A 144,179-nucleotide genomic window follows, 5' to 3' on the forward strand; every position below is an offset into this window, starting at 1 on the left:
TGCAACCCAATGTTCATGCAGCACTATTTACAACAGCCAAGGCATGGAAGCAACCTAAACGTCCACTGGCAGATGAATAGATAAAGAAGACGTGGTATATAGACATATACAATGGAATATTACTCAGCCATTAAAAAGAATGAAATAATGCCATTTGCAGCAACATGGATGGACCTAGAGATTATCATACTAAGTGATGTAAGTCAGACAGAGAAAGATAAATATCACATGATACCACTTATATATGGAATCTAAAAAAATGCTACAGGGAGGAGCTTCAAGATGGCAGAAGAGTAAGACATAGAGATCACCTTCCTCCCCACAAATACATCAGAAATACATCTACATGTGGAAAACCTCCTATATAACACCTACCAAAGGCTGGCAGAAGACCTCAGACCTCCCAAAAGGCAAGAAACTCCCCTTGTACCTGGGTAGGGCAAAAGAAAAAGAAAAAACAGAGACAAAAGAATAGGGATGGGACCCGCACCAGTGGGAGGGAGCTGTGAAGGAGGAAAGGTTTCCACACACTAGGAAGCCCCTTCATGGGCGGAGACTGTGGGTGGCGGAGGGGGGAAGCTTCGGAGCCGCAGAGGAGAGCGCAGCCACAGGGGTGCGGAGGGCAAAGTGGAAAGATTCCCGCACAGAGGATCAGTGCCGACCAGCACTCACCAGCCCGAGAGGCTTGTCTGCTCACCCACCGGTGTGGGCGGGGCCTGGGAGCTGAGGCTCAGACTTCGGTCAGATGCCGGGAGAGGACTGGGGTTGGCGGCATGAACACAGCCTAAAGGGGGCTAGTGCACCGCAGCTAGCCGGGAGGGAGTCCGGGAAAAGGTCTGGAGCTGCCGAAAAGGCAAGAGACTTTTTCTTGTCTCTTTGTTTCCTCGTGTGCGAGGAGAGGGGATTAAGAGCGCTGCTTAAAGGAGCTCCAGAGACGGGCGCGAGCCGCAGCTATCAGAGCGGACCCCAGAGATGGGCATGAGATGCTAAGGCTGTTGCTGCCACCACCAAGAAGCCTGTGTGCAAGCACAGGTCACTATCCACACCTCCCCTCCCAGGATCCTGTGCAGTCCCCCACTGCCAGGGTCCCGTGATCCAGGGACAACTCCCACGGGAGAACACACAGCGCGTCTCAGGCTGCTGCAATATCATGCCGGCCTCTGCCGCCGCAGGCTCACCCCACACTCTGTACCCCTCCCTCCCCCCGACCTGAGTGAGCCAGAGCCCCCGAATCAGCTACTGCTTTAACCTGTCTGAGGGAAGAAAAGACGTCCTCAGGGGACCTGCACGCAGAGGCGGGTCCAAATCCAAAGCTGAACCCCAGGAGATATACAACAAAGAAAAGAAGGGGAAACTTCTCCCAGCAGCCTCAGGAGCAGCGGATTAAATCTCCACAATCAACTTGATGTACCTGCATCTGTGGAATACCTGAATAGACAATGAATCATCCCAAATTGAGGAGGTGGACTTTGGGAGCAATGATATACATATATTCTTCCCTCTTTCTCTTTTTGTGAGTGTGTATGGGTATGATTTTGTGTGTGATTTTGTCTGTATAGCTTTGCTTTTACCATTTGTCCTAGGGTTCTGTCTGTCCGTTTTTTTTTTGTATAACTTTTAGCACTTGTTATCATTGGTGGATTTGTTTTTTCGTTTGGTTGCTCTCTTCTTTCTTTCTTTTTTTTCCCTATTACTTAAAACTTTTTAATACTTATTTTTTATTTTAATAACTTTATTTTATATTATATTATTCTTTCTCTCTCTCTTTCTTTTTTTCCTCCCTTTTATTCTGAGCCGTGTGGATGACAGGCTCTTGGTGCTCCAGCCAGGCGTCAGGGCTATGCCTCTAAGGTGGGAGAGCTGAGTTCAGGACACTGGTCCTCAAGAGACTTCCCAACTCCACGTAACATCAAACGGTGAAAATTTCCCAGAGAACACCATCTCAACACCAAGACCCAGCTCCACTCAACGACCAGCAAGCTACAGTGCTGGACACCCTATGCCAAACAACTCGCAAGGCAGGAACACACCACCACCCATTAGCAGAGAGTCTGCCTAAAATCATAAAAAGGCCACAGACACCCCAAAACACACTACCAGTTGTGGACCTGCCCACCAGAAAGACAAGATCCAGCCTCATCCACCAGAACACAAGCACTAGTCCCCTCCACCAGCAAGCATACACAACCCACTGAACCAACCTTAGCCACTGGGGGCAGACACCAAAAACAACGGGAACTACGAACATGCAGCCTGCGAAAAGGAGACCCCAAACACAGTAAGTTAAGCAAAATAAGAAGACAGAGAAACACACAGCAGATGAAGGAGCAAGGTGAAAACCCACCAGACTTTACAAATGAAGAGGAAATAGGCAGTCTACCTGAAAAAGAATTCAGAATAATCATAGTAAAGATGATCCAAAATCTTGGAAATAGAATGGTGAAAATGCAAGAAACATTTAACAAGAACCTAGAGAACTAAAGAGTAAACAAACAGTGATGAACAACACAATAAATGAAATTAAAAATTCTTTAGAAGGGATCAATAGCAGAATAACTGAGGCAGAAGAACGGATAAGTGACCTGGAAGATAAAATAGTAGAAATAACTACTGCAGAGCAGAATAAAGAAAAAAGAATGAAAAGAATTGAGGACAGTTTCAGAGACCTCTGAGACAACATTAAACGCACCAACATTCAAATTATACGCGTCCCAGAAGAAGAAGAGAAAAAGACAGGAACTGAGAAAATATTTTAAGAGATTATAGTTTAAAACTTCCTAAATATGGGAAAGGAAACAGTTAATCAAGTCCAGGAAACACAGAGAGTCCCATACAGGATAAATCCAAGGAGAAACACGCCAAGACACATATTAATCAAACTATAAAAATTAAATACAAAGAAAAAATATTAAAAGCAGCAAGGGAAAAACAACAAATAACATACAGGGGAATCCCCATAAGGTTAACACCTGATTTTTCAGCAGAAACTCTGCAAGCCAGAAGGGAGTGGCAGGACATATTTAAGGTGATGAGGGGGAAAACCTACAACCAAGATTACTCTACCCAGCAAGGATCTCATACAGATTTGACGGAGAAATTAAAACCTTTACAGACAAGCAAAAGCTAAAAGAATTCAGCACCACCAAACCAGCTTTACAACAAATGCTAAAGGAACTTTTCTAGGCAGGAGACACAAGAGAAGGAAAAGAATTACAATAACAAACCCAAAACAATTAAGAAAATGGGAATAGGAACATACATATTGATAATTACCTTAAATGTAAATGGATTAAATGCTCCCACCAAAAGACACAGACTGGCTGAATGGATACAAAAACAAGACCTGTACTTATGCTGTCTACAAGACACCCACTTCAGACGTAGGGACGCATACTGACTGAAAGTGAAGGGATGGAAAAAGATATTCCATGCAAATGGAAATCAAAAGAAAGCTGGAGTAGCAATTCTCATATCAGACAAAATAGACTTTAAAATAAAGACTATTACAGGAGACACAGAAGGACACTACATAATGATCAAGGGATCAATACAAGAAGAAGATATAACAACTGTAAATATTTATGCACCCAACATAGGAGCACCTCAATACATAAGGCAAATACTAACAGCCATAAAAGGGGAAATCGACAGTAATACAATCATAGTAGGGGACTTTAACACCGCACTTTCACCAATGGACAGATCATCCAAAATGAAAATAAATAAGAAAACACAAGCTTTAAGTGATACAATAAACAAGATAGACTTAATTGACATTTATAGGACATTCCATCCAAAAACAACAGAATACACTTTCTTCTCAAGTGCTCATGGAACATTCTCCAGCATAGTTCACATCTTGGATCACAAATCAAGCCTTGGTAAATTTAAGAAAATTGAAATCGTATCAAGTATCTTTTCTGACCACAATGCTATGAGACTAGATATCAATTACAGGAAAAAATCTGTAAAAAATACAAACACATGGAGGCTAAGCAATACACTACTTAATAGCCAAGAGGTCACTGAAGAAATCAAAGAAGAAATCAAAAAATTCCTAGAAACAAATGACAATGAAAACAGAATGACCCAAAACCTATGGGATACAGCAAAAGCAGTTCTAAGAGGGAAGTTTATAGCAATACAATCCTATCTGAAGAAACAAGAAACATCTCAAATAAATAACCTAACCTTACACATAAAGCAATTAGAGAAAGAAGAACAAAAAACCCCAAAGTTAGCAAAAGAAAAGAAATCATAAAGATCAGATCAGAAATAAATGAAAAAGAAATGAAGGAAATGATAGCAAAGATCAATAAAACTAAAAGCTGGTTCTTTGAGAAGATAAACAAAATGGATAAACCATTAGCCAGACTCATCAAGAAGAAAAGGGAGAAGACTCAAATCAACAGAATTAGAATTGAAAAAGGAGAAGTAACAACTGACACTGCAGAAATACAAAGGATCATGAGAGATTACTACAAGCAACTCTATGCCAATAAAATGCGCAACCTGGAAGAAATGGAGAAATTCGTAGAAAAGCACAACCTTCCCAGACTGAACCAGGAAGAAATAGAAAATACAAACAGACCAATCACAAGCACTGAAGTTGAAACTGTGATTAAAAATCTTCCAACAAACAAAAGTCCAGGACGAGATAGCTTCACAGGCGAATTCCATCAAACATTTAGAGAAGAGCTAACACCTATCCTTCTCAAACTCTTCCAAAATATAGCAGAGGGATGAACACTCCCAAACTCATTCTACGAGGCCACCATCACCCTGACACCAAAACCAGACAGATGTCACAAAGAAAGAAAACTGCAGGCCAATATCACTGATGAACACAGATGGAAAAATTCTCAACAAAATACTAGCAAACAGAATCCAACAGCAGATTAAAAGGATCATACACCATGATCAAGTGGAGTTTATCCCAGGAATGAAAGTATTCTTCATATTGATGCAAATCAATCAATGTGATACACCATTTTAACACACTGAAGGAGAAAAACCATAGGATCATCTCAATAGATGCAGAGAAAGCTTTTGACAAAATTCAACACCCGTTTATGATAAAAACCCTCCAGAAAGCAGGCATAGAGGGAACTTACCTCAAGATAATAAAGGCCATATATGACCAACCCACAGCCAACATCATCCTCAATGGTGGAAAACTGAAACCGTTTCCACGAAGATTAGGAAAAAGACAAGCTTGTCCACTCTCACCACTATTATTCAACAGAGTTTTGGAAGTTTTAGCCACAGCAATCAGAGAAGAAAAAGAAATAAAGGAATCCAAATCAGAAAGGAAGAAGTAAAGCTGTCACTGTTTGCAGATGACACGATACTATATAAAGAGAATCCTAAAGTTGCTACCAGAAACTACTAGAGCTAATCAATGAATTTGTTAAAGTAGCAGGATACAAAATTAATGCACAGAAATCTCTGGCATTCCTATACACTAATGATGAAAAATCTGAAAGTGAAATTAAGAAAACACTACCGCTTACCATTGCAACAGAAACAATAAAATATCTAGGAATAAACCTACCTAAGGAGACAAAAGACCTGAATGCAGAAAACTATAAGACACTGATGAAAGAAATTAAAGATGATACAAACAGATGGAGAGATATACCATGTTCTTGGATTGGAAGAATCAACATTGTGAAAATGACTCTACTACCCAAAGCAATCTACAGATTCAATGCAATCCCTATCAAACAAATTCAATGCAACCCCTATCAAACTACCACTGGCATTTTTCACAGAACTAGAACAAAAAATTTCACAATTTGTATGGAAACACAAAAGACCCCGAATAGCCAAAGCAATCTTGAGAAAGAAAAACGGAGTTGGAGGAATCAGGCTCCCTGACTTCAGACTATACTACAAAGCTACAGTAATCAATACAGTATGGTACTGGCACAAAAACAGAAGTATAGATCAATGGAACAGGATAGAAAGCCCAGAGATAAACCCACACACATACGGTCAACTTTTCTTTGATAAAGGAGGCAAGAATATACAATGGAGAAAAGACAGCCTCTTCAATAAGTGGTGCTGGGAAAACTGGACAGCTACATGTAAAAGAATGAAATTCAAACACTCCCTAACACCATACACAAAAATAAACTCAAAATGGATTAAAGGTCTAAATATAAGTCCAGACACTATCAAGCTCTTAGAGGAAAAAATAGGCAGATCACTCAACGACATAAATCACAGCAAGATCCTTTTTGACCCAACTCCTAGAGAAATGGAAATAAAAACAAAAATAAACATATGGGACCTAATGAAACTTAAGAGCTTTTGCACAGCAAAGGAAACCATAAACAAGACCAACAGACAACCGTCAGAATTGGAGAAAATATTTGCAAATGAAGCAACGGACAAAGGATTAATCTCCCAAGTTTACAAGCAGCTCATGTAGCTCAATATCAAAAAAACAAACAACCCAATCCAAAAATGGGCAGAAGACCTAAATAGACATTTCTCCAAAGAAGATATACAGATTGCCAACAAACACATGAAAGAATGCTCAACATCATTAATCATTAGAGAAATGCAAATCAAAACTACAATGATGTATCATCTCACAGCGGTCAGAATGGCCATCATCAAAAAATCTACAAACAATAAATGCTGGAGAGGGTGTGGAGAAAAGGGAACCCTCTTGCACTGTTGGTGGGAATGTAAATTGATAAAGACACTATGGAGAACAGTATGGAGGATCCTTAAAACACTAAAAATAGAACTACCATATGACCCAGCAATCCCACTACTGGGCATATACCCTGAGAAAACCATAATTCAAAAGGAGTCATGTACTACAATGTTCACTGCAGCTCTATTTACAATAGCCATGACATGGAAGCAAACTTAGTGTCATTCAGCACATGAATGGATAAAGAAGATGTGGCACATATATACAATGGAATATTACTCTGCCATAAAAAGAAACAAAATTGAGTTATTTGTAGTGAGGTGGATGGACCTAGAGTCTGTCATACAGAGTGAAGTAAGTCAGAAAGAGAAAAACAAATACTGTATGCTAACACATATATATGGAATCTAAAAACACACACACAAAAAATGGTCATGAGGAACCTAGGACCAAGACAGGAATTAAGACGCAGACCTACTAGAGAATGGACTTGAAGATGCGGGGAGGGGGAAGGGTAAGCTGGGACAAAGTGAGAGAGTGGCATGGACATATATACACTACCAAATGTAAAACAGATAGCTAGTGGGAAGCAGCCGCATAGCACAGGGAGATCAGCTCGATGCTTTGTGACCACCTAGAGGGGTGGGATAGGGAGGGTGGGAGGGAGGGAGATGCAAGAGGGAGGAGATATGGGAACATATGTATACGTATAGCTGGTTCACTTTGTTATACAGTGGAAACTAACACACCATTGTCAAACAATTATACTCCAATAAAGATGTAAAAAAATGAAAAAAATAAAATGCTTTTAGTGAAAAATAAGTAAATAAATAAAAATTTAAAAATGATACAAATGAACTTATTTACCAAACAGAAACAGACTCACAGACATAGAAAACAAACTTACAGTTACCAAAAGGGAAAGGTGGGGTACAAATTAGGAGTTGGGGATTAACAGATACAAACTACTATATATAAAATAGACAAAAAACAAGGTTCTACTGTATAGCACAGGGAAATATATTCAATGTATTGCAATAAACTATAATGGAAAAGTATCTGAAAAAGTATATATATATGTATTTTATATATATATACATACACACATATATATATATATAAAACAATCATTTTGCTGTACACCAGAAACTAACACAACACTGTAAATCAACTATATTTCAATAAAAAACAATTTGAAAAATAATGAAGAGGGACCTCCCTGGTGGCACAGTTGTTTAAGAATCTGCCTGCCAATGCAAGGGACATGGGTTTGAGCCCTGGTCCGGGAAGATCCCACATGCCACAGAGCAACTAAGCCTGTGTGCCACAACTGCTGAGCCTGTGCTCTAAAGCCTCTGAGCCGCAACTACTGAGCCCATATGCCACAACTTCTGAAGCCCATGCACCTGAACCTCGTTCTCCGCAACAAGAGAAGCCACCGCAATGAGAGGCCCATGCACCGCAGTGAAGAGTAGCCCCCACTCGCTGCGACTAGAGAAAGCCAGTGTGCAGCAGTGAAGACCCAATGCAGCCATAAATAAATAAATAAATAGTGAATGAACTGATCAATTGTGAAAATTATAAAGTTTCTTCTCTCTACCATCTCCCCTTTCCCCCCTGAATTTCTCCTTTCCTTTCTCTAGTACTATTAATGGGTTAGGGAGAAGTGAGGGGAGTTGGAGCAGAAAAGGGAAAAAAAAAAAGAAATTAATCATTTTTAATGATAGTTATTTAGAAAATTTTATTTTTATATTTTAATATGGGGGCTATTACATGAATTAACTCTGGCATCAGTAAGTGAACTATATCCCCCAAATGGAATAAATGTAAGTAAATAAATCCGTATATTTGATGAAGCAGATACTAGTGAAGACCTGAATCAAAGGAGGCAGAACCAGCATGTCAAACCAGACTAACGAATATGGAGGAAAAACAATTCCTTTAAATAAAGGGAATAAAACATGAATACACACACACACACACACACACACACACACACACACATTCATACACATTAATTCAAGGTTATTTGATGAATCTGAATATATTTCTCTGATGAGATATTTAGATAAGGATGGATTTACTCTTTTTTAATGGAACCCATATAAGAATCTCGTTAATTCAGAAATAAAAATAGAGACTGTAAAAACATTTTTCATTCAGGGAGAAAAGGAGGTATGGTGTAATGCAAATACCTTTGGATCTAGAGTCAGACAATCTGAGTTCAAATCCTGACTTTATCATTTACAAACCATATGACAGCGCTCAGCCTACCTTCAAGGACTATTCTGAAAATTGATACTAATACATGATAACACTAAACTTGTTTTGTTCCATATTGAAGTTTTCCCTGTGGGAAACTTTTCTTCTAGGAAATTCAATTCTATTTTGAATCTGTGTGTGTGTGTGTGTGTGTATGTGTGCGCGTATGTGTGCGCGTGTGACAGAGACAGAGAGAGAGATATCTGGGGATGGATTTCTCTTGGTTTTCTTGCTGGCTAAGATGGGAAGTAAAGAGGAGAAAACAGAGATAAAGAAAACTTCCAACACCCACAAGATGCCTTGCTAGTAAGTGCAAGTTTTAAGTGTACAGATGGAGCACCTGCTGACAAATGTGATCTTTCCAATATTTATTTTGAAACTAAACATCGCAGTACATAAAAATCCTGAAAAATTTATTTTTTGAAAACATAAGCATTTAAAACAAATATGTCTCTTGCTTCAGTGACGACTCAATAGCCTAAATGTTATAGTTGCTTTTAAGTGCCAAGAAAGTTGGAGAAATAAAAGATAAAATTATAGTGACTGCTTCCCTCATGAAAAGTCATTCTTTTAGTAATTCAGTAAACAAAGACACTTATATAATCCCGTTCATGTGCAAAAAATACTTTAGGACAAAAATGTCTTTGTGATAAGAATTAATTAAGATCAGCCATCTGGTTTGAGGAGTATTTCTCTAAAATTAAAAAGGAAATAAGTATTCTTTAATTGTTTTTAAAAAGCAACAATCATTAGAGATAGAAAATTAAATAATATTATTTTGAGTAATTTAGGCAGAAACGTGTATGTTTAGGAAAGACAGGAGTAACCTGGCTTGGACAAAAACTAAATCTCTATATCTAACTATCTATATGTCACATGTGGCTTATATTATCATTGTTGTAACTTTTAACTTAGCCTATCAGATGGAATATTTGTGGCTTTGAAAACTTTCGTGTTTAGAATTAATCTTGTATCCCTCTCCTCTCCAAACCCCCCACGAAAGTAACCTTACAGAGCCTTCTGTGTTTTCTATCATTTTAATCATATATTTCTTGAATTCTATTGATAGTTTCAGAGAAGAATCATTGAAGAACCTCCATTGTAATGAAGTTCTTCTGTGCCTTAATTTTAAGCCTTCATAACACTGCCACATTATTCTAATTCTATTAGTAAAGATAAATATGTCTTTCAGAATGATGGTGATGTTGGTCTGGTGTTGCACACATACTACACTTGAATATATTTTTGGAGTATGTTTATTGTTACAAACAGGTAAGAGTATAGTATCAATAGCTGGTTCCAAAAACCTATATTCTTTCCAATCCATCAAATAGACCTGGGCATTTGTCAGGTCTCTATATGTCATTTACTAGCCATGTGGCCTTGGACTGTTTCATAGGACAGTTAAAAATGAATTCCTGGGGCTTCCCTGGTGGCGCAGTGGTTGAGAGTCCGCCTGCCGATGCAGGGGACACGGGTTCGTGCCCTGGTCCGGGAAGATCCCACATGCCGCGGAGCGGCTGGGCCCGTGAGCCATGGCCGCTGAGCCTGCACATCCGGAGCCTGTGCTCCGCAACGGGAGAGGCCACAACAGTGAGAGCGTACCGCAAAAAAAAGAAAAAAAAAATGAATTCCTGTATTATTTCTTATGGTAATCTTGCTAGATGTTTATAAAACGTTTACCACAGGGAATAGCAAGGAGCTACTCAATCAACAGTAGTCCTACAATAGGTTCTTAAATAGACCTTTGAAGGAAATTCACAGTCGTATTTCAGGTCTAAGTTGGTTAATCGTTCATAAAACATGATTGTGATGAGAAGCACATACACATTTATGCAGGCTCTCTAATTCAGAGGAAGACAGCCATAACTTCATTCACACTATTTTAATTACACATAAGGTTTTAATGCTTATGATACTATTAAGAAAATCCAAATTCAATACCTACTTCTACAAAGTCTAGCCAAGATTTGGAGGTAAATGAGTTGGCTATTCTGGAGACGTGATTTTTTTTTTTTTTTTTTTTTTTTTGGTTTTTAAAGAGAATTACTCTTCCTCCATTTTATTAAGAAATAGGGAGATGTGATTTTTATTTATAAGTTTGTATTCCAAATAATGATTACCTGGCAAATTTAACAGTTCTCAGCGTCATTAATAGAATATATGATTTACTGAATAGATGTGTTCTGTGACTTTAGAGGTTTTTTTCTAATCTACAGAATTTTCTTTTTAAGAATATTGAGCTGGTGAATGTTTGTTCAGTGGAATCAGGTTATGAGATTTCTGGCATTGTGCCAGATACATGGATATTCCAGGTACAATTGACAAATAAATATTCACTGGAAGTGTTTGATGTGTGAGTAACTGAAGTGGTATGATGGGAACTGAAAGCTCTGGAATACATTATTTTCATTGCATCAGGTAGGAACCAGTCAGGAAACAGAGATTATATCATTTATTTTAACAAAGATTTATTTTTTACTATAAACTATTGTTAACCATCTGTTGACAAACTGAAAAGGAAGAAAAGAACACTAAGGCTTCACTTTAGGAAGCAGCTACCTTCCCTAGGGATGAGGGGTCCAATGGAGGAAGCTGGAATTATTAAAACTTAGAAGCTTAAGACTGGGGTCCTGAGGAACTGAGACTCAGGCCTCTGAGCGAGGACACTGGCCAGATGGTACTATGTCTGTGAGCTCAGAGGAAGGAGCATGTGGTTTGGATCCAGGTAGGTATCAATTTGTTGGTCTCTTGCCTCTGAAGAGGGGGTGATGAGGCTGATTCTGCAAGTATTAGAAAATCTTGCAGAACTCGCGTGCCACAAAAAAAAAACCAAAACCAAAACCAAAAAAAGTACTTATCTTCTCTCTTAATTTATGTCGCAACCTATAAAGTACCTCAGAATTTGGCAGAGAAGATTAAATGAGATAATAAATGAATATTAGCACTCTGGCTCTTAGTAGGTCTTTAATAACTAAAAAGAATTATTATTAAATTTTATTTTAGTACTTTGGCCAAGGACTATATTTTTCATTTTCTTTTATTTAGATCCTCTGATTTTTGATTCTCAATATTTAGCATGGTTATTAGTTGACCTTCTGCAGTAGAATAGTTCAAACATTATAAAAGAGGTTAACCTGGAGGTTTTCCCTTTCCTGAAATGAATACACTGTCTCCCGAGAATCTTTAATTGAATTTCAATTGGTTAGTATCCTTTTTCAATTTAACATATATTGTAAGATTTGGGTATAGAATAAAAGTCAATTCAAAACTAAAAATGAACCTATCATTTTTAGTTTACTATCTCATTTTTCAAATATATTTACTTTCATAAAAGTATTTTAATGCTGAAAAACACGGGCCTCTCACTGTTGTGGCCTCTCTCGTTGCGGAGCATGGGCTCCGGACGCGCAGGCTCAGCGGCAATGGCTCACGGGCCCAGCTGCTCCGCGGCATGTGGGGCCTTCCCGGACCGGGGCACGAACCTGTGTCCCCTGCATCGGCAGGTGGACTCTCAACCACTGCGCCACCAGGAAAGCCCAGAACCTTTATTCTCAATCTGTGTTTTTCACTTTGTAAGAAGCAAAGGTATCTGCTCTTTAAAAGAAACGCAGGCCCTCTAGTTGTCTAAAGAGATTTTGCTGCATTGAGATTATTTTTCATCGCACACTTTTCTTCCAAATTCAATCCTGCTCTATGACACTGAAACTTTTTTAACGGCTTTACTGAGACATAATTGATAAACAAAGAACTGCACATATTTAGTTTGCACAATTTGATGAGTTTGGACATATGAAACACCTCTGATACCATCACCACAACCAAGGTAATAGATATATCCAATACTCCCACAAGTTTCCCTATGTCCCTTTGTTTGTTTTTTAAGCTTAATTTAGGTTTAACTGATATACTAAAAAACCCTGCACAATTTGATGAGTTTGGATACATTGCATACACCCATGAAATTATCACCACAGTCAACTTAGTGGGCAGATCCATCACCAACAAAAGTTTCGTTGTGCCCCTTTTGTGTGTGTGTGCTAAGAATACTTAACATGAGATCAGCTCTCTTAACAAATGTTTAAGTGCACAATACAGTTTTGTTAACTATAGTCACTGTGTTGTAAAGCACATCTCTAGAAGTTACTCATCTTGCAAAACTGAAACTTTATACCAATTGAATGACTCCCCATTTTCCCCTCCTTCCAGTCCATAGTAACCACTGTTCTATTCTTAGCTTCTATGAGTTTGGCAATATAAGTGGAATCATGTAGTACCCGTCCTTCTGTGATTGGCTTATTTCACTTAGCATCATGTCCTCCAAGTTCAGCCATGTAGTCACAAATGACAGGATTTCCTTATTTTTAAAGGCTGAATAAAATTCTATTGTACATATATACCACATTTTCTTTATTCATTCATCCATCCATGCACATTTAGGTTGTTTTCATATCTTGCCAATTGTGAATAATTCTGCAATGCACATGGGAATGCAGATATCTCTTTGAGATTCCTGATTTCAGTTCTTTTGGGTATATAATCAGAGGTGGGATGGATCACATGGTAATTCTTTTCTTAATTTATTTGAGGAAGCTCCACACTGTTTTCCATAGTGGCTATAGCAAGTTGCATTCCTACCAATAGCGTATAGGGTTCAAATTTCTCCACTTCCTCACAAACACTTTTTATCTTTTGTTTTTCTGACAGTAATCACTCTAACAGATGTGAGGTGATATCTCATTGTGGTTTTGCTTTGCATTTTCCTGATGATTAGTGATGTGGAACACTTATTTTCATATACCTATTGGCCATTTGTTGTATGTCTTTGCAGAAATGTCTATTCAAGTCCTTTGCCCGTTTGTAATTGGGTTATTTACTTTTTGCTATTAATTTATATGAGTTCTCTTTATATTTTCAATATTAATCCCTTATCAGATATATGGTATATGAATATTTTCTCTCATTCTGTAGGTTGTCTTTTAGCTCTGTGGATTGTTTTCTTTACTGTGCAGATGCTTTTTAGTTTAATGTAGTCCCACTTGCCTAATTTTGCTTTTATTGCTGGTGCTTTTGGTGTCACGTCCAAGAAATCATTGCCAAGTCCAATGTCTTCCAGTTTTTCCCTTATTGTTCCTTCAAAGAGTTTTATAGTTTCAGGCCTTATGTTTAAGTCTTTAATCAATTTTAGTTGATTTTCTGTGAATAGTGTAAGTTAAGGGTCTAATTATATTCTTTTGCCTGTTGATATCCAATTTTCCCAATACCGTTTGTTATCATAATCTTGTCATCCTTGTCAAAAATCAGTTGACTGTATATGTGAAGGTTTATTTCTGGGCCCTCCAATCTGTTTCATTGGTGTATAAGTCTGTTTTTATGCCAGTACTATGCTGTTTTGTTTGCAATAGTTTTGAAATATAATTTCAAACCAGGAATTATAATGCTTCTAGATTTGTTCTTCTTCCTCAAGGTTTGTTTGGCTGTTCGAAGTCTTTTGTCATTCCACATGAATTTTAGGATTGTTTTTTCTATTTTGGTAAAAACTATCATTGGTATCATAATAGATATTGCACTGAAACTGTACATTGCTTTTGGTAGTATGAACATTTTAACAATATTATTGTATATCCCAATCCATGAACATGGGATGTCTTTCCAGTTATCTATGTCTTCTAAATGTCCTTCATCAGTTAGTTGTAATTTTTAGTGTGCAAGTTCTTCACCCCTTTGGTTAAATTTATTCCTAAGTGTTTTATTCTTTTTGATGCTGTTGTAAATGGGATTGTTTTATTTCCATTTTGGATAGTTTCTTTGTGTTGTACAGAAGAACAACTGATTTCTGTATGTTGATTTTGTATCCTGCAACTTTGATTATTAGATATAAGGATTTTTTGGTGGAGTCTTTAGGATTTTCTTCATGTAAGATCATATCATCTGCAAAGAGAGATAATTTTACATCTATCTTCCCAATTTGGGTGACTTTTGCTTCTTTTTTCTCGCCTGATTGCTCTGGTTAGGATTCTCAGGACTATGTTGACTAGAAATGATGATATTGGCCATCTTTGTCTTGTTCCTGATCTTAAAGGAAAAGTTTTCAGTTTTTTATTGTTGAGTATGATGTTAGCTGTAAGCTTGTTATATATGGTCTTTATTATGTTGAAATAAATTCCTTTTTTTATTTTTTGCGGTATGTCGGCCCCTCACTGTTGTGGCCTCTCCCGTTGCGGAGCACAGGCTCCGGATGCACAGGCTCAGTGGCCATGGCTCATGGGCCTAGCCAATCCGTGGCATGTGGGATCCTCCCGGACCGGGGCACGAGCCCGCGTCCCCTGCCTCGGCAGGTGGACTCTCAACCACTGTGCCACCAGGGAAGCCCTAAATTCCTTTTATACCTAGTTTATTGAGGGTTTTTATAATAACATTGTGTTGAAAATTGTCAAATGCTTTTTCTGAATCTACTAAGATGATCATGTGAATTTTATTCTTTGCTCTGTTAATGTGTATCACGTTAATTGATCTGCATATATTGCACCAGCCTTTCAGCCATAGGACACATCTCACTTGGACATGGTGTTGGATCCTTTTAATGTGCTGTTGAATTTAGTTTCTGAATATTTTGCTGAGGATTTTTGTATCTATGTTTATCAGAGATATTGGCTTATAGTTTTCTTGTAGTTTCTTTGGTTTCAGTATCAGGGTAATTCATCTCCACATTTTCTATTTAGCCTTTTATTATTTTTATCTTTTTGTTTAACTTATTTATGTATTGTTTTCCTAATTTTATTTAGTTGTCTATCTGCATTCTCTTGTAACTCATTCAGCTTCTTCAAGATGATTACTTTTATTTTCTTTGTCATTTTATAGATCTCTATTTAGATTAAGTTATTGGAGATTTTGTTCTTTTGATTATACCATGTTTTCCTGATTCTTCATGTTTCTTGTAACTTTACACTGATGTCCACACATTTAAAGAAAGAGCCACCTCTCCCAGTTTTTTAGGTATTGGTTTTGACTGAGAGACCTTCACCAGTCAGTCTGCCTGTAGATTCTGGGCCTTTGTTACTAGTTGCCCCAGGAGTCCAGTCTGTTGTTCTTGTTTTCTGGAACCCATAAACTTCTGCCCCATCTGATGCCTCACTGTGTCAGTTTCTTCAGAGCTGCGTGTTGCTAGCCCCTCAAGCAACAAACTGAAAGTCTGGGGCTACTGAAACTACACTCCACTCCTCCCTCGCTTTTGGATAAGAAGTCTCAGTTTTGCACTGCCTCCAATACTCACAGAGCTAAGTCAGCTGAGGAAGTGCCCTTCCTCCAGCTGCTGCAGGCAACCAAACTATGGTGGTTCTTTCAGTTCTCTGTGTGCAATGAGACAGAAGCCTGCCCTCTGGGAGTCCTCTGAAATCCCTAGGACACTGGACATTCACTCCATTCTCTCTCTTCACCCTCCCTTGGGAGTAGTCGAGCTCTTTCTTGGTGCTGAGTCTTAATGGCTTGGAGGAGGGCCTGACATAGGTAATGATAATTTGCTTTCTTACTCATTTCAGCGCAGCTTGATTTTGTTCTTGTGCTCATCTGGGATACTACAACTTCTTAACTGGAATATGGACTGCTTGTAAGGTATTTTATTCCTTACATTATTACATCAGTGTTTCTGTGGGAGAACAAGGGCTGGGACTTCCTATTCCGCCATCTTGCTTAAGTCCCTCTGTATGACAATGAAATTTACAGTCTGTGCCTAACCACTCTTTTGGGAAAGGTGAATCAACTCCAAAGAAGAGGAAAAGTGTTTGGAAGCATTGAGAACCATCTTTATGAGGCATATTTGTATTTTATATTGCATGCAAATAGCCCAACTTTTAAATTGTATGTCATTTCTTGGTTTGTGCAATTGCCAGGTGCCTTTCCTAAGATACAGGATCACCAAATCTTCCTTTAGGCAGATTTGTTACTGAAGAGATTTAGGTTACTTGAGGTACAACAAAAGAAGACTCTAAGTAAAATATCTGTTATGAGGTTGAGCCATCATATATCATGACATTTGCATGTAGAATAATGCATAAGACCTCAAAAATAGAATGTTACTATAGCCTTCATCAACTCTGTTTTTCTCTTCTCTTAGTCCACAAAAATTGCCTGCTGGCTAGTCTACTTGCCTCTAGCTTTGACCTAGTTACATGAACATTGCCTATAGGACATCTAGCCTGTAATTTCTGAAAAACAACTATAACCATGTCCTTTTTTTTTTTTTTTTTTTAAATATATGATTCAGTGCTATGTGATTCCCAATGGGAGACAGTCTGTCCTGCAACATGGGTCTACAATGTTTCCCCAGTGTCTGGTCTCTACTAATGTATCCATCTCCCTAGTTTTATCTCCTACCACTTCAATATTACTCTAAAAATATAAAAAAGTTAGAGCTCCAGAATCGTCCTGCTGCTCACTCTGCCTGGAAGTTCTATCCCCTACATATCTGTTACCTTACTTTTCCACTTTTTGCATCTTAACTCCTGCTGTTGCAGTAAAAATCATTTAGGCCTCACTTCTTCCAGAGAGTCTTCTCTGAATCTCCCAAGATGAACTGAGTGTCTACCATTGATGTTTGACATAACATGGAAACTTCTAACTATGGTAAATATTGTGAATTTGTCTGTTTTTGTTTGTTTGTTTACTCTGGACAATATGCTTCTTGAAAAAATTAATTGTTTTACATTTACGTTTGTTTTCCTGCCCCCCGCACAATGCTTATATCCTAAAAGTCATTTAATAAATGCTTGCTTAAGGATTGTATCTGGTAGGAAAATGATTAAGACTCAAAAATCAGCTTTCAAGTCCTGTTTATTCTATCTGACAAATAGGCTACCCCAGTATTACTTTTACCTGTTTATTAGATTAATAACATAGCCTCCTAATTGACCTACCTATTTCTCTCCACTTGTCTCTGGCTCATTACGGCTATCACTGCAGATCAACCTCTAAAATCACAAGTAAAAAGGCACTAAGTGTTCAAGGTTCTCTACGTTGGGCTAAAGCTGTAGAGAATCACTTTCAGATATTCTAAATGAAATAAAATAAAGCACTGATTCCTTACTTGATTTTCAAGATACTCCATGGTATTATCTCAACTTTTCTGAACATATTCCCTCAGTCTCCAACTTTTATGCTTTCATGTGCATTTTCCCTTGACCTGAAATCTCTGTCTGTTATCTGTTAGGCGCAATGGGACAAATTTTGAAATGGAAATTCTAAATGAAGATATCAGTATTTGTGTAGCTAGAAAAATGAGATTTCATTTGTCAGCAGAGAGAATTCTCAACTGAGAGTACGTCTGGTGACATAGAGTGTGTTACCTGATTGCCTAGGACAACTCTCCTGATTTGCCTAGGACTTTCCTGCTTTTAGCTTTGGAAGGCCCATGTCCTAGGAACCTCCTCAGTTCCAGGAAAACTTATGGTTGCTCCCTCTACAGCTAGCTGATATAGACATTCTTATAGATCATTGAGTGGCCTTAATACAGAATTTGAAGATGTGTCAGATAGTGAAGAGTAGAATGACTTAACTAGGGAAAGACTGACGTTATAATGATCACGTAGTAAGGTATTGTACAAATACAGTCCCAAACAGTGAAGCCATTCCACAGGTAGAATATGAATAGGGACTTCTGTTCAATAGTCAACAGAATTTGATGACTCACTAAATAAAGGGATTGAAGAGGAGGAACTACAACCCTGGTAAGTTAGCTAAGAATCTCATTAAGAAATAAGAACTGTCATCAAATTCTTGTTTCTTGCTGAAGTTGAGCAGTCTAATATCCCCAGGACATTGAGGCAATAAATATTATTCAAAAGAAAATTGTGGAAAAATGACATTTAAATGGGTTACTGAAATTAACATATCAGATTATATCTTGAGGTAAAATCAGACTGTATCAATTTTAGAGCTGTAGTAGAGAACACGCCACAAACACATCTGAAGAATGTGCCAGCATAAAATGCTGAGCCAGATAGGAGCCAGAAGAGAAGTGGCATAGCTAGAGAAAAAGTACTCTGAATCCTACCTTTCTGTCCCAACAAATAATTACAGTAATAAAATAATAATAAATGTTCAATAAAAACAGTTGTTAAGCAGGTCAAGCAGTGCGCTGAGCACACATAAGTTATTTTACTTAAACCTCAAAAATCTCTTGGAGTTAAGTATCTACTTGAGATTTTATTTGGGATATTTCCATTTGGGAAGATGGGAAAGGAACAAAAGGGACAGGGATCTTGGGAGAGTATGAGATGCAAGACTTCCTTGCTTCAAGGTGCACAGGTCTTACCTCAACCACAGTAGAATCAGAGATGCAAGCCAGTTACTAAGAAAAAACCCCGAGATTAGGAGGCGGCCATGCCAGAGACAGATGGGCTATTATCTCCTTAAGTTTAAACTATGGAAAGTGACTTAGAGAAATCAAGTGTATCAGCAGTGATGTCTGGGAATAACTTAACAGACAAAATAATAATTTTTGAATACTGAATTGGATTTCAAAATGTTACACTTTAAACAATATCTCAAGGAATTTTGTTCTTATACATTAATTTTGAATGTATTTGTATTGTCCTACCTCACCTAAATTTTGCATTAAAGGGCTGGAACAGTAAAGACTTATAGTCAAACCAGTAACAGTTTAATAGTCAATAACGTAGTTTGATTTTTCATCAAAAGACTATACAGTTTTTTTGAGGAAACTCTGATAAGGAGTTGGGCTGAAATATTACTACTGAAATATAACTATAGAGACAAAGACATTTTCCTTTGAGTAAGTGCATACTGGATGTGTAGAGAAAGGTTAAGAAAGAATACAGCACTGTGTATTTAGGACTTCATGCCTTGAGAAGGTTAATAAGATGTAGCTCATTTATACATTTCCTTTTTTTTCAACTAAGGGAAAATCACTTATCAACATGGTTTCTAAGTCACTTCCAATATCTGTCACTAGGGGTACATCCTTCCATCATTTATGTGTAACTTTTTCATCTCATACAATACAACTGAGGCTGAGAAGTAGTTTTCACAGAAGACCTAAAAATAATTTGACATTTTAAGTCTTGAGAATAAAAAAAAATATGCTTATTCTATGAATGAGAAGACTAAAGCTAAAATCAGAGGACACTTCTCAATCAGAGGACACTTCTCAAGACTAAAGCTAAAATCAGAGGACACTTCTCAATTTTCCTACAAATCATTTTTAACAAATATTTATAGAGTAACTCTTATGTTCCAGGCATCGGATATATAGCAGTGAGCAGTGTAGATGTCGCAGTAGACCTCAAGATGCTTATTGCCTGTATCACTTAATTATGGTCACAATAATGCTGCATAACATACAAATCCAACCATGAAATCTCAGCAGCACATGACGGTATGCCTTTATTTAGCACACCTATTTGGGGATTGGCTGGAAGTTTGCTGATGTAAGTGAGGTTCAGCTGAGAGGCTCTGCTAGTCTTGAATGGATTATCTCACACATCTCAACTGACTGATTTTAAAGTCTGCTGATTCTTTTTTTTCTTTGCTTACTCAAATAGGCTGAGCTCCTCCAGTGAAGTTTTCATTACAGTTGTGCTTATCAACTCCATAATTTCTTTTCAGTTCCTTTTTAAAATAGTATCTTTCTTTTTATTGATCTATTTGTCGATACATTGTTCTAAAACTTTCTTTTACTTCTTTAGATATGATTTCCTCTAGTGCTTTGAACATATTTAGAATAAGTGATTTAAAAGTCTTGGTGCTGACGATAGTCTGCTATCGAGGAGGAATGATATGATGGAAATAGAACTGCACTTGAAGGGATCAAAGCCCAAATCAAACATTTCACCGCTATCTCCTTTTGGGTAAGTTGTTTCACTTCCTGGTGAACTTTATTTCCTTACCCATAGAATGGAGACAATTATACAGGGTTATTGTGAAGCACAAACAAATTACTCTATTTGTAAAACTTTTATAAATGGTTAAAGCATTATGTAAGAACAAAAGACTCTTATTATGCTGTAAACCTGAGTGTGATATTGTCCTGCTGGCTTTATTGACCAAAAATTTTGTGGCTTGACTGTACGTAAAGAGAACTAGGGAAAGATTTTACTAACGGTTTTTAGCACCAACACACCAAGTTCAGAATCATAGCCTAGACAGACTGCTACAATCTCATAAAAAGATACAGGATTGCAGGGATGTGAGGCTGGTGCTTTTTGATGCAGTAATTCGCAAGGGTATGCTGACCACGCACGTAGGATTTAGGGATATAGCAATTTACTTCTGGATTATTGCATAACCTGGACAGTGTCTTTGATTTATCATCATTATTACATTATAATCATTTTCTATCTTTAAAATAATGATGAATAATAAATGTTAAAACACTATGCGTAATTACTATTTAATATTATTTATAATTATAATTTATAGGTACTATTTATTACATATACACATTTCTTTATAGTTTTTTACTATTAAAACATAATATTATAATCAGTTAGTATTTACTTTTTGTGATTACTATAACAATTAATATTATCATTTATTAAGTATTATGTATCTGCCAGATCCTCTAATAAACAGATAATCCTTATAACAACCCAGTTAGATATCAATTAATACCTGCAATAAACAGATTTTTAAAATGGAGATGCCAAGAAGCTTAAGGAGTATATACAGTAAATGACCAAGCTAAAACTGAACGTGGGTTGTCTGACTGCTAAGTACATGCTCTTGAAACAGCAAGACAAGAGCTGTTTCTCTCGCTCTGATTATATTTAAACCAAATCCCCTTGAAGTGATATAACACTACTTTTAACAGAATATTATTTTCAATAGTTAACATTTGAAGCTGATCCCTATAATTTATGGGACACTTTGACATATAGCCCCGGGGAAATACTGATATAGTGAAATAAAATCAACTGGGAATATATCTGAATATTCCTGATGATGTTTCCACTTAAGCTCTCTATTAGTTGGTAAAGAATTTCTCAAGGGATCCCTGACCCTACTTAGTGTTCTTCAGATTGCACAGGAAAAAAAAAACCAAAGAGCATCTCCCTTCCCCGACACATAGAGCCAAAATATATAGCCCCATTTCTCTGTGGGTTTAAAGGAAACAAAGAAATTCAGGTGTTGAAATGTTGGTTTCACAGGGATCAGTTTCAGCATACAGTGTATTTTGTCACTTTCATTTCACTCCACCAACACACAGACAGGCATGCCTGTGTACACATCATATTTGGAATCAATCAACCTCTTGATAGCACTCAGGGATTCAGGTCTTTTCCCTGACTTTTATTTTTAACTTTAGTAAAAAACACGCAACATAAAATTTACCATCTTAACCACCTTAAGTCTACAATTCAGTATATTAAATACATTCACAGTAGTGTGCAAAAGATCTCCAGAGCATTTTCATCTTGCAAAATTGAAACCCTGTATTTATCAAACAACTACTCCCCATTTCCCACCCCCCCAGCCCTTGGTAACCATCATTCTACTTTCTGTTTCTACAATTTTGACCACTTCAAATACCTCATGTAAGTGGAGTCATACAGTATTTTTCTTTTTGTGACTGACATTTCACTTAGCATAATGTGCTTAAAGTTCATCCATGTTATGTCATATGACAGAATTTCCTTCTTTTTTTAAGGCTAATGCTACATTGTATGAATATATCATATTCTGTTTACCCATCCATCCATCAATGGACAACTCAGTTGCTGTCAATTTTTGGCTATTGTGAATAATACTGCTAAGAACATGGGTGTGCAAATATCTCTGACACACTGCCTTCAATTATTTTGAATATATACAGAAGTGGGATTGCTGGATCATATGGTAGTGCTATTTTTAATTTTTTGAGGAATCTCCATACTTTTTCCCACAGTGGCTGTACAAATTTATATTCCCACCCATAGTGTACAAGGGTTCCCCTGTGTGTGCTTGTAAAGAATGTGTATGCTGCTGCTGTTGGATTAAGTGTCCCATAACGTCTGTTAGACCCATTTGGTCTGAAGTATGTTCAAGTACAATGTTTCCTGTTGGTTTTCTGTTTGGATGGTCTATCCATTGCTGAAAGTGAGGTACTGAAGTCCACTACTATTATTGCATTGTTGTCTATTTCTCCCTTCAGAACCTATTAGAATTTGCTTAACATATTTAGGTGCTCTGATGTTGGGTAGGTATATATTTACAATTGTTATATCTACTTGATGAATTGATTCTTTTTATCATTATATAATGAACTTCTTTGTCTCTTGTTACTGATTTTGGCCTAAAGTCTATTTTGTCTGATATAATTATAGCTACCCCAATTTCTTTGGGATTCCACTTGCATAAAATATCACTTACCATCCCTTCATGTAAATTTATTTACAATTTCTTGATAGTTCAGGTTTTCTTATATCTCACTACCTTTGAACCTCATTTACCTTTTTTCCTGAATGCTCACTCTCTTCCTATATTCTCCTGTGATTATATTTGAGTCAGATTTAATGTATGCCAAAGGTAGGCTTAGTGCTTCCATAGCTTCTTTTTCTTTTCTTTTTTTTTTTTTTTTTTTGATTAAGGATGAAGCCTCAAAACATGCTAGGTTCTAGTGACAGTAGCATCTTTTCTCACATTCTGGCCTAGGATTTATCACTGAACGCTCTTATTATTTCTTTAGACATTAATTTCCAGACCTCTGACTGATTAAGGTGAGGAAAAAATCCAAGCTTACTTTTATAACTCCATTGTCTATGAGAATGTGAGCTGACTGATAGAGAATCATACACTAACACAGCATTAAATCTTGCTTTCTAGAGTTGAGAAGTTCCTCGAGCCAGATGGATGTCACCTGTTTAAGCTAAGCTGAGATTGTGAGTAAATATTGCCCAACGTTTTGCCAATTTAAGATTATTAAATTGCTGTGGATTTCCACAGTCAAGACTATACCAGTTACGATTTCATACATAACAAAAAGCTATCTGGTTATTATTCCTCCTAGCTACTCTGATAATGGGATATATTTGCCATGTATAATGCACATTTCTTTTTATTGTGGGTGGGAAAGGAATATTTATTAAGGAAAACTAATAAGAATTATAAGAATTCAGGTTTATAAACATCAGTGTTCCCTAAGTTCTGTTAGTTTGAGTGAGCCTCCCTAGGTCTGATGAACTCTCAATTGTCTGACCAAGCCCTTGTCAAGCTGAATTTGGGGTGCAGAACAGAGCCTGGATCATAGACTACCAATCAAGGTAGTTTGTCTTCTGGGATGGGCTTAACTGTGTGGTCAGCTAGCATCATTTCTGTGCCACGAGGGAGAATTCCTGCCTTTCCACACCAAATCAAATCAACTATTGGTGACTACTTGTAATAAAAATAAAATCTTAACTTCTTTAGTTTAAACTTAATTAATTCTCCTGTTATCTTTATAAAACACTGGGATAGACCAAAAAATTTTTTTCTTTTATATACAGAAATACATAATATTCCCCTTTCTCTCTATAGATATATAGAGAGACATATATTACACATGTCACACAGCACCATTCTGATATTAACTTTCAAGATCTCTTTTCTAAAGAAAACCCTAGAAAAGTTGTGGCTGAGTCAATGGGCTCTATCAACATGACATCTTTGACCAATGATTTCTAGAACAGTTCTGATTCCTGTTTCACATTTCATTTTGTGTCTAAGTCATTTGTTTTCTCTACAATATACAACTTATACACTTACTGTAGGGCTATTTCAATCTCTGCAACTACAGACATTCAATGTTTATAAATTTAAATGAGAAGTTTTTTAATTGAGGTATAGTTGATTTAAAATGTTGTGTTAGTTTCAGGTGTACAGCAAAGTGATTCAGATATATATATATATATATATTCAGATTATTTTCGCTGAAAGGTTATTACAAAACACTGAGTATAGTTCTCTGTGCTATACAATAGGTCCTTGTTGGTTATCTATTTTATGTATAGTACATGTTAATCTCAACCTCCTAATTTACTCCCCTACCGCTTTCCCCTTTGGTAAGCATAAATTTGTTTTCTATGCCTGTGTGTCTATTTCTGTTCTGTATATAAGTTCATTTGTATCATTTTTTTTTAGATTCCACATATTACGAAGTTTTCAATGGCACTCACTCAGCCTGTTGCAAACTGGTTACCACAAATAGCTATGCTGAGCTGACTTCCCCATGTTGGTCTAGAAAATGCCTGTTGCAATTTATGTTGCCCTGTGCTTGAGTTCACAGTGTTCTGAGAACCCTCTGACGGTGAAGTGGCTGCTGACTGGAACAAGAATGACTGGAACAAGAATGACTTGTTCTGACTGGATTCTGACTGGAACAAGAATGACTTCCAAGTTGCGTGAGACCTAAAAAATGCTCCCCAACTGAACAGAAGATACTGACATTTACGTTCTTCCTGCACTGCAATATCAAGCATGCTGTGTGGTGGTAGCTCCCTGTGGCTTTGTTGGACAGTCATTTTGTGCTTTCCTCTCTGTAGCAGACCCATTCTAGAGTGATGTTTAACTTTTCTTTGGCTTATAAATGCCCAACCAAATGGAAGGATGGATGGATGAATTATTCCAGACATGAGCTGACAATATTTGCTTATATGTTCATCCACTGCTTTATTATTGAGCTTAATCATGATCATATGTGTAATCTTTCAGATTTCAAATAAGCCCCCCTTTTCCTCCAAATTACATATTATGGGAAAGGGTTTCATCATCTTCAAATAAGATATGCCAATCACCAGACAATAACTGTAAGTAGAAATTCACATAAAAATGACAAATATCTGTATTTAATAAAAGAGAACTAGAATCTTAGAAAAACAGAGCACCAAGGACATTAAAGATTAATCTCCAGGAATTTAGTGCTGAAATAACTGAAGGATAATATCACTATTGACTGAACTATATAATGTCCTTAGCAAAAAGCTTGTCAGGACCAACATAATCAAATACAAAATTGATACAGGGAATCCTGACCCTACATCTCAAACACCACACTGAGCCTTTCCCATCCAGAGGAAGGTAATTAATTAATTTCAGCTGGAGAATGTCTGCCTGTCTGTAATTAACAACATGTGTACCTACCACACTCTCATCCTCCACTGTGTTAAGGATGTGCAGAGTGATTAGTGAAGCCAGGTTGTCAACATGCCTCCTGGTTGTTCCTTCTTCCACCTCAAACTCACTCAGCCTCCCACCCTCACCCCACATTCCGTATCATGTTCTCAGTGGGATTGTCTTTTTAATCAACTAAAGCATAAATGACCTATTTTCTTCATTTTCTTAAAAAGACAGTTTTATTCTAAGTTCACATGTTGAGTTCTAAACTAAACCTCAGAGTAAGTTTTATTTTGGTTTATTACTACAGAACCTGTCAAAATGCTCGTAAAATGCATATTCCATGTATTTTGTCATGGTTAACTTTTTTAAACTTGTGAAGTACTTGAGAAATGATATTTATAGGTACATAGTACAGATGCTACATGCTTGCTTTCTTCAAGATTTTTGGCCTGGCATCTCTACAATGTAGACAGCTCAATAAAATAATCAAGTAAGTAGAAAAATCAAAGTGTGGCACATACGAAAGGGCATAAGATTGGCATTAAATCAGAACTTTTAACTGGCTTTGCTACTTCTCAGCAGTGTGCCCTTGGGAATATTAGTTAGCTTTTCCTTAATTTCCTTGTTTCTTCCATGAAGAGAAGATATAGATTGCTAACAATATGGTGAACACATCATTATAGACGTATTTAAGTATGTCTCTTAAATATAAATGTTTATGAATGGACACTTCACCAAAGAGGATACACACATGGCAAGTAAGCACACAAAAATATGTTCAATATCACGAGTCATGAGGAAAATGCAAATTAAACCCATGATGGGACAGCACGACATACTTATTAGGACAGCTGAAATGAAAAATCAGTGACAATACCAAATGCTAGAAAAGATGCAGAGAAAATGGCTCTCTCACACATTGTGGATGGAAATGTAAAATGGTACAGCCATTCTGAAAAACAGTTTCACATTAAAAAAAAAAAGGAACAAACACGTACTTAATTTATAGCCTAGCAATTGCACTCCTGGGCATCTATCCAGAGAAATAAACTTTTGTCAACACAAAAACATGCACATCCATGTTCAGGGCAGCTTTTCTATAATAGCCAAACACTGGAAACAACCCACATGTCCTTCAATGGGTGAACAGCTTGATGACCTGGGCCATATCCATTCCATGGACTACTATTCAGGAATAAAAAGGAACAAACTCTCAATACACACAGCATGGATGTATCGCAAGGGAGTGATGCTGAGTGAAGGTGGCCAACACCAAAAAGTTACATACTATATGATTCCATAGAATATTCGTGAAATGGGAAAATTATAGAAATAGGCAGATTAGTAGTTTTCAGAGATTAAGGATAAGAGAAGGTAAAGGGGATGGGAGTGGATATAAAGGTGTACCATGGGGGATCTTTGTAGTGATAGTATCTGGATTGTGATGGTGGTTACATAAATAAATGTATGTGTGTCATAAAATCGTATAGAAGGACTTCCCTGGTGCCGCAGTGGTTAAGTTCTGCGTGCCAATGCAGGGTACATGGATTCAATCCCTGGTCCACGAAGATCCCACATGCCGAGGAGCAACTAAGCCCATGTGCCACAACTACTGAGCTTGCGCTCTAGAGCCATGAGCCACAACTACTGAGCCCACATGCCACAACTACTGAAGTCCACGTAACTAGAGCCCGTGCTCTGTAACAAGAGAAGCCACCACATCGGGGCTTCCCTGGTGGCGCAGTGGTTGAGAGTCCACCTGCCGATGCAGGGGACACGGGTTCGTGCTCTGGTCCGGGAAGATCCCACATGCCGCAGAGCGGCTGGGCCCGTGAGCCATGGCCGCTGAGCCTGCGCCAAAAAGTAATTTAATAGGTAGGGTTCAGAATGTCCACAAATGCTTTGACACTCGTCCCATTATGAGGTGGAGTCCCTTTATCTTCCCACTGAATATAGGTTAGCCTGTGACTGCTTTGAGAAATGGAGTATAGTGAAGCCAGTTTTGTTCTTAGCCTTTAGATGACTAGCCACTTTCCTTTGCTGGCTGGGAGCCCTGAGCTGCCATATAAGAAGTCTACGTACTGGGCTGAACAGACCATATGAAAGGACTTTGAGATTATATGGAGAAGGTGAGTGGCCTGGCAGAAGCCAGCCTTCAAATCACCTCTGCCAAGCACTAGCCTGCTTATACCCTCCAAATCGGACCATTCACCAGCTGACTGTCACTGAGTTCTCTCTCTACGGCATGTGGAGCAGAAATATCACCCTGCTGAACCCTGTAGGAAATCAGGAAGCACAAAATCAGGAGATATCTTTAAATGTTTATTATTTAGAGCTGTTACATCTTGAGGCAGTTTTTTTTAAGGCAGCAATAGATATCTGGAACAGAAATAATGGCTGAGAATTTTCCAAAATGAACAAAATATGGAATCTTTAGATTGAAGAATCACAACAAGTCCCAAACAAGAGAAATAAAATTAATCCCTTCCTAGACTCACTGTTGAAGACAGCAGAACAAGAGCAAAGTGAGGTCTTTAATAAAGCAAAAAGATAGATTATACACAAATAAACAATTCTAAGACTGAAAACAGATTCCTTAATAGAAACAAAAGAGATGAGAATATAATGGAATGACACTGTCCAAGTGATATACCTGTTAACCTAGAATTCTACAATACATTCTGCCAAATAATCATTCAGGATTAAGAGCAGAATCAAGACAATTTCTGCCCTCAAAGATTGAGAATATTTTCACTAAAAAAGCATCTCTGAATGAACTCCTAAAGGATATATTTCAGTGTGAAGGAAACTAAACTCAGAAGGAAATATGGGTACATGAAACAACAAGAGAAAACAAACAGCAATAAATATCCATCTGTGGGAAAAACACAAAAAGTGACAAGTAAAACTAAACATCTATTTATATGTTTCCCAAGGTCACCATTAGCAGGGGAGCATTTACGCATGGTAATTACTAGTATTGTTATTTTTTCCCGACACTTCCTGCTTGACAGAAATCATACTTTATCTCATGTACACTTCTCAGCAATTTAAAGATGAAGTATAAATTAAATTCTTCATATAACACAGAAGAAAATAGGCACTAAATAAATAACTCATCAGAATTTGAACAGCTAGTAAACTGTAGAGATGGAGTTTGACCCAGTGATTGCAGATAGTGAGCAGATTCTCTCAACTATATAACCTCTTGTGTATTCTTTCAGGCCCTTTTTTTTTCATTGAGTGTGTTTCTTTTAAGCAACTTACATGCCTTATCTCTACTGTTTCCCTTTTCTCACTCCCAATAACCCCCCATTTTTCCTTTCCTACCAAACACCACTGATAACATACCAAAAATTGTTCACTCTGAAAAACCAGAATTGCCAGTCACTGAAACTACTTTTCTATGACAATGATTGTGAAAAAGTTAATTATAAATGACCCTGCATATGAATCCTGTATATGGAGCATAACTGTCTCTATCTGAAGGATGGAGATGTTTGTTCTTATGTACCTAGCAAGGGAAGATTGCTACTCTCATTTTAAAGTAGAAAAATGAAGCTTAGACAGACTATGTAACCAAACGAAGATTAGGAAGCTATTAAAAAAAAAAAGAGAGATTCGAAACCATGTCCAATGTCTCTAAAGATACTACATTATTTACCACCCAGGATGACTACCTTAGGTTGGGAGAGCCTATGATGTCTGACATTGGAATTTGCTACTATAAATGATTTTTTAAATTTTATTTTATTTATTTATTTTTGGCTGTGTCGGGTCTTCATTACTAAGCACGGGCTTTCTGTAATTGCGGCAAACGGGGGCTACTCTTCGTTGTGGTGCACGGGCTTCTTATCGTGGTGGTTCTCTTGATGCAGAGCATGGGCTCTAGGCACGCGGGCTTCAGTAGGTGCAGCACGCGAGCTCAGTAGTTGTGGCTCATCGGCTCTAGAGCACAGACTCAGTAGGTGTAGCGCATGGGGCTTAGGTGCTCTGTGGCATGTGGGATCTTCCCAGACCAGGGATTGAACCCGTGTCCCCTGCATTGGCAGGCAGATTCTCAACCACTGCCCCACAAGGGAAGCCCTATAAAGGATTCCTGATGTCTTGTTAGGAAGACATGATGTACCCAAGTGAAAACAATTCCAAATGGCAGTAGCCAATATTGATTCACTGATCACTTAAAATTTTCTACTCCATGAAGTATTACTTCATACAGATGCAATAATTGGGCACATCTCTGGAATGTGGAGAAGATGTGACTCATGTTAAAGTCAAAATCAATACACGATTGGGTTGGGATTCAGGCTACACACATCCTTCCATTAATTTTTCCAAAAAGAACAGTGGAACTTCTGACTAAACTAATAAAAGTTAATTACAGTGGTGATGTTGTTAGAGGGAAAGTGGAGCAGGGGAAGGAACCCTAAACCTGGAGGAAGGAGAAAGGGATGTAAATCTAATAAGACTCTTCTACTTGCTACTTCATTGTTCATTCTGAGCTTTATTTCCTTGGCTTATATTGTACAAAATGGCTCCTATACTTATAATTTGTGTGAATGTTGAAGGACAAGGTAAAAAGTGAGAGAATGAAGATGAAAACACATAGCATAGATCCTAGTACACTGTAGTTATTTAAAACATCACATGAATTGTTTATTGACTGAATATTAATTATACTGTTTGAGAAAGAAAGCTAGTAAAGAAAACAAATGTGGGCATAACGAATATGGGCATTAAAACAGTCTATTTTAAGAATTGGGCATTTACCGCCATAAAGGAAGAGAAAAATGTACTTATTAAATTTTGTCATACTGTTTTTCCTATTAATTTTAATTAGATCCTATTAAATATTTTAGGATTCCTTTTAATGGTTACCACACTTACTATTTAGATGTATTATTAATTGTAGATGGAACTTCCCTCTTGTTAGATTTGTTGTCTTTTGAGGAATTTTGTTTCACTTAAGTGTTTTTTCTAATGTAGATCCCATGGCATGTCCCCAGAGAATACACCAAAATGCTGTAAATATGGTGTACAGAGTACAGGTATTTCTCTCAATGGAGGCTTTGCTCTGGATACTGTAACTCTGGTAAGAATAACTCTGAATGAGTCAGACATCTAACACCATTTTATAGCGATCAACAGAAGCTGGAGATTTAACACTGGTCATTGAAATAAAAATTATCTCCCTAGAGAACTAAGGAATGTTCTTCTCCAATGATGGTTTGTGCATTGCTTCTTTATGACCTCTTCAAAAATAATCCATCCAAATAGGAAACTAGTCCATAAAAGAGAAGTACTTAAGTGTAAAAATGATTTATGGAGGCTGAGGTCTAAATTCCCATCCCATATATAGAGATGGTGACAAAAAATACACCTTAAGACTGTGGGAAATAGTTGAATTAACAAGTGATCTGCTTATTGAATTTTTTATTCACTTCTTTTTCTTTCATTTGTGCATTTTTCACAGTGGACTGGGGTATCAGAAAAGGATTCCTGAAGGAAATGACAAGCAGGCTTTAATGAGGGCAAAAAGGAAGGAAGGGAGGGAGGGAGGGAGGGAAAGACATTCCTAATTCCTACACCAAGAAGCAGTTTGAAGTGGCCTATTAACTTGAAATTCCAGAAGTGGAGAGTAATTTAGACCTGGTGGAAAAAGTATCTTTGATGAGTGGATAGAAATAAGGTCAGAGAGTTGTACAGTGATACATCATGGAGGGAGTTCTGTGTTAAATTACAAAGTTTGAAATTTATTCTGAAAATTACAAAGAGCCATTGAAAGTTGATGCATAAGTGTTCTAATTCTGCTGTAATAAATTACCACAAATTTGGTGGCTTTAAACTACACAAATTAATTAATTATTTTTTTTTCCATTTTGTATCAGAATTTGTTTTATTTTTCATTGGAGTATAGTTGATGAACAATGTTGTGATAGTTTCAGGTGTACAACAAAGGGATTCCATTATACATATACATACATCTATCCTTTTTCAAATTCTTTTCCCATTTACATTATTATAGCATATTGAGCAGAATTTGTTTTTCAATTGATTTGTATGACATTCTTTATATATTCTGGATACTAATCCTTGTGGATTTGCAAAGTATCTACACAAATTTATTATCTAACATTTCTGGAGGTCCAAAGTCTGAAATCAGTCTCATTGGCCTAAAGTCAAAGTGTCATCTTGGCTGGTTCCTTATGGAGCCTCTGAGAGGAGAATCCATTTTCATGCCTTTTTCGTGTCCTAAAGCCTGTTTGCATTCATTGATTCATGGTTCCTTCCTCACATCACCCCTACCTCTTGCTTCCATCATCGCGTCTCCTAAGTCTGATCCTCCTGCCTCACTGTTATAAGGACTCCTGAGGTGACTGCACCGGGTCCACCTGCATAATCTAGGATAATCTCCCCATCAACATCCTTAACTTAATCACATATATTTTTTTTAATTTATTTATTTAGTTTTGGCTGTGTTGGGTCTCTGTTTCGTGCGAGGGCTTTCTCTAGTTGCGGCAAGCGGGGGCCCCTCTTCATCGCGGTGCGGGGGACTTTCACTATCACGGTCTCTCTTGTTACGGAGCACAGGCTCCAGACGCACAGGCTCAGTAGTAGTGGCTCACGGGCCCAGTTGCTCCGTGGCAATGTGGGATCCTCCCAGACCAGGGCCCGAACCCACGTACCCCGCATTGGCAGGCAGACTCCCAACCACTACGCCACCAGGGAAGCCCTTAACTTAATCATATTTACAAAACTCCTTTAACCTCGTAATATCCTCGCAGGTTTGGGGAATTAGGACATGACTATTGTCGAGAAGCAATTATTCAGCTTACCACAAATTATAAACAGAGATATGACATGATAAATTTTGTACTTCAGGAGGAACTCTCTGATACAGTAGGAGTTAGTCTGAAGAATAATCAGTCTGGTGGAAGGAGACCAAGGGGCAGTTGTTGAGCTCCTGATGAAAAATGGCTTATTCCATATCTCTTCATGTGCAACATTTGGCTCTAAGACTACTGTGTCCCATGTCCTTCACAGGAGCAAAGGCCCCTGTGATGAAGAGCAAAAACATGTGGAAGGTGCCTTTTAACAGAACACAGAAACTCACTGGATAGGGAGAGAAGTGAGGAGTAGAGGTAAGGAAGTGATTAAAGTCTCCAAATTTGAATCACCATTCATAGAGATGGGAACTTTAGGAAAAGAGAAGAGGAAGAAAATAAAGAATTCATTCAAAGACCCTATTAGCCTATAGAGCATCACTGTGCAAATTGGGAAAAGATGCCCCTTCTGGGCAGATGCTGTCCCACAGGCACATGGCTGGGTCACATGTCCATGCCTTTACAGAGAGGAAAAGGTGCCCCTTCCTCCCAGCTAATGCAGCTCTCTGGCGGGACACAGGAGGAGCATGCCGCAGACCACAGCCATAGTTGTCCTGAGCTGTTTTGTACATGATAAATATAAAGCATCAGTGAAAACTGAGGTGGAGTTATCTATAGGCACCTCTCAGAAGGAAAGTTAAAAAAAAAATCTGGATGCCAGTTTTATATCAGCAGAAAAATAATAGATGAAGGTATAGAGTGGCTGAGATTGTACAGGCAGCAAAGAAAGTAACATAACTTCAAGAGGCAATCCAGTTTAAAGAGAGAATGTCCAAAATCACACCATCATTGCTACCATCAGAATGGGACAATCTCTTGTTGCAGAGACAGTCTAGGTGAATGTTTACTGCATTCGATCAGTGTGTATGACAAGGCTAGACCTTTAACATTTTGCTTGTCTGTATTTTTACAAAAATATTGATGTATTAATTATTAAATATAACTAATTTTGGGGCAATAATAAGAAATGGAGCAGAGCTAAATTATTTGATATCAGCAAAAGGGAAGATTAGTAGAAGGGCAACTGGGGTATATCAACCATGGGTGAAAACAGCTAAAAAATCCTTTGCTGCATAATTAAACCAAAGTCTCTTAGAAATCTCTGGAAAGGAAAAGAGGCAGGAAAAAAAAAAAAAAGGAAAAGGGAGAAAATAGAAAATTTTAAATTAAAATATTTTGATTTTTTTAACCAACTTATTTTAAAAATGAATTGATTTCATGAAACGATGCTTGATCTTGATTATTTGAACCTGTGAAATGTTTTGACAAGGGAAATGCATTTTCTTCAGTTCTATTTGTGGAATTTAGTTATCTGTTCAATGTATGCATTTCACTTAAACTTCAGCTGATTTGAGACACCCAACTCTCCCTTGGAAGTCACTTGGCTTTTCTCATAAATGTGTAATTTTCAGCTCGAAGAAACATTTGCACCTTCAGGGAGCAATATATTCTCTTCTCCCAGTAGTTGCTTATTTTATTTACCCTGTCAAGTAGCCAACAAGAACATTTTCTCATACTGTACAGAGGATAAGTGAAGTTCAAGCATTCAGCTTGCCCAGCTTTTAGAGGAAATTAGAAAATACTTTCTAGCAAAGTAACTAATAATAGTTCTTATTGAGACATAGGCCACCTGTTTGGAATTATCAATCAAATCAGCTTTTATAATAAATACCTATTATTTTCTGAAATACAATGCATTACAAAAGTGTTTGCATTTTTCATTTGGCATCTTGGCAAAATGTTGGAAGGAGAGTCTAACTCTTAGAGCATACCGTTGTTAACTGTCCCATTTTGGAGTAACCTAAGCATGAAAAAGTACAAGTGCTTTTTCCCTTATTGGTCATTTAGTGACCTGCATAAAACTGAATATGGCAAGTTCTGATTCTTTGGATTGTTATTTGTTGAAAATGTGCAGAAATGAAGCTATCAGAAATGCTTCCTTTAAATGAATATTGAATAGAAGCTAGTGGCATCTTTCCAATAAAGTAATTTCTTCCTTAGTTAGACTGGGTTTAGTTAAAGGGGAAATCCTACTTCAGTGCCATTTTTTTCCTCCCCTCATTTATGCCCAAAGCATATTGTATGCAGAGATGTCATGCCATGGGCCCAGTAATAGTTCTGCTATAGACAGTTTCCACCTGACTGCATTTCTATTACTGCGGATAACCTTCAACTCATGAACAGAATTCACAATTTATAAGGAATATAGAAAAAAGAAGTCTTCCATATAAATCCAGAATTCTAACTGTGTGAGGTATGGATAAATGGCATAACTTTAAAAGTGAGCGTGAAATCCTTCTCAGTGCGATCCTTATGGGAAGGATTACTAACTTGCTGCTCATCTTGAAAGTTTTCCTCGATGTGCTATTATTTTTCAAGTGTCATATGTTTGCAAGACATTTCTCTGATATTTCCCCCAGGGCATGGAGAATAAGACTTAGTTTGACTAGAAGAGGTTGAAGATGAGCAATCTAGTTTAGAAACAGGGCCTGTCAAAGAAAAAAGGCTGGTTATTTTTGTTAACCTGGATCAAGCAGACCAGAGATTGATTGAAAGAATCTGGCTCGATGAATAAGCATTGAAGAGGTGCACTACATTTCAGCAGTATCCAGGAGCTAGCCACTGAAGACCTGGCTTTTATTGTTGACTCTGTTAATAATGTACTATGGAAACTTTGGCAAGTGAATGAACACATCTGTTCTTTCCTCCTTTTCCCCATTTGTAAAAAAGTGGTTTGAATTGCTTGATCCATAAGATTCTCCTCAACTCCAAGCTTCTCAGTTTGAAGGAGGGGCAGAATTAGTGAGCTTATGATATAAGGAAGGTATAAATTCTCTGACCTCTTCCCTGTCCTTCCATGCATGGGTATAGTAGCACTTACACATGTCTGCTTCCAGCCAGAGGAAAAGAAGGAAAATAGTCACTAGGTCCTTTTATATCCATATTTTAGAAAAGTGAAGGTCTATACAAATTGTCCGGGCCTGCCAGAATTAAGAGTATGTCTTATTATTGCATTGGGCTAGCTTTAGCTGTAAGTTTCATCCATCCATTCAAGCATCCATCCATCTATCCTTCATCAATATATCCACTGAATCAATATGTACTGTCTACTTATTTTCTGGCTTGTAAGCACTAGAAATACACTGGTCAACAAGACAGGCTTGTCCCTTTTTCAGGGAATTGAGTGGGCATGTGTTACAAACACACAATCAGTTAATTACACATATGAAAAGTGTTATTTAAGAAAATACAGAGAGTAATAACAATGCCTAACAAGCAGCTTTGTTCTTCATATAAGAACAGACCTGATTATCCTCACACAAACTAACTTCTTTATTCAAAGGAAGCTAGAGATACAAGTTGATTAAAAAGTCAAGGATGAAATTCATTTTTCAATGTTCAGTCATTTGATCTGTTTGCAAGATCATTTTATCACAACATAAACACTACTGGCTTCTGAATAACAAAGAATTAAATTTATAAAACTCTCCATACTGTTGTGACCTCCACAGAGGTCCTGGGCAAGAGTCTGCCCTTGCAAACTCATCCAGAAGTACCATAACCTTTAATATCAAATTGGTATTCTAAGTACACGAAGGCAATAAAGAAGAACAATAACAACTAAATCCTGAAGGAACTAACGGAATCAGCCTTTATTTGGCAGAGAATGGCATGCAATTATAGAGCTATCAAGACTCCAAACCATAAATTTAATTAAGCATAAAGATGGGTGAGTACTGAAATACTAATGAGAAAACTTAGTCTTCCTTCTAATGAGATTATGCAGTTATGACCCAAATATCCCATCCTAGATTATATCAACTAACCATCTGTCCTGGTTTATCTGGGACTGAGGGATGTAGGACTTTTAGTGCCAAACCAGGAAAGTCTTGGGCAAACCGAGGAGAGTTGTTTTCCTACGTATCTTCTATTAAGTAATAACAATGTAAGACTCCTATTATGCAAGCCTCTAAACTTCTTCAGTTCATGCTCTCAAAGCACTGGCAAGCCATGAATCATGGCCACCCACCCTTTGGAAAAGGGTATTTTAGAATCCACTAATCTAATCTGACTAATCTGTCAACAAAGTTATGTTCTTAGCAGGGGCTATTTTGCCCAAAGTAGTACCAGGAAACAAACATGTATAAGCTCTAGTCAAGGAAGTTATTTATTTCCACCATGCAAGGTACCTGTTCTTTGCAGAATCATCAGTAAACAGCAAAATATATCAGCTGGCTCTCACACCTGTGCTTTAACTGACACTGCGGTCAGTGATTCTAGCTCTATTACTGAGTTATCTCCATTCAAAGTTACTTAGCTAGAAATACCACCATCATTTGACATTTCAATGAGCCTCTGTTTCCTCAGTTAAAAGAAAAAGTTTGATTGTCATAGATGAAACAGTCTACTGTGCCGAGAGTTGGGTTTGGTAGACAAAGATAACAGTGGAAAGTTGCCAGTGTAAGTGCATTACACAGATACATGGAGGGCCTCATTTCATTTTCCACAAAGCCCTATGAGGTATGCATTTTTATATCACTTTCTTTAGGCATGACTGACATGTAAAAAAGCTATGCATATTTGATATTTAAAACTCCATGAGTTCATGGATAAATATACCCCCATGAAAACATCACCACCATCAAGGCCATAGAGATATCTATCGCTACCCAAAGTTTCCTCCTGCCTTATTTATTATTATTAATAGAAGTAGTAGTAGTAGTAGTAGTAGTAGAATATCTAACATAAAATTTAACCTCGTACCAAATTTTAAGTATACAACATAGTACTGTTAGCTACAGGCACTATGCTGTATAACAGAATTCCAGAACTTATTCATCTTGCATAACTGACACTTTGTACCTTTGACTATCACTTCCCCATTTACCCCTCTCCTTAGCCCCTGGCAATGACCATCCTACTCTCTGCTCCTATGAGTTTGACTATATTAGATTCTACAAGTAAGTGACATCATACTGTAATTGTCTTCCGTATCTGGCTTATTTCACTTAGCATAATGTCCTCCAGGTTAATACGTGTTGTCACAAATAGCAAAATTTCCTCCTTTTCTGAAGGCTGAATAATATTCAACTGTATGTATATACCATATTTTCTTTATTCATTCATGCATCCATGGACATTTAGATTGTTTCCATACCTTAGCTATCGTGAATAACGCTGCATTGAACATGAGGGTGTAGGCATCTTTTTGAGATCCTGATTTCAGTTCCTTTAGATAAATACCAAGAAGTGGCATTGCCAGATTGCATGGTAGCTGTATTTTTAATTTTTTGAGGCATATTCATACTGTTTTCCATAAAGGCTGGACCAATTTACATTCCCACCGAGAGCGTACCAAGTTAATCTTTTCTCTACATCCTCACCAACATTTGCTCTTCTAAAAATAGGTGTGAGGTGGTATCTCATTGTGGTTTCAATGTACATTTCCCTGATGATTGAGACCGAGCACTTTTCATATACTTGTTGGTCATTTGCACATCTTCTTTGGAACAATGTCTGTTGAGGTCCTTTGCACATTTTTTTTTTTTTTTTTTTTTTGCAGTACGCAGGCCTCTCACTGTTGTGGCCTCTCCCGTTGCGGAGCACAGGCTCCGGATGTGCAGGCTCAGTGGCCATGGCTCATGGGTCCAGCCGCTCCGCGGCATGTGCGATCTTCCTGAACTGGGGCACGAACCCATGTCCCCTGCATTGGCAGGCGGACTCTCAACCACTGCGCCACCAGGGAAGCCCCCTTGGCACATTTTTTAACAGTTATTTGTTTTGTTTTGTTTTCTTGCTATTGAGTTGTAGGACTTCCTAATATATTTTGGATATTAATCTTTTATCAGATATATGGTTTGCAAATTTTTCTTCCATTGCATAGGTTGTCTTTTCATTCCAATTGTTTCCTTTGCTGTGCAAAAGATTTTAGTTGCATATAATCTTATCTGTGTATTTTTGCTTCTGTTGCCTGTAGTATCCAAAAAGTTTTGTGCTTTGGCATCATATCCAAAAAATCATTGCCAACACCAATGTTAAGGAGCTTTTTTCTGAAGTTTCCTGTAGAAGTTTTATGATTTCAGGTCTTATATTTAAGTCTTCAATCAATTTTGAGTCAAATTTTGTGTATTCTACATGTGGATATCCAGCTTTCCCAACATTATTTACAGAAGAGAATACCCTTCCCCATTTTGTATTCTTGGCACCCTTGTTGAAGATGAGTGGACTGTATATGCATGCGTTTATTTCTGGGCTCTCGATTCTATTCCATTGGTCTATTTGTCTATTTTCATGCCACTATGGTACTGTTTTACTTACTGTAGCTTCATAATATAGTTTGAAATCAGGAAGTGTGATACCTCCAGGTTTGTTCTTTTTGTTCAGGATTGCTTTGGCTAATGGGGGATTTTTGTGGTTCCATATGAATATTAGGATTGTTTTTCAATTTCTGTGAAAAATGTCACTGGAATTTTGATAGATATTGCATTGAATCTATAGGGGGTGTGAGTAGTATGGGCATTTTAACAATATTAATTCTTCTAAATCATGGATATGGGATATCTTTCCTTTTATGCATGTCTTCTTCAATTTCTTTTATCAGTCTATTATATTGATAGATTTCAGCAAATAGATCTTTCACCACCTTGGTTAACACTACTCCTAAATATTTTACTGTTTTGATGCTATTGTAAGCGTGGTTGTTTTCTTAATTTCTTTTTCATATAGTTCTAACAAATTTTTGGCAGTGTCTTGAGGGTTTTATATATGAAAGATCATGTCATCTGGAAACAAAGACAATTTTACTTCTTTCTAATTTGGGTATCTTTTAAATTTGGAGACCTTTTCTTTTCTTTTTTTTTCTAATTGTTCTGGCCAGAACTTTCTGTACTATGTTGAATAAAAGTGGTGAGAGTAGGGGCCCTATCTTTCTTCCTGATTTTAGAGGAAATGTTTTCAACATTTCACCATCGAGTATGATATTAGCTGCTGGTTTATCACATATGGTCTCTATTATTTTGAAGTACATTTCTTCTATACTTAATTTGTTGAGAGGTTTTTTTTTTAAGCTCGAAAGGATTTTGAGTTTTATCAAATTATTTTTCTGCATCTATTGAAACCATCATGTGAATTGTATCCTTCATTCTGTTAATGTAGTGTATCACATTTATTGATTTGTGTATGTTGAACCATCTTTGCATCTCAGGGATAAATCCCACTTGATCATGGCATACTCTCCCTTTAATGTGCTGTGGAATTCATTTTACTAGTATTTTGTTAAAGATATTTGCATCAGTGCTTATCAGAGATACTGGCCTATAATTTTCTTTTCCCATTATGTCCTTCTCTGTCTTTGTTATGAAAGTATTGCTGGCCTTGTGAATGAGTTTGGCAGTGCTCCTTCCTCTTCAATTTTTTGGAATTGTTTAAGAAGGACTGGTATTAATTCTTCCTTAAATGTTTGGCAGACTTCACCAATGAAGCTATCTGATAATGGGCTTTTCTTTGTTGGGAGGTTTTCATTATTAATTCAATCTCCTTACTCATACTAATCTGTTTAGATTTTCTATTTCTTCATAATTTAGTCTTGGTAGATACTATGTTTTTAGGAACTTATCCATTTCTTCTACTTTACCCAGTTTGTTGGCATATAGATTTAATAATAATCCTTCATGATCCTTTGTATTTCTGTGGTATCAGTTGTAATATCTCCCCTTTAGTTTATAATTTTATTTTGAAATTCTCCCTTTTTTTCTGAATTAGCCTAAAGATTTGTCATTTTTTTTTTTTGTCTCTTCAAAAAAAAAAATCAACTCTAGCTTCACTGATCTTTTCTATTGGTTTCCTGTTTCCTATTTCACTTATTATCACTCTGATCTTTGTTATTTATATCCCTTTGCTAACTTTAGGCTTATTTTGTTCTTTTTCTAGTTCCTTGAGGTGTAACATTAGGTAGTTTACTTGATATCTATCTTTTTCCTTAATGTAGATTTTTATCACTATAATCTTTTCTCTTAAAAGTGCATATAAGTTTTAGTATGTTGTGTTTTCTTTTTTATTTTTATCAAGATACTCTTTTATTTCCCTTTTGTCTTCCTTGACCCATTGGTTGTCCTGGAGTGTGTTATTTAATTTCCACTTATCTGTGAACTTTCCAATTTTCATCCTGTTATTGATTTCAAATTTTATATCATTGTGTTCAGAGAAAATACTTGGTATGATTTCACGTTTCTTTAATTTGCTAACATGTACTTTGTTGCTTAAAAGATGATCTCTCCTGGAGAATGGTCCATGTGATATATATCTATCACAAATCATGTACACACGTGCCCACGCACACACACTCACATATATACACTTCAATACTGAGATGAATTATTTGCTAATTTCCTCATTACTCTCACTTTTTAGAGTAATGGTCAACGTATTCTAACTACCTTTCAGAAAATACTTAGGAGTTATCAATATAGGTAATATTTTCAAAGCAAGAATGGCATATAATAGAAATTTTTGTTTATAGCCATGTTTTAACCACCAAAATCAGCATTGTCTTCAACGTAGCCACTATGTTTTTTAACACTTCTGTTTTGTTCTAATTTTCAGAACTTAAAATTTGTGATTTTCCCCTGAGTCTCTGAGTTTAGCCTGAAAGCTGGAATAATATTTCTTAGCTCTAAAAAACAATAATGTGCCCAAAGTTTTGCTTAGTCTGAACCAGAAAGTCATCTCTGGGCAATAAGTGAAATGACCACACTGGATAAAATGGAAATCAATTGAGCTTAGGTGTCATGTCATCATAGGTGATGGGGTGAGAGCAGAAGGACAATATGTAGAGAAGGGTTAATTTTCAATTTTTAGCCTCCTCAACAGAATCAGTAGACATGACACCTTCTCATGAGAAACAGTGGCTCATTGTAACAGTTATCCTCAAATAAGGGGAAACATCAGAATCTCTACCAGAAGGACAGGAAATATCTGTTGAATCTCTGTCCTACTGCCCATTCTTGACAAACATAAATTTCCTGTAAATTAGTTAGATAAACAATCCAAGAATCAGGATTTCTGAATTTTATCCACCTCTGACAACTTACATGGAATAGGAGACACAGGATTGTCACATTTTTCTAGTCTATGTTTCCTTCGAAGAGTTTTGTTGATGAAACTGATATGCAACTCCGTGATGTATTTCTCATGCCAACTTACCTCATGAAATTAAAATTTTTTAAATAAGAAGAATAAAATGATAGCTTAAATGTACTTTTTGTTAGTAAGAATCCACCTGACATGGTATGCACATGTGACAATCATATATTAGAAGGGATATAAAAATGGTAACATTTCCATGGAAATGACCAAAATGATAAAGAAAACACCAAGTATTTGAGGGTTTGAAGGAGGAAGCAGTGATGTTTAGATCTGAATGAGACCTGTGAGGTGGCACATAATAGATTTCATTAACGAGATACTTGAAAGGGGTTATTTTCTATTTACTAGTCCTTTAACTTGATCCAACAAGACAAACCAGTGATTGGAAGATAAAAGACATTACTTCCAAAAATTTCCAAATGTCGTCAAGAGTGGAACACAATATCTTACACAAGAGTGAGTTTCTATCATGTAAGTACTTCAAGCAAGAGACTGTTAAGTAAAAGATTTCTAAAGATGTTTTGGACTTACGTTCACAAGGTGTGTGCCATGGAAGAGGAGATACAGGTTACGTTAAACAGTGCTTCTGAAAAAGAAAAAAATAATCTGTCATTGAATATGATTGAAAGACACTAGGTTAAATGAAATTAGACTTTTTAAATTGTAGGACTTAACAGAGCACTTCAAATAATAATGTGCATTCCTAGACAATGAATGGGGAGGAGGGGGTGTGGATAAAAACAAATAAAAGAAATGATGTATCTGAGATCTCAAGATGTTATTTTTGCCCTGTTATCGACCTTGCTCAAAACTATTTTAAAAACCATTGCTATGCAATGTATGCTAAAAGAATAAAAATAAATACAGATAAGTTATGGGAGATAATCACCATATTGGTATTTAATACAACATGAATGTCTAATATTTTATGAGTGCATGAGGTTATGCCAGAACCACAATATAAAGAGCAGTAAATGTGGTGGCATTATCTACACATATTTACCCAGCTGGCAATGAATAAGTAACTGAGCATGAGGCAACCACTATGAGTCAATTTGAGAGACCCTGGGGTAACCCATTCATTTAACTAAAGTCGGAATAATTTTAAAAGTAATGAATAATTTTTCTACCTCTAATGGGTCAGTTGATTTGTGCCAGCCCATGACCTGTTTGCCTTCAGATCTATTCCTTACTCTATTTCTGCCGTTCTCTGGGTGACAGGCAAGCTGATTTCTGCAGACTCCCAGGTCAGGTGACTTTTGGCTGGGTTTAGCCAACAGGAGATGTTGGTGAGAGATTGGAGGGCAGGAAGGATAGAAGGTCTAGCGATTTCCCTTCTCTTTCTCTGCCTCAGGCTGGGTCTGTGTAGTATAAGAATTACCTTGGTGATTCTAGCCCTTCGGATCTGGTAACGGTGCCTTTTCCTTGGTTCATCCTGCCTAGGATGGCAGAGGTTTTTTGCTTTTGCTAATCTCTGGATTATACCAGAGTTTTCTTTTGGCTTCTTAGCAATGCTATCACCCATATAACAAATTCCCAGCACTTTATTTCCTGTGACTTATGTACTTTCAGTGGTTTCTGTTTTCCTGGTTGGACTCTGGTAAATATAATGGTTTTCTACATTACAGAAGCATTTTTTTAAATGTTAATGCATTATTATTTTCTCATAGGATTCCAAAGATGGAAAGGATCTTGGAGACTGCTTAGCCAAACAGTCAGAATGCAGTGTCTGATAAAGACAGGGAGAGAGCCAAATGGGTAGGGATGTGAAAAACTCTCACCCTTGCTTCAACAAGATCATTGTAACTATTTACCTGTTTGCAGGTATTGATTCTATATCATAAAAAAAGGTGTTGCATTGATATAGTTGTAAACCCTAATATTGCAGAAAAGGCCCAGGTAAGGGTTGACTTTTATTTTGTTCAATTCACTACATCCTTTCAAATTCATCAATCTTTTATTGAGCAGATCCTGTTTTCCATCCCCAACCCCCGGCAAGTATCGAAAGGGACTCTACCTACACTGTTTTGCTTTATCTTCCCATCAACTCATTGAAGGTGGAGTATTATTCAGAAATTGAGATTGAGAAAGGTGAAATATCTTGCCTATATCTCTATAGTAAATAAGTATCCAAATCAGACCTAAACCCCAAATTAATGTCTTTCCACAACACAATCCTGTTTCCCTTGATGATTAAATGCTTATCTGATCTTAGAGTTACAAGAAGAGTTTTAGAGAGTAAAATGATGAGTTTAATTGTGGGGATGTGAAATAAAAGCAAGTGAATGTGCCTTTCAGCAAGAACTTAATCTAATGCCTGATCTAACCCTGATATAGTAACTTTTGCCAACTGTTGTTTTTGTTTAAACAGTGTCTTATAAAATATTCCATTCCCAAGGTACAGGATGAATATTAGCATCTATAAACTTTCCCCTAGCCTACCACTTAGAATACACCTTTATCACAAATTATTCCACCCAAGATCCTCAATTAATATTAATATTATAACCCCCATCATCATCCTCTCCAAAATAATTCAGTGTACAAGCTTTGTCTAATGAGGGAAAGAATAGAAAAAAATCTTTAACAGATTCGCATATGGGCGGGAAAAACCAATTAAAGATTATCTCTGAACCAGGACCGCCAATATGAGATGAGATGCATAACTAATCAGCCCAAGAAGTACATCACGTGAAGTGAGGAAAGTGTCATTGTGAGAAATGTAACAACAGTCTGATGTGCATAATTCACTTTTCCCATGGAGCCCTTGCCCATCTGCTGTGACTTAGCTGAATATCAGAAGATGCAAGGAGGCCATCACTCATTAACTCACTCAGCTCCTTCAGGGCCTGGCTCTGCCTTCATTTTGTTTTTATTCTTGCACTAAAGACTTGGAAACCATTAATATTACTCTATGGGTTTCTGAACTTTCCAGGCTAGGATCTAATCAGATTCTCTTCTAAAGGGAGCAGAGGTCTGAAGTTCTTTATACACAAAGCAAAGAGTATCTAACATTTGTTAAAGCTCCAAAGAACTACCTTCTCCCCAGCTATGATGGATTAAAACCATGAACACACAGTCCTAATTCTAATGTTCTCGGAAACAATCCTCCCACGCTTTATTTTTCCTATGTCTGCCTGGGCTCAGGCAGGTTTTTGACACTAAGCACTCCCAGTCAGGCTTTGGAATCACTGCTTGAAAGAATTTCTAAACTTTAAGACACACATGGAATGCGTAGATGATTTTAAGCTAATTCTGCATGATATGAGTTATTTATTTTAAAGATGTCGATCAAATGATGCTTTGATTTGAAATGCCCTTAATTATTCCTTAGTATTTTAGGAGTAGTGTTGTTTTTCTCTCATTCAGTCATGGATTCATTTGACAAATATATAATGAATAGCTTTCTATGTCAGGCCCTGGCATAGGCATTAGGGGTTCAGTAAACAGTAGGACCTAGTTCCTTTCTTTAATACTTTAAGTTCTGGTAGGTGCTTAGTATTGGCATTAATATCATAGTAAGAATGTTCATTATTCTGGTGCATTATTTTGCCCTTTCAGGATGTCCTTCTTTCTAAACCTCTACATCCTGAGTCCTGTTTCCATTCCTTAAGCTCTGTAGCTCTATCTAAACTAAATTCCATCAGAATGGTGACTGTGTCTGATTTTGCTCACTAGCTGTTTATCCCCAATCCCTATAGTGCCTGTCACATAGGAGGCACTCAACAAACATTTAAATTATTTATTTACTGAAAAAACTCTGTTTTATCAAGCCAAATGATATCCTATTTCTCTGAACTTTGTTCCACTCAGACAAACCACTGGTATTAGATGCTTCTAAAAATGAACAAAATTTTTAGAAACTAGTTGAGCTTATAAAATATACAGTTTACAAGCAGAGATATGTCTTAACCATGTTGGTGATCCCTTCAGTCTTAAACCCATACAGTTAGCAATCCCCACACTTTGTTTGACAGGAAGATTTTCAGTTGGCCAGTGTAAAATCAAATGGCACTAAAACTACTGTGGACTAAATGCCTTTTTAGTAGTATTTTTTCTTTTGTTAAAAATTAAAGACAATATACAAATATGGGATATTTGAGTATCAGGATTATTCTCTGTTATACATCTGCTTGATTTGAACATTACTCTTTCTTTGCAGTTTTAAAAATAACTATTTTTGTTAAAAATTAAATTTTAGAAGTGTACATTTGGGGAAATGATGAATATATAAAACTTTGTAACTATCAGCCAGACCAAATTATAGAATACTTCCATCAACCCAGGAAGTCTTCCCTCCAAATATCCCAAAGATGGAGTCACTCTTCTATTCTAATACTTCATATAAATGAAGTCATACAGGAGTATCAGACAGGTAAATTGAAAAAGATACGTTAACATTACTCTCTTAACGTTTTATTAACAATTTAGAGCTTTATATCCAATGGATATTAATCAGTGGACCCAGTTTGCACGTTTTTTGGGTAGAAATGTTAGAGTGCACAAAATTATTTTTTTCTCCATTACCATTCTGACTAACCTATTTAAAAATTTTAAATAAAAACAAAAATCAATACTGGTCTTGAAAACAGAATAAATATACTTTTTAAAATGAAGGAATGGAAGAGTATAAGACAGCCTCTAAATATCTTTGGGTAAAAAGTGGATTTAGCATTATATCTGGAAATATAAAACTTATTTCTTTTCATTAGGGAGTCTTACTTAAAACTAGGATTGTTGGGCAGAGTACAACCCTGTGGGATCCAACAGGACAATGGACAAATGTTATGACTTAGGTATAATTTCCAAAAGCATTAAAAAGTCTTTAGGAACTACTAGTAGTATGCAGAAATTCTGCAGTTTGAAGGGTTAAATTTAAATATGTCTACCAAGATTCTTAAGAATGTAAGCTTACCTGCAGTTGGCAGGCTGCAAGTTTTGCTTTCCTGCCAGAAATCTTAATCAACTGATACTGTTGACATCGTCCAAAAACAATAAGCAAGATTAGTGGAAGTTACACATCCTACTCATTATTGCTTTGTTGAAGAGTCACTCAACTGAGAGAACAATATTATAGGACTTATTTACACTGATGTGAATCATTTCGTCCATAAACAAATGAGCAATGACCTGTTAGTCCAGGAGATTAAAAGCTAAGCAGATGTTTCACAAGAACAAAAATTAGTCTAGGGGAGGAAACAGAAAGCAAATTCATGTTAGCTATTGGCTTTCAAAACTGAACAATGTTAGACCACTTGAGTTTGTTGAGTGGGACAAGGGAACGCAATTGCTATTTTTGCTAAGGACCATTTATAAAGAAGTTTCAAAGATCCTTTTTAAAAAATTACTTGCTTTTTAAACAAGGAAGCAGCTACTAAGAAAATGGGTCCTCAAACAGCTCACCTCCAACTCTGTAAAAGACTGCCAAACATCTCTTGTGCATTGAAATTTATGGCTCAGGGATTGATTTCACTGGACTTTACACAAATCTTTGATCCATGGACCCATTTTAGTAGGTAATGCTATATCCTGTAACTCTATTTATCCTATTAGTCAGTGAAGGGGAGAGGAAATGTTACCAGGATGTCAGAAAAAGATGAATAACTGGAAAGTGGAAGTTCAGAGAGATCAAGAAAGTCAATCTGGTAGCAGTAACGTGATTAGAGTAGATGACTCAAAAGGGACCTAATGCTGGTGATTTTAAATGTACTTATTTACAAAACAGAAATAGATTCATAGACATAGAAAACAAACTTATGGTTACCAAAGGGGATAATGGCGGGTGGGGGATAAATTAGGAGTTTGAGATTAACATATACACACAATATATGAAATAGATAAACAGGAACGACCTACTATATTGTGCAGGGAACCATACTCAATATCTTGTAATAACCTATAATGGAAAAGAATCTGGAAAAGAATATATATATATATATATATATATATATATATATACACACACACACACACACATTAACTGAATCACTTTGCTGTACACTTGAAACTAACACACTGTAAATTAACTATACTTCAATTAAAAAATGAAAAAAAGTCAAGCTGGTAGTAATAATGTGATTAGAGTAGATGATTCAAAAGGGACCTAATATTGGTGATTTTTTGCTTACTATCTCATGAAAAGGACTTTACAGCTTTGTAATAAGATGCCCTGATTCTGGACCTCTGAACCTGCAAGGATTCAGTGACTTTCCTATTTAGGACCCTGTTACATGTCAGGTAGCCACTTAGGTCAAGAATATTGCTGGTTCTGGGCTGAGGTGAAGATCAAATGCAATGATGATGTTTAATCTTGGAATCTCACATGCTTATATTTTTAGAGAAAGATAGCTAGTCTTTAATTAACACTAAATCTTGATAATACAGCATTCTTTTTTTCAATTTGCATGATCATCATGCACATTAGTTAAATATTACAATCTTGATTTTGCAGTTATGAAATTTAAGGTGCAGAGAGTTTAACAAAATTACTGAAGTATAAGTAACTGGCTTCAAATTCAGGGGTAAAAATTCAAGTAGGTTTGAGTTTAATCCAGTGTTTTTTTTCCAAAAATCTAGTATTAAAGGACTTATACATGGTCAGTCTCGATGTAAATCAAATGTGAAGCTTTTCAAATCATACATATTGAAACTCCACCCCTATGACACCCATGTGCTATTATAAATATGCCACATTCTAAAATGTTTTATTTTTCATTAAAGTTGTGCTGGCTTAGTGTTCAACATGTTTCAGATTGTTTAACCTAGGCAAACTGTTTGCAAATCACCTAACTATGCAAACTAGTACAATCACTGGAATGGCCCAATTAAGAACATACTATTCTTCTCAATGTAATTTAACTATGCATGAATATTAGAAAATTTTGAATGCATCTGCTAATATGCTGATTATATAATCAATGATACTGATCATGTAGTAGGATAAATTGCCATTGACTTTGAACTGCTTTCAAATTCCCCAAACATAAATTACCATAAATTTTTCATTTGAATTTTGTTTCTAGAAAAAGCAACAGAGACTATCATTTTGTCTATGTAGTTATTTGTAATTCACTGACTACAATTAGTGTTCTTAATATATCAGATGAAGTCTTTCAGCTGAAAATTTTCCATAAAAGGTATCTAGAGCAGACTGTATCCTACTACACATTATGTGCATATCCCACACCTGACACATATGCTCATTCCTCACCATTTCTGTCCTAATAAGTTCTCTGTTACTTGTACTACCATGCTCAAGCATCACATCCTTAAAAAAATATCTTTCCTGCAACTACAGGTCATGGTACACAATCTGTGTGTGACACATTTTCATGGAAAGAAGGAAGGAAAGAGAAAGATATAGTATTAAGAACATCAATTCTACTGCTAGTAATAATAGCAGCTAACATTTATTGATACTTATTCCATTAAGCACTTTATATACAGTAATGCTGTCAGTGACCCCCAATCAAACCACCAGGAACATTGCCTGTGGCTGAAAAAGTCAGTTAATTACTCATAGCAAAGGAGAATGCACAGCATGGGAAACAACAGGATAGCTCAGTGAAAGCATGTTAAAAAGGACTTATTATAGGATTTATGCTCTGGTTGAGCTGGGGCGGGTCCAAAGAAGTGGGGACACCTACTGGTTTGGGTGATGTCAGAAAGCAGGAATCATTCTATAATTGTATATCTCATTAAATCTTATTTGCGGGGCAGGTGAACTAAAGAAAAGCTAATGCTGGTTTTGGTAAAACAGCAGTAGCCATTCATACCACCTAGGAGAAAGGTTATTTGGTATATTGTGCCTTGGACAAATAGTCATAATTGGTCAGTTTTTAGACGTGACTGTGGAGTGGTCTTTTGTTTTGATCCATCATGACCACAGAGCGGCATTCTGATGTTGATAATCTATGTAATTGCTTATGTTCAACAGTGCCTGGCAGTGAGTGCGGGAACAGCATGTAGTAACACAAAAGCCTAGCTGATAGTCGCGGGCTAGCTCCAGATGTCAGGGACTGCTTTTCTCTTTCTTAATGCTAGGCCATTCATTTCATCAATAATTCAATCAGTTTTATGCTATTACCGTCTCCATTCTATCGATGAGATAAATGAAAGTCAGATGGGTTATGTAACTTGCTCAAGGACACAGTGACATTAATAGGACCCATTAGTTGAACATTAGGCTGTCTGCTTCCCTCATTCCAGAGGCCAAACCATTAATCCTACACTAAACTCTCCATTAATAGACATGAGAGAATTATTCTATTTTTCTCCCTTTGAGTCAAATTATTACCCTAAGAGCTACAAACATTAAAAATGTTTCTAGTCTCAACCCAGTGATATTGCCCAAACATTTCAAATGTATTCCTTCCCTCTTCCCTCACAATTCACAATGTTTTGGCTTGTAAAGTGGTCAGTTTGCTCTGTTGAGTCACTAGGTCTACTCACTCAAAGCATATTATTCTCATGCCTTCAGCTGAAATACAGAAACCATATAAATGTTTACAGGCTGAGCCACCTAAACCCATGAATAGGTAAAGCTTCTTATTTATTTTTTTAACCCAAGGAGATGAGCAGCAAAGCTTTCTTGAATAATCCCTGAAACAACCTCTGAGATCGCTTCAGGATTTATCTGGCTCACAATCCCAGTCATAGCAGCCCCGTAAAGCTCAGCAACACGATGGGACTCTCATGACTCCCTTTGATGCAGACTCGTATTCAGCTGTGTTCTACTGTGAATTCAGGCAATCTGGGAAGAACTCAGAATCGTATAACTGCACATTTCACACTTTTAAGACAAAAGGGAGTTGAGAGCTTAACCCAAAATTTGTTTGATTTATTTTTATGTTGATAGATATGTAACATTATGATAGTTACAATTATATAATGTGATAATCATGTTGCAGAAGGTCTATATAACGTTAGAGATAAACTACCAGTTTTACAACAATAACTACAAATTCTTTAACACTCCTCTCAATGAGAGATGCGGTAAGGCCCCTCTCTTTGAATTTGGACAGGTTTGTGACTGCTTCGGCCATTAAAATATGGCAGAAGTGACACAAGGTGACCTCTGAGGTTACATTATAAAGGCCATGCAGCTTCTGCCTTGTTTGTTGGAAAACTCATTCTTGAAGCCCTAAGCCCCCATATGGGAAGTCCAGTGAGTCGTGAGTCAGAGATTGCCCAGACCGACAGATGAGCCATCCCTTCAGAGGAACCAGTCCTGTGAATGAAGCTGTCTTGGGTCCTCCGGACCATTTACCATGATAATACCACTGCGAGATATCTTACAACACCATGTAGGATAGAAGAATCACCTAACTGAGCACTGCTCAGATTTCTAACCCTAAAATCATGACATACAATAAAATAGTTATTGTTTTGTCATAGTTTCATACACAGAAGTAGATAACTGGAACAATTTACCTCTAAAGAACTGAAGATTGCAAGGAATTTCACATGGCTGGAGAAATGGCTAAAAAAAAGAGACCTGTCTTTCTGGCAAACTCAATTCACCATGAACATTATGTGATTTTTTTTTCCCCCCAAAGTATTGAAATCTGGATATGGTTGAGAGGCAGACAAATATTCAAATATTCCTTTAAATTATCTGGTATAAAACACACAAACTATTATTTAACTATTCATTCACTCAATCAGTGAACCACTCTTCACCACAGAGAATAAATTTTGACTTGGATTTTACTTGGTGGAAGGTTTAAGCAGGAATTATTAGGGATACATTAGGTTCCTAGATCTAATCCCTACAGTAGTAAGACACAAATACATACCATTTCTCCTCAAGGATTTTTTACTTTAGAGAAAAAAATACACATTTAAAAAAAAAATTCTGGTATTTTTGCGACATATTTCCAGTCCTTATTTTCTAACCTGTCCAGTCATCTATTTCAATTTCTTGATTCAAATATCAGCATGGAAACACATTTTAGTATGATGGGTAGTCTAAGGAATGATGAACATAACAAAGTGATTTAAGTTAGTAAGAAGTGATTTTGATGTTAATACACACAAAAATACTTAATTTAAGAGAAATGTTACTTAATAAATATTGAATTGCCTAATTTAAAATATAATAAGTAACAAAGGTTTGTATCAGTAGATGTCATATTGAAGCCATATTTTCATTTCATACACTTTTTGTCAAGTGTGTCTAGTATCTTGGTAATTAAAACCCTGCAAAAAAAAAAAAAAAAACTCTGCAAACTCTATTTGTCAGTGTCCACTAAATGAGTGCATTGGAAATCGTGATTGACCTCATTTTTGAAGTTCAGGTTGTAAAACATATATTTGGAGATAGGTCCTGAAAAAGCATAATTTTATATCTGACTACTAGTTACTAAAAATGTACAATCTCTTATAAAATTATAATATTCTATCATAAATAATCAAGATTTTTATTGAATAGTTTTATAATCATTCCTATGGTTAAAATATAGGGGTAAATAATACATGAAGTATTTAGAGACCCGTGAGGAAACTGCAAATATAGCAGGACTAATGCTGAAACAAAAGGACAATTGGACTACTAAAAAGGCCAGGGGAGGAACTGAAAGATATCTTCACACAATTCATTGATAAATTCTCCAAGATTCATAAAGGGGGGCATGTAGAGAACTCTGTAGCTACATATACTTATACACTGATGCTGTGGACAGTCATTCACATAGACCAGATCTTTTCCCACAGGTGGCCCTTAAAATGATTTTAGGTAGTAAGATAGCAAAATATAAAATAAAATAAATCCCATATTGAGAAAGCCATTTTCCTTTTAATCCATCTTTCACTCCTTCTGAATACACTGACTCAGTTTGGTGCTGGTATGTCCTGAACACCATTCTAAAACTTGCTTCATCTAACAAAGAGTAGGTTTATGGCACAAAGCCTTCACAAAATAATACTATCTTATTAAAATGTAACTGCATAGCTTTTTTGTATTTGTTTTTATATTTACCTTATTTTTTTTCAAATGGCAGCAAAGTAATACACTCATAGTAATAGATAAATAGTCTTTCCAAAATGCTGAAAGGTACACAGTAAGATTTAATGAGGTATATGTGGTCACTGCCTGAGCTTTCTGTTCCGAATGAAGACATGTACCTATAAAGTCTGAATCTGACTGTACAACCAAATCCACCCGAAATTTTGTAGTCTATAAATTTGGTTGTCTAGATACTAATCCTCACTGCTTTACCGCTACTCCCTTGTCAGAGTTACTATCATCTCTCACCACAATTGAATAGCAAGAGCTTCTAACTCATCTGCCAGTTCCTACCTCTTCCCCTATCTGTACTCCATTCTCAAAACAGCATCCAAAGTGTCCCATGACAAATGCTATCAGGTCTCGCAGCTTCTCTGTACAGAATCCTCCAATGTCTCCCTATTTTACTCAGTTTGAAAGTCCATCTATTTGCAATGTCCTATTAAGGTCCGGCTGCTGGTTATTTACTTGACCTCATCTATTACAAATCTCATCTTGCTTCCACCCACTGGCAAAAAGTATTCCTAAAAACATTACGTCTCCAAGATGGTTGACACTAATACAAATATTTTTAGTTAAACTAGATTCTGCTAATAATTTTATTAGATGTAGTTATTTCATTTTTAATTTCTGAGATAAGTATACAATTCCTTAAATACTTAACGTTTTCTGCAGTTTGAATGAATAATTTCTGATCTTGAAAATATTAGTACAGTCTTTAAAAATATTAACCATTTATATGTCCCATTATTCACCAGTTCTCAAATTCCAGGCGTTATTATTCCTTATCGAAGGCCCAAATCTTACAGATTAGAGCCAGATTTAAATAGCCCAAATGACAGGATGCTGAAGCAAGCAGGAGAGACATGCTGATCACTCATGCACTCCATTATTACCATGCTCCCAAAGCTCTGTTTTCTATTTCACATCATGTAACAGTAAAAACGTCGCAATGACAAGGTAATAGAAGGATGATTAGCTTTAATGTACTCCCTTTCATGTTTGTAGTTAGAGCTAATATGAACTAATTTATACCCTTAGATATTTTTCTTTTCTGTGTGTTTTGTAACAAATGTGAAAATTGCTGGTGTAACTGCAATCAATCAACTGAGATAAATGCAAGTTGAGCTCCATGACTCCTTAACAAATTTTCATAAGGCTACCCCTTTTGGTAAAAATTGTTAGTCATTTCTATGTCAGCATAAACACTGTAGAATCCTAGGAACTCCAGGTTCTGGTAGGTGACATGGATTTTTTTGATTAAACAAGTGAAACAAATAGCAACAAATCGAGTTGGCAAACAATTGGATGGTACAGAACAAAGAAATCACACTGCATTTTATCATCTTGTATTTGATCTTAAAACTGCATTTTATATTATCAACAGTACAGCTAATCAATATTTTGAAAGAACTTGGACAACTGTAAAGTGGTATAGGCAGTCAGTTCTGAATAACTCTAAATGAAATGTACCCAAAATTATTCACTATTTTTATTTAGTGTTCTATTTCTGGATATCCTTTAAATACTATGAAATATAATTAGAACGACTAATAGAATCTTTATCAAATTTGATGATATACTTAATATATCAATAGTGAATGCTTTGAGTCAATTTGCAAGGTACATACAAATACAAATTTGCTCAATGCTTTGACTAATGGAAGTCACATTTTAGACAGATAGATACAGATAGATATACATACAGATGTATAGATAAATAGATATATATAGTCCTATATTGGGTATAATCTAAGCACATACACTATCTAGAAATGCTTATACCTCAAAAGCACCTAGAGATGCCTCAACTAACAGTGCTTGTTAATTTCCCATGCTAACACAGTTCAAAACTATGGTGGCTTGATACTGAGATGCTAAGTATGGTTCCTGGGGAAGGAGCTTGGTGGTGTCATTCTCCCCACTTGAGGTGTGCACTGTCTCTGTAACAACGAGCTGCAAAACAAACACTGAAAGCAATTTTTGCTTTTCACCTTTTTTCATAAAAGTGAAAACCTTCTTCAGATTTCTTTCAGTTAGCAAAAACTGGTATTAATGTCGGTCTTTCATAAAAGCAAATTGGCATAAAACAAACCTTAAAAAATTGGGGGGTACCTCTATACAGAAGGAACTGAAATTAGGTTCTCAAAGAGATATCTGTACTCTCCTGGTCACTGGTGCTTTGTCCACTATAGCCAAGACATGGAAGCAATCTAAATGTCCACAGATGGATGAATGGATAAAGAAATGTGGTACGTGCATAAAGTGGAATATTATTCATCTTAAAAAAAAAATAAATCCTGCTTTTGTGAGAATATGAACAGACCTGGAGGACATTATGCTAGGTGAAATAAGCTAGACAAATACTACATGATACAACTTAACAAGAGAAATCAAAACTAGTCAAACTAATTGAAGCAGAGAGTAGAATGGTGATTTACAGAAGGTTGGGGGAGGGAGAAATAAGGAGGTGTTAGTCAAAGGGTACTAACTTTGTTATGCAAGGTAAATAAGTCCTAGAGCTCTACTACATAGCATAGTGCCTGTAATTAACAATACATATACATAGTTAAAAATTTGCTAAGAGTGTAGATCTTATGTTAAATATTCTTATCACAAAAATAATAATAATAAAGAAAGAAGGCAGGAGGAAACACTTGGAGGTGATGGTTTAGGTTGTGGTGATGGCTTCAAAGATGTATAGTTCTCTCCAAACTCATCAAGGTGTATATATTAAATATGTAGAACTTTTTGTATGCCAATCATACCTCAATAAAGTGGTTTTAAAAATGAAAAGTTAAAGCAAAAAAGTGACAGTCACAGGAAATCACCACTGTAATCCTGACTGCTTAAATGCAAAATCCATTCCTCTATGAACAATTCATGATTTCCCTAGACAGGTAAAACTCTCCTTCTCTAAATTCCCATGTCATTTTATTGGTTGATTTTGCCCCCACAAAATAATAGCTTTTCATAGTCACAAAAATTGCTAAAGCAATCCACACTTCATTTCCATTTAGTCTTCAGGGCTATCTTATTTTAGGATGAAATTATTGATATAAATAAATGTGGTCCCAAGATATATTTTAAAAGGTTAAATATTCTCTATAGCATTTTTTATACTCAATTCAGGGGATGAATCAATTTCTTTTTTAGAAATATATATTTAAACCACATTTAAATAGAAAATTTGGCGCTTACATAAATTTTACAGGGGTCTGAAATGACAGAGCACGTCTCAATATATTCAGATAAATTTCATTCCTTAGTGTGGCAGTTGTTAGCATCACTCACCAAATAATTCTGGTTCTCTTTCCAGTCACATAGTAGGACTGCATTTCCCTGCCTCTTGGAGTTCATGGGGCCATGTAACCAGCACTGGCCAATGAAGCTATGAGTGGAAATAATGTGTATGACTTCTAGGTGGAAATTCTAGGAGTTAATGTGCAATTATTCCCGTTTAATTTTTCTGCCTTTGCAATCATGAAGGCACACCCAGACACTGAATCAAATTCACACTGTGTCTCTGAATGAGGATGATGTAGAGGTGAGCCCATCAGCTACTCTGTGCTGTTAATGTATTGTAAGTGAGCAAGAAACAAACCTTTGTCATTTTAATACACTAAGATTTTTAGAGTTGTTTGTTACAGCAGCATAATCTAATGCTGACTGATACATTTATTATTATCATTTTTTCTTAAAAAATGGAGAAGATATATATGGCTCATATTTTCTGGAGCAATAGGTTACAAAAATAAAGTTAAAATATTGAATGCATATAATTAAACAATGAATGATGTGATATGCTCTATTCCTTCAAAAAATCATTTCACTAGATTGGAGGGCATGTAAAAATTATCTGTCAACAACTTGTCACTTTGATCACATAAAAAAGAAAGTTACTCTATGAAATCCTTTAATTTGAAATGTTTAATTTTTAATTTTACCCAGAATCCTGTCTGCCATCCTTGGTTATGACACCAATCAAAAAATTTTTTAAATTATACTGATCAAAAATAGAGATTATGATAACTTGACAGCCGAAGGCACCTACCTTTTAAAACTGATAAAAGTTCAAAAAGTTGATAAGTATGTTTGAAAAATGCACAAGTTCTGCAATAAATATCAACTTAGTGGAAGGAAATTCACTTTGCAGTTTGCATACTAGATATGCCAATATAAACTGCATTTGAAAGAAATAAGACCATGAGGGTTGGAAATGTCTGTTCCCAGTCTCTTCACTGTCAGGTGGGTCCATATGATAAGTTCTGGCCAATAAAGTGTGAGCAAATTTGATGTACATTATGTTCAGGTGGAGGAACTGTGATGCCTATGGTTAATTTCTTAGTCTTTCTTCCCAGCTCTTAGTCTTTCTTCCCAGCCTCCTGGTCCAGGTAGGGCAGGTGAAAGATGGCATAATCTCTGCCAGTACGGCACTATCTCTTGTGATTCCCTTGTATGTTGCTAACACCTTAGCAAACTGCCTCTTTATTAAACATTCCTTGAATTACACTAATTTAAGTATTCCATCGGCTTCTTGCTAGGCCCCTGAGTTATAGAATCAGACTACTGCCCAGAGGTTTATGTAGAAAAGAACACCCCTCTTTCCTCCAACTGGCTTATGATAAACATGTAACATCAAGAAGAAATAAACCTCATATATTAAGCCATTGAGATTTGGGGATTATTTGTCAAAGCTCCGTAACCCTAAGCCAAACCTTAAAAATACACCTATCAGGGGCTTCCCTGGTGGCGCAGTGGTTGAGAGTCTGCCTGCTAATGCAGGGGATACGGGTTTGAGCCCTGGTCTGGGGGATCCCACATGCCGCGAAGCAACTGGGCCTGTGAGCCACAACTACTGAGCCTGCGTGTCTGGAGCCTGTGCTCCGTAACAAGAGAGGCCGCGACAGTGAGAGGCCCGTGCGCCGCGATGAAGAGTGGCCTCCGCTTGCCGCAACTAGAGAAAGCCCTCGCACAGAAACGAAGACACAACACAGCAAAAATAAATAAATTAATAAACTCCTACCCCCAAAATCTTTAAAAAAAAAAAAAAAATGCACCTATCAGACTAGATAAGGATTCATCTGTACCTGTTTTTCTAAGAACTCCTGACAAGAGAAACTGGTAAGTGAGTGGACACAAAAGGAAAAAAAAGCCAAAAGGAGGTACAATTTTAGCATAGTGTTAGTCCGGTTTTTCAGGGGGATTCTGGAATGTGACACCTCAGAGTTGGGAGCTTGGAGCTTGAATTTCATATTGAGTCAAGGAGCTTGAATTTCATATTGAACACTCACTGATCACTGATAAAACTTTTCTTGCACCTGTGTATGTGGGCAAGCTGCCAAAGGTCATCTTCCGAGTAAGTGCTCAAAAACTAGTACAGGTAAAAGGAGCCTAAGGGGATTTGATACAGCATAAGCAGTGTCCAACTAGAACAACTTTCAAAAGAGAACACGGTCTTATCAGTCAACATTAGTTATAGTCTGTACCTTATAATCAAAAGGAGAAAGAACAATGGTTATATTTATAAAGATTCAAGGAAATTAAAAATATATGATCTCAAAAGAAAAAAAATTATGTAAATTAGTTTTGCAGTTTTCTGCTCTAAATTATATAATCTGGAAGGATATCTTGGTCAATTCACTTCTAACACTTTAGGTCACTTACCCCAAAATAGTGATGGAAAAACAGTATCAGGTGCTATATATTCAAGAAACTTTATTATTTCTCTAAAGAAAAAATGATTGTGGGACTACTACATACCCACGGGGAATACAAGAACAAATATAACAAATTCTATTTCCTCAACCAGCATACATTCTAGTGAGGGAGACAGAAAAGTACAAACAAATAGAGTTATAATACATTATCGATGGTGAAAAATGTTATGAAGAAAGTATCAGCAAAGTAAGAGAAAGGCCATGAAAAGAGTTGGCTATTTTAAATAGCAAAGTCATGTTAGGTCTCTCTGATCAAATAACATCACCTAGGAACCTAAGCAAATTGAGGGAGTGAGCACTGAAGAAATCCGAGAGAACAGCATTCCAGGTAGAGCAAACCTCAAAATCAAGTTCCCAGAGCCTACAGTAGGTTTATTGTGTTCAAGGAACAATAAAGGCCAGTGTTCTGGTCATGGCTAATGGAACGAGGAAGAGAATGTTGGAATATACAATTGGAGAGAACCAAGGCCAGACCATGTAGGCCCTTGCAGGCCAAGGTGAGGTTTACTTCTGTATATGTGTGTTATTGTTTTCTATTGTAAGCCACTAGAAGACTATAAACACAGGAGTTGCATTAACTGATTCTAGACATAAAGAGGTAACAAAAGCTGAACTTAATCTCCCACTGTAAACAACTAGAAAACTGTCTATTATATATGAAAAACCTGGCTCCACACACTGGACAATAGGTTGCACAGAACTGTGATCCCCAAAAGAAAGGAAAGGTAGTTGAAATTGTCCCAGTTTGCTGCCTGGATGCAATGCCTTAGACTGTATTCACAGAGACGGGGAAGACCATAAACAAGAGCCTGGCAGTCTCAGCGAGTTCAGTCACTGGAGACCAGACTTTAGGGAGGCTTATGAGACTGTAAGTAGCAGGGCAGAGCTCGGGAAAGGACCTATGCAGAAACACAGCTCCAGACATCTATTACATAAAGTTTTCCTTAAGTCTTTGCTGAAAACTTAGCTATATGTACATTAAGTAAAATTCCACAAGCCTTGGCCAAAAATACCAGCAAGCTGTAAGTTAAAAATTTGTAAAAGCTCACATAAGGCAGGGAGTTATGCAAAGTCTAACCATCCAGAGAGTAGAGTCCTTGGTGATCAGCCAGGCCAGTTGGTGGAGACCTCAGGAGAATTGTATCTCAGAAATAGGGCTTACACATGCCTGGAAACACTCTAGGAAATCTTAAAAACAGGGTCAAGTTCATAAAATTTATCCAGAATAATTTAATTGTCAAAATTAACTGCCAAAACAGCAGCATAGCATTCATAAGATCCAGCCTCCTATCAAAATATTTTATACATACCAAGAAGCAGTAAAGGTAACTATAGCCAGGAATAAAATCATTCAACAGAAAAAGACACAGAAATGACTGACAAGGATGTTAAGTAGCTATTATAACTATGAACAAGTATTCCATTAAAAACATCAAGCAAGAGAGAAATTAAAGATATTAAAAAATGGACTTCCATAGATTAGAACAACATCTGAAATTAAGATATCACTGGATGGGATTAACAGCAGATTAGATGTTGCAGAATAAAAATATCAGTGAACTTGAAAACACAGCAGTAGAATCAAACCAAATGAGACAAGGAGGAAAAAAAAAAAGAAAGAATTTAAAAAGCCTCTATGACCTGTGAAATAAATAGTCTGACAGACATATGACTGATCTCCTAGAAGAAGCAGAGAGTCTAGGAAGACATCAAAAATATTCAAAAGGGCTTCCCTGGTGGCACAGTGGTTGAGAATCCGCCTGCCGATGCAGGGGACACGGGTTTGTACCCCGGTCCGGGAAGATCCCACATGCCGCAGAGCGGCTGGGCCCGTGAGCCATGGCCGCTGAGCCTGCACGTCCAGAGCCTGTGCTCCGCAACGGGAGAGGCCACAACAGTGAGAGGCCTGCGTACCGCAAAAGAACAATAATTATAAATAAAAAAATAAAAATAAAAAATACAGTGACTAAACAAGTTGCAAATTTGATAAAATATAAAAGCCCACAGATCTAAAAGTCTCAATGAACTTAAACAGGATAAACATACACACAAACATGCCAAGATATATCAAATTGCTGAAAATCACAAATAAAATCTCAAAAGCCACCAGAGTGGGGAAAATATGTATTATGTACAGAGGAATGACTACGTGAACAAATGAAGACTTTTTTTCAAAAACTATGCAAACCTGGTGACCATGAATGGAAGCTTTAAACAGCTGAAAAAAGAAAAAAAAAAAAGATGAAGACCTGTCCATCTAAAATTATTTATCCAGCAAAGAAATATCCTTTATAATGATTATGAACTCTAAGAGAATTTGCAGGGATGGAACTGTTCTATAATGTAACTTATTTCTTCCCCCCCCCCCCCCGCACCACATGCCCCATACTCTTCACTTTTCTCTACCTGTTCTTTACCCCAAGTGGCTGACCAGTTTGGACTTCCTTGACTTCTGACTTGCAATTAGGATCAGTCAATGAAAAGCACAGGAAGGAAATTCAAGGGAGAGGAGAGGAAAGGATGGTTATTTCTCCAACTCTGTTTCTGTAAGTTCTCCGAGGCAACATCTCTATCTCACTTGTTTAAATGTTTTAATCCATTCACCTACTGATGGACATTTGGGTTGTTTCCAGGTTTTGAATATTACAAATAAAACTGCATGAACATTCACATACACTTTCCTTTTTTTATATAGGACACACAGTTTTACTTCCCTTAGGTAACTAATGAATAAATTATATAAATAACATTTGTATTTATTTATAAATATTATCATTTATAAATATTATCCTGTATAATTTATAAATATAAATAAAATGAATGGAATGATTATGTTAAGGGAGGTATATGTTAAAATTTTTAAGAAAGTTCCACATTTTTGTAGCATTTTACATCCCCACAAGCACTGTATGAGCACTCTAGTTCCTCCATATACTACCACTAGATATGATCAGTATTTTTAATTTTAATCATTCTAATAGGTAGGTAGTAATATTTCATTGTGGTTCTTATTTGTATTTCTTTAATGACTAATAATGTTGAACATCTTTTTATGTGCTTATCTTCTATCCATGTTTGTTATTTGATGAAATGTTTAATAAAATTATTACCCTATTTGTTACTTTTGTTGTCGTTTGTTTTGTTTTCCTCATTATTGGATACTGAAATGTCCTTTTTTTAAAATTTATAAATGTATTTATTTATTTTTGGCTGCGTTGGGTCTTCATTGCTGAGTGCGGGCTTTCTCTAGTTGCAGCGAGTGGGCTTCTCATTGCAGTGGCTTCTCTTGTTGCAGAGCACGGGCTCTAGGCAGGCAGGCTTCAGTAGTTGCGGCACGCGGGCTCAGTAGTTGTGGCTTGCGGGCTCCAGGGCGCAGGCTCAGTAGTTGTGGGCATGCAGGCTTAGTGTGCCACAACTTCCAAAACTATGTTGAATAATAGTGGTGAGAGTGGGCAAGCTTGTCTTGTTCCTGATCTTAGTGGAAATGGTTTCAGTTTTTCACCACTGAGAATGATGTTGGCTGTGGGTTTGTCATATATGGCCTTTATTATATTGAGGTAGGGTCCCTCTATGCCTACTTTCTGGAGGGCTTTTATCATAAATGGTGTTGAATTTTGTCAAAAGGTTTTTCTGCATCTATTGAGATGATCATATGGTTTTTCTCCTTCAATTTGTTAATATGGTGTATCACATTGATTGATTTGCATATATTGAAGAATCCTTGCATTCCTGGGATAAACCCCACTTGATCATTGTGTATGATCCTTTTAAAGTGCTGTTGGATTCTGATTCTAGCATTTTGTTGAGGATTTTTGCATCTATGTTCATCAGCGATATTGGCATGTAGTTTTCTTCCTTTGTGACATCTTTTTCTGGTTTCGGTATCGGTGATGGTGGACTTGTAGAATGAGTTTGGGAGTGTTCCTCCCTCTGCTATACTTTGGAAGAGTTTGAGAATGATGGGTGTTAGCTCTTCTCTAAATGTTTGATAGAATTCACCTGTGAAGCCATCTGGTCCTAGGCTTTTGTTTGTTGGAAGATTTTTAATCACAGTTTCAATTTCAGTCTGTTTGTATTTTCTATTTCTTCCTGGTTCAGTCTTGGAAGGTTGTGCTTTTCTAAGAATTTGTCCATTTCTTCCAGGCTGTCCATTTTATTGCCACAGAGTTGCTTGGAGTAATCTCTCATGATCCTTCATATTTCTACAGTGTCAGTTGTTCTCCTTTTTCATCTCTTATTCTATCGATTTGAGTCTTTTCCCTTTTTTCTTGATGAGCCTGGCTAATGGTTTATCAAGTTTGTTTATCTTCTCAAAGAACCAGCTTTTAGTTTTATTGATCTTTGCTCTTGTTTTCTTTGTTTCTATTTCATTTATTTCTGATCTGACCTTTATGATTTCTTTCCTTCTGCTAACTTTGGCCTTTTCTCTGTTCTTCTTTCTCTAATTGCTTTAGGTGTAAGGTTAGGTTGTTTGATATGTTTCTTGTTTCTTGAGGTAGGATTGTATTGCTATATACTTCTCTCTTAGAACTGCTTTTGCTGCATCCCATAGGTTTTGGGTCATCGTGTTTTCATGCCATTTGTTTCTAGGTATTTTTTTATTTCCTCCTTAATTTCTTCAGTGACCGCCTGGTTATTTGGTAACATATTATTCAGCCTCCAGGTGTTTGTATTTTTTACAGTTTTTTTCCCTGTAACTGATATCTAGTCTCAAAGCATTATGGTCAGAAAACATACTTAATACAAATTCAGTTTTCTTAAATTTACCAAGGCTTGATTTGTGACCCAAGATATGATCTATCCTGGAGAATGTTCCATGAGCACTTGAGAAGAAAGTGTATTCTGTTGTTTTGGGATGGAATGTCCTATAAGTATCAATTAAGTCCATGTTGTTTAACGTGTCATTTAAAGCTTGTGTTTCTTTATCTTCATTCTGGATAATCTGTCCATTGGTGAAAGTGTGGTGTTAAAGTACCCTACTATGATTGTGTTACTGTCAATTTACCCTTTTATGGCTGTTAGCATTTGTCTGATGTATTGAGGTGCTCCTATGTTTGATGCACAGGTATTTACAATTGCTGTATCTTCTTCATGGATTGATCCCTTGATCATTATGTAGTGTCCTTCTTTCTCTCTTGTAATAGTCTTTATTTTAAAGTATGTTTTGTCTGATATGAGAATTGCTACTCCAGCTTTCTTCTGATTTCCATTTACATGGAATATCATTTTCTATCCCCTCACTTTCAGTCTGCATGTGTCCCTAGACAGCATATATACGGGTCTTGTTTTTGCTTCCATTCAGCCAGTGTATGTCTTTGGTTGGAGCATTTAATCCATTTACATTTAAGGTAATTATCGATATGTGTGTTCCTATTCCCATTTTCTTAATTGTTTTGGGTCTGCTTTTGTAGGTCTTTTCCTTCTCTTGTGTATCCTGCCTACAGAAGTTCCTTCAGCACTTGTAGTAAAGCTGGTTTGGTCGTGGTGAATTCTTTTATCTTTTGCTTCTCTGTAAAGGTTGTAATTTCTCCGCCAAATCTGAATGAGATCTTTGTTGGGTAGAGTAATCTTGGTTGTAGGCTTTTCCCTTTCATCACTTTAAATATGTCCTGCCACACCCTTCTGGCTTGCAGAGTTTCTGCTGAAAGATCAGCTGTTAACCTTATAGGGATTCCCTTGTATGTTATCTGTTGCTTTTCCCTTGCTTTTAATATTTTTTCTTTATATTTAATTTTTGATAGTTTGATTAATATGTGTCTTGGTGTGTTTCTCCTTGGATTTATCCTGTATGGGACTCTCTGTGTTCCCTGGACTTGGTTAACTATTTTGTTTCCCATATTAGGGAAGTTTTCAACTATAATCTTTTCAAATATTTTTTCAGTCCCTTTCTTTTTCTGCTCTTCTTTTAGGACCCCTATAATTCGAATGTTGGTGCATTTAATGTGCGTTTAATGTTGTCCTAGAGGTCTTTAAGACTGTCCTCAATTCTTTTCATTCTTTTGTCTATATTCTGCTCTGCAGTAGTTATTTCCACTATTTTATCTTCCAGGTCACTTATCCGTTCTTCTGCCTCAGTTATTCTACTATTGATCCCTTCTAGAGAATTTTTAATTTCATTTATTGTGTTGTTCATCAGTTTGTTTGCTCTTTAGTTCTTCTAGGTCCTTGTTAAACGTTTCTTGTATTTTCTCCATTCTATTTCCAAGATTTTGGATCATCTTTACTATCAGTCCTCTGAATTCTTTATCAGGTAAACTACCTATTTCCTCTTTATTTGTTTGGTCTGGTGGGTTTTTACTTTGCTCCTTCATCTGCTGTGTACTTCTCTGTCTTCTCACTTTGCTTAACTTACTGTGTTTGGGGTCTCCTTTTCGCAGGCTACAGTTCTTATTTCCTGTTGTTTTCGGTGTCTGCCCCCAGTGGGTAAGGTTGATTCAGTGGGTCATGTAGGCTTCCTGGTGGAGGGGACTGGTGCCTGTGTTCTGGTGGTGAAGGCCAGATTTTGTCTTTCTGGTGGGCAGGACCACGTCCAGTGGTGTATTTTGGGATGTCTGTGAAGTTATTATGATTCTAGTCAGCCTCTCTGCTAATGGGTGGGCTTGTGTTCCTGTCTTGCTAGTTGTTTGGCATGGGGTGTTCAGCACTGGAGCTTGCTGGTCGTTGGGTGGAGCTGCATCTTAGCGTTGAGACGGAGATCTCTGGGAGAGCTCTCACCGATTGATATTACGTGGGGAGGGAGGTCTCTGGTGGACCAATGTCCTGAACTCGGCTCTTCCACCTCAGAGGCTCAGGCTTGACCCCCAGCCGGAGCACCAAGACCCTGTGAGCCACACAGCCGGGTCCAGGTACGTGGGGAGTTTCTTGCCTTTTGGGAAGTCTGAGGTCTTCTGCCTGCCAGCATTCAGTAGGCGTTCTGTAGGAGTTGTTCCACATGTAGATGTATTTTTGATGTATCTGTGGGCAGGAAGGTGATCTTCATGTCTTCCTCCTCCGCTATCTTTAAGGTCCTCCTGAGCTTGCCAAACTTAATCCTAACCCAAAAGTTATGTTCTTCCCTCTGCTTTTAATGTTCTTCCCCAAGGGCATAAGTGGTCCCTTATACTGTATTCAGATCCCTGTTTACATATCACCATGTCATGAGAATAACTGTCATGTGGCCAATAGGGGATGGAAGGGGGAGAGTAAGATTAGATTCAGAGAACTTTCTTACCTCTAAACCACTCTGCAGATTTATTTGCTTTTAAGAACATATCACTATATTATATTATTGTTAATTAAATTTTCAGTATCCTCTAACAAGAAACTAGATCTGTCTTGCCCTCTACTGTATCAGCTACCCATAGAATCATGCCCAGGATATAGTGGGTACTAACAAGTAGATGTGGGATACAGACTGCCAACAAACACATGAAAGAATGCTCAACATCATTTATCATTAGAGAAATGCAAATCAACAATACAATGAGATATCATCTCACACCAGTCAGAATGGCCATCATCAAAAAATCTAGAAACAATAAATGCTGGAGAGGGTGTGGAGAAAAGGGAACACTCTTGCACTGCTGGTGGGAATGTAAATTGATACAGCCACTATGGAGAACAGTATGGAGGTTCCTTAAAAAACTACAAATAGAACTACCATACGACCCAGCAATACCACTACTGGGCATATACCTTGAGAAAACCATAATTCAAAAAGAGTCATGTACCAAAATGTTCATTGCAGCTCTATTTACAATAGGCAGGACATGGAAGCAACCTAAGTGTCCATCAACAGATGAATGGATAAAGAAGATGTGGTACATATATACAATGGAATATTACTCAGCCATAAAAAGAAACGAAATTGAGTTATTTGTAGTGAGGTGGATGGACCTAGAGTCTGTCATTCAGAGTGAAGTAAGTCAGAAAGAGAAAAACAAATACTGTATGCTAACACATATATATGGAATCTAAGGGAAGAAAAAGGTCATGAAGAACCTAGGGGTAAGACGGGAATAAAGACACAGACCTAATAGAGCATGGACTTGAGGATATGGGGAGGGGGAAGGGTAAGCTGTGACAAAGTGAGAGAGTGGCATGGACATATATACACTACCAAATGTAAAATAGATAGCTAGTGGGAAGTAGCCGCATAGCACAGGGAGATCAGCTACGTGGTTTGCGACCACCTAGAGGGGTGGGATAGGGAGGGTGGGAGGGAGGGAGACGCAAGAGAGAAGAGATATGGGAACATATGTATATGTATAATTGATTCACTTTGTTATAAAGCAGAAACTAACACACCATTGTAAAGCAATTATACTCCAATAAAGATGTTTAAAACAAAACAAAACAAAAAAAACAAATAGATGTGGGAAAGGAAGATATATAGAAGAAAAGGACTTTCAAAACTAGGTTTCAAAAATGCCTTTAAAAACCTTTCTCTCATTTTCTGGCCTTAGGTCATTTGCATTCTGTTTTGAATATGCATAAATTAGTTTCCTTACTGGAAGTTAAAATGTTACTTAGTTTGTTCTTTGGGAAATAATAAAGTGAGTTGAAATTGAGATGGCATTTGATCATTATTCCCTCTCTTGAGTTCTTCTAGGGAGGTGTATACACAAAGGATGAAGCAAGGCAGAGTAAAACTTTATTACTGGTTGACATTCTGTCCCCACAGCCCTGTGAAGAACACTTGTGATATAGACTGGAACAATTAGAGAAATCATTTTTTAATCTGCTTGGAAGGCCTATGCAAACCAGAATAAAGAAAACCAAAAGGCTGGGCTTTGTTCATTTCCACCCCAAAGAACAGACATAATTATCAAGTCTACATTGCAGAGAAAGAGAAGGACTGGACAAGAGTACAACTGCAATGGTTGGTTAGAACTGCTTCTTTTTTAAGTGTGTTTTATTTTTTATCACCATCACAGACCATGGTTACTATCCCCTTGTTTAGCTGTCTTCTTGAAAGGAAGAAACCATTTTTTAAGAGCAAGGGAAATTGCCTTCTGCCCCTCCCTCCCCCCCCAAATCCAGAGATTTTTAGGCTTTCTCCCTATTGGAGCAAACTGGACAACTAATAAGTACCTACTTTATGGCACAGGGAATTCTACTCAGTGCTCTATAATGACCTATATGGGAAAAGACACTAAAAAGGAGTGGATATATGAATAATATATATATATATGACTGATTCACTTTGTTGTACACCTGAAACTAATACAATACTGTAAATCAACTATACTCCAATAAAATTTTTTTTTTAAATTGCATCTCAGTAAAAGTTTTTTTTAAAGCCTTTAAACTGTGAAAAGATAATAGATTGGTGAGCTATTACCAAGGTTAACAATCTCATGCATCTCTATTTCTTTACATGATAAATGTTTAAAACGGACAAGGGTGTGGGAGTGGGGTGGGGTGGGGTGGGGTGGGGGGGGAATGACTGGAACTTCTCCCAGAGAAGTAAGGCAACAGCTTTATTCAGTGTTTCCTTTAATTACAAAATCACAAAAGGACATAAACACAGAAAGTAAAAGATGATTAGTAGCATGGGCCCAAGCTCCTCCCTCATGTAAAGAGGCTCTTTCTAGTATCTTTGAATAAAATGAGAAACTGAGTATGCAGACAATGGCCAGACCATATGTGACAATAGAACTTGGCCTACAATCTCTACAGCAATCATTCCCGAAGGCCAAACCACCACCTCTTCACAATCAACCCAGAATGGCTAGAAATTAAGTTCCAACTTCCCTATTTTTGCCTCTGCTTTCAACACAGAACCAACCAGAGAAAGCCAAATATTCTTTCTAAATCAATCACATAATTTGCCTCATTTCTAGTTAGCCCACCTTCAGCTTCCCCATGCCAACAATTTCCAAAGAACACCTAAAGTCTTCCCTGTTTTTCACTATACAGCTCTCCCACATCCCTGCCTGATTTTTTTTTCTTTTTTTCTATATATTTATTTTAACATCTTCATTGGAGTATAATTGCTTTACAATGGTGTGTTAGTTTCTGCTTTATAACAAAGGGAATCAGCTATACGTATACATATATCCCCATATCCCCTCCCTCTTGCATCTCCCTCCCACCCTCCCTACCCCACCCCTCTAGGTGGTCACAAAGCACCCAGCTGATCTCCCTGTGCTATGCGGCTGCTTCCCACTAGCTATCTATTTTACATTTGGTAGTGTATATATGTCCATGCCACTCTCTCACTTCGTCCCAGTTTACCCTTCCCCCTCCTCGGGGCCTCAAGTCCATTCTTTATGTCTGCGTCTTTATTCCTGTCCTGCCCTTAGGTTCTTCAGAGACATTTTCTTTTTTGTACATTGAGTCTCTGCCAAACTCAAGCAATGGCAATTGACTCCCTCACTATAGTAAGCTCTGAAGAGTTTCCATTTGGGTTTTCTTCCTTTATTTCCACAAAGTAAGACAGGCATAACCTTTATCCCCATGTACAATGAAAGGTGATAAATTTCTGTAACAGTATTTTATTTTCTACAGTATTTTTTACCTTGCTGATAAGGATTGGTACCTTGAAAATCCTTTAGACTTTCATGAACTCCCTTGAACCATAATAAACTTAAAATCAAAATAATAAATAAAATAAAGGTTCACATTATTATTAATAAACATCAAGAGGAGAGAGCTCTATTGCTTTGGTAGGTTTCCTGATTTTTTTTTTTCCTGTTTGGTAGGATTTTATCACCCCAAGATGAAACCAGAGGGAATGATGGAAAGGCTGATACAGGAGATTCTCCCGTGCTCTTTCCCCTGTGACCACTACCAGCTTCTTAATGAGCAAGATTCTATAAAAGGTTCAGGAAAGAAAAAAATAATCTGCATTCCTTTGAACACTCTCCCTCTTATCTCCTACATCAACAGCTCCACAATCTCTAACCCCTTTGTAAATACCCTCCAAATTCCCAATTTTTCTGTCATATCAGGAATGAATGTGTAGATGCTCAGTTGCTTTCTAAGTGATGACAGGACAAAGGTGCCACTTCAGATCCTGTGAGAAGAACAATTTTAAGATAACCAAACTTTCCACATGGGTAAAATGAGCCTTCTCTTAGTATAGAGCTAGAAACCATGCTAAATGCTTTATTTATATCATCTAATTTAATCCTCACAACAGTCAAGCTGGGTAGTTATGGCTTCTTCATTAAAATGTGGATAAGGGACTTCCCTCATGGTCCAGCAGTTAGGATCCACACTCCCAATGTGGGGGCAGGGGGCCCAGGTTCGATCCCTGGTCAGGGAACTAGATCCTGCATGCCACAACTAAGAGCCTGCATGCCACAGCTAAAGGATCCCGCATGCCACAACCAAAGATCCTGCAACTAAAGACCCGGTGCAGCCAAATGAATGAATAAATATATTTTTTAAAATGTGGATAACACTGAAAATGGGACAGGTTTGGTAACTTCCTATCTATGAGATCATGAGACAGCAGACTTGCTGATATTTCAAACCATGTCTCCCTGACCCCAAAGACTGTTCTTAGTCAATACTTACTCAGTCCTAAGCATATGGAAAATATTCTTGGAAAGGAGCATATTTTAGAGACATATGCAACACGGTAACACAACATTTTTCCACATTTCAGCTCATTAAAACAAAAAAAAATCTCTTCCAGGGTAGCTAGGGCATTGTTGAAGACACAGACCTAGTAACTGGGCTTCAATTTTGTTTTACCATATTCTATCTCTTCTGATTCAACAGAAAATTAAGTCAATGTGATTTTTTCATTAAAGCATACTGTAACATGGATTGGAAAGGAAAAAAAAAATACTGTTTCAAGTGACTTGAAAAGTCAAGGTCCAGCTTTCTTAGCTTAGATTTCCTGGGGGCGGGGGGAAGAGCCTGAGGCAAAGCTTCAGGTAAAATAGGGTCTGGATTATAACCCCAGGCTGGCAAGAATGGGGGAAATGCAGTCAGTTGAGGAAGAGGTAAAGCAAGGCAAAGTGGTCCGTTACTGACTTAACCATGTCAGGATAACTTTTCAGCTGTGTGTGGAATCATACTGTGCCTCACAGTCTACTGGGAAAAGTAAAAGAAGAATGTATCTTTCAGCTGTTTCCCATCTTCTGCAACTTGTCTGTCCCAGTGTCCCCCCCCCCCCCAGGGAACTAACATTCCCAAACTTTTGGGCTTGGCAACCTGACCCCCCAGGGTTGCCTCTGGGGAATCCATTTTCCAAGCCCCATTGTTTAGTTCTTCATCTGAAACCAGGAGTGAAGGTAGTATCTATTGCCTTCATAGCTACAGTTGCAGTAGATATAGGAGTTACAGCCCTCGCAGCTTCCACTCTGGAAAGGTCCAATGATGGTCAACTGATACCTGGCCCCTCTACTGGGGCTGCTGAGACAGCTGGTGGTCTCAATAAACAAGGAGACTAATGGGATAAGTGCCTAATGTTCAGGTAGTGAATATGTATGTGTGTTATATGTGGGTGTACACACATGAACACCCAGGGTGGGGTGGGGAGGGGTGGGCAGAGGGAGCTAAGAGAATCGCAGAAGGTATATAAACTGAGTCCCATAGAGCCACTCCTTCAAATCTGCATTCAGTATTCCTGATGCTTCTCTATTGCCTAATGAGCAACACATGTGAATTGAGTTTTGTCATTTTCAAAACAATACACAAATTGTAGAATATATTTTAATGAAACATACCAAAGTAATCCATCCTACAGACTTTACTCACCTATTAGTTTATTTAATAAATCCCAACAATTCACTCAGCATTCATTTATTATTAGGTTGTACTCTAGGAATTGGAGTTACAGCAGGGAATAGACAAAAATTTCTGTCCTGGTAGAGCTTAAACTATTAAGATAACTATTAAGATAGTGTCAGCTGGTGATAAATCTTATGAAGAAAATCAGATAGTGCAATGTGCAGAAAGGGGAGGGATAGAGTTAATTTAGGTTGGTTTTAACTGAATACCTAATGATAAGAAGGAGACAGTTAAGCTAAATTGAGGGTATGGGGGGATAAGAAGTTTTTGAGGGAAAACAAAGTGCAAAGATCCAACAGTGAGAATAAACCTGGTATGTTTAAAGAGAAAAATGGAAGGCCCTTTTTCCCATCCTTCTTTGCTAGTAGAGCCATGGAGTTCAAGTTCACATGGAAAATGACAACTGTGCTTTCCATGTAAGAATAAGGAACATTCTTTCCCAAGAATGTTACTGGGGGATGAAGGGAGCAGGTGTTGTAGTGGAAAGTAATCCTTTATTTCCTCTAAAGGATGGCTGTGATATAAATGCAAGAGAAATTTCAAAAACTTATTTGTGGCTCCTAGAAGATAAATTATAGTAGGGTAAACGTTGATCAGCCATGAGGTGCGTCCAATTTTTTACCTCATGGGTTTTAATGCATAAAAATTGATGCTTTCATGAAAAAGGGAAAATGTCCTTGGCCATATGAACAAACTTCTGACACAAAATTGTCCTTGTATCTAAAGGGTAAAACTTTGAAGCTTAAGTCTTGCTCAGTATTTAAGCCAAAGGCTAACCTGACTGCATTTCTTTCAACGTAAGTTTTAAATTCAAAAGACAAATACAAATCAAATACACCCATAGACAAATGCATACAAGTTACTTTATCTGCCCCCCACCAAAAAAAAAAAAAAACCTCTGTGTCTTATTTTGCAAGGTGTTCACTGATCCTCAAGCAAACCCTAGGAGGAAAGATGAAGGTGGAGAAAGGAGAAATGTAGCTGCCTTGACTCACCTCTCCACAAGTTTACAGATGCTTATATAAACCAGTGCTATATAATTACATTCTGTTTATCAAACTGACATTTCATTACAGTGGTAATACCAAGTGCTGGCAAAGATGAGGTTTATTTATTTTTTTTTAACATCTTTATTGGAGTATAATTGCTTTACAGTGTTGTGTTAGTTTCTGCTGTATAACAAAGTGAATCAGCTATACATATACATATATCCCCATATCTCCTCCCTCTTGTGTCTCCCTCCCACCTTCCCTATCCCGCCCCACTAGGTGGTCACAAAGCACCGACCTGATCTCCTTGTGCTATGTGGCTGCTTCCCACTAGCTATCTATTTTACATTTCGTAGTATATATATGTCAATGCCACTCTCTCACTTCATCCCAGCTTACCCTTCCCCCCGCCATGGCCTCAAGTCCATTCTCTATGTCTGTATCTTTATTCCTGTCCTGCCCCTAGGCTCTTCAGGACCTTTTTTTTTTTTTTTTTAAGATTCCATATATATGTGTTAGCATATGGTATTTGATTTTCTCTTTCTGACTTACTTCACTCTGTATGACGGTCTCTAGGTCCATCCACCTCACTACAAATAACTCTATTTCTTTTCTTTTTATGACTGAGTAATATTCCATTGTGTATATGTGCCACATCTTCTTTATCCATCCATCTGTCGATGGACATTTAGGTTGCTTCCATGTCCTGGCTATTGTAAATAGTGCTGCAATGAACATTGTGGTACATGACAAAGATGAGGTTTATTTGATAGTATCATTCGCTGATGTAATAAGCATGATCTCTCTGGAAGTCAATGTCTATCAAGAGCCGTAAAAAACTCATAGTAACACCAAATTTACTAGCCTTGATTCTTAGGGAAAATTAGATTTGTTGAAATATTTCTCAATATGTTAATGATAACAGTATAAAAAATCTTTGAAAAATTAAAATGTAAAGGAAGTAACAGAAATGTGTAAAAAAAAGGGGGGGGGGGCGGGGAATTTAAATAAATTATGGTATAGTACCAGGGTGGAAATTTTGAAAAATAATGTCTTTTGAAAACAAAATTTTTTTTTTACCTAGGAAAACACAGTACTGTATTAGGGAGGAAAATTGGGAGCAATGCCATGCTGTGTTAGAGATCTTCAGACAATCACCAAATTCCGTGCTCCCCTTTCTACAGGAAAGAGTTGTCATTGCTAAGTGACTGCTGTGCCAGTTATTATGCTTTCTAGCTTCTATTACATCTAGATGAGTCCATGAGGCATTTGATTGTGAAGACATTAGAAGAATTTATTTGTGCCACTTCCAGCCAAAATTTCTTAAGAAGAGGATGTATTTCTTCTTTACGTTTTTTTTAACTCATTTCTTGGATGGAAGAAAACAATTACAATGTTGTGGAAGATGGAGGTGGAGAAGACACAAAATAGGAGCCTGGGTCTATGTACCACTCCATAAAATAGAGCCTCCCAGAGACAAGGAAGAGTCAGACTTGTACACATAGAAGAAATAACCTTCTGTTATGTCAAATCTTTGTGTATTTTGAGGCTATTTGTTTTAGCAGCTGGTGTTACCCTAACTAATTCAGAAATGTACCATCTACAGTGAAAGTCACATATATATGTGTGTGCACATGCTCTTAAGTGTGTAGTTCTATAGGTTTTAGAAAATGTAATATGCACTCATTTAATCTATTTAACCATTCATTATACCAGAAAGTCCCCTTGTGCTTTTTTCTTGTCATTGCCCTCTCCTAAATAAAAAACAAAAAAACCCTCACTGTTCTGATTTCTCTCACCATAGATTAGACTTGTCTATACTTAAAATTCATATAAAAGGTTTTTTTTAACATATCCCCATATACATAACTTTAAAAAGTAGTTTATTTTGAGATAATATTACATTCACAGGGGAGTTGAAGACATTTTATGAAGAGTTCTTATACACCCTTCACTCAACTTCCCAAAGAGTTAATACAGTACGTGACCATTATGGGTTGAATATCTGTGCCCTCCAAAATATGCTTAAACCCTAATCTTCAATATGATGGTATTAGTAGATGGGGCTTTTGGGATATAATCTGGTTATAAGGATGAAACCCTCATGAATGAGATTATCAGAAATGTAAAGCCATATATGTTCTACATGTGAACGAAGAAACAGCAAGTGTCAGTTTGCAGCAAAAAATAAAAATAAAACCAATATGAAATATGATTTCAACTTATTCCTGGTACCTAGCTTTAGCCCTGCCTTAAAATACTAGTCAAACTATTGTCCTCTTATAATAAAGTATGGTTTTTTGCCAAAATCAGAAGTATGTATTTTTTCTAGCTTTAATATTATTGGCACATAACATAAGGAAGTTTAAGGTGTAAAATGTGATAATATGATACATGTATATATTGTGAAATAATTATGACAGTAAGGTTAGGCATCACCTCCAACTCCATTCATAATCACCATTTCTTTGTGTGTGCTGATAACATTTAAGATTTACACTCTTAACAACTTTCAAGTATGTAATACTGTATCGGGTTTTTTTTAATATAAATTTGTTTGTTTGTTTATTTATGGCTGTGTTGGGTCTTTGTTGCTGTGCATAGGCTTTCTCTAGTTGTGATGAGTGGGGGCTACTCTTCGTTGCACTGCACAGGCTTCTCATTGCGGTGGCTTCTCTAGTTGTAGAGCACAGGCTCTAGCTGCATGGGCTTCAGTAGTTGTGGCGTGCAGGCTCTAGAGTGCAGGCTCAGTAGTGTGGCGCCCGCTTGCCACAACTAGAGAAAGCCCTTGCACAGAAACAAAGACGCAACACAGCAACACAGCAAAAGTAAATAAAGTCTTAAAAAAAAATCTCATTGTGCTTTTGATTTTCTCCCTGATAATTAGTGATGTTGAACACCTGTTCATTAGAGCTGTTGCCCACCTGTATGTCCTCTTTGGAAAAATGTCTATTCAGGTCCTCTGCCCATGTTTTAGTCAAACTGTTTATTTTGTTGCAATTGAATTGTATGAGTTCCTTATGTATTTAGGATATTAATCCCTTATCAGACATATTATTTGCAAATATTTTCTCTCATTCTATAGGTTGCTTTTCATTTTGCCGATTGCTTCTTTCGCTGAATAGAAGCTTTTTCATTTCATGTAGTCCCACCTATTTTTTTGTTTTGTTTATGTTTGTTGCTTGTGCTTTTGGTGTCATATCCAAAAAAAATGTTGTCAAGACAAGTGTCAAAGAGCTTTTCTCCTATGTTTTCTTCTAGTAAATTTAACAGTTTTTGGGTCTTATGTTTAAGTCTTTAATTCATTTTGAGTTAATTTTATTGAGTTGTGTTAAAACTGGGGCTCAATTTCATTCTGTATGTAGTCATCCAGTTTTCTCAGCACCATTTATTGAAGAAACCATCCTTTCCCCACTGAGAATATTTTACGCATTGACAATATCCTTTGTCAAATATTAGTTGTCTGTATATATATGATTTCTGGGCTCTCAAATCTGTTCTGTTGGTCTATGTGTCTATTTTTATGCCAGTACCATACTGTTTTGATTACTATAGCTTTGTAATAAAGTATGAAATCAAGAAGTGTGATACCTCCATCTTTGTCCTTCTTTCCCAGGACTGCTTTGGCTATTCGGGGTCTTTTGTGGTTCTATATGAATTTTAGGGTTTGGTTTTTTTTTTTCTATTTCTGTGAAAAATGGCATTGGAATTTTGATAGGGATTGCATGGAATCCATAGATGACTTTGGGTAGTACAGACATTTTAACAATATTAATTCTTCTCGTCATAGACATGGGATATCTTTCAATTTATTTGTGTCTTCTTTAATTTCTTTCATCAATGTCTTCCAATTTTCAGTGTACAGAGCTTTTACCTCCTTGGCAAAAGCTATTCCTAGGTATTTTACAATTTTTGATGTCTTTATAAATAGGATTGCTTTCTTTATTTCTTTTGCAGATAATTTGTTGCTAGTGTATAAAAATGCAACTGATTTTTGTATGTTGATTTTGTTACCTGCAACTTTACTGAAATTGTTTATTAGTTCTAACAGGTTTTTTTGGTGGAGTCATTAGCGTATTCTATATAGAAGATTATATCATCTATACAAACATTGACAATTTTACTTCATTCATGCCTTTTCTTCCTTCCTTCTTTCCTTTTTTTTTTTTTTTTTTCTAATTTCCAAGTTGCTCTGGCTAGGACTTTCAGTACCATGTTGAATAGGAGTGATGAGGATGAAACAAGACAAGAAACCTTGTCGTGTTTCTGATTTTAGCAAGAAAGCTTTCAACCTTTCACTACTGAGTATGACATTAACTGTGGGTCTGTACAATATGGCCTTTATTATGTTCAGTTACATTCCTTCTATAATTGATTTGTTGAGAGTTTTTCTCATAAAAGAATGTTGAATTTTGTCAAATGCTTTTTCTGCATCTATTGAGATGATTATATGATTTTAATCTACCATTCTATTAATGTGGTATATCACATTTATTGAACTGTACATGTTGAACCATCCTTGTATCCCAGGGATAAATGCCGCTTGATCATGGTATATGAGCCTCTTAAAGTAGTGTTAAATTTGGTTTGCTACCATTTTGTTGAGAATTCTTGCTTCTATATTCATTAGGGATATTGGCCTGTAGTTTTCTTCTCTTGTAGTGTCAGGACATGTAGGTATGTTTTGCTTTCTGCCAAGAGTCTAAATTAAAACTCCATTGGGTTTTCAACTTTATTTATGTACTCACTACATACTTTTATTATATTTAATTATACTAATTTAAGTTATAATTAAAATTTAAGAGTAGTTATTAACAGAGACTTGGCAGTAATTATAGTAATAAAACTATTTTAGTTGAGTATTTGACCTGTTTGGATGCCTCTTGAGCTCATACTCATTCTGTGATTTACACATGATGCATTTCATTGTAATATACTAAATAATGACTGTTTAGATGCAAATACACTTAATGGTGCAGTATTTTTTATTGTCTTTGTCTTAGTTAAATATGGATCCCAGGTCATTTCTAATGGAGGGCTAATTTATATCACTAGATTTTCAAAAGAAATCTTTATCCACTGGAAAAAAGTCCTCACCTACCCAGAAGTAAATATTTTCTGCATTTTGGTTAGAAAATGATCCCAAAAAAGTCATCAAAACTGATAAATCTTGTCTTTATTAAGCTAGATGACTTTTAGAAATAGCACTTTCTAATCCACGTCTACTCCCATGTAAATGATATCACTGAATTCTCAAGGTTTAGCAAGTTCAACTAAAAGTATAACTTTTGCCTTGATTCTTCTTGAATCTTCTCAGATTACTTAAAACTGCTTTCTACACTAAATAAACATATAGAATAAAAAAAGCATTTGCCTTCCAAAAAAGAGTTTTAATGAAACCTGAAACATGTATCCAAATATCATAGGATCAAATATTCTTATAATTGTAAAGAAAGTAACAATAAAACTTGGGTTGATATTCCATCTTTGTAAAATTTACTCTAAAATGCTACCCATTCTTACATTAAAATACTTTTGCAGAGCAAAACTGAACAAACCCAGGCTGTGATATTTAGAAATATTTTATTTTTCTCTCTTTTCATTGCTTTTGCTCCATGTCCACTGCAATTCATCCAAAGTTGAACTACTGCTTGAAGTCAAATTGAATGTCTGGAGTTGTATTTGAATGTTTGGAGTGACACTTTGAATATGTTTGGATATCTATAGATTTATCTGTATTTTTTTCTCTCCATCCCCACTCTGCAATTTTTCAATCTTCCAACACAAATAACTACTAAATGCCTTATTACTAAATCCAATAAAAAACTGAGTTTTCTCCCTACCCATCAGCAGCATTTGACATAGCTTTTTCTTCCTCCTTGATGAACTCTCATTACTTGGCTTTTAGAACAACATAGAAGACTCTTCATTTTCTGCTCATCTCATTGCTGATCCTTCTCTGTCTCCTCTAATCGTCCCTATTTCTGTCCCCAACCTCACAGTGTAAAGTGTTTGAGAATCAATCCTTGGTTATCTTCTCATCTTTACCTGTACTTATTTCCTGGATAAGCTCATCTACTTTCTGAAAATTCCATATATATCCAATGACTCTCGTACCTGCTCGGGCAAAAACCTCTCTCCTAAACTCCAGATTCGTGCATCCAATGGCTTACTCAAAGGCCTACCATCACCATTTGAATGTCTAAAGACATTGAGAATTTGATTTACCCTGTACTGGACTCCTTAAATTTCATCCAAACCTGCTCCACCTACATCCTTCCTCATCACGGCTGATGGCAAACACCATTCTTCTTTGTTGCTCTTCATAGTTTGTCCAGGTCAAAATATTGATATTATGTTGACTCCTTTTCTTCTCTCATATTTTATATACAATATGTCAGCAAATCATGTTGACTCTATCTTCAGTATATAATCAGAATTTGACTACCTCTAAGCATAGCCACTCACCTTTTGCATTTGAATACAAATTATAAACTAAAGAGTTCTGATGTAATAGAGATGTTTTACAATAGTTGGACATATTTTGGGGAAACTTCGACTGATTATATTGTCATTAAGAAAAAAATCAACACTTGATTCAGCAAAATGTTGTCCACAACACTCAGGACATCAGACTTCCTTGCATATGGAGCACTTCTTAATAAAATCACTGAAATAATTCAATGCACTGGCTTACTTGGGTAAGTTCCAACACAGATTAGCTTAACCAAAAGTCTACTGCAGCAAGAGAGGGAAAATAGAGCGCTGGGTGGAATCACCTTGAAGGCCTTTGCTTTTGCAGTGTGAAATCCTAAAGAACTAAATAAGCCACGGAGTCAGTGACCTGGGTTTGAATTCTACCACTTCTGCAGTTTGTGCCTCTTTGGGCTAGGTTTCTCCACTCTGAAATGTGTGCCTTCCCTGCAGTAATCTTGTGAGCATTGAGATTAAGTGCCTAGAGAAGAAAGCAACTGGCACAGTTGCAGGCTGATGACCGGAATCAAACACTGTTTGCCTCATTTGTCAGCGTTTGTCACAGGGAGCACGAGGTAGATTATAGGGCTTTGTGTAAACAGGCATGGAGCCATGATGAAATTATTTCTAAGAATACATAAAAAGCCTTGCCTGAACAGCCTAACGTGCTTTTCAGCACTAATTAACTTGATTGAAAACTTGTCAAATGTTTCCCTATCTCTTTGTATAAACACAAGAGCAACTGAGAAAGACAACTTGAATGCAGTCAATAAAAATATGAAAAAAAATGTTTTAAGAATATAAAAGTATTATTATGTTCTCTGAAGGTCTGTTACTTAGTAATATTGAACCGAAAGCAAATCTGTTATTAGTTGATAACATTACTTTTTTCCATAACATTTTGTTAGAAATGTAAAACTAGACTGAGCTGACAACCTTATTTTAAAGATACTTTAAATACGAAAATGTCTAAAATTTTATTATGCACTCTCTTGATACAGGAACATATCTTTTTTTTTTAATGAACTTCTTTTTGTGTTAAATACAAATAGAAAGTTAAAAAAGAGATGCCCAAATACAATGCTACTGTAAAACGTTATCACATGATTATAGAAACAGTGTAGCTTTTGAGAGCTTCCTAACTTCAATAAAGAGACACAATGTGACCAATATGGAAACACTCGTTAAAGAAGGTAAAATCTATCAAACAGCACTACTCTGATTCTAACAAATTCAGACTTAATGACATATTTAGAATACGCTATTACTGTTCATTTAAATATGCTATTACTGATATTGTTTCATCAGGAATACAATTTCTTGCTCAGTATTTTCATGCCTAAGTGACCTCTAAATTGGTCTGCTGCACATCACCTCTAATGCACTTACAACAATCTACTCCACTCAACCGTTTATAGAGACTGAATGACACAGAGATGACAGATGAATCTTCAGAAACACAATATGCTTCCTTTTTCCTGTGGTATTCTTCCTCTCTGTCCCCTTCATCTTTTGCTTTTCCTTTCTCTTTCCATCTCCCTGTCTCTCCTGTACTCTTTTCTCTTCCCGCTCAGCATCCACAAACACTTTTCCCATACACACCCAACTAAGATCGAGTCGGGCACTGGAGTGGGATGATCTGCTGTCTGAAATAATAGAACTCACTGCTCAAAACTGTGATTTATGAGCATAGGAGAAGTGAAATATCTCCAATTGTTCTATTCCAAGGGGCATTCAAATCTGAATGTATAAAGCCAGGAAATACCACAGTTATCGTTGAAGAGTGAAAGGGGGCATGGATTCTAAAGTCAGATAGACAGCTTAAGTTCAGATCCTGCATTTCATTACCTGTCCAGCTGGAGTAAGGGATGTGTCTTTGCAGGGCTGTTGCTTAATATCTGGAAATTGGGGCTAAGAACAAGTTTTATTCCATAGACTTTTCACACAGATTATTCATTTATTTAAGAAGTATTTATTGTGTTCCTACTCTGACTAGATATTGCTCAATGGGCTGGTGATACAGCAGTGAACAAAACAGACAGAACTCTTGCCCCATTGGAGCCTACAGTCTGTTTAGAGGAGGTAGGGCCTCAAAAATATATAATATCCTATAATAAATACAGGAAAATACGGGGTGATGATAAATACAATGAAGATGATGCTATGAAGTGCTTAGCAGCATGGTTGGAATGTAGTAAGTGCTCAGCAAATATTCAGGGTGGTTTTCAGAGAAGTTTATCTGGCGGGAGGACAGTATCCATCATGAAATGAACATAGTCCTTATTCATCTTAGCCCCGGGCTGAAAACACAGAGACAATGACTGCCTTGAAGCAAGGGAGAATCAGTCAGCTGCCTGGACATAGGGAAATACAGCACATTACTTCTCCCGTCTATGCAGCTATGTACCCTCCAGCCCCCAAAGGTGAAAATAAAGGCCATTTTGTTCTGCCCACAAAATAGTGTGTTCAGTGCCAGAGAAAAAGAAAGTTGTTATTTAACTCTGACAAGGTCCCTAATAAAAATAATACATAAGGATCTATTGATGTTTTTCATGGTCAGTTTTTTTGTTTTCCTTGAAGTTTTATGTTTACCATGCCCAAGTAAAAGGGGATTTATTTTAGATTCTGACACGTTCCATCAAGGAGTCATTTCAGAGGTTCCTTGGAAAATAAGTGCATGGCAACCAGATGACCTGTATGTTCACATAATTGCACACTAGCTGCAGGAAAGGGGAGCAAAGCCCAGTGAGGCCTGGGACTGCCTCCCCTATAAAGAAGCAAGTAAAAGAGCAGCTTAGAGACATGAGAGGGACCAGCAGAGAATCCTGAAACAGAAGAACACCCAGTTAAAAGTCAGAGGCTCATGGCCGCTGGGCCTGTGCGTCCGGAGCCTGTGCTCCGCAGCGGGAGAGGCCACAGCAGTGAGGGGCCCGCGTACCGCAAAAAAAATTAAAGAAAAAAAAGTCAGAGGCTCATGCTCTATAGACCACTTGGCATGTGTGCATGTGTAATTAAACAACAAAGCAAAGTAAGACTTGATATTTGGGAGGCTGCCCTATCTGTCCTTTTACAGGCCGCCTCTAACAAGTTCAGAGAAATGACAACATTAAATGGAGAGATGTGCACTTATACTTAATTTGTCTTTGGGCCATTAGCCCCAAGAATAGCAGTGTTCAGGCTGTTTCATGCCTGATGGGCAACACCATGGAGTTACTCTATGAGAAAAGCCCAATTCATTTCTCTAATTTACGTGTTTTAAAACTCTGTGCTTACTGGTTCAATCTAACAGGGCATTTATAACACAGTAATTTCCATTTATTTGGTCTGTATCTGCCAGATTTATCAAATCATTTGGAGGGTTTAGTATTATATAATTTTAGTCCTCCAGAATACAGCATGGCATGCCACTACCGACGGCAGATTGCTTTGGGGATAAAAAATATATACATCACTTTACAAATAATATATAGCGTTGTGTATGTGTTTAAGTACTCATCACATATTGCCTTGGGATAGAAACAGGAAATAGTTGCAGCACTTTGCTACAGGCTGAAGATATTTGTAAACCATGATTATAAATTTAACACATGCTGCTGGAGTCAACGCTTATCTGTGCTGAAGGCTGAAGGGGGCCTTGCGGGACTGCTGCTTAAGAGTTACAGGATTTCAAATAATCATAGTTGGCCCCAATTTTGTCTTACTAAGTCTATGGGCACAATTCCCATCATTTGTCCCCACCAGATTTGCTTGGATTATCCCCCCAAAAGTCAAGAGTTCTTGGTATATCAAATAGTATCCTTGTGATTCAGAGAGAAATTACCTGAGTATCACAGGGTTACTCTGAGAATGAAACAAGATTAAAGTGTCTAGCACATGGGAAAGTGATTGACAACTGATGGACATATTTGAGGAATAGTAAGAATGCTCATGTGTCTGGAATATAGTGGGTCCAGGAGAGCAAGGGGCAGAGAAAGAACTGCCTATACACATTTTGTAGCGAAGACCGATACATAATGGATACTGATTGGATGCTTTGAGGAAGGAATGAAGGAAGAATTTAGGGAGGATGAAAGAAAGGAAGACTGCTTATTATTGCCATGAGTTCAGATTATAAAATGTTAAAGCTGGTCTCTCTCACTTCCAGGCCAAGTCCATTTTGTTTCATCTCACTCTCACTACCCACACTCTTATGATAGCATTGTTTATTCGTAATTCTAAGATAGGGTAACATGTTTGAAATACCACAGCCCTGTCCTTACATAGACAAGGGTTCTAATTCCATTTCTGTGCCTTTCTAGCTAGATGTCTTTAAACAGGTTCCTTTCTGAATTTCTTCTAAGATTGGGCTAATAATTTCTGCACCTTAGGATCATTGTGGGAATTAAATGAGAGCCCTGAGTAGTATGAATACTTGCATCCCTAAAGACGACAGACATGAGGCAAAGTGGCACAGTTACCTGCGCACACACACACACATTCCATGGAGCTTTCCCTTTGTGTCACTCCTCTTTCCTTCCACAGATGCTCCAAGCCTCCTACATTACTCACAAATAGTCAGTAGCAGGGCGCATTGTTCTGAGCTTTCCGTTTTTCTATACATTCTTCAGTACCCCAGTTGTGCCTCATTTTTCATAAGGCACTCATCTCCAGATTTGGCCGGGCTTCTATATCCACTGAGATTACACAATCAAAATAAACTCAGGAATGTTTTTTTGTCTTATATTCCCCCTAGGAGTACTGAAATCTGAACAGATGTCGAGCCCTAAATGAACCCAGCCAGTCCATTCTTGGAGGCCACTGGGGAAGGACTGTTGTTCCACCGCAGGATTCTGGCAAAGAGCAGAGAATAATCCTGCGTATCCCAAAAAGAACAACGGAAACTTTGTTTTTGAATCCTGCTGTCCTTGCAAAAACCTTTCAGTAATTTTTCCTTCTAGATAACACATCTCTTTGATAAAAGTTCAGTTCACATTGTGGTGGGTCATTAAAAGGAATTATTTATCTCTAATACAAATATTAGTCGTTTGCTTTTTTTTTTTTCTTCTTGGTCACTAGAACATAACTGGTGCTTATTTTAAAATAACTTGATAAATGTAAAGAAAACATTTGGGAAACATCTGCTTATTTGGATTGAAAACACTAGTATGTCTCAAAGTATACTTAAAAATTACTTAAGGTACTTGTTTAAATGGTAGAGTCATGGCCCCATAACCCATAGGCAGATTCAAATCCAAGAATTTGGAGTCAAAAGCAGCACACTGCAATCATTTTCCAGGTGATGCCTATGTAGACTTTAGTTAGAGTTCCACTTACGGGTAATCAATGTGAATAATTCAGAAAGAATTTGGATAACATATAGTTTTCCTGCTTTTCTAAGAGCCTTAAATCATTGCTAGTGCAGTATAAAAAAGGACATTTAACATTCACTGAGCCAGTGTTCTGCAAGGCATCTGCTATGCAGTTCATTTACTCTTCAGAGAAAAGCTATGAGAAAAGCTTTATTATTCTTCCCATTTTCCACATGAATCAATAGAGTCTCAGAGTGATTAAGCCAGTGAGAGGTCGGTCACACAGCTGGTAGGGGGTAGGATGCATCCTGGCCTGCCTCAGAGATAACTCTGGTCCCTGAGTGACTGAGTCCTATTCCTCTTAACAAATCCTTACACAGCACCCTTTAAAAAATAGGATGCTTGGTCCTTCACTTAATTTATATTCATCAAACTGAGTTTTCAGTAGTTACAAACTTTTATGACTTTTTTTCTGTTTATTACTGATAATATGCTTTTCCTACAGTGCCTTGTAGTTAAACCCACATGTTACTGTCTGGCCTCTTAATAGAATGTACTTATTTGCACAATAAGTTCCCTGTACAGTTGTTTATTTCTTGGCCCAGCTGCAGATTAATTATAATGCCCATGTTTATGTTCTTACGGGTGCTGTTCTAAAATCATTTTTAAGTCAGTTATTAAAGATGTTAGATGACATAAAAACGGTTGGTTTTTTTTTTTATGAAAAAATCTCATTTAAAATTCCCAAGTTCTAGCTCAATGATAGAAATTAATTTCATGCTGTGAGGTTGGGGATAATTTACGGAATCTAACAAAGATAAATAAAACATTGTTTTTCCCAAAATACATGTGATTGTTTTAAGAAGTCAACAAATTCAATTAAAATAAAAAAAACGCTACTACACAAGTCCTGAAATAAAGGGACTGCTGTATTTAGGAAACTACTAAAGTTTAGTATTCCAAATGTGGTCTATTTGAGTTCAACCCCTCTTTTCACCATATGTGGCAAAAGACCTAAAATTGAGGTCCAATATTATGTGCTGTGTCTTGACATCTGGTGAAATTGAGAAGTTCTTAAATGGCTTGACTACAAGTTTCCCTACCCACTCTGCTCCAGGAAATAAGGCCCCTTAGACAAAAATTCCTCTTTTATTGAAGAATCGAGTGCAACCCCTGAGTATTAGGCTTTAGTCCTTTGGCAGCCCACGGAATTATTCAACCAAACCAATCACATACTCCCCACAGGAACTAGAGGGCACTCCATCCTTTTTTTTTTTTTTTTAAACATCTTTATTGGAGTATAATTGCTTTACGTATAAAGATGCAGATGTAGAGAATGCACTCCATCCTTTTAATGCAACAAAGTCTGCCTCACACAGCTCCTGGTTGTTCACTCCTTTGCCAAGGGCAGTCCTCATGTGGCCCTGCATGGGTGAGGTGTCCTCCTTCCCTAGGCTGTGCAACTAATAAACTAATCATCTCATCTGTCCAGCTACCTTGCTAATGCTTCGGCAAGAATCCCTCCCTCACCAAGGGTGTAAATAGAAGGCAATTAGAGCGCCATGCCATCCTTTGCACTTGTTATGTTCAGAACCTGCAACTTCTATGAATCTAGCTGGGATCTTCATGGTAGAAGAAGTTAATAGGGAATACTGATATTTTGAAAAAAGATTCTATAGGTCAGACTTGCTTAGCCAATATGGTGAGAAGCCTGTTCATTCAGATTGGCAGTAAAAGTCCAGAGAACGTTGGAAGGGGAGTTTGGAGAGGAGTGACATGCCAGTTGGGGCTTTCTGCTAATATTACTCTTAAAGAATAACTTCCTCAGATCTTACTCTATCACTGCTGCCGCCAGTGAAAGCATCTGCTAAATTTCTTATTACTGGAGAATTATGGAAAATAGACAATTGACATAGTTGTAAGGACACAAAGTATTTCAAAATGCACTAAAAATTACTGAAAGAAAAACTAAAAAGAAAGTAAAGGTCACTTATAACTTTACTATTTACAATTATATATGTTAATAAAAGGAAGTTCTATCCTTCCACTTAAAACCCCCAGCTCCAATGATTTTATGCACAGCCTTGTTTTTCTCATGTCTTCATAAACACATGTACACACATACATACATATCTGTTCTTTTACTTTTTCAAAAGTGGAATCATTCTATTTATATAGTTCAGCAAGTTGTTGTTTCTGTTGTTTTCAGCTCACAATATATCACAGTTATATTCTCAGGCGGGTAAATATTAATAATTCATTATTTTTTTTTTTACTAATTGCTATTCCATTATTTTGGTGAACTAAAATTTAACTAGTACCGTATGTCAATGGAACATGCAGCTTGTTTTCAGTATTTTGCTGTTACAAATGAAATGCACAGACACTGAAATTAAATAAATTAAGATTTGAGTCCCATATCTGTCACTTACTAGGTAGGCCATCTTATCTCGGGTAATTTTCTTAACCTTTCTGAATTCCATTTTATTTTAGATAAAAAATGGGGAATAAAATAACTGTCCAGCATTGTTGCAAGGATAAAATGCAATCACGTGCTTAAATAAACACTTATAATCTATGTAACAATTTAATAATTGTTTAATAATCATCTGAGCATGATTTAGAAATTAGAGGACTACCATAAAATATCCTCGATATTTTTTTAAATAGTTCAGACTTTCCTTAACTTTAGCCATTGTGTAACTGTTATGATTTTGCCATATTCATGAGTTACATTCACTCTTATTTATGAAATATTATATAAGTCAATTTATTTAAATTTTAAAAGTGAGTTGTTGTAGGGTAGAAACTTTATATTTCTGTCATGAAATTATGAATTTACACATAATCACAATTTTGTAATAAACATAAATAGTAATAAAAATATTAAATACATTCTATATTAGTCAAGGTCCAGTCAGAAGACAGAAACCACAGTGGAAATTTGAACAGGAAAACTGTAATGTAAAGAAATATTAACTAGTAAAAGTAGTTAACTACTAAAAGAGACTTTTAATTTTAAAAAAGTATTCTAACAGCAACTATAAGGAAAAGCTACCACTTCTAGGGCTGAGGGAGAATAATCAACGAAGGAGCTAAGCAAGTGGCAGAGCCCTGGCCTCCAAGGCTGAGATACTGATCTCCTTGGATGCAGCCTTCTGGAAGGTGGAAAGGTCTGTTGGTAAGATTTGGGGCAGAGTTTGTGCACAGGAAGCCAGCAAATGAGGTGATCCGTGGACTGGAATTAGTCCACCGGAAGCTGTTCACTTGGGTGCCTAACAAACTTCCTGGAGACCGAGTGCCACTGGGTCCTGCACACCACTGGCAGCCACAAGAGAATGAAAAAGGAGGAATCAAGAAGAAAAGCCTTGTAGTACATGACGTTTTGAATTATGGTTTCCTCAGGGTATATGCTAACACATATATATGCAATCTAAAAAAAAAAAAAAGGGTTCTGAAGAACCTAGGGGCAGGACAGGAATAAAGATGCAGACATAGAGAATGGACTTGAAAACACGGGGAGGGGGAAGGGTAAGCTGGGACGAAGGGAGAGAGTGGCATGGACATATATACACTACCAAATGTAAAATAGATAGCTAGTGGGAAGCAGCTGCATAGCACAGGGAGATCAGCTCGGGGCTTTGTGACCACCTAGAGGGGTGGGATAGGGAGGGCGGAAGGGAGATGCAAGAGGGAGGAGATATGGGGATATATGTATATGTATAGCTGATTCCCTTTGTCATAAAGCAGAAACTAACACACCATTGTAAAGCAATTATACTCCCATAAGGATGTTAAAAAAAAAAAAAAAGAAGAAAAGCCTTTCTGTGCTATGCTTTCCAGTATCCCTCTAGCATCCTCTGTGGAAGGAGTCCAACACTGCACCACCTGCCAAAGGAGAAATACAGGTTCTAGCTGAGATAATAAATCAGGACAAAGAAGGGTAGATTTGCAGCTGACAGGAGACTTAATAACTTCTGTACATGTTTTCCCTTACTGTCTAAGATCATCTGATGTAGTCCCAGGAGGGAATGCACCATGTTGAGAAACACTGACATGGAACATTGCATTTTAAATATAGTGTCACATTTATTTTCACATATCACCTTAAAAACTCTATGAAGGTAGATAGTATTGATGGTCTAGATACAACTCTACTTTATAGATTAGAAAACCAGAAAGCAACGCATTACCTAAGATCTCTTATTTAGCTACCGGTGTAACAAAACTCCTCTCTCCTGATGTTCAATATGGCTTCTTGCTAGATATTTTACATTCTGAAGCAATGAAATGTAACATGCATGCTTCTCGTTTCTTTCAAAGAATTAACACTTTCAAAGCGTTTAGCTAATTTACTAAATTTCACCTCATTTCAAATTAGAGAACAGTAACCAGGCGTTCAGTTGGAATGGACTATAACACTTACATTAGATTTGAATAGATCAGGAGAAAGATCTCATTTGGATACCAGCTATCCTAGGGTGTGATTTTAGGTTTCAACTTTAACCACTGTTTTGCTGTGTGACTTAGAACAAATCACTTCCCCCTTTCTCTGAGTCTCATTTGCTTCATCTGTAAAGAATAAGGAGGATATTTATATATTCCCAAGCTTCCTTATAATTCTATTATTTTGGAAGGAGGATCAGTGACCAGAGTTTGGCAACGGGCTTTGGGACATACAGAATTTCATCAGCAATCATTCTACTCACTTCTTTCAAACTGTATAAACCTCATCCTTTCCAGGATAAAATCTACGCATCTCAGTGTGATACACCAAGTTTCTAAGACTTGGCCCATATTTTTTATTCCAGCCTCCATATCCCATCTTTTTTTATTTTTGTACGACTCCAAATACCGTACTAGTTCCATTTCTAACGGTTTCTTTGCATATTCTCACACTATAATGTCCCTTCCTCACTTCTCCACTTGAATAGTTATTCCTTGTTCTTCATCATCCAGCCCAGAGCTCATCTCCTCTAAGAAGCATGTCACTCCTCAGGCCTGGGCTAAGTGCTGTGTGTGATCCACCACAATGCTTTACAAGTTTCTCATAACTCTAAACATTTGTCTGTGGATAAGTGGAAATTATTTAAATGTCCCCCTCACACATCTGAAGGCAGCAGCAAGAACATTATATTTTTATCTGGATCACACTGTAATAAAAATAAACTGAATGCTTAACATTTTTCACTCCTTGGTTGTTCATACCTTTTCTACTTCCCACCACTTTAAGAAAACTTTGCAGAACATTATTTGTATTTACATGTGCCCCCAAAAGTCTGTGTTAATGTCTGATCAAGAGTTATCCAATCCAGGTGTCAAATGATTTATTTTGAAATGGTTTTCAGCATCCTTGGCCAAAGTCTCTGCATTTGTGGATCTAGGTGTTAGTAGCACTATAATATCAAAGTGTCATTTCTGGTCTGAAAATGCTTCACTTCAGCCACAAATAAATATTGTCAAAGGCGATTAACTGTGTCGCCTTAATAGATGAGGATGTTCTCCCTGCTTGCCCTTGCAGGGGTGCTCACCTAGAAGGAATGTTGCTTTATAAAGGAATGGAAAGGTAAACAGGCAATCTGGCAGAGAAAAGAGTGAAGCAGACCATTAGCTTACTCAGTGTTCAGGGCATGGTTTTTTGTGGGGTTTTTTTGTTTGTTTGTTTTTTTGCGGTACGCGGGCCTCTCACTGTTGTGGCCTCTCCCGTTGCGGAGCACAGGCTCCGGACGTGCAGGCTCAGCAGCCATGGCTCACGAGCCTAGCCACTCCGCGGCATGTGGGATCTTCCTGGACCGGGACACAAACCTGTGTCCCCTGCACTGGCAGGCGGACTCTCAACCACTGCGCCACCAGGGAAGGCCCTCAAGGCATGGTTTTTAAGTTAAGTTGAGGTTCAGCAGTTTGGCATTTCAGATATTGCTTAACTACCTGGAAATTGAATTAGACCCAAGTGCTTTTTTTCTTAGTGACCCAGGAATTTCTTAGGTGAGAAAAGGGAAAAATAGAAAAACAAAAACAGAAGGCTGCTTCCAAATCTTCCCATGCTGAACACCATTCAGAATGGTTATTCCATATATGATTTGTATTAATCAAATGCACTCATGTTATAAAGTTTAAGGTACTTGTGCTATAATTAGGTAGAATATATTTTTCTTAGCCACGATCCCCAGCTCCACACACACATACTCAAAAGGGAGTCTCATTTCCAACCTTTAATAATTTTAGTTTAATGATTCTATGGTATTTATCCCTTCCTTAAATTCTGGGGTGCACAACTGGATATTTTTATTTAGAACTTAAGAGGATGTCTAGGGTGACAGGAAAACACAAAAAGATCTGTTGAATAAGTGGTTTATTTTAAGAAAAGGTAGAAAGTATATAACCTGAGTTTCTGTAATAAAAATTGCATTTCTTGGGCTTCCCTGGTGGCACAGTGGTTGAGAGTCCGCCTGCCAATGCAGGGGACACGGGTTCGTGTCCCGGTCTGGGAAGATCCCACATGCCGCGGAGCGGCTGGGCCCGTGAGCCATGGCTGCTGGGCCTGCGCGTCCGGAGCCTGTGCTCCACAACAGGAGAGGCCACAACAGTGAGAGGCCCGCGTACCGCAAAAAAAAAAAAAAAAAAAAAAAAAAAAAATTGCATTTCTTGAATACAGGCTTGGACCAAGAGTTAACAGACACAATTATTCCTGTAAGCAATGCTGTAATGTGGTGGAAATCACATGTGTAATGGAAATTTGGTGAGTTATCCTTATATCTTCATCTTTTGTGAAACATTCATTCAAATGAAGGTGAGAGAACTACAGGCTAGATTCCTAAAGTCCCTTCCAATTTAACTCCCCATTTTGTCGGTGAGGAAACTGCTATCTGGGGAAGTGACTGAATTTTCTAATGTCAGTTAGATGAGCAAGCTCAGGACTGACTGAGGTCTTCAAAGCTCCAGACAGACACACTTTTGTGTGTTCTCGCTCTCTCTCTCTAATTTATAGGAAACTCAGCCCTTTCTATTGATTATTAACAAGAGATAAAGTGCAAATTTATTAATTTAATTATAAAAATTGAGGCAGTTTGCACAAGTGTAAACATTAATACAAATTAAATATAAATACAGTAACAAAGTAAAATTGAATAAAGCAGGTATGATGTCAGTATACAACAGGCTTATTATAAAGTGTGATTCAATTGTTCAACCAACAAAAACTTGGCTCTGGGCATCTACTGGCAAAAAAAAAGTTAAACTAGAAGTACTTCAGTGTTTATAAAATAAACACCAAAGGTTTAGTGAAGGAAGTGCTGAATTTCTTAGTTCTAAAACCTGAAAGACAGACTTCCCTGGTGGCTCAGTGGTTAAGAATCTGTCTGCCAATGCAGGGACACGGGTTTGATCCCTGGTCCAGGAAGATCCCACATGCCATGGAGCAAGTAAGCCCATGCGCCACAACTACTGAGCCTGTGCTCTAGAGCCCGCACTCCACAACAAGACAAGCCACCGCAATGAGAAGCCCGTGCACTGCAGTTAAGAGTAGCCTCTGCTCGCCACAACCAGAGAAGGCCCATGCACAGCAACGAAGACCCAACGCAGCCAAAAATAAATGAATAAATTTATGAAAATAAATAAATTAAAAAAAAAAAAAAACCTGAGACACATTTTGCAGTTTTCAGTCTGGTGTGTAAGGAGTTAGGAAGTTATCACTTGTGTCGTACCAACAAGAAAAAAGTTGAACACACTGAAAATCAATAACTCTTCTTAGGTCCAGCAAAGAATTGATGTCACAAGGCAAACTTCTGCCCCACAGATTGGAGAGAGAGATTAGTGAATGCAGAGAATCACAGCTCACTAGCATAAAACCCCAAGAGTATAAACTTTCACAGGAACCATTACCAGAGTACAGAAAAATGACACCATAAATTGCCAGATGTTAGAGGATCAATGTGCCCAAGCTTGAGAATTAAGGACACCAGGGGCCCAGTCTTGGAGGAGCTCCTATACTTCTGTGAGTTTTATTCCAGGAGCCTTACCAGGTTCTCACAGTGAAGATCTGAAGGATGAGGGAACAAGTTATCATTCTGAAATAGAACTTATTTTACCAGAGCCTAACCAACCTTGGGGAAGAGAAACACCCAACTCCAACTTCTGCTAGCCTTCCTATCATATCAAAGGGGGAAGAAAGAAGCATTTATGAGGATCACAAACCAAGGGCACAAGTTCACTAAAAGACTGACACCTGATAAAAAGACTGTAGAATGTGTCCCCCTCTACACAAACACACACACACACACACACACACACACACTACTACTACTACTACTACTACCACCACATCAATAAAGCTTCTGTGCAATAGGAGAAACAAAATCAAGAACATCAGAGGAAGTTTTAGCTTCTGATCCTTTAGCAAACTGTAAGAGCAGCCTAACTCCTACTCAAATAAACATAAAACCTCACACTAGCAACTCATTTACCTCAGATCCTTTTGCCCAGTATATCATGTAGAAATTTCAACAAAAAATTAAAAAGTAAAATAAAAAACAAAAAAATACAGTTTGAAGAGACAGCACAAGAAACAGCACCAGATGAGGTATGGCAGAGATGCTGAAACGATCATACTGAGAATTTAAAAATTTTTTGACTAATATGCGAAGGGCTATAGTGGAAAAAGTGTACAACATGCAAAAATGATGGATAATGTAAGCAGAAAGATGGAAAGGCTAAGAAAGAATCAAAAAGAAACACCAGAAATAAAAACACCGTAAAAGAAAGGAACAGTGCCTTTGATGAGCTCATCAATAGACTCGACACATCACAGGAAAGAATCAGTGAACTTGAAGAAATATCAATGGAAATTTCCCAAAGTGAAATGCAAAGAGAAAAATTGTATATATAAATGGCAGAATCAAAGAAACGAGAACTAGGGAACAATTACCAAAACTTAAATCAAACCACAAATCCAGGAGGCTCACAGAACACCAAGAAGGATAAATACCAAGATAACTATTATACACCTAGGTGTATCATATTCAAACTGCAGTAAATCAAAGACAAAGAGTAAATCTTGAAAAAGGTAAAGGAAAAACAAACAAAATAACACCTTACCTATAGAGAAACAAAGATAAGAATTACATTGGCCCTCTCTTCAGAAACCATGGAAATAAGGAGAAAGTGGAGTTAAATATTTAAATTGCTGAAAGAAAAAAAAAAAACATAATTCTGTATCCAGTAAAAGTATCCTTCAAAAGTGAAGGAGAAACACTTTTTCAGAAAACAAAAATTGAGAGGATTTGTCACCAGTAGACCTACCTTGCCAGAAATATTAAAAGAAGTTCTTCAGAAATAAAGAAAATAATATAGGTCAAAAACCTGAATCTACATAAAAGAAAAGCACTAGAGGAGGAATAAATGAAGGTAAAATAAAATATTTCATTTTTATTGTTTTTAATTGATCTAATGGATGACAATTTGTTTAAAGAATAATAACAAGAAAATACTTGGTGATTATACCTTACGTATAAGTGAAATAAATGAAAAAAATTATAAGAGGCAGAAATTGAGAATACTTTGTTATAAAGTACTTGCACTTGTTATAAAGCACATGTCAAGGGCAAGTACAAAAGCAAATAAAAACAGTAAGTATAAATGATGGGATGAGAGATAAAAAATTAGGTTACATAAGATGTAACCATCTTTCTGCCAAAGATGGCAGAAAACAAGTGGAGGACAAAAAAAGGAACAAAGAATAAGGGCAATGAATAGAAAACAGTAAAATAAATAAATAAAAGTTATATTAAAAAATCACTTAAAATATCAATGGTCTAAATGCACCAGTTAAAAGACAGAGACCCTCTGGATTAAAAAAAGATAAAATTGTATGTTATGTACAAGAAACGTACTGTAAATATAAGACACAAATAGATTTAAAATGAAGAGGTGGAGGAATTCGTACCATTCTGACATTAATCAAAGGCAAGTTGCAGTATCTATGTTAATGTCAGACAAAGTGAACTTCAGGGCACTGAAGATTATCAAGGATTGAGGAACATTACATGATGACAAAGAGGTCAACTATCCAAGAAGAAAAAACAATCCTTAATAGGTATGCACCCAACAGCAGAGCATCAAAACACATGGGGCAAACGTGCAGTTGATTGAACTGCAAGGAAAAATAGATGAATCGTCTACTACAGTTGCACCTTTAAATACCCCTCTATCGTTATCTGGCAGATTCAGTGCACAGAGTATCAGCAAAGGATACAAGAGAGCTGAATGACACCAATAATCAGCTTGATCTAACTGACACCTATAGAATCCTTCATCCAGCAGTAGCAGAACCCACATTTCTCTCAGTTCTAGCAGAATATTCAACATAGACTACATTCAATAGGCTATAGAACATATTTGAACACATTTAAAGGACTAGAAAGTGTATGAAGTGCGCTTTCAGGCAATTATGTATTTTAACTAGGAATCAAATCAGAAAGATAATTGCAAAACACCAAAATACTTAGAGATAAAACAGCACACTTTGAAATAACACATGGATGACAAAAGAAGTCCTAAGAAAAAATCTGTAAATATTCTGAAATAAATGAAAATAAAATAAAAATAATAAAAATTTGCAGGGTGCAAGAGAAAACAGTGCTTAGAAGGAAATTTACCCTTCATTCTGTCAATGTAAATCTTTCACATTTATTGATTGGTGTTATTTTGAACCATCTTTTTAATTCCAGGGATAAATTTCACTTGATCATTGTATATGGTCCTTTGAATTTGCTGTTGAATTCAGTTTGCTAGTATTTTGCTGAGGAATTCGGCATTTATGTCTGTTAGGGGTATTGGCCTGTAATTTTCTTTTCTTACACCATCTTTGTCTTGCTTTGATGTAGGGGTAATAATGGCCTCATAAAATGAGTCTGGAAGCATCCCCTGCTTTTCAATTTTTCTGAAAGAGTTTGAGAAGGACTGAAATTAATTCATTAAATGTTTGATAAAATTCACCAGTGAAGCCATCTGGTCCTGGGCTTTTCTCTGTTGGGAGGTTTTTTGATCCTTTTCAGTTCTGTGGCATTTGTTGTAATTTTCTCCTCTTTCATCTGATTTTATTAATTTGGGTCTTCAACAAACATTTCTTCAAAGAATACATACAAATGACCAACAGGATAATGAAAATACTCAAAATCATTATCAGGGAAATGCAAATCAAACCCACAATGAGATACCACCTTACATCTCTTAGGATGACTATTATTTTAAAAAATAAAATAAAAAAGCACTGGAGAGGATTTGAAGAAATTGGAACCCTCGTCAACTACTGGAGGGAATGTAAAATGGTGAAGCAGCTATGGAAAAACAGTACAGAGGTCCCTGCCCCCCACAAAATTAAAAACAGAACTACCATATGACCCAGCAATCTCACTGCTGTATATATATATGCTCAAAAGAACTGAACTCAGGATTGCGAAGGGATAGCTGCACTCCCCTGTTCATTACAGCCTTATTAACAATAGCAAAGATATGGAAACATCCTAACTGTTCATGAATAGATGAATGGATATGTACATACAACGGAATATTACTCAGCTATGAAGAAGAAGGAAATCCTGCCATTTGCAACAATACGGATGAACCTAGAGGACATTATGCTAAGTGAAATAAGCCAGTCACTGAAGGACAAAATACTGAATTATTCCACTTCTATAAAGTATCTGAAATAGAGAAATTCACAGAAGCTGAGAACACAATAGTGGTTGTCAGGGGCTAGCGGGTGGGGGAAATGAGAAGCTGCTCAATGGGTATAAAGTTTCAGTTACCCTACATGAATAAGGGCTAGATATCTGCTGTACAACATAGTGGCTGTAGCTAACAACATGGTATTGTGCCATCAAAATCTGTTAAGAGGACAGATCTCACATGAAGTGTTCTTACCATTAAACAAACAAAAAAAGAGATACAAGCAGACATGTTGGATATGTCTACTACCATGATTACGTTGATGGTATAATGGGCGTTTGCACATACCTAAACCCATCAAATTGTATACATCACATATGTACAGATTTTGTGTATCAATTACACAACAATAAAGCTGTTAAGAAAAAGAAGGGTATTTATAACATCACATGCATACATTAGAAAAGAAGATCTCAAATCAATACTCTAAGCTTCCACATTAGGAAACTATAAAAATAAATATTAAAATGTATATCATGAGATATTAAGCCTCTCTTATACAACTGTATGATCTCAATTCTAGCATCCTTAAGATCCCGTCCCATAAAACTCTCCTTTTTTCCACTGGTCCATGCTGGCTAGATCTTGCACCTCCTTTGGAGTATATTCCTTTTCTTCCCCTAGCAGGCCCAGGGGAAGATTATGTTGTGACATGATCCAGTTTATACTGGTCTGATGGTCAAGAGGGAAGTTAGAGTAGACCCTTAGATGTATTATTTTCATGGTCCTGCTGGCAAAGTCCTCTGCAATTTTGTCAAGAAAGGGTAGAATTCTCTCCTTAACAGGGCACAATGGATCATTTCTACATATTTCTGTAAGTCCAGAGCATTGTGAGGCATCTGAAGAGTCAAGATTTGGGGATGCGTTAACCAATGTGTCCTCATCCTATATCTTTAGAGCATCCTGGTCTTCCAAATCAAGACGCTGATCCTGGCATAATAGACTTTGGGAGCTGGAGATTAACTTCCTCTAATATTCTGCTATTCTTTTAATTAAGTCCTAGGCTTGACCTGAGTTATTTTCTGCTCCTTGATTGCATGAGATGAGAGTTTCTCAATATCATGCTAACAATGTTTTCTGGATTCAAACTTAGTCCTTCATCCATCTAATTCCATTGTCCTATAATTACTACCTCTATCCCCCAATTTGTCACCCCCAATTTTTCAAATACCTGAGACCCTGCCCTTGCCAGCACACATTCCTTCACTAATGGCTTATCCATTTTTACCACAACTGAAAATGTCTATAGAAATTTCTATAGCATAGAGCACATATGCATATAATATATAGCATGGTGCTATATGCCAAAGGAACTATCCATACCCCGTGTACTACTAGTAATGGGCTGATTATTGCCAGGTCTTTGGTGGTTAGTCCAGCTCCAAAATCCTTTGTCAGAGCCTGTTTCTTCTTGGCACCACCTGTCTTAGGTCAGGTTCTGGGAGACAGATTCTAAGAAGATTTGCATGCAGGAAGTTTACAGGAAAGTGATGGAAGTAGAGCAGACAGAAGGCTTGAGCAATTTAACTGCAATGTATTCATAGCAAAAGTATCACCTGATTCCATGGGGAGCTCTGGAGTTGGGATGAGCTTTCAGAGTTGTCATACCTTCAGGCAAAGAAACCAGGCATGTTTACTCCCATAATGACCAATCAGTGGGTATTTGAGTGTCCTTGGGCAAGCGGTATGACCATGAAAGCCCATCTTTTGGGCTGAGGGCAAATTCCCAGAGACAAATTCAGCTGTCAGCTGACACCACTCCAGGTAGTTGTAAGAATGAGTGTGTCATTCCTGAAGGGAGAGCTGTACATAACCACTAGACTACCTTGTCAGATTCTTAACTATGCCTGTTTAACTGATACTTAGTTTTGTATAGAGACATTAAAAATTAGATTATATTTGCATGTGCAATATTTGTATTTTTGGACAAATAACTTGACATCTCCAGGAATCAAAATTTCCATATGAAATATAGAAACGTTAGTATCTTCTCTAACCTACTTGCCAGCACATTAATGCAGGGAAAAATGAAATCACGAAGATTTAAAAACTGTAAGACTATCTAAAGATGACTCATATAAGCTCCTACTTTTGCTTAAGCCTGAATCCATGCCTGTTTCTCATGTCCTCATATAACATGGAGTCAAAAGTTGTTATCTGGGTGAAATTTGATGTACAAAATTTTCCTTGCAAAGGAAGGATGTAACTATTAGAGGAGACATGTTTTCTCATGTTGGTAAGTATAAGCACAAATTTTACTTCTACTCTATCAGGCAAAGACCAAGTGGAAGGTGTACATAAGTACATGGACATAACCAGCCAGAAGATTCATGCCGGCAAGCAACCAACAGATTCGAGCTTCCATCTTACCCTCAGGGGAACTGCTGAAACCATCTATTGAGGAAATTACCAGACAAGGCATTCTGACACACTGAACAAGAACCTAAAAAAGAACTCTTTTGTTCTCCCCCCCCCTTGACTTAGAGGTCAAAACAAAACAAAATAAGTGCCCTCTTCCAATCCACTCCAGGCCATTAAAAAATAAGTAAAATAAAATTGTTCCATCCCATGCCAAGTTATGCAAGTGTTAGAGATGACTCAGAACTCAGAATCACCCACACTGCTTGGGTAGAATGCCAGCAAAGCAGATGGGACAGCCTGTAAAGTACCTTCAGATGGTCCCAACCATTTATTGCATCTGCTTTTATGATGTGAATAAATGGGAAAAAATGTCTTTGGCTTTGTAGATTTTTATTGGTTTCAGAAATCAGGTTATGTCATTTTAAAATCTGTCTGTGGAAGGAACTTCGCTTAATTAAATCCTCCCAGTAAAGACTGGATTTAAACTTCCAGTGTTGACTGTATTGTAGTGATGTTGTTTACACAAATCTCTGAGAGATTTGCTTTCAAGATCATCTGTTCCTTCTGATGAAGCAGGCTTTCCTGACACATCTGCTGGCCATCCTTTGATCTTGAAAGCGACTGGCCTAAGGAACAAAGCCATTCCTAGAGTATGACAGGTCAGTAAGATGGAAAGACAGATATTACTGACATGGAACCTCTGATTAACTAGTATTAATATGTATTTATGTTAGGACTTCTTGTTATGAGATATGATATTTTTTCTTTAAGTCCTTTTGCATTGAGTCCAGTGTTACATCTGAATGGAAACACAAAGGTAAAGGAATATACATTAGAAGGCATTATTTGTGATGGATGTTTAGGTAGAAATGGTATTGAACAAAAACACCAAAAAACCTGAGCTATAGATTATACTCTACCCTTTATTAGCCATGTGACTTTGTATCAGCTACAGACTTCCCTTGCTTAAATGGGGATAATATCGTGTCGAAATTTTGATTAAAAAATATAAGTGAATGTGAAAAAAATAACTTTGAAATTATTAAAGGTACTACATAATATGCTATCTAAAACGTAACTTTCCAAGAGTTTATACTAAAACTTTAACACAGAGATTTGTGCTGACAGAATGACTCCCATGTGTGATATGTGTGTTCGATGACATGATTTCCCATAAATAAGTGAACTGACACTTTTATGCCACATCAACAGCCACCAGCCCTTCATACATACTAATACAATTGGAGGTGATAACTTTGATTGGAAAAATTAAACACAACAGACAAGTAAACAAAAATTTCCAGAACAATGTCTACATTACAAAATCACCTTCAGGACATGAGGGAATTAAAAATCCTTAATTTATAAAAATCATGGTGGCCTGGTAACTTTGATGGTTTGCATTTTGATTTTTCTTTAAGAAAAAAATGACAGCAAATTCTTAAACTCTTCCAATTAGCTGGTGTAAACTGGATGAATTTATCTCAAGGGAATGTTTGTCAAATTTTTAAAGATAAATTACCAGGCTTATCTAAAGAATCACTTTTTTTTTAAGAAATGATAATCTATAACAACAAGCAATCAACATCATTCCATTCAAATTACTCACCAGATGTCTCAAAGTTGACCCACACTTTAAGGTAAATAATAAAGCTGGCATAATACATGTTTTTAGGTAATTTTTATTGACTTTTAGAATGTCAGTGATGGGAAATTTAGAATAAAGTTTATTCACACACAACACCATATTTGAACTTAGCTAAGGCTTAGAAAGGATAAAATTCACCATTTATTGGTGATTTATCATGTGGAAAGGACTTGACACCCATGATCCAAGTGAATCCTTGTAACAGTTTATTATATCACAACCATTATCCTAGTCTTACAGATGAAGACAGTCAGATTAAATAACTAATTCAAGATCACCCAGCCAGTAGACAGGAAAGAAGAAACTCAAACTCACAGTTATATGACACCAAAGTTCAAGGTCATAGCCATTACTCTAGGCAGGCTTGGAAGTCAGGAGACTTGGATTTTAAATCAAAGGGAAAAGACTCAGCTGTTTGAATCAGACATGTGGGCTTAGATGCTCTCTCTGTGTCACTTGATGCTGAGCTTTGTGTTTCTCCCCCATGTTTGTTGGATTGAAATAGGACTGAAGAGATAACTGTTGGCTTATAAAATTCTAAATTAAGACAGAAAACCTACAATTTCCAAGAGAGACTGAAATACTTTACTCACACTTACGTTAGTGAGGAACTATCTGGCACATGTTGGTAAAGCCCATGGTGAAATCAGATTATCCATGTGAAATATTTTAACCAGATGTTTAATAATGGGTTACGTTTTATATGGAATGTTAAGCTCAGTAACTTTTCTGTCATGTCACTGCAGACACTGGCAACAACAGTGGAGCAAGGGCTAACCCAGCCAGCTGACTCTTTTGTATTACTCAGGTACTTTGGTAAAGGCATGGAGGTTCAGTGTTTCATAAAATTGAGACACAGGTTCCAAGCTTACTTCAATTGCTTTGTTCAACAATATCATCAATAATAATAGAATTTGGGAGAGCTTAGGAGGTCCAGGCTCTGCGCTCAATATTTTAGGACGTTGGCTTATTGAAATCTTACGAAGTAGGGACTACTGTTACCCCATTTTACAGATGAGAAACAACAGTTACAGAGTTTGCACAACTTGCAAATTCAGTCACAGAGTCAATGGAATCAAGATTCAAGCCCAAGCCCATTGTGTGTCAGTGCCTGAGTTCTCAACCACTGCAACATTTTTTGAAAATTATAAACATCATGTGGAACATGATTGCAATTCCGCTCTTGCTAGTATTTCTGTTCCTGTCATTATCTTATTTGATCCTCACAGCAACTTTGTCGAGGAGGTATGATCAACTGCATATAGCAAAGAAGGACGCTGAGGGTCACAGGACTGAATGTATCCATGTAATACATCTACTGCTGCCTGATATCCCATAGAAAGATATTGGGAAATGAACGTGTCTTTCAAACAAATCTCCATTTTTTTTTCCCTTGTAGAAAAAAAATGCACATACCACACACACACACACTCTCACACACACACACACTCACACAGAGAAAACATTATTTTGGATACATTTTTATAAGCTATACGTTGTAATTATGTAAATGAAATTGTCATAAATTTTAATCATGCTAAAAATGCTCTGTTTTGTATAAGAAACAGAGGAATAAATACTCATTAACAATGAAGGCCTCAAGAACTGAAATGAAATTTTACTTTGAGATAGGAAATTGGTATAAAAAGAAGGATGCGTTAATTACACTATCCACTCTTCCCACCCTCTCCATTAAAAAATAATTTGTACAAGTAGTCATCTTTAAAGCCAAAAGTAATTTTAGAGGAAAAATAAATTCTATACTGTTTAGACTTTTAAAAGCACCAAGCCTCACCAAGTCTGTAGGTGTGTATGAACTCTCCTATCAGCCTAGAGAACCTCCTCTTTCGCCCTACTGGGTCTCTGGAGTATTGAGGGGGTGGGTAGTGGCAGAAAAAATTGATTATGCTTTGTGTATTCACTTATGTATGTCTTTGCATGTGTATACAGACATAGGCATATACATATACATGTAGAATCATTTACATAAACACATATTTTGTGGTATTCTTGTGTGTTGTAATAATTAAATAAATTTTGTGTCCTAAGATCTTTCATCATAGTGAATACTCAACACTTTGGTTCCCTTCAGGCAATCCTTCATTCCAGGACAACCTGTAACTGCCTTCAGGTTGTGGCTATATTTGTTTAGTTAAAAATAACTGAATATCTCTGTACAACTTCACAGCTATCCTGGCCAGGAACTGGCAGAACCAGTAATGTATAAAAATGCACAGGATACATTTATTTGTTAGAAGGAACATCAGCCTCTTTCAACCTAATTCAGTTAATTAGGTGATTCACTTCCCCTTGACTTATACTGCTTTTATATGCAGGGAAACTCAGAGACATGACTACTAGTACTAACAACAAGAGCAGAAAAATTAGTACCACATATAATACGCTAATACTAATGATAGTATTTAACAAGTAGCCATTTATATGGGCCAAGTTCAGTGCTAAGGGCTTCATATCTATCTTTCTTTTCATGCTCACAGTAAGCCCAAGAGGTAGATACTATTATAAATAACTTTCTGATAATGACATTGAGTTTGGAGAAGAATGAGTAATTGGCTCAAAGCTACACTGTCACTGAAGGTCTACATTCTGATCCAGAACTTGCCAACTTTCCGAACTCCCTTAGCCCTCAGATTAACCCACTTTCTCGTGGTTGGTATCTTCCATTTCTTCCTCCACATCTACTCCTCACACATCCACACTCTACCCTATTCCAAGACGAGCTGACCTAGGGGTACTCAGCCAAAGCTCCCCGCATCCTGTGTTTGCTGTTAAATCCAGTCCACCAGGAGCACCAGAAAGAAAGCAGAGAGGAAGAGCAGAGAGAAGGCGGGCTTTCATTTTCTTGCCTCCACAAGCTGCTTCAGGCTAGCTGAGATCTGTCCGGTGACTTCTTCTGCCCAGAATTCTCTGTCCCCAGATCTGGAAAACTATTCCTTCCCCTCACTCCTCCAGAACTACAGGTACTAATTCCAAGGTTCTGTACTGCCCTCTGTGGTTTCCTTCACCAGCCCACACCTTTGAAAATGGTTCTCTTCAAGAGTGTGGAGAAAAGGGAACCCTCCTACACTGTTGGTGGGAATGTAAATTGGTGCAGCCACTAAGGAAAACAGTATGGAGGTTCCTCAGAAAACTGAAAAGAGAGTTGCCACATAATCCAGCAATCCCTGGGCATATACCCAGACAAAACTATGATTTGAAAAGATACGTGCACCCCTGTGTTCACAGCAGCACTACTCACAATAGTGACGGAAAGGCATGGAAACAACCTAAATGTCCATCAACGGATGAATGGATAAAGAAGATGTGATACACAACTACTGAGCCCACATGCCACAGCTGCTGAGGCCTGTGTGACTAGAGCCTGTGCTCCACAACAAGAGAAACCACCGCAGTGAGAAGATTGCACGCTGCAACGAAGAGTGGTTCCCGCTCGCCACAGCTGGAGAGGGCCCGTGCGCAGCAGCGGAGACCCAGCACAGCCAAAATAAATAAATAAATAAATTAAATTTATATATAAAAAAAAGATGTGGTACGTATCTCCAGTGGAATGTTAACCACAAAGAAGCATGAAATAATGCCACTTGCAGAAACACGGATGGACCTAGAGTTTATCATACTAAGCAAAGTAACTCAGAAAGAGAAAGACAAATATCCTATGATATCACTTATATGTGGAATCTTTAAAAAGGTATAAAAATGAACTTATTTAAAAAACAGAAACAGGGCTTCCCTGGTGGCGCAGTGGTTGAGAGTCCGCCTGCCGATGCAGGGGACACACGGGTTCGCGCCCCGGTCTGGGAAGATCTCACATGCCGCGGAGCAGCTGGGCCCATGAGCCATGGACGCTGAGCCTGCGCGTCCGGAGCCTGTGCTCCGCAACGGGAGAGGCCACAGCAGTGAGAGGCCCGCGTACCGCAAAAAATAATAATAATAAAATAAAACAAAAAAAAAGAAACAGACTCATAGACTTCGAAAACAAACTTATGGTTACCAAAGGGGAAGCGGGAGAGGGATAAATGACTTTGGGACTAGCAGATACAACCTACCATATATAAGACAGATAAACAACAAGGTCCTACTGTATAGTACAGGAAACTATATTCAATATCCTGTAATAAACCATAATGGAAAAGAATATGAAAAAGAATATACATATATATATATATATATATCTGAATCACTTTGCTGTACACCAGAAACACAACACTGTAAATTAACTATACCCCATTTTTTTAAAAAAGGTCCTCTTCTAATTCTCGATTACTGATCCCAGTTGGAGTGTGCCATTTGTTCCCTACCAACATCCTGACGGATGCATGCTTGTTATACAATCTGAACACAGTTCTTTCCCTTTAAAGTGCTTACCATTGTTCACAATTACAGATTAGAGCAGAAAAACATTTATTTACTACTTAATTTGTTTCCTGCCTGGTCTCTATTAAGGCAGTGACTATGTCCTCTTTGCTCAGTCTTGTACCCTTGGTGCCTAGCAGAATGCCTTGTGCTCAGCTGGTGCCCCAAATATTCATTGACTAAATGATTGCCTCAAGGTATGGAATAGGTAACTTATATGTTATCTCTGTAATTTATTGTTTGTCTTTTAGAAAGAACAATATATATGTGTATGTATGTAGGTGTATGTACATATATATACACACACACAGAGACAGAGAGAGAAAGAGAGAGAGAGAGAGAAGAGAGACACTAGTACACCAACCCAAAGCTGGTTGTTAAGTTTCTTCACTTAAATTCATCAGATAATAAGTATTTTGGACACTTAATAAGTAGAATATCAGCAGGCATGCCAACCCAGAAACCCAATCTCCAAGACAATACAGATTTTTTTTCCTGCTAAATGGAGTTGAATATTATAAAGGTGACAAAGGACTGAGAGATAACCAGGCTAGCAGCTTAAAATGTCATGTCTCTACCAGGTTTTGAAGCAGGCTTTCACAGTGTTCTTTTAAAAATATTTATGAAGACATGGAAAAATAATAAAAATCACATCACAACAAAAGACTGAGTGACAAATACATAAATACATTCTAAGCTGAATTTTCAAATGGCATCAATAGATAGAATGGGGGTGAGAACATCATGGTTTTGGTAACAAATATTGCTCAGATATAAAAAGCAGAAGGATATAATATTTTATACTTCAACTCTCCATCCCCTCACACAGATTCCAGGGCCCATAGCAAACAGAAAACTGAACAAACTTCTTCCTCTCATTTTTTTGATGAAACATCTAGAACCTATAAAGAAAGTAACAGAAAAATCAACTCCCTTCTTGATTAAAATAATCATAATAACCTTAGTAAAATAGTCATAAAAGTAGCTGTTTAATGAAAAACAACAACCAGTACTACATTTATAGTGTAACAGATTCTGTCTTATTAAAATCAGGAACATGACTAAGATTTTTACGGCTCTACCATTAAACAATGTTCTTGAGATTACATCCAACACACTTAGCAAAAACAAAAACCAACCAAAATGAAAAGGATAAAAATTGGAAAGGATACAAAATCATTCTTCCTTACAGATGATGTGCGTATCTGCCAAGAAAACCATAGAGAAGGAACTAGAAGTCTATTCAAATAGCTGGGTCCATTAAGGAGGTCACTTATGAAAGAAGTGTACAGAATCAATCAAAACTTACAGGGACTTCGTTAAGAATTCGCCTGCCAATGCAGGGGACATGGGTTGGATCCCTGTTCCGGGAAGATCCCACATGCTGTGGAGCAACTAAGGCCATGCGCCACAACTACTGAGCCTGTGCTCTAGAGTCCATGAGCCACAACTACTGAGCCCTCGTGCCACAACTACTGAAGCTCGCGCGCCTGGAGCCCGTGCTCTGCAACAAGAAAAGCCACCGCAATGAGAAACACGAACACTGCAACGAAAGTAGCCCCTGCTCGCCGCAACTAGAGAAAGCCTGCGCTCAGCAATGGAGACCCAACACAGCCAAAAAAACAAATAATCTATAAAAAAGAAACTTACGGAACTTTGCTGAAGGCAAAGAAAAGAAAAAAAAGTATTAGAATCCTTACTGAGGTATATTAAAAAAAGAATGTGGAGATAAAATGCAATACTATAATGTTAATTCTACCTTGTTTGAATTAACTTACAAGTATTTTTCAATTCATCTGGTAATTAATAGTTATTTTTAGAAAAATGTCTTTGTTATGGTAATTAAAATCCTGAAATATCTGAGCTTCACCATAATGAACTTTCGAAGTCTTAGTCTTAAAAGTATAAAAGGCTCGGATGGTTGAAACTGCAGAAAGTAAGGTGAGCTGACTTCCTCGCTTTCTGTGGCTGTGAATCAAGTGAATCATCCAGTGGGTGGATGTCTCCTTGGGTGTCACAACTTTGGATTCCGTAATCAATCACCCACAGGGTCCCATCTGTTGGCAAGGCATCACAGGAAGAAGAGCAGGCATTTCATTCTCCAAACGGCTGTGTGAAGTTGAAGCTCTCCACGCTTCTCAAAGGGAGGATGCATCCACCCATAAGGTGATGCCACTAGATGAGGTTGGACATGAGTACGGGGCGGTCTGACATGAACAGTGTCAGTGTAAGTAAAATACGTGCCTTTGTTGTGTCCCCAGTACTTCTGAAGTCTGAAAAACATATTTTCTTTCTACCAAAGGAGATGGAAACCTCCTTAACACAAAAGGAAAAATAGAGTTTTATTTTGCTTTCTTCTCCAGCCTTCTTTTCTTCTCGTATGAAATGAAGGTGCCCCAGAAACTTGTAGATTCCAAGACTTATGTGGAACTTCAAGTATCTGTAAGTCATTAAATGACTGCTTTGTACCATACGCACCTTCCATGCAATGAGTCTGTGAAGCAGAAGTGCTTAGCAATAGCCTTAGAATCAGACTGATCTGGGCCAATCTCAACTCTGCCACATTTTGGTTGTGTGGAGTTACGTACAATCCACGGTAAGCATTTTTATAGCCATGGTTCTCTTATTTGTCAAATAAAGATAGTATGGCTTACCTCAGAGGGTTGTTGTCCGGAATAAACATGATAATGTATGCAAAGAGCACAGCACTTTACAATAAATATGAGTTATCTATTTCAGTAATTAAGTTGTTCGAAATAAGTAACAGTAATCTATTCTTCAAGAGAAAAATGTATTCTAATACTATTTTGAATGCCTTCAGTTGTAAATATCCAGAAAACTCAATGAAGGATAGTTTAAAATTACAGAGAATTTCATGGATCATGTAATTTAAATATTCAGAGTCAGTTTAGTTATAATTTGATCAAGGTTGTGAATTTTCGTTTTGTTTTTTTTTTTTTTTTTGCTATTCTCTTGGCTCAACGTACTTCCATTTTTCAGCTAAGCACTCAAAGTGGCTTCCCTGATGGTTGAAAATGGCTATCGAAGCCCTAAACTTCATGTCTTTGTGTTCCACAATGTCCAAAAGGAGCTCACCATGTTTAAGATTCTGAGAAAAAGTGTTAATGTTCCTCACAGCTGAACTACAATTGAAACCAGCCAATATATCTAGGGGAAGCAATTGTAGCAGTTGGCTAAGATAGATTAACTGAACCAAAAGTTGTCACAAGTAGAATATGATTAACCCACTTATTCCAATCATGGCCCTTGTCCTAGAAGTAGAGGTTAAAGTTTAGAGTAACTTCTAATCTTTTGTCCAGGGACAGTTAGGAGGGGACGGAGGACTAGAAATAGAGGTGAATTATATTCTTCAAATAGATTGCATATTTCTGTATTAATAGGACAACGTTTTCTAAGACCCTGTCACTGACTTCTCTCATTTGCAGGACTAACATGCCTTGATATTTTTAGCTTGATGTCTGGAGTTGCAATCATGCTGAGTCCTATTCTCAGGCTCAACCGTTACTGAGTTGCAGGATCTTCAGCAAGTCACATCTGATCTCTGGGCATCAATGTTTTCACTTGTTTAAAAAAAAAAAAAAAAAAAAAAAAGAAGGCTGGATTCGATGACTTAAAAATTCTCAATAGTTTCAGGGGTCTCAACGAACCCAACACATTTCTCTTATAAGTAGGGAAATGGCTGTTAAACAATCTCTCAACTTCTATTCTGGAAATTACACAAACTAACTCAAGTTCCTTTTATCTTTCCTCACCGGTACTATTTTCTATTCCTTTAATCTTTCTGTTGATATTCTATGGGCCTGCTACAATTTCTCCATATCCTATTCTCTATATGAAATCTTTAACCAGAAAAAAAAAAAAATCTTAGCTATCAGTAATGTCTCCTAAGTAAGGAGAGATCTCTTCCAAGCAATTATTTTGAAACTTGCTTGTGTATTTAACAATATTTTATTCTTGAAAATTCCCAACGTAGACTATTTTGGCAGGTGCTTAAAATGTTCTGTTGCTTTTTGAGTTTACCGTTATTTTCATCTTTGTAAGATTTAAGTACAATGAAATGTACAATTCTTATTACATATTCACTGAATTTAAACATGAATCTACCTATGTAACACACTCCTTATCAAAAATTAGAATGTTATCATCCCATAATATTCCTCATGCCCCTTACAAGTCAAACAACACTTACATGGCTCCACGAGTTTTGCACTATAGATTGAATTTGTTCCAGAACTTCACATAATTAAAATCATGCCGTATGTGCTCTTTTGTATGAAAAAAACTATCTCTATAATTAAAATTCAATTAACTATATTTGTGCATGTCAATTACTGGATTCTATATTCTGTTTCATGAATCTGTATGTTTATTCTTTTGCCAGTAACACACTGTCTTGATTTCTGTGACCTAGTTATAGAAATACATCTTGAAATCAGTTAGTGTGACTCTGCTTTGTTATGCTTTCAAGCTTGTTTTGGCTCTTCCAGTTCCTTTGCCTTTCCATATATACTTTAGGATGAGCTTGAGGAGGCCCTGCATGTCAGTTTTATAGAAACGTTCCCAACATGTGAGAAGGAGACTTGGGAGAAAGTCTTACATCATGCTGTGGATATGTGGGGTAGTTGTGCCCACTTGGCAATTAAAAATGCAAGTTTGGGGCTTCCGTGCTGGCGCAGTGGTTGAGAGTCCGCCTGCCGATGCGGGGGACACGGGTTCGTGCCCCGGTCCGGGAAGATCCCACATGCCGCGGAGCGGCTGGGCCCGTGAGCCATGGCCGCTGAGCCTGCGCGTCCGGAGCCTGTGCTCCGCAACGGGAGAGGCCACAACAGTGAGAGGCCCGCGTACCGCAAAAAAAAAAAAAAAGAAAAAAGAAAAAAAATTCAAGTTTGAACAGTGGTCAGGGTCCTAAAGTTGGATTTTTACAGCATTCTCCAGGAATAAAGAGATAAGATTCTGTGTAATTCTCTAGACTCAATTCTCTCCACGGCTGAGTCCAACAGACATGAAGCTTAATGCTCCAGAAATACTACAAACATTTTATTTCCCCCAAACTTTATGCTGCCCAGTACCCCCTTCACTTTTCCCATGCTGTTTGCCTTCTCCTATGACGGCTTAGTTATACTCGACTTCTTATCAAGAGCCTGTGCAACTTTTAATCATCAGTTTAAATGCTTCCCTTTCTCTGACAAAATTCCAAACTTACCCTGACTGATTCTTGTTCATTCTCCTTCTTGGTTCTTATTTTGCTCTGTAAACACTGGGGTTGATGCCATGCTGCATTTGAATTATTTGCTTTTATGAGTATTTCCCCAATAGACCTCAATAAGTTAAGGAAAGGCAGAGTGCTAGTATTTTTATCTTTTCATCCCTGATTCCAAGCAGCACTTGGCACACAGTCTTTACTTGGAAACTTTTCAAAGATTCTTTTATCTACCAAGAGTTTTCTGTAAACAATATTACAATTAAAATGCCACAGCAGATGTTCCTGGGGCAAAAGTAAGGTAGGAAAGAGGTTAAGCAAAACCTGAAAACAGAGAATTCCAAACCAAACTGACACCCAGGTTATAAGACACTGAATCAAACAGGCAGCACTTTCCCATTATAGCCATTTCTGCCCAATTTATAGAGTTTTATATTTACTGTAGCTTGTTTCCCTCTTGGGGTTATTCATGTCAATGTGACAAGGTATCATAACCAATGGTTTTGCTTATTAGGTAGTAAGATTTTTTAATATTACTAGTTATTTGCAATTATTTTCCTCTTTTCATATTCGCCATTATAACCTCAGCACCTAGCAAAATGTCTGGTGCATAAGGAAGACCCCATTTCCAGGCCACTGGAAATGATTATCATGAGGTACAATCGTTTATGTTATTTCTCATTTGAAATTTAAATTTTAGTATTCATTTAACTAGCATTTATTAAAATCGTTTGTTAATAGAGTTTGAAGTATAAACTCTCAAAATTTGTTTAAGTCAAAAAATATCAATTTAATTACTTGTATAGTTAGGATTTGATAATGAAAAAAGATCAAATATATAACCAGATTTTTGAATCAAAAAGTATTTTTAATATTATAGCATTAAATTATAGTTACCATTATTAGTCATATTTATTCATGAGAGGTAATTTGATATCTTACAAAATAAGCCAATACATGGTATAACCTCTTGCAGTCTAATTTTTCATGGATGAGCTCTTGCATATTTTATATCCTTGGAGGTTATATTTTAGCATAGTCTAATTACCACTTTCCCTTTATTTCTATTCAGTTTGATACAACCACTTTGCCTAAAATAATTTAATATTCTTATGAATGAGACAGTGTTAAAACTAGCCTGTAACATCAATTGCCTTTGTTTATGCCAACAACTCTAGTGAATTAACAACTAGAATGTGAGAACAAATGGCCCTTAGAAAGAAGTGAAAAAATATTCTGCACAATTTTTATAAGATTTTTGAATAATTTTAAACATTTCTAGTTTGAATACCATACATCTGCACTACATATCAGAATCCCTGGTAATCTAATTAATATGGAAGTAAAAGAACGTTTTTATCCTTTTTTTCCCCACTGCAATCTTACCCATACAACCAGGCACCATGCTGCCTGATTGGTCCCAGGTGCTTTGGGCAAGACCAGACGTGCTCGATGAAACATCATACGGCATTTCCGCAGGCTCTGATGCCTCTACAGAGACCCTCAGACAGCTGGCCTGTGCACAAGGGAAGTTATGAACACAATTCCTGAAGGTGGGTGCTTACAGCTGAATCGTAATACTGACTCATACCAGGCATGCTACCTTGGGAGAGTTAGGTCACCTCCCTTAGCCTCAGTTTTCCAATATCTAAAACCTACCTCATATTATTGTCCAGATATGCAAATTAAATGAGATAATCCATGGCAAGTAAGTATTTCAGCCTGGCATGTCATATGGTAAGAATCCAAATATTATCAGTTGCAGTATTATGATCAGCATTGGTCTAAATTTTAGACTATTATTTATTTATTCTAAAATCAATGATACTCCTTGCATTATATCCCGCATCTTCGGGCAACATAACTTAACAGAATTTAATAGATGTACAGGATCTATTAACTTTGGGAACCAGATCAAGACTTTCCAAAAGGCCTATAAACTTTATAAGACTACACAGGATGATCAAAATACTTGTTCCACGTTTTTCTAGATTTTAGACTCAGCCCTAGCATTAGCAGTTGATAAAATGACATCCACTGATATTAACCATAAAAAGCCATGCTTGCATTAAGACATCGGGAACAACTTAGAAAGCAGAGAAAGGAGAAAAGAAAAATGTGCTCACAGTCACTACCTTCCATTTCATAGCTGGTTGCCTTACTGGGGGAAAAACAACCTGTAATCCATAATGGTCCAAAGCCATGGAAATAACTATTCACAAAATCATGATTGTGAAACATCGAAAATCTATAACAGACATTTGTAATTTAATTCTCAGGATGTTCTTGCTAATATACTTACCTTGGCTGAGAGCAGATTCTGCCTCTAGCAAATGTGGGCAGTACTTCAAGATGGCCAGAAACATACTGATTTGCAGAATTCATGTTTTGGTCTCTATCTATCATTGCAAACATTCTCCGTTAAATATGGGCATTAGCCCCACTTCTGCACAATGATTTCATCGTGCTAATGCAAGAGAACAGTGCTATAATCTGTAATGTCTTCAGCAAACAACCCTAATCAAATAAATCAAAATATATATTTCTTCTCATAGCTGGACTCTGATCTATTCATGTGCTGACTTAAATACTCACTCTAGGACTCTCAAATCTGATTGATGATGTCTTTGAACAGTTTAGAAAAGGATAATCAACCACAAAGCCCAACTTGAAGCTGAGCTGAATCTCAAAGCCTAAACATCTAATGTGCTTTGATTTATCCTTGCTGAAAGGCTTAAGAAATCCACACTGTTTATGTATGTATCATCATTCATAGGCTTAAAATTTAATTTTCATTACCCAAAGTGTTTCTGTTTGCGGACAGTGCTCCAACTTAGCACCTGGACTTCAATAAAACTTTTTAAATCAGGTAAGGATTTGATCATCCTATGCCATCATTTGATAAATTTCTCTCAATGCTAAGAACTACATTTTATATGTTCCCAGTTTTAACTATATATGATTTATTGGTAGCCATGAATTTTACCTTGCAATCACTGAATAACCGGTAATAATTCACTGAAGGCATGGCCGTAACATTCGAATGCAGGGTTTTCTAGAATTCCTATGAAACAGACATAATTGTGAAATACCTGTCACATAATACATGTTGGACTGGGGACAGCAGAGGATTTTAAGCTTATTGAGGGGCTCAATTAAAGATACCCGAATGTCATATATTAAGATATCATAATTATAATTTCAGATTCTTCTTCTTTGTTCTCAGCATATTCGTTACACAGTAATTGAGAAATTCTGCCTATTGCATGTTTGCATAAAAACATAAATTTACCTTTCCAGAGAACATGCTAGACGTTTGATATGTGTAACTAGCAAATTTTACTTTCCTTACGAGCTTATTATCTCTGGTTAAGAAAATCAGACAAATAAGTGGCCTAATTCTTACTTTCAGCTACCTGAAAGATGATTTGGAAAGAAAATTGCTTTTCACTGTAACATTAATGTTATTGATGACAGGTTAGAAAAACGAGAATTATTCTACTGGGAACTACAGATTGAAGTTGGTAGTTATCAAAGCTCTTATTAGATGCATGAAAGGGCTAATGAGTTCATTTCTGAACTGCCTCATTTTCCCAAAGACAGTGAGTCACCAGAAGACTAGTAACAGACACAGTCAAAAAGACAGAGATGGGGCAAATGTAGATTCGTGTGCTGCCCAGTGTTTGGACACATATAACTCACAGGACGCTCTAGTCCCATGTCAAAGATGGGGCCCCAATCAAATATTCATATAAAATACTCCTGTCACTATAGACATGCCCATTCTCATACATCCTGTAGACAGCATTAGAAGATTCTAATTCCCCACTTTTGGGTGACAGTGAGATTGTACTTTCAGTTCACTCTCCTCTTGGCAATCATGAAGATTTTTTCCCCCACTACATTCCTACCACTGGGTAGGAACTCAAAAAACATTGCTGAATGAAAAATGTTATCACTGATGACTGGGAAAATTTAGATGGTTCAGAATTTCCTATTCTGTACCATGATTTTCCAGCTCTCAAACTTGCATAAAGATACAGAATTCAGTGTTATCTGTCAAGCAGTGGTCCTCTGTTACTCTGAATTAAAAAAAAAAAATCACCTAAACCTGTATTATGCATACAATACTTGAAGGGTATACCTGACCTGTTTGTAATATCCAGCAGCAATTAATTAGACTAAGGCAGGGAAAGAATAATACAGATATCTGAAAAACACAAGATACATATTGGGATGAGAATTTACCATTTCCTTTAAGAAAAAAATGCTGAAGTTTCTATACTTAGTAAAAAAAAAAAAAAACTGTATATATATATATACACATATATATATATAAAATGGTAATAGTCGCCATTCTGCCCATCACTGTGTTTTGCCAGCAGTTATAAGAGTCTATCTATCTGAGGTGTTAATACAATGAAAATACAAACACCTTCCCTGGTGGTCCAGTGGTAAAGAATCCGCCTTATAATGCAGGGGACACAGGTTCGATCCCTGGTCAGGGAACTAAGATCCCACATGTCACAGGGCAACTAAGCCCGCATGCCACAACTACAGAGCTTGTGCACCTCAACTAGAGTCGAAGTGCTGCAAACTAGAGAGCCCACGCATTCTGGAGCCCGCACCACAACTAGAGAAGAGAAAACCTGCATGCCACAACTAGAGAGAAGCCCGCACACCGCAACTAAGACCTGATGCAGCCAAAAATAAATAACTCTTTAAAAAACATAAAAGAAAATACAACCATTTAAAATAAAGAGCTCACTCAATCAAAGCTCTTAAATCTTTAGGCTGAAAGTAATCTTAGAGTAATATAGCTCAGTACTGTACTCATGGCAGGTCTTCCCTTCTAAAAAACAGTTTTTCCAGTGGTTACCTCGTTTCTTATGTATACTTCTAAAGAAAGGGTAGATCACATTTAGTGGCCTGTGCAACTTTAAATGCTTTTATTATCATCATTATCATTAATAGGTGTTTCTACCCCTTGGACTAACCTGAAACCCACCCTCATATTGTAATTTCCACATATTTTTTGCCCACTTGGCCTGTGCAGAACCACCTACAGATACCAGTCCCACTCAGCTCCAATCAAAAGTCTCCAGTCTCTTCAAAAAACTATCCTTTTTTTCTCCCAGTCTGCTACTTTTACTACATCCGCTGGCAACACAGGGCACAACCAGGACTATAATCAGATTATACTCTTTTGTCCCCAACATTTCATACCTTAGCTCACAGTTATGAAGTTTAATGGACACAACCTAATGCAGAATTCACACCGCCACTACTGAACATGTAAAACTGATAAGCTCTTTCTCTCAATGTCAGATTAGCAAAGATTTAAATGTAAGTCACCTAATCGCCATGGCTGCAGGGCATCTTCCTAGCTCATCTCCTGTGCCTTTTGTGTACTTCCCACACCAATGTGGGATTGTTTTCAGTTGACCGCAACCCCTTTTGCCTTTTCAGAGTCCCTAACCCACACACAAGCCTCTCTTAGTGTGCGTCTGGCTGATGGCAGCATTTATAAAGGGAAAAGGAAAATCGATTTTGTCCCCTTCCCCTCTTTCCTAGATATGTTAGGCATCATTATCACCATCACCATCACCACCACCATCACCACCGTCATTTATTCACCTTAATTTTAAGCTAAATGCTTGGCAGAGTCAGTTCTACAAAAGTATTATTATTCTCCTTCTAATAACAAAAAAAGTTCAGAGAAATGGTCACCCGTCTAAGGTCACACTGCTAGTGAGTGGGACAGCTGTTTTACAAACGCACATTCACAACAGGAAATATCAGACTTTCTGTAACTATGTATCTTCAGCAAAATGTGGTATGGCCAGACTTCGTGATTTTTGCAGTCTGGTGTGTCCATACTCTTTCTCTGCCTATTAAAAAAAAAAACATAAAACAAAAAAAAGCTTAGCTGGCTCATTTATCAAAGTAATATTTTTCACTATGTGGTTGTGAGGACTATGCCGTACTCTGTCACACACTTAGCATATTATAATGATGCAAAAGATGTTTACTATTATGTCATCTTCTCCTTTATTCTGATACAGTTTTGTTGGTTGCCTTTATATTTTTCTTCCCCAAGAAAGGAAATGGTCTGGACACCCTCCCTTGCATATCCACAGACACACTGATGATAGTCCTTCCTGTTTACAATCATTTCCTCCTCCATGCCAAGCAGCGGCTAGAGTCCCACATTCATCTTTTCTTTCTGTTACACAAATCCCACACATATTCAGGACGTATATAAGGCAGGTGCCTCAGTACGGAAAACTTCTGCGTTTTGATTTCTTAGCACCCTAAATATTCAGTGTGTGACCCAGTGATAGGGGGGATTATGGTTGAAAATCGGCACTTCCTAAAGAGACCTAGATATAAGGACAGACAGAAAATAAGATATGAACTTGCAGTGTAATATGCTGACATGTGAGGAAAAATTTGCCCTGAATACGTATGGATACCACATTATGATTCCAAGAGTTGATAATGCTTCTTTCTACAGTACCGTTGAGGATTTACCTAAAACACTTTCCCCAGTTCAGCTCAATAACGCCTGTCATCCTTTTCCTTTTTAAAAAATATTTTCCATTTAAGGTGCTTAGTAAAATACCTCACGATGTTCAACAGTGAAGGTATTCCAAATTGCTTCTTATCTTAGTGTCCTTTTTTTTTTTTCACTTCATTCCTCATTCCGCACGCTTCCCAGCAAAATGTCTTAAGCAAATCAAAGGAAAATTTTTGGATGCAATTTTTCACCCTCAGAAGCCCCACGTCTTTCTGTAACATTTTAAGGGTAACCTGGTGAATAACACTGATCATATTCTACGCATAAAAGAACATTCACTGAACATACTCTTTGTTTCCCAGAAAACATCAAAGATTTAACGCTATCAAGTATTCTGTACTCTGGGACACCTGAATCAGTATGATGCTCTTATATTCAGGAGAGATGTCTGCAGTTGAATAACCTATTTATAAACAGCATTACATATTCTACTTAATGTTAGTTCGCCCTTCATATAAACTTTACTGGGCTAAGAATGCATGATAACACCTACATATCACCATCATGACTCCCTGCATGCCACTCTGACCCTTAGGCCATGGTATGTCACCTCTTACCTCTTTTTCTCCCTTTCCAGTGAAAGAGACAAAAGCATTTGCAACGAGTGGCAATTCGATGTGAGTTAACCAGTCAGCCATCTTTAAATTATTATGGATACCTTAAGTGCCTGTTATCTGAGAAACCTGAGATGTCAACACAAACATAATATACTTCTCACCCTCACGTTGCTTTCGGTTTAACAGGAAACACAAACAGGTGAACAAATCATTCCAGACCCAGATGAGAAATGCTAAAGGAGACACAAACAATGTGTAACGGACTCATCAAGAAATGAATGGATCACTGTTCCTGCTTGGAAAGCAGAGGAAGTAATATTAGGGAAAACTCTAGAGGAGAGGGGAAGATAGAAAAGAATGTATAGTATTTCCACAGACACATCCCACGTTCTCTCTCAGAGTTTCAGCTTTCCACAAGTACAGTATGCAAAGTGCCCTTTCCAAAATTAGGACCTTTTTTTTTTTTTTTTTTAAAGCATCAAAGCATGAAAAAGCACTGCTGATGATATAGATGTAACACTTCACCATTACTTATCTGGAATAAAATGACGGTCAGGATGTATCTGTAGCCAGGAAAACCTAGATTCTGGAATTTCTGTCCTGTAACCTTGGACACACTACCACAGCTCACTAGAAGATGTCAGACAAGGTAATATTTAAATATAATTAGATGCCAAAGAGGCAGAGCAGTCTGTGGAGTCATAAAGACCTGGGTTCAAATTCTTGATTAGCTATTAAATAGCTGAATGACATGGGCACAGCTTCCCCCCACCCAAAGAAAGTGATAATAAAACCTGCTCTACAGAATAGTAATAGACTAGAATCCTGTATGTAAAGCACTTGGAACAGTGTGCACTGTATAAACAAGCTATGCTTTGGTAATGCTTACCTTTTACTACTCGTAGCAATAGTAGCTGCATCAGTGGCAACAGGAGAGGGGAGGAGTAATAGTAATGGCTACTGTGAAGAACAGTTTACTATTCCAGGATTGTGAGCACAGATATCTTCTTAATAAGATTTCATTTACAACTAAAATACTTTTTAGCTCTACTAGTAATTCTGTTACCTATCTAATATTTTTCTGCTGTGAAAAATAAAACCTGAGAGGCTCTTTGTAGAGAACAAATATCCTCCAACCACCAGAGTTAAAAGGACACTCTTAGCTCAGGAGTATTTATAATCACAATTCTGATTATCCTAAGACAGAGTCCAGGATTTTCCCCAGCCATCCCACTCGGTGGAGCCATGTTTGTCCATCCAATGATTTCCCAGTATATCAAGGAGATGCCACTCTCTGGTTAGGGTGGATTTAACCGTACCTTACACAGCGTGACAGAGAACACCAGGACTCCTAAGTGCCTTAGCAGAGCTTCCACCTCCCAGGCAACTAGAAGGCATGTCCTGCAAGTCTCCGGGACAGGCAGTGCCTGGGCACACTATACACTGATGACAGATGGGGCTGTCCCTGCTGACAGCCAGCCAGCCGCCTCCGGCAAACGAGCAGTGGACGAAAGATGTGAGACTAAAAACTAAACCTGTCGTCTTGAACCGACGGAAGCTGTGCATTTTCAGTGCTTTTGAAAGAAAGGTGTGGCATGTTTGCATCAGGTGGTTGGTTGTTGTATGTGTAAACGTTTACTTCTAGGAAAACTGAGCTCAGTGGAAGTGGCAAAACACTGTGAGTTAACAACCTACATTGATGTCCACATGCCAACACCCCAGTTCTGCCCAGACGTGGCATGTATTTATGGGACGTTAAATATGTCAGGTACTGTACTTAATATTTCACACAAATTTCCTTGTTTCACCTTTCTGACACAATAGCGTAAAGGTTAAGCTGGGGTTTTAAAGTTCGAGCGCCCCAGTTTAACCAGGATCTGTCACTGATTAGCTTCTGTGATTTAGGGTAGGTTAATTCTCTTGTTTAAATCACAATTTTCTCATCTCTAAATTGGGATAAATAATAGTATTGTTTTGTAACCACTCTAGAGAAATAGGATGGACCCTCATCCAAAATTTGTTTCAGATATTGAGACTGAATACCCCCCCACACACACACCAAGAGGATCTGAATATATGAAAATGTTTATTACTCAAAGAATGAGTCTTTCTCAGGAAAGCAGAACAGGTTCCCCAAGCTGGCCCTAAGATGGCTTGAGAGATCAGGGAAAGGAGATTGGCTTGGAGTTTTTATGGTGGTGAAGAAGTAAGGCTGGAGTATACGGGTTCCTCCCATTGGAACTTCCTCCTGGCACCTAAGGAGGGTGCACCCAGCCTTTACAGCTTGCTCAGATGTGGGGCAGAAGGCGAAGAGGAAGAGGCGCAGCTTAAAACCTATTAGCAGTCAAACATCAAAAATGGAATCTGTTTCTTTATTACAAGTGGTTCTTATGAAGATTTGCTGAAATAATTAATGTTTAACTCTTTATGCCCCGTCAGGCACAAAACAACTGGTCAACTTACGTTACCTATGTATTGGTGGAGGCAAAATCATTTCCATTTTACAGATTGGAAAACTGAGGCTCAGAAAGTAACATGACCTACGTTGTTTAGCTGACAAGTGGAAGAGCACAAATTCCAACCCACCTCTTAGGAATTCTAAACACTGAACTTTTAAATACAATACAAACAAATGCTCACCAGCACTGCCCAGAGCAAAGAAAAGAAGAAAATACTGATTCAGTATTTGGTTTAGTAATAATTCATTATTTGCTTCAATACACTCAGTGCACTCAGAACATTTTATATACATTATATATAATATATGTAATGCTGTACTATATGTATATATAGAGAGAATATTGTGTAGTGCTTCAGTTTAAGCTTTGTAATAGGTAGTGTGGCCTGAGTTCTGGTATTTTCAATTACACTGAGTGACTTAGGTTTGCCATATTTAGTAAATATAAATACAAAACACCCAGTTAAACTTGAATTTCAGAAAAAAATCAATACTTTTTAGTATAAGTATGTGCCACGCACTATGGGATCAGTGACGTACTGCTTGGTCTGGGGATATCACTGGTAGAGATGAACATAAATTGTCCAAACCCTCTACATTTTCTTCTAATTTCCTTTCCAAATGAAGATGTTACTCTTTGGGACAATTAGGACTCCTAACTTAGCTGTAATTTAAAACCTACAAATGTTCATGTCCGTGTACTTCTAAACGTTCCCGTTTTTTATTGCTTGTTTCCATTTTAGAGCAGACAAGCAAACCCATACATGTACACAGTGCAAGTAAACAGAATTGCTTGTCATCCGGGGAGCTGGTTCCAACCAAGCCTGTGGTAATTAAGGAATCACATTATTTTAAGACTCAAAAGGCAAATGGTTGATTCTTTTTTTCTTTCTTAGGGGAATAGTGATTTACATTTTGTAATAACTAAAAAAGCTATCTTGGGATGGAGCAAAAAAAAAAGTGAATTAAATGCAAATGCTCAGACTTTGATGAGGATATTCCCTCTAACATAGTCTGATTTCTTAGCCTGGAGTCAAAACCCCTTTTGGAAGAAATACGCATGACTCTAGGATTCAAGCCAGCTTGGCATCAGAAGTCCTTCTGTGTGATTTGTTTTATCTGCCAGCAGCTTTGGCTCCTCAGAGAAGGAGAGAAAGGGAAAAAAGAAAAAGAAAAATAAACCAAAAGCCCAAACTTTCTTTAACTGCTTTCTCCTACCTGCAGGGAAAGCCTTAGTTTGCCTTTTCAGACACTTTGCTCTACTGTAACTATATGAGGAGGAAAAAGAATAAGGGCAGAAAAAAAGCCTCTAATTGCTGAGTACAAAATAGCTGTGAAGGGCTTCCCTGGTGGTGCAGTGGTTGAGAGTCCGCCTGCCGATGTAGGGGACACGGGTTCGTGCCCCGGTCTGGGAAGATCCCACGTGCCGCGAAGCGGCTGGGCCCGTGAGCCATGGCCGCTGAGCCTGCGCGTCCGAAGCCTGTGCTCCGCAACGGGAGAGGCCACAACAGCGAGAGGCCCGCGTACCACAAAAAAAAAAAAAAAAATAGCTGTGAAAAAATAACGTCTATGGTTTATAAGGTAAAAGGTGGGGATTGGAGCTGCCTTCTCGACCAGAATCTCTACTGAGAGATGCCAGTTCACTGAAATCTGACATTTAAGTACACTAATACACCATCCTAATCTTCGTATTTATTTCTCTACCGCCATCATGCCTTACTCCGTATCCAAATTTCTTTCCACTCTCTGTTTCAGTCGTCTTGTCAAACTGATGAATTTCTATCCATTTTCCAAAATTCATCTCAGGGGTTAGCACCTCATGAAAACCTTCACTATGTGAAGATTCATATGTCCAGCTAGATGTTTTCCCAACCTCTTCCACGGCACCATATACCATCAATCTACCGCTTACCTCACATTGTTTATCATATGCCCCAATAGATTATGATCACCTTGCAGGTCTTATTTTGTTTTATATCCTAGCACCAGTATAGAATGTAGCTAGATGTATTTATTTAAGTGTGCACATGTGTGTGGTTGCTACTTTTTTTTGACAAGGGTCTTATGCTTCATATGAATTGGTAAGGCCCATCAGAATGCCTATAATTTCGCCTGCATATGTAGTAGACATCGTTGTTGCCCCACCCATAGCCCCTCGCCCTCACAGTTCCGCTGCAAGCTGACCTGACATCCGGCCGGGGACATCTGTATTTCTCTGCTATAGATCTCACACTGGCAGCTTGAGCCTGCTTTTCCCACACTAGAGGTGGTACAAGAAAATGTCTCCTCCCACTGCCACCACAGCCCTTGTAACGGGATGAATTGTGTCTCTTCCCAAACTAATATTTGAAATCTGAATGTGACTATATTTGGAGATATGGCTTTAAACATATGATTAAGTTAAAATGGGCAGTTAGGGTGGCCCCTGATCCAATCTGACTATTGTCCTTTAAAAAAAAAGGAAATTTGGACACACACAGAGACACCAAATAAAAAGCATGTGACGACACAGTGAGACAGCTGCCACTTTCAAGCAAAGGAGAGCAGCCTTGGAAGAAACCAAACCTGCCAACACCTTGTTCTTGGACTTCCAGCCACCAGAACTGTGAGAAAATAAATTTCTATTGTTTCAGACACCCAGTCTGTGGTACTTTGTTATGGCAGCCCTGCCAAACTATTCGAGTCCTCAACCAGTGAGGTGACAGGAGTTGACATTAAAATGTCCCAGGTCCCTCAAATCCCGGTTGGAATACTGAGATGTGAGTTCTATTCTATTTCCTGGGGAAAAAAGTTTCAATTAGCTACAGTGGTCACTAGCTTGATCACGTAGCCATCATTGGGCCCTTGCCTTCTCAATCTTGCTTTTAAGATGGCACTGGTGTTTCTCAAGATCTCTTCCCAGATAAACTCCTTCCCTGGCTCTTTCTCAGGGCTGCTTCTGGTGGAAACCACCTAAGATAACACAACCAATTCATAAGTATCTATTTTATAAATACTTCACTTGGTTCAGTATGATTGATTAAGCAACATCTCCAAAGTGTGAGAAACTGCTCTAAGTAAACAGAAAAGACTATTAAAGGCTCAGAATACCTGAGTTTTTCTTTCCTTTTGCTAAATTTTCAGAAATTGACTTCTTCACTATTCCACACCCACAGAATGTCATTTTATGAATGTATGAATGATGTGGGGAAAGAAAAGATTTAGGAAAGGAATGTTAATTCAGACCACTTTTACTTAATAATAATTGTAAACATGTATACACGCACCTAAAAAAGAGCCTCGAAATACATGAAGCAGAACCTGACAGAATTAAACTACAGCAGCTGGAGACCTAAATACTCCACTATCAATAATGCATAGAACTAGGGAGATCAACAAGGAAAGAGCAGATTTGAACAACACTGTAAACCAACTAGACCTAACCGACATTTATAGAACAATCCACCCAAACCAGCAGAATATGCATTCTTCTCAAGTGTATGTGTAACATTCTCCAGCACAGACCATATGCCAGGCTTCAAACAGGCCTGCACTTTTTTAAAAGAACTGAAACCATGCAAAGTATATTCTCCCACTACAATGGAACTAAATTAGATATTATAACAAAAAGAAAATAAAAAGATAACCCATATAATGAGAGAAAATACTTGCAAATCATATATCTGATAAGGGACTTATATCCAGAAAATATAAAAAACACAACTCAGAAATACAAAAGACAAATAATCTAATTAAAAAATGGGCAGAGGAACTGAGCAGACATTCCTCCAATGTCATGGGCTGAATGTTTGTGTCCCCCAAAAATGCATACATGAAAACCCTAACCCCCAGTGCGATGCTATTAGGAGATGGAGCCTTTAAGAGGTAATTAGGTTAAGACTAGTTCATGAGGGTGGGGCCCCTATAATGGTAGTAGTGCCCTTATAAGAAGAGGAATAGACAGGAATGCTCACTCTCTCTCCACAGGTATGCACTAAGGAAAGGTCATATGAGGACACAGTGAGAAGGCAATTGTCTAAGCCAGGAAGAAGGCCCTCACCAAGGACCAATCCGTTGGCACCAGGTATTATACTTCTAGTCTCTGGCACTGTGAGAAATAAATGTCTGTTATTTGAGCCAGTGCAAGCTAAGATATGCAAAGTATATACGAAGATGCTCAACATCATTAGCCATTAGGAAAATGCAAATCACATTGAGATACTACTGGGTTGGCCTAAAGGTTCGTTTGATTTTTTCTGTAAGATGGCTCTAGTAGCACTTAGTTGTCTTTAACTTCACTCGAAACACTTTTGTTAAATTGTATGTGACAGTTGTCATATCAGCGTGCATTTAAAAAGAAGACATCAAAATTGGTGAAGTTTTGTGTAGCAAAACTTCAAGTACTGATACATACTACAACATAGATGTATCTTGAAAGCACGCCAAGTGAATGAAGACTGTCACAAAAGACCATATTTTTATGATCATATTTATATGAGATGTCCAGAACAGGCAAATCTTTACAGTCAGAAAGTAGATTATTGTTTGCCTAGGGCTGCAATAGGGATGCGGGGGGGAGTAAATGCTAATGGATACAGGGCTCTTTCGGGGTGATGAAAATTTTCTAAAATTAGATTTTGGCAATGATTGTACAACACTGGACATATTCCAAAACCCACTGAGTTTTATACTTTAAATGCATGAACTGCATGTTATGTGAATTATATCACAATAAAGCCATAAAATTTGACAATTTTAAATTTGTTCAAGGGATTGAGCAAAGACTCGAATGAGACTTCAGGATTTTGTGACATAAACTATTGACAATACGGCAAAAATATTCATTACATGCTCCATAAATAATAAATGCTTATTATGTAAAATATGAAAGGTTTCATCACTTGGGAATATTCTCTCTATAGGTCTCTGCTCTAGCTTCTCTTTTCTTTCCCTGGATATCAGATTCATAAGTGATGAACAATAAGGTTTGATGAAATAAATAACAGAGGTGAAATCACAAAATTCCTCAAGTTACTGGAAAAATCAAATAAAACAAAAAGAAAATCAATAACTCCGTTCAATCAGAATAATTTATATTCAACTGTGTCTCCTTTCCGCATTTTCATACCACCTTGGTAAATGTTTACCTAAAAAAAATGTGTCCACATTTCTAAGGTTCTGGATTGCCTTTTAAAAAATACACAAACATGAAAAATAAAGATAAAAACACACAAACATGACATTTACCATTTCAACCATTTTTAAGTGTACAATTCAGTGGCACTAAGTGCATTCACATTGTTGTGTCTGAACTGCCTTCACAAAGGCTTTAGCGTCAGCATTTGACATACGGCAATGACAGAAATACACCTAAGTTAACCAGGGATCTCAATTTTCCTGGGACAGATTTTGTTTATATCTGTTTCTCCAGCTCAATTATTAATAGTGCCTTTTTTCATCCTGTAAAATGTCCTAATTTGGAAGATACATTTTATCATCACCATATACCCATACCTACTTCTCTCCTGTTTTCTTCTGACTTTCTGCTATTTCTTCATCCTGGAACTGGACTTTGGGACTGTCCATCCGGCAAATCACTACTCATCATTGATTCTATTCAGGTCACTTGGTCTTCGCTACCTTCTTTAAACTCTCAAAGATCTAACCCCTCCCTAGTCTGTGTCTCCTCTCCATTTTTTATGTAAGTTTACTAAGGTAATTAGGTCTTTCCCACCATGCTAGAAAGGCCTCCAAATTAGAATTATGCCTAAAAAATCAGTTTTGCACTCTCTACTTCTTATACAGTGCATGACACTGAACAGACTCAAATGCTTATTGAATGAATATTTAATGATTTATGTTTTGCACGTCTAATTCTAGAGAGGTGGTGAATACGCAACAGTATTTCTCAGAGGATTCCTATACAGTGTTTGATTACCTCTTAAATAACCACACACACACACACACACACACACACACACACACACACACACACACACACACAAACCTCCCTTCCCCACGGCTACTGAATAAAGAAATAAGCTACTCATAAAGCTTGTCAAAGTACTACTTCCCACGGGAGAATTTTGCACTTCTCTCTCATTTATCTAGGCATGTGCTGAGGCTTTTGACCGATTTAGCATAGATAAATGACCCATGATGTGAAATTTCCCAACAGTTTAATAATGCATTTAACTCAAAGTGACATTTGCTTGCAGCTGCCTTGAAGCACTTTGGAGGCGATATATGTCTCTTTGAAATGATGGATGGTGAGGACGCATGCCTGCATGAGAGAGCCACCACCCATCTCCCCTAGGGAAGAAGTGAGGAAATCCTCTTTGAATTGCCTGCAGCAAATCCAGAGCTTTTGAGACAATTTAATATGTACATTTTCCAGTATCATGTACCGTTATGACCATTAGATTAATCGTAGTATGAAGCTTTTTGTATCCTATATAATACTTTTTTTTCTGTGATACATTTAAAAGGTACTGATTTCACCTTACAAAAGATCAAGAGCAGAACTTCTTTACTTATTAAAAACACTTTCATAATCCACATAATTTAGTTGTGGCAAAATTGTTTTGCATGTTTTTAAAATCATATGCCATGGAAGAGAAATTTTTGCCTTGTTTTTGTTAAATTCAATGATCACTAAGTCAATAAATCCAAACAGGTTGTTCATCATGTTCAATATTATAGTTAAAAAAGGAAGATGAAAGAGGACGAACTTCCTAATTTGCGACTGCACTTTCTTTCTTAGAAAGACATTCCACATTTTGTGTAACAATATCTGTTATGTGGTAAACATTAAGAACAAAGAAGTTTCCTTTTTTCTTATCACATAATCTTATGTAGACATATTTATAACTTTTTGGAGGATACAATAAGTAATGGCAAAATGTTTTGAACTGTTCTATATCTATAAATTGTTTTATTCAACCATATTTTTTTGAGCATTTATAAGTGAACCCAGAAATGCTGAAAGAAAGAATAACATCAATGAAAACAATCCTTAGGGTGCTTTCTTTGTTTTATGGACTATTTATTCTGATAGAAAACCTGTAAGTCTCACAGTTGAATCCACTCTGAAAACGATGTTTTATGATATTGTAGCAATGTGAGAGAGGAGACGAACAACATGATTTAACAGCATGAAGAGAACAAATGGGCATTAACTGTATCATTCCAGCAGAAACACTCCTAATATCTTAACTGAAGAAGGGTAAGCAGAGGAAATGGCAGGCCAATTACAGTGATTACAGCAGCTGCAAATATGTGTGGCTACCTTCATGCTTCAATGGTGCTGGAATTATGTATCTAAGAAATGCTATATGCAGGCAACCTCATTCTTATTTCAATCCTGCTGTTTATTTCCTGCCATTTTAACACACATTCTTATGCGTGGAGTAATCCTATATGTTATACCACATAATGGGGTACCTGTGATGAACTCCCATCAAAGTAATGGAAGTTTTAAAAGATCATTTTACACATTTTTCTAGTTTGGTCAAAATGCAGTCAGTCTTTATAAAATCAATTTGTGCTAACAGGGCGCTTTCACAAATGTACCTGCCTACACATATATCCACTATCTGACTGTAAGGCCTGGGGTGAAATTGTGAAAGAATGATCAAGGGTGACCTGCCCATAATTATGCCGTAAGACTGTATGTCCTTTACCATCTCTGTATGAGCATATAATTGGGAAATATATGGGTACTTATATGGGTAAAATTACATGGGTGTTACATGGGGAACTGTATGGGTATTTCAATGTTAGGAAGATGTTTCACTTTTTACCTTGTTATTACTGTTAGTATCCATTAAATATACTAATTTTGTACATGTGGACATAAGAAATGACTGGTTGAATTTTCTGGTAAATTAGATTCCATAAAGAGTTGATCTCTGGGACAGAATCTTTTAAAATCGTCTCCTCTCATTCCCATCAGGTAGAAGTCACTGGTCGTCCATATTTGGGACATGCACTTTCCTCTTTTTCTCCTTCTAAACTGCACTTCAGGAAAATAACTCTGATGTGCAGAGGATGACCTGAAGGTACCAGACTGGAGCTGGAGGCAGGGGTCCTGGAGAGAGGATAGTACTACTCATTAGGGGAACACTACTGGGATAGATTAAGCCAGATAAGATGAGGGTCTGATGCAATAATGCTGAGAGTCGGTGAGGTACCTAAGGAAAAAAAATGACCAGAATTTTGTAATTAATAAAAGTGGGGCTGAGGAGAGACTGAGAAATCTAGAATGATTTCCATACACTGATTGAGTGAGATGGGGAATAGTGACACTTTTATTGAGATAAGGAATACAACTGGAAAATCAAGATAGTTTTAGATGAAGATAATGAGTTCAATTTTGAACATGAGTTTAAAGTAGCAATGAAATATTTTTCTGCAAAGACTAATGTTCTCTCACTCCCAAGAAAAACAGGGAAGGTTAAAGAAAAGAGCTAGGGATTCTTCTGAAGGCTAGAAAATGCATCTACAACTTCAATCATCCTTGAAATATTCTGAGAGCAAATTATTTACGCTAAGACAACGACTTCTCTTCACCACATAATTATTCCTCTGATCTTCTTTAATGGAACATTTGGTTATCCTAAAAAATATCGTATTTTGGTGTTTTAATTAATACCAACACATTATTGCTTAGCTAGACATTTAAACAATTTTTAAGTAATTAGATTTGGAATATTGAAAGCTTTCTGGCAATTAAAGTAATAATTCATTTCTACTCACTTAGGCACCTGGAGTGTGCTGAAAAAAGGTAATTATATTCATTGTACATTTACATGCTATGCATATCCTGGTAAGCATTCTGCAGGAAAGTGTTACAGGAAGACACAGGTGCTTAAATTAATAAACATTAGGAAATCAGCGAGAGAATTTAACTACACTAGTTATTGTTTCCAAACTAATTATTTAGTAATTGAATATCTCTATACACCTGGCCCCAAATCAAAAGATTCCATGACCTCATGGGGTTTGACCTCATATTTGATCATTTAATATCAAATTTGCATAGTACAGGGCAGTGAACTGGGTAGTTGTTGGAGGGCAATATAAATTTCCCTAAGCTCTCCACAAAGTTCACAAATCAACACATTCACACTTGTAAAACAGGGTGTAATTAATTGTTAAGAAGCCTCGTTAGTACTTCAGACCTAAGAACAAACAAGGTTTGTTGCAGACACTAAGATCCCTGGCAGAACTTTTGAAAGAAGTATTAACTGAGTGATTACCCATGGGCTTGACATAATAATCGTAATATTCTCAGCTTTGGGACAATACTGTTCCCTTGCTTTAAGATCTGTCCAAAGGCTAGAACCTCCGGAGGCCTTTTATTTTTACCCTCAGTATTGGCATTCTGAAAATTTCAGTGTGTTTGTGAGACATTCCAGGGGATTCCTTCCACAAAGTCAATACTACTTCACTGCAGCCAAAGCAGTATTAGGGAATCTATGTACAGCTCTCCCCTGCCTAGGATTACTAAAAATCTTTTTTAAATGCTTACAGTAATGCTTCTATTTCACATTACATCATTAAAAAATTAAATAGATGAATGAATAAATGAGTAACTAACTGACTGAATGAATGCATTGATGAATGAATGCATGCAGTAATTTTCTGATTCTGCAACAGTAGTGACAGTGGAAGTGGTGACTACTCAATTTTTTACCCATTCATAAGAACTCCAAAACTTTCGGAGTTAACTCATCTCCATCCCTAGGCTGCCATTCACTGGAGTATACAGAGAAAATCACCTTTATGACCCTTTGTATTCAATCTTTCCCTTTAGAAGAAACCATCATTCAACTGTAATAGCTTTGTTTTTCATGTTTTTGAACTTTATTGAAATGAAAATCATATAGTATGTATTCTTTTGTGTCTTTCTGCCTTTTTTGCTAAAAATAATATTTTAGATTAATTTATTCTATTGTGCCTATCAGTACATAACTCCTAATTGCTGAGTAGTATTCCATTGGATGAACACACCACATGTGTTTATGCCTTCATCTACTCATGGGTATTGGGGTTTTCTGTTTCTCATTACTGAGTAAAACTTCTATGACTATTCTTGTACAGTATTTTGTGGATGTATGTTTTCATTTCCTATAAATATCTAGGAGTGAAACTGCTACATCATGGGTTAAGCGTCTGTTTAAATGGATGAGAAACTTTCAAACATTTTTACATTGTGGGTGTGCAACTTTTGCTTTCCCTGGCATCCTCCCAACAATTAGTCTTATCATCATTATCATTCATTGTAATAAGTATGAAATGATATATCAGGTAATGAGATGACTGATGAGTCTGAGCATCTTTTATAAGTACATTGGCCATTCCTTTATTCTATATGAAGTGTCAATTAAGGTCTATTTTTTATCATTACATATTGTATATTTGTCTTTTTATTTAATTCTCTATAAGGTATCTTATTTGGATAGAAATCTTTTCAGTTATATTGCAAATATTTTCTTCTACCTTATGGTTGACTTTTCAATTTTTTAATGGTGCTTTTTGAAGATCAGATCTTTAATTTTTTTATTGAAGAAAAATTCCCATAACATAAAATGAATGATTGTAATGTGTACACTTCAGTGACTTTTAGTATGTTGACAGTGTTGTGCAACTGTCACTAGTATCTAATTCCAGAACATTCTCATCACCCTCAAAAGAAACCCAAAACCACTAAGCAGTCCCTCTCCATTTTCACTTCCCCCAGCTATGGGAAACCACTAATCTTCTCCCCGTCTCTATGAATTTGCATATTCTCTACATTTCAGATAAATTTTATGGTCTCTATTTTATCTTATTTTTATGATTGAGTTAGCACTATTTGTCATGACTGTGAAATATTTACTTATCTCAAGATGGTAACGTTTTTCTTCTAGAACGTCACAGTTTATACTTAGGTCTATGAATCATATTGAATTATTTTTTGTATGATGTTAGAGAAGGGTTGCTATTGAGTTTTTCAACATACATACCTAGTTGTTTCAGCTCCATTTCTTGAAAAGGCTACCTTTCCCCACTGAAATTACTCTGTTACCTATTTTTATGAAATAGGCACAAATATATATTTGAATATATTTCTGGGCTTATTGTTTCATTTCATTGCTCTCTATTTTTATGTTTATGCTAATAGCAGGCTGTCTCGATTATTATAGCTTTATAATAGTTCTTAAAGTTAGTGTAAATCCTCCAACACTGTTACACTTTTGTAATTTTTATTTTTATTTAGTTTTTGACTGAAATATAGTTAATCTACAATATCACTTTAGTTTCAGGTATACAGCATACTGATTCAGTATGTTTATGGCTTATACTCTATTAGAAGTTATTATAAGATAATAATTCCCTGTGCTGTACAATGTATCTTTGTCGCTTATCTATTTTATACATAGTAGTTTGTATCTATTAATCTCATACTCCTATCCTGCTACTTCCCCTTTCTCTCATGACACTGGTAACCACTAGTTTGTTTTCTGTATCTCTGAGTCTGCTTCTGTTTTGCTATTTATATTCATTTCTTTTATTTTTTTAGATTCCACATATAAGTTATACCATATAGTATTTGTCTTTGCCTGACTTATTCCACTAAACATAATATTCTCTAGATCCATCCACATTGCTGCAAATGGCAGAATTTCATTCTTTTTTATGGTTGAGTAATATTCCATTGTATATATTCCATTTTACACACACACACACACACACACACACATCTTCTTATCCATTTATCTCTTGAACAACACAGGTTGCTTCCATATCTTGGCAACTGTAAATAAATAATTCTGTTGTGAACATTGTTGTGAACATGTATCTTTTTGAACTAGTGTTTTCACTTTTCCTGGATATATACCTAAGGAGTGGAATTCTGGAATGGAATCTAGATCATATGGTAGTTCTATTTTGTGCCAATACCATGCTGTTTTAATTATTGTAGCTTTGTAGTACAGTCTGAAGTCTGGGAAGGTGATACTTCCACCTTTGTTTTTCTGTTTTTGTTTTCCTCAAGATTGCTTTGGCAAATTGGGGTCTTTTGTGATTCCATATAAATTTTAGGATTATTTGTTCTTTCTGTGAAAAATGTCATGGGTATTTTGATAGGGATTGCATTAAATCTGTACATTGCTTTGAGTAGTATGGCCATTTTAACAATAATTTTCCAATCCAAGAGCATGGGCTATCTTTCCATTTCTTTGTATCATCTTCAGTTGACTTCATTGATGTTTTATAGTGTTTAGAGTTCAGGTCTTTCATCTGTTTTTAAGTTTATTCCTAGGTATTTTATTCGTTCTAATGTGATTTTACTTTCTCTTTCTGATACTTCATTATTAGTGTATAGAAAAGCAACAGATTTCTATATATCAATCTTGTATCCTGCAGCTTTATTGAATTTATTTATTAGTTCTAATAGTTTTTTGGTGGAGACTTCAGGGTTTTCTATAAAAAGTATCATGTCACCTGCAAATAGTGACAGTTTTACTTCTTCCCTTCCAGTTTGGATGCCTTTTATATCTTTTTCTTGTATGATTGCTGTGGCTAGGACTTCCAGTACTGTGCTGAATAGAAGTGGTGAGAGTGGGCATCTTTGTCTTGTTCTAGAATTTAGAGGAAAGGCTTTCAGCTTTTTACAGTTGAGTATGATGTTAGCTGTGGATTTGTCAAAAATTGCCTTTATGTTGAGATATTTTCTCTCTATACCCACTTTGATGAGAGTTTTCATCATGAATGGATGTTGAATTTTGTGAAATGCTCTTTCTGCATCCTTGAGATGATCATGGGATTTTTATCCTTCCTTTTGTTGATGTAGTATATAACATTGATTTGTGAATACTGAACCATCCTTGAGTCTCTGGAATAAATCCAACTTGATCATGGTGTATGATTATTTTTATATATTGTTGGATTTGGTTTGCAAATATTTTGTTGAGGATTTTTGCATCTATATTCAAATCTGGACTTTTGTTTGCTGGGAGTATTTTTATTACAAATTCAATTTCACTACTAGTGATCAGTCTGCTCAAATTGTCTGTTTCTTCTTGATCCAGTCTTGGCAGGTGTTATATTTTTAGAAATTGGTCCATTTCTTCTAGGTTGTCCAATTTGTTAGCATATAACTATACTTAGTATTCGCTTATGATTTGCTGTATCTCTGTGTTATCAGTTGTTGTTTCTCCTCTTTCATTTCTTATTTTGTTTATTTGGGTCCTCTCTCTTCCCTTCTTGATGAACCTGGCTAAAAGTTTATCAATTCCTTTAACATTTTAAAAAAACAGCTCTTGGTTTCACTGATCTTGTGTATGGTTTCTTTGGTCTCTATTTTATTTATATATTTCCTCTCCGATCTTTATTATTTCCTTCCTTCTGCTGACTTTGGGCTTTGTCATTCTTTCACTCATTCCTTTAGGTGGTAGGCTAGGTTGTTTATTAGGGATTTTTCTTGTTTCTTGAGGGAGGCCTGCATCACTATAAACTTCCCTCTTAGAACTGCTTTTGCTGCATTCTACAGATTTTGGAGTATGGTGTTTCCATTTTCATTTGTCTCCAGGTATTTTCTTTTTTTTTTTTTTTTTGCGGTACGTGGGCCTCTCACCGCTGTGGCCCCCCCTGCCGCAGAGCACAGGCTCCGGACACGCAGGCCCAGTGGTCATGGCCCACAGGCACAGCTGCTCCGCGGCACGTGGGATCCTCCTGGACTGGGGCACGAACCTGCGTCCCCTGCACCGGCAGGCGGACTCCCAACCACTGTGCCACCAGAGAAGCCCTCCAGGTATTTTCTGATTTCCTCTTTAATTTCTTCATTCACCCATTTTTTTTCATGGTGTATTGTTTATTTTCAACATGTTTGCTTTTTCCCATTTTCCTTTTGTAATTGACTTCTAGTTTCATACCACTGCAGTCAGAAAAAATGCTTGATATATTTTCTATCCTCTTAAATTCTATACAACAGAACATGAATAAAAATTTATTGAGAGCCTTCTTTGTGTCAGGCACTCTCCCACGTGCCAAGGATACAACAGTGTACAAAACACTCCAAGTCGGAGCTTCCGTGGTGACGCAGTGGTTGGGGGTCTGCCTGCTGATGCGGGGGAAGGGGGTTCGTGCCCCGGTCCGGGAGGATCCCGCGTGCCACGGAGCGGCTGGGCCTGTGGGCCACGGCCGCTGAGCCTGTGTGTCCGGAGCCTGTGCTCCGCGGCGGGAGAGGCCGCAGCGGTGAGGGGCCCACGTACCGCAAAGAAAAAACAAAAAAAAAATCACTCCAAGCCTTTCTTTCATCAAGCTTGCAGTTTAGTAAGAGAGGCAGCTGGTATGAAATAATACAAATGGGTATATAGCATAACGTCACATGTTGCTTGGAGTAAAAATTTAAAGGGTAAGGGAATAGAGAGTGACAAGGGTGACATCCAGAAACTGCTCCCTGAGCAGGTGTTATTTAAGCATAAACTCAAGGGAAATGAGGGTGTGAGCCATAGAGATTTCTTGGGAAGAACTTTCCAGGCAATGAGGCTGAAGCAGGAAAATGTTTGTACCTTAAGAGGGAGCAGCAAGCCTGGCAGGGCTGGTGAGGATCCTGTGAGAGTAAGAGTGGGAAGACATGAATTTGAAGAAGAGGACAAGTCCATGCATGCCTTGATGAGGACCCAGGTTCCATTTTATCGCTTTGGGAATCCTTTTTTCAGCAAAGGAGGACCATGATTTTAGCTTTGCAATGAGAGCACACTGCCCCGCAAGAACCACAAGTGTAACCTGTTTTTTCATCCTGTTTAACTCCCCATTAGAAGATGAAAAACAAGGCTTACTCTAAGACTGAAAATAATTCACAATTTCACATTATTATGTTTTTCACTTAAATATACATTTAAACTCTTTAGAGGGTGATTTATGCATTACTTCTGTTGTGGAGAGTTTTCTTCTGAACATTTTATAAATAGGCAGGCTAAACTAAAGAAAAGTTCTTAGCTCTATTTTTAGGCAGTGCAGTGCTTGGTCTGCTGCTTAAAATTGGGATTCTTTTTTAGCTAAGCTGTAACTTTCCATTCATGGGTCAGATGGTCATAGATTCAAATGTGAGTCTATCACATACTACTTGTGTAATCTTGGACAAATTACCAAACCTCCCTTTTTCCTCTGAGTAAAGAGACTATTAATACCTATACCACTGTACTGAGCTAGCACACTGCATGACACATAGTAGGTGCTTCTATCACCTCACATTGGCCATCATCAAAAAGTCTACAAACAATAAATGCTGGAGAGGGTGTGGAGAAAAAGGAACCCTCCTACACTGTTGGTGGGAATGTAAACTGGTATGGCCACTATGGAGAACAGTATGGAGTTCCCTTAAAAAACTAAAAATAGAGCTACCATAAGATCTAGCAATCCCACTCCTGGGCATATATCCAGAGAAAACCATAATTCGAAAAGATACATGCACCCCTATGTTATTTGCAGCATCATTTACAATAACTAGGACATGGAAGCAACATAAATGTCCATTAACAGAGGAATGGATAAAGCAGATGTGGTACATATATACAATGGAATATTACTCAGCCATAAAAAAGAATGAAATAATGTCATTTGCAAGCATCATGGATGGACCTAGAGATTGTCATACTGAGTGAAGTAAGTCAGATACATAAAGACAAGTATATGATATTACCTGTATGTGGAATCTAAAAAAAAGGGTACAAATGAACTTATCTACAAAACAAAATAGAGTTACAGATGTAGAAAACAAACTTATGGTTACCAGGGGGTAAGGGGGAAGGGATAAATTGGAAAACTGGGATTTACATATACATACTACTATATATAAAATAGATAACTAATAAGGACCTACTGTATAGCTCAGGGAACTCTACTCAATACTCTGTAATGGCTTATATGGGAAAAGAATCTAAAAGAGAGTGGCTATATGTATAACGGATTCACTTTGCTATACACCTGAAACTAAAACAACACTGTAAATCAACTGTACTCCAATAAAATTTTTTTAAAAAAGAACTTTTTCTTCTCATTCTAAACCTGCTATTTTTCATTGCATCTGAGTGGCAGGCATGGTTTGATCAGGAGTCACTACGAAGATTTGTTTGAATTGCGAATAATAAAGGCTGACCAAGGAAAATGATCAGGTATGCAGTGATCACCCTTATCTTTTACCACCTGGAGCAATGTGTGTTTAATATGGCCAGTGTCTGACAAAATATTTTGATCAAAGTCTGAGTCAGAAAGATTAGTACCAGCTTGAGAAATGAGCAGTGAGCTTACAGGACCGGATGGAGATGCAGCTTTCTGTGGTAGCAATCAAACATTATCCTTAGAGTTCTGTAGCTGGACATACCTCACTTTTGACCGATGGTGTTGTGAGGGATCTTTCACTTTAAAAAATGTATTTACTTACAACTATAGGATGTAATTTAGGACATTTAGCTTTCTAGTCACCAACCTACATGGGAAAGTAGTTAATTTGCAAGGCAGGAGAGTTGTCATCTCTGTAATCTTGGAAAGAACACAGAATTTACAGCAAGACACTGTGGTTCCAATCCCAGTTTTGAGTCCTTCATTATGTGTCTCATCTCAACCTGCCCCCACCCCACTGTAAAATGAAAGACTTGGAGTCCCTATCTATCACTGAGGTCTCTATAATCTGTCGAATTCTAACGTTCCACATCTATAAGAATTTTTTTTTAAGTTACCCAGGTAACATGCAAAAATAATTTAGGATGCTCAACCCTGTGGTGATATTAAGATGCCTAGAAATTCCTTCTTTAGGCAGTGACATCTATCAAGAAGGATGACAGCTCTGAACAGCAGTTAAAGCAAGAGAGAATTTATCAACCTTCCTATTAACTGCAAATTTATAGGATGTTTGAAAGTTGCAAGAGAACTCTTAGGGCCATGTTAACGAGGTGGCCTTTAACTTGAAAGAGATCTGTAGCTGAACTGTGTCTTTGAGACCTGGTATTTTAATGAGGTTTCATCCAATTTGAACAGAGGCAAGGAAGGCCAGCAAAAATGCCATGTCTGCTAGACACTTGATGATTTTTGTCCTAGGGAGGAAAGGTTGGGCTATGTCAGAGCCCACACACTTTCAGCCATTTATCTGTCCCTTCCACTACCCCAAGGCTTTCATGCTTCCCAGGTTGCCTACTTCAGGTTCTCCAAAGTGCACCAGTATCTAAGGATAAAGAGGTAATGGACATATCCAAACTTATGACACTACGTTACCAATTCATTTACTTTCCTGACATTTCAAAGTGATCTTCTACCTTTGTGACCTTTAGAATAGATTATTTATGTAGGTATTTCAGAAAATGTACCGTGCATTGAAATTACTGAAGTGTTTTGTGGGCTGGTGGGGGCACAGGGAAGCCTCAAGTGTAAGGAAAATAGTGTTCCTCTTTTAGTTGCTTTTGAAATGGCTTAAATCATTCACAGAATAAAGGTTACACTAATAAATGTCTCATTTGCTTTAAATGCTCTGAAATGTGAACACTTCTGTGGAACACATAAAATCATATATGGTAAATGGGCTGTGGTGAGATACAGTGAACTGTAGTCATTTCTTTTTGAGTTGCTCTTTAATCCTCCTTCCCCTTGACCAAGTTTCAAATTGGTGTAGAGTAGGAGTGAGGCAGGTATTGGTATCTTTGAGGTTGGAAGTAGTATGGAAATGTGGTGATAGATCTGGTTTTCCTTACTAGCATGGCACAAAGGGATGCTGTGAAGTGCATGTGCTGTGTTCTCCAACTTATTCTTCCATCATTTTCCTCCATGCTCATTACCAGTAAGGAATACCAAACTATCTACGGTCCCCCAAACATGGCATGCCTTTGTGCATGTTTTGTCTAAAATATTCATTTCTTTGTCTACCTTGCCATCTTCCATTTACCCTTCAAAACCCAACTACTCTAAGAAGCCCAACTGCTACATAGCCAATCAACGTTTTCCCTATATTAACTCTGCATCGGGGGTGTATTTTCACACTGTACACGGTAATGCTTAAACACATGGATTCAGAGGTCAGACTGTCAGATTACAAACCTTGGCTTCACTGTATGTTTGTTGTGGAATCGTGGGTGAGTTTCTTAACCTATCTGTGCCTTTATTCATATGAAAGAAAATGAAAATAAAAATGATCAATTCCACATGGTTTGTGTAAAGATTCTAAAGATCTATACATCAAAACATTTTAAAGCACTACTAGGTACAAAGTGTTCAATAAATGTTAGCTCTTTGTCATCCTATCGCCACATTACATATATCACACAGAAAAAAATATGTGAAACCTTCTATATTATTAGTATCTTAACTGGAATATAATGGCTCTTCTGTGCCACTCTAATTCAACACCATGTTGCTGATTCCTTGGCCCTGTCTGGCACCAGTTCTGTCTGACTCTCAGCCCTCATCCAACTCAAGGAATGATGACTTCAATTTCTTGCTTTTTTATGCAAAGGAGGAGTCGATCAGAGAATATCCCTGTTTTATAGTTTTCTCTAAACATTATAAAATGGAGTTTTAAGTCTTTGGAATGTTTTGATTATACCACAGTTATTCTAGAATCAAATGACTTACATCTTCCATGAAATTTGTCACCTCTCCAGTAAAAATAAACTAAAAACTAAAAAACTAAAAAACATTAGTCTGTAATATTTTTCATGCATGCATCAATTCAACAAGTTGTTCAAAGATCAGATACTGTGCTGAAACAGTGACTCACAACAGGTGCATATAGTAAGCCTAGGGCTGCATGAGGCCCCCTTTGTTACTTAGCAGAAGTCCTGTTTTAGGAAACAAAACAATAATCCAGCAGAAAGGCAAGCTGAGCTACGAGATAGAAAACAAAAGAGCTTTGAATACACATCCAACTATGTCACTTCTCATTTCTAAGCCCTATTAAATAATAATAGTTATCACTAATAGTAAAACCAGTAGCAGCAGTATTTTGCTTATACTAATTTAAGTAGGTTCTGTAAGCTTACAATTAGAAGAATACTGTTCATACGCCAGATGAGTTTCCCCATCTGAAAAAGGGTCATAATACTGCATTACGGTACTAATCAAAGGATTGGGTTCTTTTATTCTTCAAAGTACGTTCTAAGTGCATACCATGCTCCTGATGGCTCTTGAGGCACTGGGATACAGTAGTGAAGTACAAGTAAGGTCTGTACCCTCATGGACCTTACATTCTAGATGTATGGGATGATGCATGGGCCTGGCACATGGTAGAAATACAATAAAGATGGATCCTTTCCCTTTTACTCCTTCTGACATCATCTGGGTAACCCAGCGCCTTTGTTAGGAATCCAAAGAAAATATAATCTGACATTTAGGAAAACAGGAACTTTCACAGCCATGAAGGTAGAGGATATTCTAGAACACAATATCTATCTTCAATTATTTGACAAAATTCCACAAAGCAAGCTATTAAAATGCCTTATAGGGTAAAAAAAAAAAAAAAAAATCAAGAACAATTAGATGCACTCATTGTAATTTAATATAAGAAATTCTTTTAATCAGGATCATGTCTTCCATGGGGTCAGGGGCCATGTCTGTTTTTTCCCCCATATACACTAAGCCTAGGACAGCAGGGACACATGTTAAGTTTCAACAGATTTCTGTTGATGAAAATAATGCAGAATTGGCTGACTGAGTAAATGAATGATACAAGATAAGCTGTCTCATACGGTTTGTCTTTCCATTCACTTGAGCTTTTCAAAGAATCTGTGCAACCTCCCCACTAAAAGTCCTTGGCAAATAGAACACAGAATCTGATTAGGCTAAGTGACATGTAGGGTCCTGTTTGCCATTCAACGCTCAGATCCTTTTTCTATGATTCTATACTTCATCATGGGTTAGGTTTTTTTTTCAATTTGTAACAAGGAGCTCCTCTCCATTTACATCAACATTACTGTGTTCTGCTCTATTAGTCTCTTAATCTCTTTGCTAATTCCCATATGTTGCTGCATCATTTAATTAAGGGCTACACTGCCATGTGGCTGAAGCTCAATGTCCTTTCCTGCCGGGAGCATACTCAGGCTTGTGGGAATGTAGAGGTTCTGACTCTGTCTGAATTTTAGAAAACCTGGACTACTTTACATTTCTGAAATAATTTTTTTCTGAGAGAAATTCATGCCTGTATCCAACAGAATCAAATTCCTGGAACTGTTGATATTCGCTCTTTCCTTTTTTTCAAATGGGGAAAGTAGGGTAAACTCTTCTTCCAAAATATTGATATTATGCTTTATAAAGTACTTCATGGATTGGTAGGAAGAGACATTAACTCAATAAGTGGCTTAGTCCTTACTAATTGCATGACTTTAGGAATGGCCATAGCTTCTCAGAACTTAAGAATTCTTGCCATTGAAATGAGTTTTGCTTTACCATTTAAAAGATACTTTGCTAGCTCTTTTTGAAATTAAATCTACAATAATTCACAAACCATCCTGTAAGGTAGGTCTGAAGATGTATTTGCATTGTAATTTATAAAGATTTATTTTACAGATAGGAATTTAATATAATCTTCTAAACTGCATAATATAAAATGCTCTGTAAATTCTTAGAAAAAATTTAATAATTCACTACAAAATCCATAAGAATTACCTAATCTACATTAATCCTACCCCAAAAAGATCTAATGAAAGGGCTCATGATTTTTCTACACACAGATAAGAACTTTTTTCTTTTTTATAGGGTGCTCTATAAAATCAGCCAGGAACAGCATCTATTGTGTTTCCACGACATTTCCACTACTGTTTTCAACATTGAAGAAAATGAACACAATATATAAAGCCACCGAAAAAGACTATTTCAAGCCATATTAATAAGGGAGATGATTATTTTATGTATTGCTCAGGCTACACCTGGAATATTGTATGCCACTTGGGTTAATCCCAAATTTAGAAAGTGACTGTTTCTTGACCACCTTTAAATGTTTTTAAAGGACCTGAAAATCATGAATAATAAAACATGTTTGCAATAACTGACATTTAACCTGACAAAGGAAAAACAAATCCTCAAAAGGATATGACGGACTTCTAGTTTAAGCCCCAACGTGTAAAGAGCTTAAAAGTCATCATACCATCTTTACAACAAGAAAAAATTGTACAAACTGAAAATCATTGACCTTAGTTGAGGCCATTTGTGAATGGAATTTTCAAGACAGACCACTACTCTGAAGTCTGGAGAGATAGGCAAATCTAGAGAATCAATTCAAGATCTGCTTACATGGAGTTTAAGGTGGTGGATTTATAAATGGGTAGTAACACTTAAATGGTAATTTTGATAAAGTGCTGGAGGCTGAAGGTAGACTAGTCTTAGCGAGGTCCCCACACTTTCATAGGCTTTACCCCCAGAAACCTCACTAGGTTCTCACGGTAAAGATCTGGGGGAAATCCCCACATTGGTCTGGAAGGAGGAGTTAAAGAATAATTATTATGAATATGCCCAGAGCCTCCTCTTTAGTTCTCCACGGGTAAAGAATCTACCAGGACCATGTTGTAGAGCCATGGGGAAAGGTCATGAGTAAATCTTCAATGCATATTGCTAAGTGAAATAGTCTACTCTGAAAAAAGCTACATATTGTATGATTTCAATTATGACATTCTGAAAAAGACAAAACTACACAGATCACAAAGAGATCAGTGATTGCAAGGGATACAGTGGATGGGGGGAGAGGAAGGCTGAACAGATTAACCACTAGGGGTTTTGAGGGTGGTAAAAGTCTTTGTATGCCACTGCAACCATGAATGTGAGTCATCCAGCGTTTGTCAAAACCCATAGATCTTTACAAAATGAACAGTTAACCTTATTATATGCAGATTTTCAAAAAATCAATTGAGAGGCTGGGGAATTCCAGGATGGAATACACAATGTGACAAAAAATTCATTATAGATATATAAAACAACTTCACTGAAAAGGATGGATGGTAGAATAAGTTACTGACACAAGTAACTTTGGAAATGAATGCAGTCTATAAGACTAAAGGCAAAAGAAACTGTAAATACCGTATTCTAGTTGATTGTTTCCCATAGACATATGGGTTAAAAATTCTAAAACCACTGTGCACAGTACTGGAATTAACCAATTAAGTAAACAGATGAAAAACAGTGGGAGCCGATTTTCTCACTGTTGGAGAGGAATATTACAAATAGTAAAGAAAAGATGACAAGAATGATCCGTGTAGTAATGAATTAGAGCTGGAGATACCAGAATGAACTCATGCTTAGCTAATTATAGGTAAAGAAATATTTACAGATATGTGTATGTACATGGATAAATATACACACATATAACTCTTTGCTTTGTCAGCTGAGAGGTCCTAGAAGTAACAGCACCCCAGTAGCAATGAGCTCACCTAATACTCAGAACATGGTTTCTAATACCATTCTCCAATACAAAGAATGAGAGTTCCTTGGATAATTCCTTGGAGGCTGATTCTAAGATTGGGGCAGGAAATATATAAGAGAAGCTTGGAGAATCTTATAGTGTCAAAAAGTAAGAAAGTAATACATACACATGCATACAAAATAATTGAGGTATGTCAAAGGAACATAGGAACAAGCTGAAAGAACTCCCAATGACCAAAGCTGGAACGATTTGAGCAACACAATAAAGTAGTAATGGGCTATAACCCAAAGTATAAGTATGAGACCATACTGATATAAATAACTGAATAAATAATAGAGAGATAGACAAATCTCCCATTTACACAGAATTCCAATCTGTGTAGACTTTTCACCTTTAAGTCACTTATTAAGTGCTGACTGCACATAACACCTGCCTTCCAAAAATTACAACGTGAAAAGGGAGAAAAAAAGAATAACTTTTCAGTGGAGGAACCTGCCAAACACTAACAGACAGGTGATCAATGTTAACATCAACCAAAATAAGTCACATTGAAAGTATGTACCTGTATTAATCAGGGTTCTCCAGAGAAACAGAACCAGTAGAAGTTGAGAGAGAGAGAGAGAGAGAGATAGATAGATATAATTATAGAAATTGGCTCATGCAATTACAGAGGCCAGGATGTCCTACAATATGCCATCTGCAAGCTGGAGAACCAGAAAAGCCAGTGGTATAATTTAGTCTGAGTTTGAAGACCTGAGAAGGAGGGGAACTGATAGTATAAGTCCCAGTCCATGTTGAAGGCCCAAGAACCAGGAGTGCTGATGTGCAAGGGCAGGAGAAAATGGATGTCCCATCAAACTCATTCTTCCTTGGCCTTTTGGTTCTACTCAGGCCCTCAATGGATTGGATGCTTACCTGCACTGGTGAGGGCGACATCCTTTACTCAATTTACTGATTCACTTGCTACTCTTCTGGAAATACCCTCACAGATACACCCGGAAATTTAATGTTCTAACAGCGATCTAGGCATCCCCTGGCCCAGTCAAGCTGACATATAAAATTAAACAGCACAGTACTCTTGATATGATGTAATGAGAATGAGATTTTACCTCTCTGGTCTTCCTTCAAAAATCCATAACCTCAGTCTAATTACGAAAAAAAAATCATCAAATCCCCATTAACGGATATTCGACAAAATGCCTGACCAGCAATCCCCAAAACTATCAAGGTCATCATAACACAGAATGTCTGAGAAACTACCACATCAAAGAGAAGCCTAAGAAAATATGACAAGTAAATGTAATTCGGTATCCTGAATGTTAGCTCAGAACAGAAAAGGGACTTTTGAAAAAAGTGAGGAAAGCTGAATAATATATGGACTTACGTCAATAATAATGTATCAAGTTTGGTTCATTAATTGTGACAAATGTACTATACTAATGTAAGATGGAGAAACTGAATTTGAATAATTACAGAACTGAACTTGAAGTGTATGGGAAGTCTCTGTACTATCTTTACAATAATTCTGTAAACCTAAAACTGTTCTAAATTTAAAAGTTTGTTTAGAAATAAAAGAATATGGCAGCCATCTTAATATATTGGAGAGATCTCAGATGAAAACACTTGGCTTCATCACTGCAGTCTCCCACAATGGATTTAACTTAGCATGTGATCACAGTCCAGATGTTGACTCAAAGCAAAGAAGAATCACAACAACAGAAACAGTAACATCACACATAAACACACGCACGTGCGCGCACACACACCCCGCTAACTCTATTTAGAAAAGTTTGAACTAAGTGGTAGTGAGATAGTCAAAGAATTCAAAGAAAGACTGGATGATTAACTAACAGTGATTTTGTAGTATAATTCTAGCAACCTACAGATGTTATATTGTTGTCTACAATGGCCTCTGGGCTGGCCACTTGTTTCTGTAAATAAAGTTTTATGGGAACACATTTTAAATGTATCTTCTATGGCTGTTTTCATACTACAATGGCCGAGTTGAGTAGTGGTGACAGAGTTTGGCCTGCAAAATATTTACAATATGGACTTTTACAGAAAAAGTTTGCCAACCCACGCTTTCGACAACATCATCAATCTTTTGAGACCTTAAACACCATCATTCCACTTTCCCACCTTCTTCACAAGATCCCAGCTTGTATGCTTATCCACTATCAGTGTTCATCCACATCCACTCTATTTAAGATGCTGCTTAATAAGCTGTTCTCTGTAGTATGTCCTATCAGCTTAACCAAAGAGAAAGCAAACATTGCTTCCAAATAAACAATGATGATCACACAAAAGCATAACATCAAATGTCTCCCTGATTTGGTCTCTAAGGACAGGTGTAAAAGTGAATAAGCAGATAAGCAGTGAAGCATATGAGATTACCATATGCAACATTACCTGCAGCATATTGTTTTTAATCCATTTCTGTACCTCTGACCCCAGACCTCATCTCCTACCAATGGTAGAAAGGCAATATTAATGCTACAAGACACGTGGCTTCACAAACACAGAAAATGCAGCTGTTCATTACTTGCTTCCAGCTTTTCTAACAGAAATTTGCCTCTTTCTTCATTCTCTACTCTCTTCCTTCTTCCTTCCCATCTCTCTCTTCCTTCTTTTTCTTTATTCCTT

Source organism: Leucopleurus acutus, assembly GCF_964270905.1.
Source record: "Leucopleurus acutus genome assembly, chromosome: 20".
In the NCBI taxonomy this organism is placed as follows: domain Eukaryota; kingdom Metazoa; phylum Chordata; class Mammalia; order Artiodactyla; family Delphinidae; genus Leucopleurus; species Leucopleurus acutus.